This window comes from Haliotis rubra, unplaced genomic scaffold, assembly GCF_003918875.1.
Source record: "Haliotis rubra isolate DU_JTF1 unplaced genomic scaffold, ASM391887v1 Scf61, whole genome shotgun sequence".
Lineage (NCBI taxonomy): Eukaryota > Metazoa > Mollusca > Gastropoda > Lepetellida > Haliotidae > Haliotis > Haliotis rubra.
The window spans coordinates 1,226,106-1,349,185 of NW_025767313.1; the positions used below are offsets into that span (position 1 = coordinate 1,226,106).

Here is a 123,080-nt window from a genome sequence, read left to right on the forward strand (position 1 = left end):
CATAATCTACGCCAATTTCCAACTCACAAAGAAACGTTCCTGACAAGGGTCGCACCGTCTCCGCCTTCTTTTTTGCAAAAGTAAAACAAGGAATAACATGTTTTTACTTTGGTAAGGAATAACATGTTTTTACTTTGGGACATGCATCTATAAATATTCTATTTATGATTGTTCAATCGCTGCAAAAGCGTTTATCCACCTCCAGGGTGAAATGACGTGAAATGACTTTGAAGCTTCCGAAGGTTCTGCTCTGTTCTGACAACTCCCCATTTCCTTCATACTTCGCACCCTAGGGATCCTGCAATATGGAGCTGTTCAGGAGCAATACAGTGCTGTTGAATATTGCAAACAAATCACAGATACTTCATCTTTATTAATCAAACATCGCCATCGCGAAACTACAAACAGGAACGTAACCCATCTGTGACCATAATAGATCTGACTAGAATTCCCATTGGCTGTTTCTCCAGACAGCACAGACAGAAGAGGAGAAGTTTGTTTGCACTACTTCTTGAACACTGAATGAGAAAAAACATCCTTATCATTAAACTTTCCGGATAGTCATGTGAAATTGTCTTGTTTCGCCGACCCGTGTCCCATGTTTATATCCAATATATCTTTATACCGATACATCCGTGACAATCAGTGTTATAATTGGTCTTCAGCAACCCAGGTTTGTCGTAAGAGGCTGCTGATGTCTTCGTGTCCCAATTGAGTAGATCGCTGTTCATCATGTCAGTCACGTGATTGTCTGGTCCAGACTCCATTGTTTACAACTTGATGTTGTGATGGGTATGATTCTAGTACATCTGCAGCTCTAGTTTTCAAGTCGAGTGGCGATGTGTCGGGAAGAATTGGAAACTTAAACAAGCAAAGGTTAAATTTTTGAAAAACCCATCGGGATGGCCAAACTACCATCTAATACTAGTAGCAGTGTTCTTAGTGACATTTCAGAGAGCAAACTGCAGCGGATCAAATAGTTAACAGCACTCTCATTTATCGTGGAATACGATCACGTTGTCGCTTGGATTCATAGTCTAAATGTATGGAAGCTAAGCTAAGATCAGCCAGTGTCACATGAATATCAATGTTATGAATAAAATCAGTGATTAATTCTTTTGTTGAACATGATTTTATCATTATCATCTGGATTAAGTCGGTTTGATTGAATACGATGTGCGGACATCGCAAAACTGTCCTTTATCTGCAGGCTTGATTAAGTAGGAGGGAGATTATTTCAGGGTTTTTTAATGCCAAGCTCTTTAAAACTACATTTTGTAGTTTTTGAATGTGCCAAGGGAATATGTCACCTCATTAAAGATATACCAAATTGAATTATTTTCAACTGTCCTGGTACTTGAAAGGTAACACTGTTACAAAACGTGTGTAGGAGGATGTCTCTGGCAGTTTTATCTTCACGCACAATGAAATATCTTGCATATTTATGTATTTACAAGGATTTCTTTGCTGTAATAAAAACTGTTCGACCGTAAACTAATATTTCATGAAATATTCTGCAAAAGAAATATTTCAAAGCGGTGTTTTGAAAGTGAAAAAATTTACTCGTATTTGAAGACGACGTGTTTTGAATAGTCTTTAATTCTTCTCGTAATATCTACTTTAGTCACATTGCTGATGTCGAATTTTCACTCGAAAGCTTTGTCAATATCTGTCATTATCAGCAGTAATCCTAAGAACAGACAATACATACGACAAAACAATTGGATACATATATATTGCAGCATGGTATTGTTATTAATAACATCCTTCTTGAATTAATTGAGAGAGAGTGTGAACGTGAATACACTAACAGTGACACCGTCATCTAATCAAGAGGACAAGTAAAGTGAATACATTAACAGTGACACCATCATCTAATCAAGAGGACAAGTAAAGTGAATACATTAACAGTGACACCGCAATCTAATCAAGAGGACAAGTAAAGTGAATACATTAACGGTGACACCGCCATCTAATCAAGAGGACAAGTAAAGTGAATACATTAACAGTGACACCGTCATCTAATCAAGAGGACAGGTAAAGTGAATACATTAACAGTGACACAATCATCTAATCAAGATGACAGGTAATGTGAATACATTAACGGTGACACCGTCACATGACCAAGATGAGAGGTATTGTGAATACATTAACAGTGACAACGTCATCTAATCAAGATAACAGGTAATGTGAATACATTAACAGTGACACCGCCATCTAATCAAGATGACAGGTAATGTGAATACATTAACAGTGACACCATCATCTAATCAAGATGACAGGTAATGTGAATACACTAACAGTGACGCCGTCATCTAATCAAGAGGACAGGTAATGTGAATACATTAACAGTGACACCGCCATCTAATCAAGATAACAGGTAATGTGAATACATTAACAGTGACACCGTCACATGTCTAACCAAGATGACAGGTAATGTGAATACATTAACAGTGACACCGTCACATGACCAAGATGACAGGTAATGTGAATACATTAACAGTGACACCGTCACATGACCAAGATGAGAGGTAATGTGAATACATTAACAGTGACACCGTCACATGACCAAGATGACAGGTAATGTGAATACATTAACAGTGACACCGTCACATGACCAAGATGACAGGTAATGTGAATACATTAACAGTGACACCGTGATCTAATCAAGAGGACAGGTAAAGTGAAAACATTAACAGTGACACCGTCACACCGTCGTCTGACCAAGATGACAGGTAATGTGAATACATTAACAGTGACACCGTGACATGACCAAGATGACAGGTAATGTGAATACATTAACAGTGACACCGTGATCTAATCAAGAGGACAGGTAAAGTGAAAACATTAACAGTGACACCGTCGTCTAATCAAGAGGACAGGTAATGTGAATACATTAACAGTGACACCGTTGATCTAATCAAGAGGACAGGTAAAGTGAATACATTAACAGTGACACAATATGTACACAATGACTGTGATACAATCACATTGTTGACTGGTCAGATATACTTCTTGCCAAAACCCCTTTATATCAGCACAATATATTTCGCTCTTCAGGTGTACAATGAAATCTGAGTCAGCTTTCAACTCAGCTTTCATTGTACACCTGAAGAGCCGTTGAATTCGAACATTGCCCATCTACCATTTATGAGCCTCCTTACAGTCATTCCTTCATGTTACATCCATGCTTCAGTATTTCATCCGAGGTCGATCTTACTTTCATTCCATACCATTCACCTCTGTTACTTCCATTGACATGTTTTTAGATCAGTTTTTAATCCATGAATTGAACTACCCATGATTCGAGATTGTTGAATTAGCAAACCGTTCATTTATTTTGATGCCATCCATCCGTCCACAAGAGTGGTGCAAGTTGCCACAGCAAGAACAGTAACATCTTTACTGGAACGAACCGTCATGTTGAATGAATCCAGATGCTGAGGTTAAATTTGATTACATCGAGAGATATACATTGTCGACTTGAGTGACATTCGGCCATATCCCTATAGCATACTCATTCAAGCCGAGGAAAATAAGAAGGAGGGACACAATTCTAAGGGGAAATTGTGCTCCAAGAAGGATGACATTTTTAAAGAGGTTGCCATGGAAGTATGTGCAGAGTTAAGGTTTTGATCAATTTGAAACGTTATATAAACTGTCCTCCTCTGGACATCGATTGACGTTTGGTGTAGAGTGTATTATCAAATTATCACGGCGCAGTTGCAAAAACGACATACAATCATAGGTAGTGATCACCTTTTTAAATGATAATAGATTTCTCTGGTTACTTTTTTATTTGAAAAGGGCATTTTGCTATTTTCGCCATCCCGATGAGGGTTTTTTAAATTTAACCTTTGCTTATTTAAGTTTCCAATTCTTCCCGACAAATCGCCACGATGGAGAGGAAAGAAATTATGTTTGCGCCCACTGAATAGTCCCTTGTCAATCGATTGAAGCATATTAGTGTCAGGCTCAATAAGACATTTGCAATGACAGTGAATGACATCATTGACATAGAATACATGCTGTTCTGAATATATGCCATCCGTGCCAAATGAAACGAATGCCCGATACATATTTCCAGTTGAATAACTCCACATCTGACAAAATTGAGACGATCATATCAATGGTTTAAAAAAACAATTTAAAACATTATTGATGCCTCAGCACCTGCTGGTAGCCACAGACCTTAAGAACTGTAGTCTTCAACAAGAAACCTTAGAGTGAAAGTATACACTGCCTCTTAACCTTGTTCTCTTGGAGAATGGATCTGCCAGTGGGTTAATTGAGGCGAAAAGCAACAACCTTTCGTGATCTATGACATTTAAGTTTCAATGCCGAAGGAGAGTTAGACCAGACACGAATTAAATCAAGAAAATTAGACAAGCCTCTTTGCTCTTGTAACTTTAATTCCCTTGGCCTTTTTAAGTGCTGTAATGCCCAAAGCAACATCGGTGAACCCTGGTCATCAAATGGTTATCTCTGACCTTTACTGTCTGACCCCTGGGACAGGTGCTGGACAGTTCGGCCAATGACGGCCAAATATATTTTCTGTGTAAGAAACGGTTTTGACATTTTGATGGTTTCATATCATGGATAAAACAGAATACACATCAAGGGTCGAGGGTTATGAGAGCCTGGTCATTTGAATTATGTAACTGTCAGTGAATACGACACAAAGTGAAATGTACTATATTTATTCTTTTCATAATACAAGCCTTTTAGCAAAAGGTGACCTTTCAATATACATTTACAGAATATCGATAACATTACAATAAGATTAACTGTTAATATAATCTGATCACATATATTTTAAAGTTGTTGAAACTATAGTATAAGTATATGATTTAATTAAAGAAATATTGAATTGTTTGCATGTTTTCATTACTACGCCATATTTTATAATGCTGGCAGGTTCAAGGTGGTTCATAATCTGAACGGTTCCTTTTATACAAGGTGATTGTTGCACCCGCTAACCCTGTGTACGGATTGTTCAACATGCAGCAATCTGACCACAACTCTCGGGAGGGACTGAACGATTCTACACTGTAAAGTCGTGTTCGAGTGTCCCAGTTGTATCCTCCAAGAATGAATATCTTGTCGGCAATGGCAGCCGTTCCAAACTCAGCCCTGGGTGTCCTCATTCTGCTGACAATAGTCCACGTGTCTGTTGTTGGTACGTATCTCTCAACTGTGTCCACGCAGACAACACGGCTGTCCACATCCAGAGTAGCACCGCCAACCAAGAACAGAGCACTACCTACTTGCTGGAGATCGGCAAAGAACCGGGGTATTGACAAAGGTGCCCTAACTTCCCACTTGTTTTCGGATGGGAGGAACCTTTCCACGCGACTCGATACGAATTTGGTACCTGCAAAAATAGTGAAGTGATGCCTTTGCACTTGAACTGTATATATACGAAAAGCAATCGAAGTTTCGAAAATATTATTGAAGATACAAGACAAAAGTCATAAATTGGAAAACAATGAGCAACTAGTTGAAATAACGAGACTTTTCGGTCGACAAAAAACATTATGCTTCCAAAGAGGCACCATCAGGCTTTTGTACATATTACATGTAATACGAAAATGTAAAAAAAATCCCCATGTTCTTTCTTTATAGCTCTATTCTTTACCTTTGGTTGACTAAAATCATGTATGAACTGTTATGAAGTTGGAAGTATATCATTTCTTGAAATATGCAATGACACATGGTTACCCGAGTGACCCTCTTGTCCTGGATGACAGATACGTTGCAGGCTCAGGTTAAAGGGAATGATAAAACTAAAATCAATAATGAAATTTAAGCTAAAAACTCCTTTTTTCTTTGAAAAAGAAAACAGCAGAAATAACAAAGTGGGAAAACTACATATTAACTTTTGTTAAAAACACTGTCCATAATAGACAGATCTATTTGGACATGTATATATTTTAGTGAGTCCTGTACTTAAAAAGGAATTATAAAAAATGATGACATTGAAACGAAAATTGGGCCATTTTGCATAATGCAGTCCTAATTTTACTCAAGACGTTTGTTTTTGTGTTTGGTACTCTTTGGCAGTGAAATAAAATTCTTTGAATTGAAACATAACATTATTAGTTTAAATTAAATACCACTGGTCACGGTGTACTGTGTGTCACTTAAATCAATGTGACGTTTGGTTGAAAAAGAAATTACATCAGCAACACATAAATTACCATTAAAAACAAATACGCTACCATGACGTATTCAGATTCAGATAACGTAAAAAACAACAGTAACCAGACACCTGTTTCTTTTACAGAGAATTTGAAAAATGAAAAAAAGGAACTTTCAAACAAGCCATTTACAGTTTATGAGAAATGAGAAAAGATTAGTGATAATATGATATCTGATGACGATATTGATGACAGTAACTTGATATCAGCCCGGACTTAGCTATATCAAGTGTCATATCTGCTCAAAGGATATACCCACTGTGATTTGTCAACACATTTCAATTTTCCTTAACGAGTGCCGTATATGAGAAAGTATCTGTAACACAAACGGAAGATCCGTGTTAGAATTGGTCTTCAGTAACCCATGCTTGGCGTAAGAGGCGACTAACGGGATCGGGTTGTCAGGCTTCCTGACTTGGTTTACACATGTCATTGTATCCCAATGGCAAAGATGATGACACGTGTCATTGTATCCCAATGGCAAAGATGATGACACGTGTCATTGTATCCCAATGGCAAAGATGATGACACATGTCATTGTATTCCATGATCATGATGTCATTCACTTGATTGCGTGGTCCGGACTTGATTATTTATAAACCGCTGACATATAGCTGAAATATTGCTGGGTGCAGCGTTAAATTACACATAAACAAACTTGTTTATTCTACTGTTATGAACACTACGCACAAATGTCCGATACACTGTTTCTGTTCAGTTGGACACTGAGATAGGATTGAACCCTTGCGGTGATGTACTCTCAGTTTCGCAGACTTATTGTTTTACTTTCGGGTTATGATTACCGATCTGGAAAGTTCGTTAATAAAGGTATCCTTTATCCTGCTCATCATGTGATGGAAACATTGGTTTAATGTTGTGTATACCTGTTCTGCATATCCTGACACAGGCTACAAACAGTTTAAAGATACACAACCACGTATTTAAAGAAGTACTTAATCCAAAGTTCGAAATCTTAAAATATAAATGCTTTGTCAAACATTAGCAAATACATACAGGATGCAATGTCTGTGCCCTGATACTGGTGTCTGTTCTCAAGCTACTCATCCATGTTGGAATCTGCAAGTTGCTGCATTAGTCTGTAAGTCTCACGAGGAGCTACTTCCGGTGCTAAGCTGGTTCCTGGCTCCCTTTGCGGGTGCCAACTTGCGATATGCGAGAGACGGGGCCCAGCTTACTTCCGGTACCAGATTTCCGGTGACTAGCGAATATTCAAGAACAAGTTCTGGTTCTAAATTGCGCGTCCGCCAAATATGACTTTATACTAGACCCGACCAGGTTACAAACACGATTGGCTGTCAGAGCTCTTGACAGTCGTAATAGTTGGGAGTGGTTAGATCGGAAATTTGTTATTCCTGCAATGATTATCGGTTCCTTATTGTCAACTGACGACCATGACAACATTGGAACAGGTATGAAACGTTGTTTATCACCGGAAGTACTAAGGTCTCGCAAAGTATACCTACTTACGGGCCCTATACTGCAGAAAAATGATTGACTCATTGGAATGTTACCTGATCCACCTATGGCGTACAATTTCCCATGCATGGCGGCTACAGCCACGCTCCGCTTGGGTGCAGAAATGGGTGCTACTTCCTCCCATTCATCTTTACTTGGAGTATACCGCTCAACAGATGACAGAGATTCCGACTTGTCCACCCGTCCACCTGAAGGAAATATATGCGGTTGTTAAAATCATTGTCAGATGATTCAAAACTTGTAATCCACGCCTGGAAAGGTTAACAGCCATAGGTTATTAAACAGAAGAGAGGAAGCTACTGGTATTTAATGTCAGTCAAAAGGTTACCTGGATTCATAATACATTCTACTCTCATTGCAGCATGTATTTTCAGTTATGCCGGAAGTTGTGGGCAATTTGTGCATTTTCCGGTAAGATAATATTGCACTGGAACTGAGTTTCCATTCTTGTAGATTCGGTCTGTTAAACATTGGGCTCTTTGTTGTTTCACACTGCCCCCAGCAATCCAGATATATGACGGTAGTATGTGATTGAGACCATGATCAACGTCGGAGTATGATGGCACGCAGTTGACCAAACCTGCCCAAACTATCAATAACATTGCCCCGTACAAGTACAGGGGGGTTCTGGGCCAGTCCGAACAGGGAACCCGAACAGGACAGGTGTCACACATAAGACTGCCTGAGGAATATGATAAATACGGTATTTGCTTGTAAGTTGCTTAATTAACTACATTGTCAATTAAAAGTTTCCTATAAGTGCTCGAGTTAGTAGTGGATACGTCTGGAATCCTAGAAGCGCCGCCCTTACAAAACCAAGCAAAAAGTGCGTTTGATGTTATTGCTTCTCGGTATGGAGCCATCAGTATGAGCAACACAATGATGAGATCACCGTATTTTGAATACTGTAATTTACGTAGAGAGCGTGTATTCTATCAGTTTGTGTATGTTCTTCAATTTTTACAGAAATATTTGCGATGTATTTCAGAAAAATTACCCATGCCATTGCATTGACCATCAAGAGAACGACAGTGTAATTCCAAATGCTTGATTTCATCTGACATCACTGGAAACTCGGTTTCTTACTTTAGATTAAATCCAATACAAAGTACGCGGGATTGTGTTTTAGCATTTTATGTAACTTTTGATTGCCTGTGTTATTTCTACAAATGTCAAAAAATCCCCATGTTCTTTCTTTATAGCTCTATTCTTTACCTTTGGTTGACTAAAATCATGTATGAACTGTTATGAAGTTGGAAGTATATCATTTCTTTGAAATATGCAATGACACATGGTTACCCGAGTGACCCTCTTGTCCTGGATGACAGATAACGTTGCAGGCTCAGGTTAAAGGGAATGATAAAACTAAAATCAATAATGGAAATTTAGTTAAAAACTCCTTTTTCTTTGAAAAGAAAACAGCAGAAATAACAAAGTGGGAAAACTACATATTAACTTTTGTTAGAAAAACACTGTCCATAATAGACAGATCTATTTGGACATGTATATATTTTAGTGAGTCCTGTACTTAAAAGGAATTATAAAAATGATGACATTGAAACGAAAATTGGGCCATTTTGCAAAATGCAGTCCTAATTTACTCAAGACGTTTTGTTTTTGTGTTTGGTACTCTTTGGCAGTGAAATAAAATTCTTTGAATTGAAACATAACATTATTAGTTTAAATTAAATACCACTGGTCACGGTGTACTGTGTGTCACTTAAATCAATGTGACGTTTGGTTGAAGAAATTACATCAGCAACACATAAATTACCATTAAAACAAATACGCTACCATGACGTATTCAGATTCAGATAACGTAAAAACAACAGTAACCAGACACCTGTTTCTTTTTACAGAGAATTTGAAAAATGAAAAAAGGAACTTTCAAACAAGCCATTTTACAGTTTATGAAATGAGAAAAGATTAGTGATAATATGATATCTGATGACGATATTGATGACAGTAACTTGATGATATCAGCCCGGACTTAGCTATATCAAAAGTGTCATATCTGCTCAAAGGATATACCCACTGTGATTTGTCAACACATTTCAATTTTCCTTAACGAGTGCCGTGCTATGAGAAAGTATCTCGGTAACACAAACGGAAGATCCGTGTTAGAATTGGTCTTCAGTAACCCATGCTTGGCGTAAGAGGCGACTAACGGGATCGGGTTGTCAGGCTTCCTGACTTGGTTTACACATGTCATTGTATCCCAATGGCAAAGATGATGACACGTGTCATTGTATCCCAATGGCAAAGATGATGACACGTGTCATTGTATCCCAATGGCAAAGATGATGACACATGTCATTGTATTCCATGATCATGATGTCATTCACTTGATTGCGTGGTCCGGACTTGATTATTTATAAACCGCTGACATATAGCTGAAATATTGCTGGGTGCAGCGTTAAATTACACATAAAACAAACTTGTTTATTCTACTGTTATGAACACTACGCACAAATGTCCGATACACTGTTTCTGTTCAGTTGGACACTGAGATAGGATTGAACCCTTGCGGTGATGTACTCTCAGTTTCGCGGACTTATTGATTTTACTTTCGGGTTATGATTACCGATCTGGAAAGTTCGTTAATAAAGGTATCCTTTATCCTGCTCATCATGTGATGGAAACATTGGTTTAATGTTGTGTATACCTGTTCTGCATATCCTGACACAGGCTACAAACAGTTTAAAGATACACAACCACGTATTTAAAGAAGTACTTAATCCAAAGTTCGAAATCTTAAAATATAAATGCTTTGTCAAACATTAGCAAATACATACAGGATGCAATGTCTGTGCCCTGATACTGGTGTCTGTTCTCAAGCTACTCATCCATGTTGGAATCTGCAAGTTGCTGCATTAGTCTGTAAGTCTCACGAGGAGCTACTTCCGGTGCTAAGCTGGTTCCTGGCTCCTTTGCGGGTGCCAACTTGCGATATGCTGAGAGAGACGGGGCCCAGCTTACTTCCGGTACCAGATTTCCGTGACTAGCGAATATTCAAGAACAAGTTCTGGTTCTAAATTGCGCGTCCGCCAAATATGACTTTATACTCAGACCCGACCAGGTTACAAACACGATTGGCTGTCAGAGCTCTTGACAGTCGTAATAGTTGGGAGTGGTTAGATCGGAAATTTGTTATTCCTGCAATGATTATCGGTTCCTTATTGTCAACTGACGACCATGACAACATTGGAACAGGTATGAAACGTTGTTTATCACCGGAAGTACTAAGGTCTCGCAAAGTATACCTACTTACGGGCCCTATACTGCAGAAAAATGATTGACTCATTGGAATGTTACCTGATCCACCTATGGCGTACAATTTCCCATGCATGGCGGCTACAGCCACGCTCCGCTTGGGTGCAGAAATGGGTGCTACTTCTCCCATTCATCTTTACTTGGAGTATACCGCTCAACAGATGACAGAGATTCCGACTTGTCCACCCGTCCACCTGAAGGAAATATATGCGGTTGTTAAAATCATTGTCAGATGATTCAAAACTTGTAATCCACGCCTGGAAAGGTTAACAGCCATAGGTTATTAAACAGAAGAGAGGAAGCTACTGGTATTTAATGTCAGTCAAAAGGTTACCTGGATTCATAATACATTCTACTCTCATTGCAGCATGTATTTTCAGTTATGCCGGAAGTTGTGGGCAATTTGTGCATTTTCCGGTAAGATAATATTGCACTGGAACTGAGTTTCCATTCTTGTAGATTCGGTCTGTTAAACATTGGGCTCTTTGTTGTTTCACACTGCCCCCAGCAATCCAGATATATGACGGTAGTATGTGATTGAGACCATGATCAACGTCGGAGTATGATGGCACGCAGTTGACCAAACCTGCCCAAACTATCAATAACATTGCCCCGTACAAGTACAGGGGGGTTCTGGGCCAGTCCGAACAGGGAACCCGAACAGGACAGGTGTCACACATAAGACTGCCTGAGGAATATGATAAATACGGTATTTGCTTGTAAGTTGCTTAATTAACTACATTTGTCAATTAAAAGTTTCCTATAAGTGCTCGAGTTAGTAGTGGATACGTCTGGAATCCTAGAAGCGCCGCCCTTACAAAACCAAGCAAAAAGTGCGTTTGATGTTATTGCTTCTCGGTATGGAGCCATCAGTATGAGCAACACAATGATGAGATCACCGTATTTTGAATACTGTAATTTACGTAGAGAGCGTGTATTCTATCAGTTTGTGTATGTTCTTCAATTTTTACAGAAATATTTGCGATGTATTTCAGAAAAATTACCCATGCCATTGCATTGACCATCAAGAGAACGACAGTGTAATTCCAAATGCTTGATTTCATCTGACATCACTGGAAACTCGGTTTCTTACTTTAGATTAAATCCAATACAAAGTACGCGGGATTGTGTTTTAGCATTTTATGTAACTTTTGATTGCCTGTGTTATTTCTACATTGTATATTAGATTAAATGAACGCGACACCAGCTTCTGGATCGGTTGAGTAATGAAGAAGTCGTAATTCGAAATCTTTAGATATATGAAAATACAGTTTAGGCAGTGGGCCATGGCAAAGTCTGGAGAGCAAGCAATCATTGTACGCATGGTCATTTAATACAATTGATATATAAATCAAGGACATTTGACCTTTAAAAAAGGAAAACCTAATACAAACGATCCATTTCAGTTGGATAAGGTTCATCACCAGCAACTCCACTACAGCTATATCTGATGTTTGGTAGACTTAATCTGTTTGTGAAATATTTCATGGCCGTCTTCACTTCTACTTTGATATTCGGACAGGGGATCGAAGTCGAGCGTTGTCTCCAGAGATAATTTGCATCTGTCTATACTAAACTAATTAAAAGTCCCGTTGATGCCATGGGCTAGTAATTGAGAAGCTCAAATTAATTTCATTACCCAACATGTATCAAACAACAAAAAAGCAGAAAAGAGCACGCATGAAGCTGCTTCCACTTTGTTAAATAGTCTTTGAACCGACGACATCGGGTTTTGTTGATGATGTACATAGCAGCCTAACATTGCTTCAATTACACCCACGGAAAACATGCTAATGCACATGAAAACATAACAGGTTCAACAATAAAAACATCAGTGGTCAAAAAAACATAAAGATATTTTCATCTACTTCAGTTTATAAGTGAATATGTGACTGAATATGTATTCGCGCGTCTTGGCGAAATAATCGAACCGTATGACGGTGGGGGAACAGTTCACTCATGATATGGAGACCCCAGATCGGGTATCGGGTAAAACTACTGAATATTTTAACCACAAGACTACCCCCATCGTCACACATAAATTCATGAAATACACTTCCCCGTGGAGAGGTCATTATCTAGATTCGACCGAGGCTAAGGCAAACAAAAACTATCCCAACTGCCATATTTCTTCTTTCAAAAATGTCATGTTCGCACAGGTTCACATAAACTTTATAACACTATTATACATCATCTAAAGACAGACAAGGTCTGGTGCAAGTAATGAACGCACAAAGAGATTTTTTTCCATCCTGTAATTACATCACAGGTCGCATTAAACAAGGCTATTAACTTAGGCATCCACGATTAAAGCTGTCAAGACAATAAAGCATCCACGATGAAGAGTATCAACGTCACAAAGCATCAGTGATGGGGCCTGGCAGCATGGAGAGGCACCCACCATTGTAAGATGTCAGCAATATAAGATGTCGAGAACTAAACCTGTCAACACAGTCAAACTCTAACACTGAACCTGTCACCACAGTCAAACTCTAACACTGAACCTGTCACCACAGTCAAACTACCACAGTCAAACTCTAACACTGAACCTGTCACCACAGTCAAACTCTAACACTGAACCTGTCACCACAGTCAAACTCTAACACTGAACCTGTCAACACAGTCAAACTCTAACACTGAACCTGTCACCACAGTCAAACTCTAACACTGAACCTGTCACCACAGTCAAACTCTAACACTGAACCTGTCAACACAGTCAAACTCTAACACTGAACCTGTCAACACAGTCAAACTCTAACACTGAACCTGTCAACACAGTCAAACTCTAACACTGAACCTGTCACCACAGTCAAACTCTAACACTGAACCTGTCTCACCACAGTCAAACTTTAACACTGAACCTGTCACTCACAGTCAAACTCTAACACTGAACCTGTCACCACAGTCAAACTTCTAACACTGAACCTGTCACCACAAGCAAACTCTAACACTGAACCTGTCACCACAGTCAAATCTCTAACACTGAACCTGTCAACACGTCCAAGTCAACACGGTCCAAGTCTAACACTGAACCTGTCACCACAGTCAAGCTCTAACACTGAACCTGTCACCACAGTCAAACTCTAACACTGAACCTGTCAACACAGTCAAACTCTAACACTGAACCTGTCACCACAGTCAAACTCTAACACTGAACCTGTCACCACAGTCAAACTCTAACACTGAACCTGTCACCACAGTCAAACTCTAACACTGAACCTGTCAACACGGTCCAAGTCTAACACTGTCAACCTGTCAACATAGTCAAACTCACAACCCTAACACTGAACCTGTCAACATGGTCCAAGTCTAACACTGAACCTGTCAACATAGTCAAACTCTAACACTGAACCTGTCAACATAGTCAAACTCTAACACTGAACCTGTCAACATAGTCAAACTCTAACACTGAACCTGTCAACATAGTCAAACTCTAACACTGAACCTGTCAACATAGTCAAACTCTAACACTGAACCTGTCACCACAGTCAAACTGAACCTCCTGAACACTGAACTTGCCGTCAAACGCTACCGGAACCTGTTATTACAGGTCAGGCTTCTAACACTGAACCTAAGTCACCACAGTCAAACTCTCTAACACTGAACCTGTCAACACAGTCAAACTCTAACACTGAACCTGTCAACACAGTCAAACTCTTAAACATCACCACAGAACCTGTCAACACGAGTCAAACTCTAACACTGAACCTGTCAACACAGTCAAACTTTAACACTGAACCTGTCAACACAGTCAAACTCTAACACTGAACACTGTCACCACAGTCAAACTCTAACACTGAACCTGTCACCACAGTCAAACTCTAACACTGAACCTGTCAACATAGTCAAACTCTAACACTGAACCTGTCACCACAGTCAAACTCTAACACTGAACCTGTCACCACATAGTCAAACTCTAACACTGAACCTGTCACCACAGTCAAACTCTAACACTGAACCTGTCACCACAGTCAAACTCTAACACTGAACCTGTCAAGACGGTCCAAGTCTAACAACAAACATGTCAACACAGTCAAACTCTAACACTGAACCTGTCAACACGGTCCAAGTCTAACAACAAACATGTCAACACAGTCAAACTCTAACACTGAACCTGTCACCATAGTCAAACTCTAACACTGAACCTGTCAAGACGGTCCAAGTCTAACAACAAACATGTCAACACAGTCAAACTCTAACGAAAAATACATGTCAACACAGTCAAGCCCTAACGCTGCCAAGCTCCAAAATCAAAACCCGTCAACACAGTCAAGCTCTAACACTGAACCTGTCAACACGGTCAAGCCCCAAATGCTGTGAAGCTCTAACAACTGAACTTGAACCGGGCACCTCTAACAACTAAGCTCGTCGACAGTCAAGCTCTAACAAATATACCTGTCAACTCAGGTAACGTCACCTGTCACCCGGGTCAAGTTTTACAAGTAAACCTACCAACACATCGAGGCTTTGGAGACTGAACTTACTTTGTTTGTTTGTTTGTTTTTTGTTGTGTTTTTTTAACGCAGCACTCAGGAAGGTTCAAGCTGTATGACAGTGGGATGTAAATAATCGAGTCTGAACACGACAACTCAGGGAACCCGACCACGCAACCCCCTTAGCCGCCTCTTACAATCATGCGTTGCTGAAGACCCATTCTGACCCGGAGTTTAACAAGCTGTCAGCGTAGCTGTGCTTTAACAACTCATTGATTAACCGTGTCGAAGTTTAGGGCACTAAATAGAATTAGGCTACAAACAGCGTGTCATTGCAGTGTGTACGACTCGTCCCGTCAGTACCAAGTTTTACGACTCAACCAGTCCGTATAATGAAGATTGTACAACCGAATATGTAAAGGTTGTGAGGTTTAGGCGCGAAACCTTTCTATAACGCAAAGTTTGTATGTCTAAACCTGCAAAAGATAGAGACTTTTACGATTCAACCTGTGAATGTAGAAAAACAAACTTTTTCTGCCCAATAGCGTGAAGAGTCATAACAAATCAGTCTTTCAACTGTATACGTAAACGCTTCTAACTGAAGGATGCTAACTAGCAACTGAATAACACATCCCTGACTAAGCATAAGAGAATGTGTACCCACCTATCAGGTCTCCAGACATCTACACTACAAACCCTAATGAGCGAGAAGTTGAAATCGACATTTTACAACATTTTGGCAACCTGACAGTTTCCACAGTTCAGTGAAGATACCTGCAAAGCCGCGCACGCACGCATGCACGCACGCACACACACGCACTTCTTGCTGCCACAACCCCCAACCTCTTTGGAAATGAAACAACAATATAATATTTCCAGGCATAGGTCCATTTCGTAATGCAGACATCAAGAATTTAAATGTATTTAAATGACACTCTCTTTGACATAACCATCATTTGAATTTAAAGAGTTTCTAACTGGCCCCAAAGGTTTAATAACCATTACTAAAATGGTTACAGTGATACTAGAAATAGCTTAACCAATTCATTGTATTTAATGACGTTCCACTCACACACGGGCATATCCACACACACCGAGTCCAGCTCCTGTAACTCGACTTCACACTCACTCAAACGGTCTGGATTCACTCATTCGTATTGTCTTGTTCCATTCACTTAATCGGCCCTTCTTCTCTCGTTCACACACCTCCAGTCGTTTAAACGGCCTTCCGCTAATCCACCCAAATGTCCAGTTACACTCATGCGGTGCTGCACCAATCCATGAAACTGTCCACTCAAACAGATGGTGCTGCGCCGATCACAGACACTAATTCCACTCACCCACATGATCCTGCTCCAGTCACAGACACTAATTCCACTCACCCACATGGTCCTGCTCCGTTCACAGACACTAATTCCACTCACCCACACAGTCTTGCTCCAATCACATACACCAATTCAACTCACCCACACGGTACTGCTCCGATCACAGACACTAATTCCACTCACCCACATGGTCCTGCTCCAGTCACAGACACTAATTCCACTCACCCACATGGTACTGCTACGATCACAGACACTCATTCCACTCACCCACATGGTCCTGCTCCAGTCCCAGACACTAATTCCACTCACCTACATGGTACTGCTCCGATCACAGACGCTAATTCCACTCACCCACATGGTACTGCTCCAGTCCCAGACACTAATTCCACTTACCCACATGGTCCTGCTCCTATCCCAGACACTAGGTGAGAGTTCTTTATTTCTGAACTGTAGGCCAGAGGCCCATAGTACAAGTTCAAAACAGTTACAATGGGTGTGTGGTTTTACGACTCAACCAGTCCGTATAATGAAGATTGTACAACCGAATATGTAAAGGTTGGTGAGGTTTAGGCGCGAAACCTTTCTATAACGCAAAGTTTGTATGTCAAACCTGCAAAAGATAGAGACTTTTTACGATTCAACCTGTGAATGTAGAAAAACAAACTTTTTCTGCCCAATAGCGTGAAGAGTCATAACAAATCAGTCTTTCAACTGTATACGTAAACGCTTCTAACTGAAGGATGCTAACTAGCAACTGAATAACACATCCCTGACTAAGCATAAGAGAATGTGTACCCACCTATCAGGTCTCCAGACATCTACACTACAAACCCTAATGAGCGAGAAGTTGAAATCGACATTTTACAACATTTTGGCAACCTGACAGTTTCCACAGTTCAGTGAAGATACCTGTAAAGCCGCGCACGCACTGCGCATGCACGCACGCACTAATTACTTCACACGCACTTGCTGCCACAACCCCCAACCTCTTTGGAAATGAAACAACAATATAATATTTCCAGGCATAGGTCCATTTCGTAATGCAGACATCAAGAATTTAAATGTATTTAAATGACACTCTCTTTGACATAACCATCATTTGAATTTAAAGAGTTTCTAACTGGCCCCAAAAGTTTAATAACCATTACTAAAATGGTTACAGTGATACTAGAAATAGCTTAACCAATTCATTGTATTTAATGACGTTCCACTCACACACGGGCATATCCACACACACCGAGTCCAGCTCCTGTAACTCGACTTCACACTCACTCAAACGGTCTGGATTCACTCATTCGTATTGTCTTGTTCCATTCACTTAATCGGCCCTTCTTCTCTCGTTCACACACCTCCAGTCGTTTAAAAGGCCTTCCGCTAATCCACCCAAATGTCCAGTTACACTCATGCGGTGCTGCACCAATCCATGAAACTGTCCACTCAAACAGATGGTGCTGCGCCGATCACAGACACTAATTCCACTCACCCACATGATCCTGCTCCAGTCACAGACACTAATTCCACTCACCCACATGGTCCTGCTCCGTTCACAGACACTAATTCCACTCACCCACACAGTCTTGCTCCAATCACATACACCAATTCAACTCACCCACACGGTACTGCTCCGATCACAGACACTAATTCCACTCACAGGCACCACCCACATGGTCCTGCTCCAGTCACAGACACTAATTCCACTCACCCACATGGTACTGCTACGATCACAGACACTCATTCCACTCACCCACATGGTCCTGCTCCAGTCCCAGACACTAATTCCACTCACCTACATGGTACTGCTCCGATCACAGACGCTAATTCCACTCACCCACATGGTACTGCTCCAGTCCCAGACACTAATTCCACTTACCCACATGGTCCTGCTCCTATCCCAGACACTAGGTGAGAGTTCTTTATTTCTGAACTGTAGGCCAGAGGCCCATAGTACAAGTTCAAAACAGTTACAATGGGTGTGTGGTACAAGTGCGTTTGCGTTTTAACAGTGCATGGCGTATAAACGTAGCAATATTCTGAAGTAGCTGTACATTTTCTGTTGACATTAGTATGCTGAATTTGTAAAATGTGGGACAGGACGTGTACTTAGATGGTATATAATACCTTCTTAGGTCTTCATACTGTGGACAGATGAGAAGGACATGGTATTCATCTTCAGTAATATCACTGTCACACATGTTGCAGGATTGGCTCTCAGTAACATGACATATTCTTTTAAAATACATTAAATCATAGAAGCCACATCGAAACTGAGATAACGATACTCTTAATTTCCTTATACTTACGTCTGTTAAATACTTTTCAGACATAAAATGTTGTTTAAACAATGAATACGAATAATAACATTTTCCAGTTTGAATATTTCTGGTCCACTCTTGCTGGAAGCAATCCTTACATCGTTGTTGAACAATGGGTAAAAAGCTGTAAAAAGCTGCATCCCCAACTACCCTGCATATCCAAGACCAAGTTGGAACAATGTCTTTTTGATTAACATAGCCCAGTAGTGCTTATTTCTAGCATCGCTAGCATTTTCAACCAGATACAGTAGCATCTTATAGGCTTTTAAGGGGTAGCGGTGAGGACGCATTGAGATGACTTTCAACCAATATAAGATAGAACGTTTCAGTACCAAGATATAGATTGGGTATCTTCCGCATTCATCTAATACAATATCGCTGGATGTTGATCTGCGGATGCCCACAAAACGTTTACAAGCTTGCAATTGAATTTTTTCAATGTTTTTAAATCTTTGAACACCCCACACCTCAGAACCATATAATAGAATAGGCAGGATTTTAGTGTCAAAGATTTTACAATATAGTTCATATGAGAGATTTTCAAACTTAAACAAGCTACGTTGAACAGTTATAAGAGTCCCAGACACTAATTCCACTCACCCACATGGTCCTGCTCCAGTCCCAGACACTAATTCCACTCACCCACATGGTACTGCTCCGATCACAGACACTAATTCCACTCACCCACACGGTACTGTTCCAATCACAGACACTAATTCCATTCACCCACATGGTACTGCTCCGATCACAGACACTAATTCCACTCATCCACATTGTACTGCTCCAGTCCCTGACACTAATTCCAATCACCCACATAGTACTACTCTGATCACAGACACTAATTCCAATCACCCACATGGTCCTGCTCCAGTCACAGACACTAATTCCACTCATCCACATGGTCCTGCTCCAGTCCCAGACACTAATTCCACTCACCCACATGGTCCTGCTCCGATCACAGACACTAATTCCACTCACCCACATGGTCCTGCTGCTCCAATCACAGACACATTTGACACTACTCACCCACACGGTACTGCTCCAGATCACAGACACTAATTCCACTCACCCACATGGTCCTGCCCCGATCACAGACACTAATTCCACTCACCCACATGGTCCTGCTCCCATCACAGACACTAATTCCACTCACCCACACGGTACTGCTCCGATCACAGACACTAATTCCACTCACCCACATGGTCCTGCTCCAATCACAGACACTAATTCCACTCATCCACATGGTACCTGCTCCGATCACAGACACTAATTCCACTCACCCACATGGTCCTGCCCCGATCACAGACACTAATTCCACTCACCCACATGGTCCTGCTCCAGTCACTGACACTAATTCCACTCACCCACTTGGTCCTGCTCCAGTCCCTGACACTAATTCCACTCACCCACATGGTCCTGCTCCAGTCACAGACACTAATTCCACTCACCCACATGGTCCTGCTCCAGTCACAGACACTAATTCCACTCACCCACATGGTCCTGCTCCAATCACAGACACTAATTCCACTCACCCACACGGTACTGCTCCGATCACAGACACTAATTCCATTCACCCACATGGCACTGCCCCGATCACAGACACTAATTCCACTCATCCACATGGTCCTGCTCCAATCACAGACAGACACACCCACATTCACAGACACTAATTCCACTCCACATGGTCCTGCTCCAATCACAGACACTAATTCCACTCACCCACATGGTCCTGCTCCAATCACAGACACTATTTCCACTCACCCACACGGTACTGCTCTGATCACAGACACTAATTCCACTCACCCACTTGGTCCTGTTTCAGTCCCTGACACTAATTCCACTCACCCACATGGTCCTGCTCCAATCACAGACACTCATTTCACTCACCCACATGGTCCTGCTCCAATCACAGACACTAATTCCACTCACCCACACGGTACTGCTCTGATCACAGACACTAATTCCACTCACCCACATGGTCCTGCTCCAGTCCCAGACACTAATTCCACTCACCCACATGGTCCTGCTCCGTTCACAGACACTAATTCCACTCACCCACATGGTCCTGCTCCAGTCACAGACACTAATTCCACTCACCCACATGGTCCTGCTCCGATCACAGACACTAATTCCACTCACCCACATGGTCCTGCTCCGATCACAGACACTAATTCCACTCACCCACATGGTCCTGCTCCAATCACAGACACTAATTCCACTCACCCACATGGTACTGCTCCGATCACAGACACTAATTCCACTCACCCACATGGTCCTGCTCCAGTCACAGACACTAATTCCACTCACCCACATGGTCCTGCTCCAATCACAGACACTAATTCCACTCACCCACACGGTACTGCTCCGATCACAGACACTAATTCCACTCACCCACATGGTACTGCTCCGATCACAGACACTAATTCCACTCACCCACATGGTCCTGCTCCAATCACAGACACTAATTCCACTCACCCACATGGTCCTGCTCCAATCACAGACACTAATTCCACTCACCCACACGGTACTGCTCTGATCACAGACACTAATTCCACTCACCCACATGGTCCTGCTCCGATCACAGACACTAATTCCACTCACCCACATGGTCCTGCTCCAGTCCCAGACACTAATTCCACTCACCCACATGGTCATGCTCCGATCACAGACACTCATTTCACTCACCCACATGGTACTGCTCCAGATCACAGACACTAATTCCACTCACCCACATGGTCCTGCTCCTGTCACAGACACTAATTCCACTCACCCACATGGTCCTGCTCCAGATCACAGACACTAATTCCACTCACCCACATGGTCCTGCTCCGATCACAGACACTAATTCCACTCACCCACATGGTCCTGCTCCAATCACAGACACTAATTCCACTCACCCACACGGTACTGCTCCGATCACAGACACTAATTCCACTCACCCACATAGTCCTGCCCCGATCACAGACACTAATTCCACTCACCCACATGGTCCTGCTTCCATCACAGACACTAATTCCACTCACCCACACGGTACTGCTCTGATCACAGACACTAATTCCACTCACCCACATGGTCCTGCTCCCATCACAGACACTAATTCCACTCACCCACACGGTACTGCTCCGATCACAGACACTAATTCCACTCACCCACATGGTCCTGCTCCAGTCCCTGACACTAATTCCACTCGACCCACATGGTCCTGCTCCAGTCCCAGACACTAATTCCACTCACCCACATGGTCGTCCTCCAATCACAGACCTAATTCCACTCACCCACATGGTACTGCACCGAGCACAGACAATAATTCCACTAACCCACATGGTCCTGCTCCAGTCCGAGGGACTAATTCCACTCATCCACATGGTCCTGCTCCGTTCACAGACACTAATTCTACCTACTCACCCACTTGGCCCTGCTCCAGTCCCTGACACTACTTTCACTCACCCACATGGTCCTGCTCCAGTCACAGACACTAATTCCACTCACCCACATGGTCCTGCTCCGATCACAGACACTAATTCCACTCACCCACACGGTACTGCTCCGATCACAGACACTAATTCCACTCACCCACATGGTCCTGCTCCATCACAGACACTAATTCCACTCACCCACATGGTACTGCCCCGATCACAGACACTAATTCCACTCACCCACATGGTCCTGCTCCAGTCCCAGACACTAATTCCACTCACCCACATGGTACTGCTCCGATCACAGACACTAATTCCACTCACCCACATGGTCCTGCTCCAGTCCCAGACACTAATTCCACTCACCCACATGGTCCTGCTCCGATCACAGACACTAATTCCACTCACCCACATGGTCCTGCTCCCAGTCCCAGACACTAATTCCACTCACCCACATGGTCCTGCTCCGATCACAGACACTCATTTGACACACTCACCCACATGGTCCTGCTCCAGTCCCTCACACCTAATTCCCAGACACTCACACCCACATGGTACTGCTCCGATCACAGACACTAATTCCACTCACCCACATGGTCCTGCTCCTGTCCCAGACACTAATTCCACTCACCCACATGGTCCTGCTCCAGTCCCAGACACTAATTCCACTCACCCACATGGTCCTGCTCCGATCACAGACACTAATTCCACTCACCCACACGGTCCTGCTCCAGTCCCTGACACTCATTCCACTCACAGGCACTGTCCTGCTCAACACACTCAAGCGATCAAACTTCGCTCACTCAAACTGTCCATCCCCATCCCTCCTTCAGGCGGTTGCTCTACTTACCAACTGAGTATAGCTTGCCATTCAGCACCCCGATCTGGAAGCTCTCCCTGCGATACTTCATGCTGGCTATCTGGAGCCAGGTTCCGTGGCGGGGATCAAACCTGTAAGCTGTGTTGAGTGGGGAACAATGGTCGTTTCTCTTCTCCCCTCCGACTACATAAAGGAAGCCATTGAGTACCGCCACTGTAACATAAAATACAACATTCTGAAATCAGAATTTGGATTTGGACCACATGTTTCTCTGTTTAATAATCATAAAGTACCATCTCGATAGCCTAAGCATATACATCTATATGTCATGTATGTTTGACATTTCTTAGAACTTAGTGCACCTACACGACTTGCGTAGTCACTACAACCTACAACTATTATCCAAGGACGCCACGTAGAATAATTGTTTGAGGGCTTGTTGCTACTGCGCTGTTTCAATCAAATTTCCAATCGAACAGTACCGGGATGCGATGTTTCCAATCGAACAGTACCGGGATGCGAACATGTTGGTGACTGTAAAACTGTTTTGAAACTTTAAGGATGCTCAGTGTAATTCCATAGACGTTAGGCGAAGAGGCGGAGAGAGGCGGAGAGGCGTTATTTTGACAAGTAATTTCTAAATTTCGAACTTTGTGTCAGTCGCGGACACACTGTTAGATAACACTGGTCAAAGGGTATCCACGGATGTAACTCTTTCCATAACACACGGAATTGTCCACCCGTGAAATAAATGCTATTGCTATAGATGCCAAGCGCTCAGTCCAACTCAACTGGTCCTTCTCGTGTAATGGTAGTATGTTGATGACGCATCACACCACCAATTGCATTACTCTACGATGAACTAAGGATGTCAGGCTAAACAATAATGTCAAAGGACATCCGGCTGAATCTATCCAAGATATACAATTTGTCTATGAAAAGACCTGCACAGTTTTACTTATATCGGCGATTTTATTGACAGCGTTCCTTATTTCCATTATGTGAGTTACACAGTTGATGAACATTTAATATCCGCTGATTATTCCATAAAAATGGCGATGCATCTTGTGTGTAAGTAAATATACCCACTCCGATCTATCTATACTGCCCACGCCGACACTCGGGAGTATATAAGCATCTGCTAATCACGTTGATTACTTGGGGGTATCGTTTCTGCAGGCTTACCAAACTCGAAGGAAGGATTATCACTGAATGTGTACAACAGACATATAGAGAGCAGATATGTATCGGAGAACAGCCGCCGAGAACATTAACAGTGACATAATCACACAGTCACACAGTCATATTACCATGCGGACATACCCGTGAAGGTCCAGGTTAGAATATTGATCTTCAGTAACCCATTCAGGCGATTAACGGGATCGGGTGGTCAGGCTCGCTGACTTTGTTGACACATGTCATCGGTTCCCTTTTGCGCAGATCGATGCTCATGCCGCTGATCACTGGATTGATTATTTACAGAACGCCGCCATATAGCTGGAATATTGCTGAGTGAGAAGTAAAACTAAACTCACTCACTCACCATGCAGACAGATGATACAACTGCATTAACAGTGATACAGTTACAAACCACGAGGAGAGTCGATGTGGCTTCATTAACAGTGATACATTACTAACAGGACAGAAGATGTGAATACATTAACAGTGACACCGTCACATAACCAAGATGACTGGTAAAGTGAATACATTAACAGTGACACTGTCATATAACCAAGATGACGGGTAAAGTGAATACATTAACAGTGACACTGTCATATAACCAAATGACGGGTAAAGTGAATACATTAACAGTGACACTGTCATATAACCAAATGACGGGTAAAGTGAATACATTAACAGTGACACCGTCACATAACCAAGATGACTGGTAAAGTGAATACATTAACAGTGACACCGTCACATAACCAAGATGACTGGTAAAGTGAATACATTAACAGTGACACCGTCACATAACCAAGATGACTGGTAAAGTGGATACATTAACGGTGACACCGTCACATAACCAAGATGACTGGTAAAGTGAATACATTAACAGTGACACCGTCACATAACCAAGATGACTGGTAAAAGTGAATACATTAACAGTGACACCGTCATATAACCAAGATGACTGGTAAAGTGAATACATTAACAGTGACACCGTCACATAACCAAGATGCCTGGTAAAGTGAATACATTAACGGTGACACCGTCACATAACCAAGATGACTGGTAAACAGTGACACCGTCACATAACCAAGATGACTGGAATACATTAACAGTGACACCGTCACATAACCAAGATGACTGGTAAAGTGAATACATTAACAGTGACACCGTCACATAACCAAGATGACTGGTAAAGTGAATACATTAACGGTGACACCGTCACATAACCAAGATGACTGGTAAAGTGAATACATTAACAGTGACACCGTCACATAACCAAGATGACTGGTAAAGTGAATACATTAACAGTGACACCGTCACATAACCAAGATGACTGGTAAAGTGAATACATTAACAGTGACACCGTCACATAACCAAGATGACTGGTAAAGTGAATACATTAACGGTGACACCGTCACATAACCAAGATGACTGGTAAAGTGAATACATTAACAGTGACACCGTCACATAACCAAGATGACTGGTAAAGTGAATACATTAACAGTGACACCGTCACATAACCAAGATGACTGGTAAAGTGAATACATTAACAGTGACACCGTCACATAACCAAGATGACTGGTAAAGTGGATACATTAACGGTGACACCGTCACATAACCAAGATGACTGGTAAAGTGAATACATTAACGGTGACACCGTCACATAACCAAGATGACTGGTAAAAGTGGAATGCATTAACAGTGACACCGTACCCACATAACCAAGATGACTGGTAAAGTGAATACATTAACAGTGACACCGTCACATAACCAAGATGACTGGTAAAGTGAATACATTAACAGTGACACCGTCACATAACCAAGATGACTGGTGCGAATACATTAAAGTGAATACATATTGAAAAGTGACACCGTCATCACATAACCAAGATGACTGGTAAAGTGAATACATTAACAGTGACACCGTCACATAACCAAGATGACTGGTAAAGTGAATACATTAACAGTGACACCGTCACATAACCAAGATGACTGGTAAAGTGAATACATTAACAGTGACACCGTCACATAACCAAGATGACTGGTAAAGTGAATACATTAACAGTGACACCGTCACATAACCAAGATGACTGGTAAAGTGAATACATTAACAGTGACACCGTCACATAACCAAGATGACAGGTAAAGTGAATACATTAACAGTGACACCGTCACATAACCAAGATGACTGGTAAAGTGAATACATTAACAGTGACACCGTCACATAACCAAGATGACTGGTAAAGTGAATACATTAACAGTGACACCGTCATATAACCAAGATGACAGGTAAAGTGAATACATTAACATTAACAGTGACACCGTCACATAACCAAGATGACTGGTAAAGTGAATACATTAACAGTGACACCGTCACATAACCAAGATGACTGGTAAAGTGAATACATTAACAGTGACACCGTCCATATAACCAAGATGACTGGTAAAGTGAATACATTAACAGTGACACCGTCACATAACCAAGATGACTGGTAAAGTGAATACATTAACGGTGACACCGTCACATAACCAAGATGACTGGTAAAGTGAATACATTAACGGTGACACCGTCATATAACCAAGATGACTGGTAAAGTGAATACATTAACAGTGACACCGTCACATAACCAAGATGACTGGTAAAGTGAATACATTAACGGTGACACCGTCACATAACCAAGATGACTGGTAAAGTGAATACATTAACAGTGACACCGTCACATAACCAAGATGACTGGTAAAGTGAATACATTAACGGTGACACCGTCACATAACCAAGATGACTGGTAAAGTGAATACATTAACAGTGACACCGTCACATAACCAAGATGACTGGTAAAGTGAATACATTAACAGTGACACCGTCACATAACCAAGATGACTGGTAAAGTGAATACATTAACAGTGACACCGTCACATAACCAAGATGACTGGTAAAGTGAAATACATTAACAGTGACACCGTCACATAACCAAGATGACTGGGTAAAGTGAATACATTAACAGTGACACCGTCATATAACCAAGATGACTGGTAAAGTGGATACATTAACGGTGACACCGTCACATAACCAAGATGACTGGTAAAGTGAATACATTAACGGTGACACCGTCACATAACCAAGATGACTGGTAAAGTGAATACATTAACAGTGACACCGTCACATAACCAAGATGACTGGTAAAGTGAATACATTAACAGTGACACCGTCACATAACCAAGATGACTGGTAAAGTGAATACATTAACAGTGACACCGTCACATAACCAAGATGACTGGTAAAGTGAATACATTAACAGTGACACCGTCACATAACCAAGATGACTGGTAAAGTGAATACATTAACAGTGACACCGTCACATAACCAAGATGACTGGTAAAGTGAATACATTAACAGTGACACCGTCACATAACCAAGATGACTGGTAAAGTGAATACATTAACAGTGACACCGTCACATAACCAAGATGACTGGTAAAGTGAATACATTAACAGTGACACCGTCACATAACCAAGATGACAGGTAAAGTGAATACATTAACAGTGACACCGTCACATAACCAAGATGACTGGTAAAGTGAATACATTAACAGTGACACCGTCACATAACCAAGATGACTGGTAAAGTGAATACATTAACAGTGACACCGTCATATAACCAAGATGACTGGTAAAGTGAATACATTAACAGTGACACCGTCACATAACCAAGATGACTGGTAAAGTGAATACATTAACAGTGACACCGTCACATAACCAAGATGACTGGTAAAGTGAATACATTAACAGTGACACCGTCATATAACCAAGATGACTGGTAAAGTGAATACATTAACAGTGACACCGTCACATAACCAAGATGACTGGTAAAGTGAATACATTAACAGTGACACCGTCACATAACCAAGATGACTGGTAAAGTGAATACATTAACAGTGACACCGTCACATAACCAAGATGACTGGTAAAGTGAATACATTAACAGTGACACCGTCACATAACCAAGATGACTGGTAAAGTGAATACATTAACAGTGACACCGTCACATAACCAAGATGACTGGTAAAGTGAATACATTAACAGTGACACCGTCACATAACCAAGATGACTGGTAAAAGTGAATACATTAACAGTGACACCGTCACATAACCAAGATGACTGGTAAAGTGAATACATTAACAGTGACACCGTCACATAACCAAGATGACTGGTAAAGTGAATACATTAACAGTGACACCGTCACATAACCAAGATGACTGGTAAAGTGAATACATTAACAGTGACACCGTCATCACATAACCAAGATGACTGGTAAAAGTGAATACATTAACCAAGTGACACCGTCATACATAACCAAGATGACTGGTAAAGTGAATACATTAACAGTGACACCGTCACATAACCAAGATGACTGGTAAAGTGAATACATTAACAGTGACACCGTCACATAACCAAGATGACTGGTAAAGTGAATACATTAACAGTGACACCGTCATATAACCAAGATGACTGGTAAAGTGAATACATTAACGGTGACACCGTCACATAACCAAGATGACTGGTAAAGTGAATACATTAACAGTGACACCGTCACATAACCAAGATGACTGGTAAAGTGAATACATTAACAGTGACACCGTCACATAACCAAGATGACTGGTAAAGTGAATACATTAACAGTGACACCGTCGTCACATAACCAAGATGACTGGTAAAGTGAATACATTAACAGTGACACCGTCACATAACCAAGATGACGGGTAAAGTGAATACATTAACAGTGACACCGTCATATAACCAAGATGACGGGTAAAGTGGATACATTAACAGTGACACCGTCACATAACCAAGATGACAGGTAAAGTGAATACATTAACAGTGACACCGTCACATAACCAAGATGACTGGTAAAGTGGATACATTAACAGTGAAACCGTCACATAACCAAGATGCCTGGTAAAGTGAATACATTAACAGTGACACCGTCATTTGACCAAGAGGACAGGTAAAGTGAATACACTAACAGTGACACTGTCAGATAACCAAGATGACAGGTAAAGTGAATACACTAACAGTGACACCGTCCCATGACCAAGATGCCTGGTAAAGTGGATACACTAACAGTGACACCGTCACATGACCAAGATGACGGGTAAAGTGAATACATTAACAGTGGCACCGTCACATGACCAAGATGACTGGTAAAGTGAATACATTAACAGTGACACCGTCATCTAATCAAGATGACTGGTAAAGTGAATACATTAACAGTGACACAGTCACATGACCAAGAGGACAGGTAAAGTGAATACATTAACAGTGACACCGTCACATGACCAAGATGACAGGTGAAGTGAATACATTAACAGTGACACCGTCATATAACCAAGATGACAGGTAAAGTGAATACATTAACAGTGACACGGCCATATAACCAAGATGACGGGTAAAGTGAATACATTAACAGTGACACCGTCATATAACCAAGATGACAGGTAAAGTGAATACATTAACAGTGACACCGTCATATAAGCAAGATGACTGGTAAAGTGAATACATTAACAGTGACACCATCATATAACCAAGATGACAGGTAAAGTGAATACACTAACAGTGACACCGTCATCTAATCAAGATGCCTGGTAAAGTGAATACACTAACAGTGACACCGTCATCTAATCAAGATGACAGGTAAAGTGAATACATTAACAGTGACACCGTCACATGACCAAGATGACACGTAAAGTGAATACATTATCAGTGACACCGCCACATGACCAAGATGACAGGTAAAGTGAATACATTAACAGTGACACAATATGAGCACATTAACTGTGATACAGTCATATTGTTGACAGAGCAGGTGAGAGAATACATTGACCTTGACAGTCACATCACTCACAGAACACATTTTATGAACGAGTAAAATGTGCGTGTGCGTGTGTGCGCGTGTTTGAGAAAGAGAGAGAGAGAGAGACAGACAGACAGACACTGAGAGTGACAGAGAGAGTGACAGAGAGAGTTATATGTGCTTATTCGTTTAGTGACGTCTATTCATGTCTTTTGGTGTGGCCAGCGATCGTACCGCCAATCTTCCCCAACTCAGACGTGGGGAACTAAACATTGCTGCCAAGGAGGTCGTTGTATATTGCAGACACGTCAAAACGCTTTGGCGACTGGACTAAAGCTTACAGAATCACAGAGATAATATTCGTGAGACAAATCTAGACAATCGACTGAAATCGAATTGTTTCCCTCCCACTATCTACAAGTACAAGGTAATTCAATTGGTACAAGGCCAATGATTAGGAAGGAACTTAACATATGCCTGTAACAGTTCGCCCACGATGTGAAGGAATTACAATTCCCAATGTTGTGGTGAATTAGTCTTGCACTCTACACTAACACAACCGAGCTGCTTCCGCTAACAGAAACCCCGAGGTTAATGAGATTCCGTTGATTAACAGATCACGTATTGTTGCCACTATGGTGGTAGAGTAGTCGATGATATTTCAATTTCAGACTGGGTTTTGTCTGGTTACGAATGCGTATGATGCTTCCGTAGGGCGCTATCCCTTGTGTCGCTAATTTGCTATATCAGAATGCTGAGAACGAGAAAAAATGGAAGGGTTAACAAGTAGTTTATTCCTGAAATGTAAAATGCATATAGATTGGGTTAAAATATACATTTGATTAAACACGTTTTGGAATATTTGTTTGATGCATTTCTCTTCAAGAAACTCATTCTAATCCCGTACACAACTCTGTAGTTACAGAGGTAAAGCAAAGCAAAAAGCTCCAAACAACAACGCATCTGGTCACAGGCCATCAGAGCGTATCAAAGGGATCGTATGGTATTCCCCACCATCAACGGCCGTAAACTGAATCACCTAGAATCAAACCAAATTGACTATACGGTATACCATAACCAAATATTACTCCTAGTAACAAAGACCTTACACTGCACAGATTAGCGTCAAAACAGACCACGTGTCCTTGTATCAAATATCGTACACAGTATTAAGTAGCACCAAGGATCGGATACTTTATTCCCTAACATCAAATATATTACACTTTATCTCCCAGCATCAACCATCTTATTTTTGATCCCCTACCATCAAAGTTTGATATACTCTATATATAAAGCTTCAAAGATGTTATACCGCATCTCCCCGTATTAAGATATCATACTGTATCACCTCGCATTACAGATATTTTGCTGCATCACAAAGCAATGGCTCTCATATACTGCAGCATCTGGCATCGAAGACAGTTTATTATACTGCATCTCCTAAGGGGGTAAAGTTTGCGGATGTCAGCTTTTGTAATTTGAGGCACACGACGTTTCCGAGTATATTGTTACTCCTTGATTAGGTCGTTACTCACATTACAGAAGTTGACATCCAGTAACCCTCCCCTCTTTAAAATGTGTCACTTCTACAATGGCATTTAAGACTTGATCTCCAAGCATTAAAAAATATACTGTCTCCACTAGCATCAAAGATGTTATACCGTATTACCTGTAATATTCATAAACAGAAACGACATTTTTATCGAGATTTACACCCATTAAACCAACTTATCGTCGCACACATCTCATTTACATGTTATTTTATTTTTGCATGAGATACATTACAAATATTATATCCATCTGCCGTGTACGATGACAGATAGACCGTGATCCCAATGAGAGTGAAAAACGATAACTTTCAATTTGATATCACGCGAAAAGTTGAGCGTGGCGAAATGAACGCATTTTAAACTATTTAACCGATAACAAGACTACTGTTTGATTCTCCGGCTGTGCAATCAACTTGTGCTTTCGGGGCATATTTTGCTGTGGTGTTTCCGCAGAGTGCTTATTTATGAAGGAATGTGTATTGTTGCAGAATCAGATAACTCAGGTGACTAATTGACTTAGAAAGTCACCTTACTTCTGATTAAATGTGAACCATATTATGGACATTCCGGTTTAGTCGTAGACATCAATCAATCTGTGTATATCATGGTTGTCTTTTTATGTTCTGATGGTGACCCTGTTCTTAGTTTATAGTGAATGAGTGAGTTTAACTTTTAGCAATATTCTACCTTTTTAGTAGCTATATCACGGCGGTGGACACCAGAAATGGGCTTTACACATTGTACAGATTTGGGGAATCGAACCCAGGTCTTCGGCGTGACGAGCGGACACTTTAACCACTAGGCTACCCAACCGCCCCGTTCTTCGTTAGAAGCTGTCACAGACATTATATGCAAGCAGACTCATCTTTGTTGGTTTTCATTTGTTCGGTAACGGGTCGTATTGTTAGGCCTAACATGATCGTATTTGGCTTGCACTCTGATTTCTCTTTGCCAAATTAGTACGGACAAAATGTACACCCAGCGGAAATAGATAAATCCCTTCCCAGCTCCAGAAGCGTATACTCATCCCTTTCAGCTTCAACAACCCATACTCATCCCTTTCAGCTCCCACAGCCCATACTCATCCCTTTCAGCTCCCACAACCCATACTCATTTCTTTCAGCTCCCACAGCCCATACTCATCCCTTTCAGCTCCCACAGCCCATACTCATCCCTTTCAGCTCCCACAGCTCATACTCATCCCTTTCAGCTCCAACAGCCCATAGTCATCCCTTTCAGCTTCAACAACCCATACTCATCCCTTTCAGCTCCCACAGCCCATTCTCATCCCTTTCAGCTCCCACAGCCCATACTCATCCCTTTCAGCTCCCACAGCTCATACTCATCCCTTTCAACTCCCACAGCTCATACTCATCCATTTCAGCTCCCACAGTCCATAGTCATCCCTTTCAGCTTCAACAGCCCATACTCATCCCTTTCAGCTCCAACAGCCCATACTCATCCCTTTCAGCTCCCACAGCTCATACTCATCCATTTCAGCTCCCACAGTCCATAGTCATCCCTTTCAGCTCCCACAGCCCATACTCATCCCTTTCAGCTCCCACAGCTCCATACTCATCCATTTCAGCTCCAACAGTCCATACTCATCCCTTTCAGCTCCAACAGCCCATACTCATCCCTTTCAGCTCCAACAGCCTATACTCATCCCTTTCAGCTCCAACACCCCATACTCATCCCTTTCAGCTCCAACAGCCCATACTCATCCCTTTCAGCTCCAACAGCCCATACTCATCCCTTTCAGCTTCAACAGCCTATACTCATCCCTTTCAGCTCCAACAGCCCATACTCATCCCTTTCATACTCAGCTCCAACACCCCATACTCATCCCTTTTCTAGCTCCAACAGCCCATACTCATCCCTTTCAGCTCCAACAGCCCATACTCATCCCTTTCTCAGCTCCAACAGCCCATACTCATCCTTTCAGCTCCAACACCCATACTCATCCTTTTCTTTCAGCTCCAACAGCCCATACTCATCCCTTTTTAGCTCCAACAGCCCATACTACTTTCAGCTCCCCAGCCCATACCTATCCTTTCAGCTCCTAACAGCCCATACTCATCCCTTTTCTAGCTCCAAATAACAGCCCATACTCATCCCTTTCAGCTCCAACAGCCCATACTCATCCCTTTCATCCCTCATTTCCAGCTCCTATACTATCCCTTTTCAGCTCCCATACATCATCCCTTTCAGCTCCAACAGCCCATACTCATCCCTTTTCAGCTCCAACAGCCCATACTCATCCCTTTCTTAGCTCCAACAGCCCATACTCATCCCTTTCTAGCTCCAACAGCCCATACTCATCCCTTTCTAGCTCCAACAGCCTATACTCATCCCTTTCAGCTCCAACAGCCCATACTCATCCCTTTCAGCTCCAACAACCCATACTCATCCCTTTCAGCTCCAACAGCCCATACTCATCCCTTTCAGCTCCAACAGCCCATACTCATCCCTTTCAGCTCCAACAGCCCATACTCATCCCTTTCAGCTCCAACACCCCATACTCATCCCTTTTTCAGCTCTCTTTTCAACAGCCCATACTCATCCCTTTCAGCTCCATACAATAACCCATATCTTTTTCATCCCCTTTCAGCTCCAACACAGCCTATACTCTCATCCCTTTCTTAGCTCCAACAGCCCTATACTTATATCCCTTTCTAGCTCCAACAGCCCATATACTCATCCCTTTTCTAGCTCCAACAGCCCATAATCCCCTTTCAGCTCCAACCCTATACTCATCCCTTTTCAGCTCCAACAGCCTATACTCATCCCTTTCAGCTCCAACAACCCATACTCATCCCTTTTCAGCTCCAACAGCCCATACTCATCCCTTTCTCAGCTCCAACAGCCCATACTCATCCCTTTTCTAGCTCCAAACAGCCCATACTCATCCCTTTTCAGCTCCAACAGCCCTATACTCATCCTTTCTAGCTCCAATAGCTCCATACATCCCTTTTCTATACTCCCATACTCATCCTTTTCAGCTCCAACACATAACCCATAGCCTCTATCCCTTTTTCTAGCTCCAACAGCCCTATACTCATCCCTTTCAGCTCCAACAGCCCATTTCTAGCTCCAACACCCATACTCATCCCTTTCTAGCTCCAACAACCTATACTCATCCCTTTCAGCTCCAACACCCCATATACTTTCATCCCATTTCCCTTTCAGCTCCAACAGCCTATACTCATCCCTTTTCAGCTCCAACAGCCCATACTATCCCTTTCAGCTCCAACAACCCATACTCATCCCTTTTCTCCAACAGCCCTATACTCATCCCTTTTCAGCTCCCAACAAGCCCATACTCATCCCTTTTCAGCTCCAACAACCCATACTCATCCCTTTTCAGCTCCAATAGCCTATACTCATCCCTTTCTAGCTCCAACACCCCATACTCATCCCTTTCTAGCTCCAACAGCCCATACTATCCCTTTCAGCTCCAACAGCCCATACTCATCCCTTTTCTAGCTCCAACAGCCCATACCATCCCTTTTTCAGCTCCAACACCCCCTTCCCTTTCTCAGCATACTCATCCCTTTCAGCTCCAACAGCCCATACTCATCCCTTTTCTAGCTCCAACACCCCATACTCATCCCTTATACTCCAACATCCATACTCATCCCTTTTCAGCTCCAACAACCCATATACTCATCCCTTTCAGCTCCAACAGCCCATACTCATCCCTTTCTAGCTCCAACAGCCCATACTCATCCCTTTCAGCTCCAACTAGCCTATACTCATCCCTTTCAGCTCCAACAGCCCTATACTCATCCCTTTTCAGCTCCTAACAGCCCATACTCATCCCTTTTTTTCAGCTCCAACAACCCTATACTCATCCCTTTCAGCTCCAACAACCCATACTCATCCCTTTCAGCTCCAATAACCCATACTCATCCCTTTCTAGCTCCAACAGCCCATACTCATCCCTTTCTAGCTCCACCCACAGCTCCAACAGCTCCAACAGCCCATACTCATCCCTTTCAGCTCCAACAACCCATACTCATCCCTTTCAGCTCCAACAGCCCATACTCATCCCTTTCAGCTCCAACAGCCCATACTCATCCCTTTCAGCTCCAACAGCCCATACTCATCCCTTTCAGCTCCATAACATCCCTTTTCAGCATACTCCCATACTCATACTCAACAGCCCATACTCATCCCTTTCAGCTCCAACAGCCCATACTCATCCCTTTCAGCTCCAACAACCCATACTCATCCCTTTCAGCTCCAACAGCCTATACTCATCCCTTTCAGCTCCAACAACCCATACTCATCCCTTTCAGCTCCAACAACCCATACTCATCCCTTTCAGCTCCTCCAACAGTCTCTATACAGCCCATACTCATCCCATCCCCGTTCAGCTCCCACAGCCCATATTCATCCCTTTCAGCTCCCACAGCAGCCCATACTCATCCCTTTCAGCTCAAACAGCCTATAATGATCCATTTTCAGTTCCAACAACCCATGTCCATCTCCTTCGTAGAACATATTCATCCTTATCAACTCATGCTCATCCCTTTTCAGCCAGTTAGGCTCCAGCAGCCCATACCCATCCATTTTCAACCCCTATTCACCCCTTTCAATCCATATTCATCCCTTTTCAGCCCATACCCATTCCACTTAAGCTCTGACAGCCCATTCCCATCCCAGTTAGGCTCCACCAGTTCATATTCATCCCTTTTCAAACCTTACTCATCCCAGTCAAGTTCAAGCAGACCGTATTCATCCCTTATCAACCCATACTAACCCTTTTTCAACCCTTACTCATCTAAGTTAATCTCAAGGAGCCCATATTCCTCTCTCTTCAGTTCCAGTAGCCTTTACACATGAGGTAGGCCTGTGTTGTTTTGTACAGGCTAGACCTCCCAACCCACACAATTCGCCTGTTTTCTAAAATCAGTGACAGCAAATCTAACTCTAACGCCTTGTACAAGCTGATGTTTAACTTGATGGGGAAGTCCGCGGATAATCCCTTACCTGATATTGGTACCACCAAAGAAATTGCTCAATCATTTGCAATGTACTTTCAGGAAAAAATTAAAAATATTAGAAGCACACTCCATGACAGCGAAACACTGACGCCGTCTTTAGGATGTGATGATACTTTTGATGACAAACCTGTTTTGAATGTTTTCCCCCCTTTCACAGTCCCAGAAACACTAAAACTTCTTAGGAAGTCTAAACCGACTTGCTGTGTACTCGACCCGATTCCAACTAACATTGTACTGAGTTGTATGGATATCCTCCTGCCCACTTTGACATCAATCATCAACTGTTGCCTGCACGAAGGTACAATGCCCGTTTCTCTGAAAAATGCTATCGTGAAGCCACTCCTAAAAAAACCTGACCTCGACACAGAACATCTCAAGAACTACAGACCTGTTTCTAACCTTCCATTCCTCTCCAAGCTCATTGAAAGAGCTGTTGCAGAACGTCTGTCACAGCACTTGACCCTGCACAACTTGTATGATCCACTTCAATCAGCGTATCGCCCTCGACATAGCACCGAGACAGCTCTCCTGAAAGTCGTCAATGACCTGAGATGTGCCATCGACTCGGGAAATGTTGCTCTGCTCGTTCTTTTGGACTTGAGCGCGGCTTTCGACACCATCGACCACCAAAGACTGCTGCAGCGACTTCAGGACGATTTTGGTGTCCAAGGATCTGCACTGAATTGGTTTAGCTCCTATCTGTCTCAGAGATCACAGTGTGTGTACATTGATGGACAGTTCTCAGATTCAGTACATCTAAACTGCGGTGTGCCTCAAGGTTCAGTATTGGGCCCGATATTATTCACTCTTTATACCAAGGAATTGGGTCAAGTCATCGACCAGCACAAGCTGCCAACACACCTCTACGCTGATGATACGCAGCTCATTAAAATATTTCGACCAATAGCATCCATAGCAGAGGAGCAGCCTCTGCCGATGTTACCAACTGCTGTACACAGATAAAAAGAATGGATGAACATCAATAAACTCAAGCTTAATGACGACAAGACGGAGTGCATGCTAATAGGCCCATCTGCAAGATGTACCCAGTCAGGTCACACCGTAGTTCAGATCGGAAGCTCAAGTATTGATGTCACTCGTTCTGTGAAGAACTTGGGTGTTGTTTTGGACTCAGAACTGTCGATGAAGCAACATGTCAGCCACATCTCCCGAGTTTGCTCTTTCCAACTGAGGAATATCAGCAACATCAGAAAGTACCTGACCAAAGAATCACTTATCATCCTGATTCTCACCCTGGTAACATCTAGGATTGATTACTGTAACAGCCTCCTTGCCGGTGCACCCAAGTCTGTTACCAACAAACTACAGCACATCCAGAATACAGCTGCTCGGATAGTCTCCAGCTGCAGGAAGTACGACCATATCACCCCCATCTTACATGACTTACACTGGCTGCCCATCCGACAGAGAATCAGCTATAAGATCTTGTGTCATGTGTATCGATGCCTGTCTGAAGATGCTCCACAATATCTGTGTGATTTGATCACAGAGTACAAACCAGCTCGATCACTGCGGTCAGAAAACAAGCTCCTGTTGCAAGTTCCATCTGTCAAATCTGTGAACTATGGACAACGTTCCTTTGCTTTCAGTGCAGCAAAGGAATGGAACGATCTCCCAGTCAATCTCAGACAGTCTTCATCTCTTGCCTCCTTCCAATCCGAGCTAAAGACCTACTTATTTAATAGTGCCTTTCTAGAATGACTCATAATACCCACATATATGTGCGCTTGGAGCATGCATTGTGCATGGATTAATGCGCTATATAAATTCACTATTACTATTATTATTATTATTATTATCATTTTCCGACAGGAAAAAATCTGTAAATAACATGGCAGGTTATAAATTGTTTTCCCTTGAGTATTAGATTAAAAATACAAACTAGTTTTTTTCAGTCGATAGCGTCAAGTAATGCGTACCTTCTAAAACCTCCGTTCGAACTTACATGTCACATCCTTATCCCGTTTATCGATAACGAACATAAGGAACAAAAAAAATTGCCAGAAAATAATTTACAACCTAAGTCTCCATAATATTTGATTGAATGGGCGTTTATAAACTTTCAGTTTATAATTACCTATAAAATGAATTGATAAGGCGTATTTTTATCTATTTTTGTTATAAGAAGTAGCATTTGAAACTGTCCAAAACATTATTGGGAGTTAGTTTTGCATACGACGTATTTTTGCCAGTAAATCTTGATCTTGATGAAATTCAAAATGTTTTGTTTTCAGGAGTGGTTTTAAGCAGTCCTATAAGACCTCCCCCGCAGTAACGGTGCTAGGTCTCGTGTGTCTTAGGATTTACGATATAAAGTCAAAAAACTTTGTTACTGGCAAAGGACAAATTACAGTAAGGTCATTCCCAAGAATGTAACTACACCATTAATGATTGTATTCATCAGCAACACTACCAGTTTAGTCGTTCCAATGTCTTTCTCTTCACACTAGAAACCATATTCGAAATAATTATCTCAACAAAAGCCCTGCAGACCATCAAGAGCTAGAACTGCCTGCGAAATAACATTTTGTTCGCTAATACACAATTGGGGTTTCTTACTCAAAACACTAACACGAAGAGATGGAAATCATTTGACATTTGCTTTTTAAGGGAACTCTCTGAAAAAATGAAAATTGAATGGAGGTCCTAATAGCACATCCCTGATACTGGAACTGGATGTGGATAGCCTTGGGGATATTCATACTCATATCTCGAGCACAGGGACTGACACATGGATCCAGACTAAGTGGGAGTGTAAATGCATGGAGACCTACCTTGATAATTCACAGTAAATTCGATGGCGTGCGGTGTGAGTATGTGTATGCCGTTAGTCAAGGTAACGTCCACGTCCAAGAAAAGATTTCTGTCAATTTGCACTGAATAAGTTATAATTTCTCGTCACGTTTTCTCTTTTTCAGCCATAACGTGACTCAAAATGTGTTTTCATGATTCTGCATTGCATTACATTTCTTTCGAAAAAGGACACCCACGTGGACACAATGTGTTAACCAATTTCTGGTGTCCCTCGCCCTGATAGCTGGAATATTGCTAAAACTGGCGTAAAACAGTTCTCACTCAGTCAATCAGTCACTCCAGAAACGGCACTAAAGTAGCCGCTGTGTCCACAGAGATTCATCTTGAAATACTTGGTTAACATTGAAAGATTGCACTTTCAACAGGTTACACATTGTCATGGTCATATCTTCTAACTTCAGCAACCATACTCCGGCCCACTACGAACACCCGAACACCTGGTGTCATCACTGATTTCCAGGGATACATACATATAATTTTCACCTCTGGTTTGTCTTTAAGACCCAGTGGAATCAATTTCGTCGGATAATCGAGTTTATTCTCAGGAGGTAGGGTTTTAAATGTATCTGTCACTAGTTGTTACTGATGATTTTCAGCGGCAGCAGAATGATGCAGTCATAAAATGTCAACTATTCTGGTTGCCTATGGTGATACTTCCACGGTAACGCATAAACTGTAGTGACCTCCCTTATTTATTAACAGTCCAATCTCGATTCAGGCGCTTGACACCTACGTTACCCTCCGTTGTGAGGTGTTTGTCTATAGTTATTGATTAATCACCTATGGTATCAGTGTCTGAAAGGACGGCTATACCCATGTAAGGGTGAACGAGGACGACTGGACGCCGGAAAGGATCTGATTTGCATCTTATCTACTTGCTCGATACAGACAAAATACCTAATGAAAAACAAGGACTAAAGAGACATTGTTTTATGTATAACAACTTCTCTAATATGGTTGTCTTTCCCAACTTCTAAAATGACACAAAGAAGAAACGTGGTCTAATTTCTTGTTTCCAAAACATCTCTGGCTTCAAGAACGTAGCAAGGGCCTCATTCAAAACATTTAACAATGAAGCACTTTACACACTGGAGAGAACTCAGACTTATTTGATTGGGACTATTATTACCTGCCCTGCCAAATATCTAACCCAGTGTATTGCATTTTAAACTGTGAATCAAATCCTGCGTGTTTCGATATAATTGGTTGATTATTCTGGGATATTCTTCCAACTTTGTATTCAGGTCATATCACATGGCAACCTTTTAACCTATATGTCGAGGGGGTTTCTGGATCACTGAGTTGTGTGATACTAAAATATAGTCAACCAAAAGACAATACATCATAAGTTGTAACCTAGAAAACAAGTTTACGAAATTGTCTTGAAAATATGATCCAATGTTATTTTATGTTCAATACTTACATGTTTCCGACTGATAACTGTATACGAAAGAAAATGTGTCAATGAAGCCGATTTGATACGGTTCTAGGAAGAGTTTCTTTATTAATGTATCAAAATGAGCTTTTGATCAAAGGCGAATTTCTTTGGGGAAGTAGATAAGAAAAACACAAACATATGGAAAAATATTTTCACATACTCGCGTACTTGACCGTGGCATTAGAATCATTATTTAAGCTTGGGCTCGGATACGCATGGGTATATCAAGAAGGTGGACATTGTCAATTATTTTTGAACGAGACAAAGATGAGACTTAAAGATGTTTCTGTACAAGAGTGGCATTCAATCATAACTGAGAGTACTAGATACGACAATTACTCTTTATATAAACACAATATTTTCCCAGAAAAATATGCAACAAACTTCCATCTTGAGATATCCAAGCAAGGGTAAAAACCAGACATAAAAAGAATACTTCTTATATCAGACACCCAAGAATCTTTCCCATCATCATCCAATCGTTTTAACATGTTATAACATTGAACGGTAAATCTATTTGAATTCATACGAAGTTGCTTTATCCAATATTTGACAGCCCTTAACTGTGATGAAACAAAGATACCGGTGCGACCAGTTTCTCCTAAAATAGCTTTCTTAGAAGCATATTTACCAACACCTAAGAAATGTTTAAACTATAAAGCGTGGACTTTTTCAATGGAATCATTATATTTAACTCCCCACATTTCGGAACCATAGAGAAAAATTGGAGCTATTTTTCTGTCACAAATTTTAGAAACAACTGGGAAAGATATAAATGTATTTTCTTTATAGACCTCATATACGGGGATCAAGGTGCTTTTTTACAAAGCTAGCTGCTTGCAGGCTGCTGAGCATGATAATCTGGAGGATACAATCAATCCTAAATATTTGTAGTGTGAAACAATGCTTACTTCCTTTTTACAGTACGTCCATTTTATCAAATTTATTAAGAATACCACCTTTTCTGAATACAATAAAACATTTGCCTTTTTCTGGTTTACTTCAAGGCCCAATTTCTCACAATATAATTGAAGAACATTTAACTGTTTCTGGAGGCCACTAACTGAGAATGATAATAAAGCAATATCATCTGCAAACAGTAATAGCATTACATCAATAATATCTTGTGAAACAAAGACTCCATAATCACACCCATTAAACATTTCAGTTACAAGTTCATTTATGAAAAATATAAATAGGACTGGACTGAGCACACAGCCCTGCCTTACACCAGATGAAGTCTTGAAACATTCAGTGTTTCCTTAATCTGTCCTGATACATGCCTTAACTGATCAGTACATACTCTGTAGGACATTTGACAATTTACCAGTTACTCCTTTAGTAATCAATAAATACATCATTTTCTTTCTATCAGCATAGTCAAACGCTTTTTAAAAATCTATAAAGGCACAGTAAAAACGACCTTTCGGTTTACTTAAATATTTTGTTCACAAAGCTTGAAGGATAAATATATTGTCTGATGATGAATAATTGGGTCTCAATCCAGCTTGGGATTCTGATAACAAATCATTTACATCTAGCCATGTTCTAATACGTTTTTCGATCACAGCAGAAAACAGTTTGCCAGTCACGTTCAAGAGAGAAATACCTCGATAGTTATTTGGATCAGATATGTTTCCAGATTTATGTAGAGAAATAATCATTCCTTTGTACCAGGAATCTGGGAAAACACCAATATCTAAAATTCTATTAAAAAGTTGTTTAAGATATATCGTATGTCCCGGTGTTATTTAAGGTGGACGACTGATTTGCATGTGTTTGCGACGGAATGCTAACCTTTCCGCGAAGCCTGGCAATATCACTATTTGTTAGACATGCACACACACACACACACACACATATATATATATATACTAACACAGAGTTTCAAATGATGTAATCAAGTATATGTTGAAGTAAACGTTTTTGACTGAAGCCAGTAGATCTGTATTGTCATGAATAGCACAGCAATGCTTTCTTGTCAGTTATGCCAAATGTTTTCCCCAAGAAAGGCGATGTACGTAGAGTAATGACGTCACTGTGAGTGCTGTACTCGGCCCGTCCTGCTGGAGGTTCTGACAAGGACGTTCCGTCAGCTATTAGTCCGCCGGCAGCTGCGCTCTGGGTAATCATTTGGCAGCTGCAGATGACGGCCACTTTGATGTCCGGGGTCAAACACAATAGACCAAAAGCGTAGAGGATTACGCTTCCGAGTTATGTTCAGGTAATGAAATTTAACCATTTGTTGGCCTCGCTAACACTTTACAGAGTCTAGTAGCACAATATTGAGACATGGTACATCTAGGTAAATAAGAACTGGTATCTAAGACACACAACATGTAATACAACGTTGTAACAGTGTTTGGACAGTGTGTCTTTAAGGCTTTAATGTGTCATTGTGAATATAGTAACATTGTAAATAGTTCCGTATCAGCAATGAGTTGAATGTATCAAAGGTTACGTAGAGTCATCAGTGTCGCAGTGTGTTTCGGTGTACTGGCGTATCATCTTTATCTCGCGAATGCAAAGTCATTGTCTGACAATATAAATCATCATGTATCACTACCAATCAATTGAAACTATTGGATATATTCATCATTGTGTGTCAGTATCGCGATATTCAACATTGTGTGTCAGTGTCGCGATGTTCAACATTGTGTATCAGTGTGCCTCGATGTTCAACAGTGTGTATCAGTGTGCCTCGATGTTCATCAGTGTGTATCAGTGTGTCTCGATGTTCAACATTGTGTATCAGTGTGTCTCGATGTTCAGGGTTGTGTGTGGGTGTACCAGCGTGTATCAGCCAATTTATCGTTGTGCTTCAGTGTGTAAGAAAACCATTTAAAGTGTGTCAGTATGTCGTGATGTTCAACATATGTTTGCCCCTCTTGCTCGATGCCAGTAATAGTTGATGTACCATTGTTTCCAATCCCATTATCGTGTATCACTGTGTATGGATCTGTATCAACGCCCACGATAGAGTACCACCATGACTGTGTATAAATGTACAACAAAGCATATCACCCTCGGGCATTGAGCAGCAACATACATCACGGTCATTCCTTCAAGTGCAACTGCCCTTAATGACGTTACTTCATGTGTAATAACAGGAATGGACATTGGCCCGTAAATTACAAATTGCTCTGAATAATTAACAACCCACAGGCCGGAGCCGACGTAGTGACTCCGTGTGCTATGGAGGATGCCAACAGGGACGGTACGAGGTTTTTATAACATGATGCTCACCGTTCATATGTAGCAGAGCCATCTACAAAAATATGCTGATGCAACACCAAATTCATGTGTACTTCAGGAAATAGGTATTGAGTACACGGGCGTACACGAAAATACCACAGAAACTCGTTAATTACCATGCCTAATCAATAAAACATGGTTTGGTGAAGTTAAGCTAAAATGTTAGTGCCTAAATAATCAATTTCGAAAGGTGAAACGGTTACGGCTAAGGTGGTATGTCATGTAAATACGTGATATCTGTGTTTGAACATTCGCGGCCATGTAATACGTGCAGGTGCATTGAGTATAGAGCAATTGTTTCGGATGTTCTAAAATAGTTGATATTTATGTATTCATACTCTGACATAAAACTTTCAAAAGAAGATATCACCGATTGGTATTCTGCAATAGGAATTTAGTTCGTCATGTAAATGAGTAACCTGACTATTGCTGAATTTAAACTATTGCAGTGATATTGTAATATTTAATGTGACAATACTATTTACAGTTGAACTATATTTTTTCAATAGTATGAAGGACGGTGCCATTATCTAACAAGCCTTAGTACTGTGTACTGTCCTAAGAAAGCCCATTTTCTGGGACAAGTATATTTTTAAGTGGGGTTGTTCTGATTACAGTTCTGTAATGATAAGAACAGATACCGATGTTCATTCGGCAATGAACAATTCTCATGCATCAGTCAACCGTTACACCCCTACCTCAAGATCGTGCTCGACGCACGGGGCAGTCTTGCGACTATTAAAGCAATTTCGCTGGAGAAAAAATAAAACACGTTTGAATCAAAAGTGTTCTGTTAATAATTCATGTTTACTGCCAACCATGCGGGTTCATCCCCAAATGTTAATACAAGAATGCAATCAGCTGGGGATATCATTATACGAAGCATCACCTAACGTGTTCTCGGACATGATTTCCCGACTGACTAGGAACGCTCCGCTCTCAAGGTTATAGATACTTACTCCGGGACAATGAAACAATATTCCAATTTGTGAATTATCAAAAAGCATATAGCGTGTAGTGGTCCACAAATTTTGTATCCCCCTTTGCTGGTTGTTTGGTTGTTTCAGACTTCAAAGGCAGTTTCCCTATATGTTGAAAACGTGCCTTCTGAAGCGTGATTCTGTATGTAGACTTGTTGTATCTTATCTGTTCCCCACAACATGATTGTATTTTCAGCCTGGTATATATATATATATATATGATGAATTTCATTATACTCAGTACGCATGTCTCGAGGTTTTCATGAAGGCTCTGTATACATTCATTTCATATATTCTGATGGGGGGTTGAGCTTGTTTTGAGAGATAGATTGTGTCGTATCTGTTTAAGCTTGTATCTGTTTAAGATACGTTTATACATCTCCTCCCTTGAAGCCTAGTTGTCCTTTAGATCTATCAGTTTTAAGGATTTTCAAAATTAAATATCTGTGTATATGAATCTGAGGCATCCTTTTTTATGTCATCTTTGTGTTACTCAAAACAAAATAAAAGGTGGACAAAACCATAATGCAAACAAACTAAACAAATTTCGAAGAGAATCAGAATCATGCCCACACTTTGTAACCATCGTGACCATGAGTCAGAGGCCTGCCTACATTTGAAATCAGCATGACTAACAATCAGACTCCTATCAACACTCTGCAATCACCATGACCAACAATCAGAATCCTATCAACACTCTGCAATCACCATGACCAACAATCAGAATCCTATCAACACTCTGCAATCACCATGACCAACATGACCAACAATCAGAATCCTATCAACACTCTGCAATCACCATGACCAACAATCAGAATCCTATCCACACTCTGCAATCACCATGACCAACAATCAGAATCCTATCCACACTCTGCAATCACCATGACCAACAATCAGAATCCTATCAACACTCTGCAATCACCATGACCAACAATCAGAATCCTATCAACACTCTGCAATCACCATGACCAACAATCAGAATCCCATCCACACTCTGCAATCACCAATGACCAACAATCAGAATCCTATCCATCAACACTCTGCAATCACCATGACCAACAATCAGAATCCTATCCACACTCTGCAATCACCATGACCAACAATCAGAATCCTATCAACACTCTGCAATCACCATGACCAACAATCAGAATCCTATCAACACTCTGCAATCACCATGACCAACAATCAGAATCCTATCAACACTCTGCAATCACCATGACCAACAATCAGAATCCTATCAACACTCTGCAATCACCATGACCAACAATCAGAATCCTATCAACACTCTGCAATCACCATGACCAACAATCAGAATCCCATCCACACTCTGCAATCACCATGACCAACAATCAGAACCATCCACACTCTGCAATCACCATGACCAACAATCAGAATCCCATCAACACTCTGCAATCACCATGACCAACAATCAGAATCCTATCCACACTCTGCAATCACCACCATGACCAACAATCAGAATCCTATCAACACTCTGCAATCAGAATCCCATCCACACTCTGCAATCACCATGACCAACAATCAGAATCCTATCAACAATCAGAATCAATCACCATGACCAACAATCAGAATCCTATCAACACTCTGCAATCACCATGACCAACAATCAGAATCCTATCCACACTCTGCAATCACCATGACCAACAATCAGAATCCTATCAACACTCTGCAATCACCATGACCAACAATCAGAATCCTATCAACACTCTGCAATCACCATGACCAACAATCAGAATCCTATCAACACTCACCATCAACAATCAGAATCCTATCCACACTCTGCAATCACCATGACCAACAATCAGAATCCAACAATCAGACCATCCAATCAGAATCCACACTCTGCAATCACCATGACCAACAATCAGAATCCTATCCACACTCTGCAATCACCATGACCAACAATCAGAATCCTATCCACACTCTGCAATCACCATGACCAACAATCAGAATCCTATCCACACTCTGCAATCACCATGACCAACAATCAGAATCCTATCCACACTCTGCAATCACCATCAATGCAATCACATGACCCATGACCAACAATCAGAATCCTATCAACACTCTGCAATCACCATGACCAACAATCAGAATCCTATCAACACTCTGCAATCACCATGACCAACAATCAGAATCCTATCAACACTCTGCAATCACCATGACCAACAATCAGAATCCTATCAACACTCTGCAATCACCATGACCAACAATCAGAATCCTATCAACACTCTGCAATCACCATGACCAACAATCAGAATCCTATCAACACTCTGCAATCACCATGACCAACAATCAATCACCATGAATCAGAATCCATGATCCACACTCTGCAATCACCATGACCAACAATCAGAATCCTATCAACACTCTGCAATCACCATGACCAACAATCAGAATCCTATCAACACTCTGCAATCACCATGACCAACAATCAGAATCATATCAACACTCTGCAATCACCATGACCAACAATCGGAATCCTTCCCGCCACTCTCTGCAATCACCATGACCAACAATCGGAATCCTTCCCACTCTCTGCAATCATTGTGACCAAATATCAGACTGCTACAAATATTTTGTAGTCATTGCTTCTAATCATCAGAATGTATCTCATACTTTTCTTCTATTTATACTTTGACTGTATTTTGCTGGCATGGTGGCCAACTGTCCCAGGTCCACCTATACTATGCAGACATGGTGAGCAATCGATCCCCAACCTTCACGCGATCGCCCTCACCACTAGGCGATGAAGTACATTGTCATCACGATTTTCAGTTATCCGTTAATAAACTTCACCACAAATTTGCCCTACACCCAATGGAATCTATTTCACCCGATAATCTCTGGTGTGGATGATTGTTATTTCATTCCTGCATCAACAAGTCATCAATTATATGAATAAAACAGGATTTGTTGTTGAACACCTTCACCCAATAACCGTGAAATGTCAACTTGGTTGTATGACGCTCCATAACCACCGATGTTATTAATCAACGATGCAAGCCGCCAGCAATGGCTGGGACTACTCGGATGGACGCCTCGGCATGAATGTTACCGAATGGATTGTGTCTTCAAACTATTTCTCACTGAAACTGTTACGCCCCCGCAGATTCACCGCTGTGGCATCCAACCTGAACAGTTTGTCGTGCCCCTTGTTCTAACACCTCTGACACAGAGCGGGTGTGTTACTCCGACAGCGCCCGTCGACACTGACCCAGGTCGTCCGGCGGCAGGTCAATGGCACTCGGTTCAACTTGGCATTGTAAAGTTCATATTCTGCCCTTGTCACGCTGGGGTAATCTTTGATTATTTTCCTGATAAAACCAACTGACTATAATCCATACCAGAGTTCCATGTCTGGGTTTGTTTCCCAAAGTCGTTTATGATCCGTCCTCGTGTAAAGCTTTTAGTGTGACCGTACACCGTAAATAATTGATCAAACGTACAAGATTTTCCATGCATGTGTGATGTGGGACAAGGTGATATAAATGTTACTGAATACTTTATCTAAAGACCTTACTTTCAACAGTAACCCTAGATTAAAAATACATTTCAGTTGGGGTTAATTCGTGGATGTTTTGAAATATGAATTCTTGTTCGTCAATATATTTTCATTATGGCCATCATTGCGCTACAAAGTGTACTTCAGTGCCTTTTACAAAATCATCTTTTGATTTAATACTTTATACTCAATGGCAAGAGAATTCGTGATAATATATGGTATATATATTTAGTAATTAATGATGATTGAGATTATGATATTTAATTGTTTTGCATATCTTGTAACTCTGTACTCTGTAAACCAATTTTAAGAAAGAAATGCAGCTTGATAACAATTTATATATATTTGAGTCATGTCACAAATCTTATGAAAACGTTTGGGATCCATCTTGAACCCAATACGCTTACTTGTATATTTGTCTATATCATTGATACTTTAATCACAGTTTCTAAGATTTTGTTCTTTTCTGAGTATAGTGTTTCTTTAATTTCTAGTCACTTGACTCAGGATTCAACCATGATCGAGTACTTATTGATTCATTATAACCCGATCACCAGATTAGTTAGAAAATACCTGCCTAGCCGTCTTGATTCGAATTAGTAAATAGTCGTCCCAGGGAGCAATGTCAGAAACAAGGCTGTCCATCACGTACTCGAATCAACGCATGTAAATGGCGGTCTAGCTTGAAGCCAATGATGACTTGTTTAACTCCAAACACTCTATCGCAAAGGTTTGACTCGAGTAGGTTCCATGGCCAATTGTGAAACGCTCGTACTTAATACCACAACTGTCATTGGTATTCTTTTCACACAAACGTCATTTAACAAGTCATTGCAAAGGAGAGACAAATAGAGGATTGTGTTTATAAGATTCAATGTCATTACATAAAGAACAACTATACACAAATTTGTCAATATACATTGTATAATGTATACATATCCTACATCGTTCATTCTGCATACGTCGAAGGATATTAAATCAGACAGGTTCTTTTTTATTATATCAATATTGTGCAATATCATCAAAGTATGTGTCTTTAACACGCTACCATCTACCATGGGCAGCGTATATCGCCTTGTCCAGAACGGCCATAGATCCACCATAAAGCCCCACTCTCCTTCATCGTGCAGGGGATAGTCGTAAAACATCCATTCCACAAGGAAACAAGTCAAGCCATTTTCAGACATGGTGAAAATACCCATGACTAATCCATAATCTTTGTCGTCTTAAGATATATTGGTACATCGATGCAGAAACATACCAACTGGCTCATATGTTTAACGCTAATAATACATGCTGACTTAGTGAATCACTGTATGCCTGAATGATACAAGACCAACAGAGGAGGGCGCGGTGGTGATGCTTGAAGCATGAGAGTTAATTTCCCTCGGTCATCAGGTGTGCTTGCTCACTGAGTATTTTAAGAATAGAAGTCAACCGTAACCAAAAGAAGGTTTTCTCATGATTCTCAGTGTGACGTCTCTGACTTGCAATCGAAGGAATTCAATCTCAAGACTACGAAGCTTTTAAGCCACAACCTTAGCACTGTGAGGACTACATTTCAAGCACAGCACAAATGAATAACCCAAGTAGGCTTACATTGATTTTTGTAATTTCTTTGAAAATGTCGACCAAAATGTTGTATAAGGTAAAAGGTGAACGAAATTACATTTCGTTGGGTAGCCATATAACAAACACGTCAATCGATTTGAACCAATGACATTGTTGTATGCAACAAACATCGAACCAGAAACAGATTAATTACTGGTGTTACCGTGTATTCCAATACCGAGTACAATGTACTGCGTCCACAACATATTGTGAATACAGCACTTTACATTGCAATGAATATAATGGATATAAGGTTAACGATGAAATATATAATACCGCAGTGCAGATATGTTACAGACACCCAACAACGAATTATTTGAATCGGCTTTATATTTGTCCACGTGAAAGAGTAGGAATAAAGGGCAAGGAGGTTGAACAATGAAGGCAACAATTTATCGTTAGGCTGAGCAAACCTTCATGAAACAATTACAAATATAACGTTAGAATGTTGCGAATGTCATCATTGCTTTGTGGCAGTTACAGACAAACTATGTGATGGGATCGTCAAATAATCGAGCTCGGGTTTGATAATCCAGTGGTTGATGCTCGATCAAGATGACGTACAATCATCTAAGTAAACCACAGCAACGACGTCAAGTGTTAGTTCAATGGTTCCAGTAAACATGCTAAAACACAACTTTGTCCAAAACAACAATCACAAAATGACTTTTCCTCTCATCAAAACACACCCACCAGAGACCAATGAGACCACTGTAAAAGAAACGTGCCGTATATCGTCCACATATACATAATAGTGTCACATAATCTTTAAGAAAAAATCTGTTGCTTAATTACGTTTCAGTGAAATAAAAAAATTTAAATAGAATCATTCAGTACTGACAATGCTAAGATATAGAGGCTGGCCTAGTTTATGATGCCTATAAGCCAAAGTCAGTCATGTCCTGAAGACCACAGACATCAGCTGTCCTTGACTACACGAAGAAAGCAACGACCCACGGGCAAAGGTTCCGGAAAGAGCGAAGATCTAGCAAGACGGCATCCATTCGGCCTTGGATATGAGCAAGCAGGTACATGTTGAGTAACAGTTTTCGTCGGAACTCGTAAACCGTGATGGGGAATTCCTGCTATGTAGAATGCTATCCATCGGGAGTATTCCCAGCTATATTTCCTCATTCTCCTTCCCATCCATGACCAGAAACAAGTACAAAAATACCGGAAATATTATCTATGTAAACAAATATACACCGCATACTTCCACTTCGCCTGTTCAGAGAAGGGCGTCACCCACACCAGAAAGTAAGCGATCGTTGAAATTCCGCGTTTAACACTGAGGTAATAACATAGCTGTCGACATTTCTGATTCATTACCCAGATAGAACAGACTGCGTGTATGGAGGCCTGCTGAGGGGTGTCATTTAGATATTTTTTCGCGCAACGTCGAGAACGGAATGCTGTAGCAGACCCACATTCATATTTTACTGACGTCAAAATGTTTCATTGTTCAAGCCACGTTTTCATGGTCCAGTGACCTAGTTCAAGAGGTTTATGTCTATTTTAATCTTCGTGAATTGTAGATGAGTGCATTAAGAAACAACCTAAGCATGATGAGACCTTTTTCTGATGCAATTACATCATTACCTGAAATTCTACACGTAAAAAGTGTTTTGCCTGTTGTATTTAAACTTGTCGGACACCGGAATTGGCGGAATGCGTTTTGTCCTAGTGTCGTGGTTTACGATGTTGACTTTGGCACCTATAGGCATCATTACACGAGACTTCCTGATTGCTATCACAGTCTTCAGGCAACCTTCACACAAATAGGCTCATTAGTGCGCGTCAACACACTATGCTAGACACAGAATTTCCCACACCGAACTGATTGCTTATTGTAATAGATGAAATCAACCGATATCTACGAATCTCTGTTTACGTATTTGTGTTAAAGAACATGTTTTCTTCTTTTGTATTATTTGGTGTTGGTGAGGGTCAGTGGTCTATGAAGCGGACACACAGATGGCCCCGTGGTCTAGAGCGCTGTAATACATTACAGAGTTAGCTCCCTTAGCCACGTGAAGTGTTCGAATGAAGAATCGCCGGATCAGTATCCTTGGTTTGACAGCACCATCCTTGGATGCCTTACAAGATCCCTATCTGTTTTCCATCCACATAAAGCAGGCACGCAGTGACGTAACTAATATACCCTTCAAAGAGAATTAAACAAAGCCCACTAACCAGAGTGAGAAATCGTGTTTTTACAAGCACAAGTTACAAAACAACCACATGCTGATCAATACTAAGGGTTACATGACCACGCCTCCACCACCCAATCCATACATACATTGGAGTTGACACATGCTCAATACCCACGCCACCATTCACTCCGTGACACTTGCTTCCTGATGCAAGCTTGCTATATCCTTTCTCAACTGGTTTGATCAAGCTGCTTTTTAATATTTCATTTACCTCCATGTCATTTCAATGTGATAGGTTGCAAGAGTATCAAGGATCGTTTGATCGCTGTAAGTGGCAGATGTTCAACGCCTTGTCCTCCTTCAATGAAAGAGGGTGAGAATGTTTACCAGACGCCAGTCATACTTCTCTGCTTCATGTCGTCAGCAAAGGAGCAACACGTAGAATTTATAACCGAATTACTACAGCAACACCCACGTATCATCGGGAACTGCCATCCCACTGCGATTTCTCGCAGAAACCGTAGTGTTAAAAAGTCGATTAAACTGCGTACTTAAGAAGTGGAAACACTTAGCGTTGACTTACCTACACAAGCGTTTAACCTCGCTTCTGCTGTGCTGATGAGAAAGTTCACGAGCAACTTGAATTTCCCTTCATGATTAGGAAGAGAACACTGACTCTAGTACACCACTGTCTGTACATGATCAAGTGCAGAAACAATAATGGCTAGGCGTCGATAATTGATACTGGCAATATATTACATTGTTCTGAACAGTTTGACTTTTCAAACAGCAAAGAGCAGAGAAACGTTTGGAATCTAAATTGTTTTAACACATCAATCAAAATATCTTTTGCTGGTATTACAAAAACACATTTGTGCGTTTTCAATCACAATTCCTATCAGTATTCATCTGTATATAAAAACTGGGATTCTCTCTCGTCATTAATCCTTCTATGGAAGTGGCAACACTAGGCGAGAACCTCACGCGTCGCAAACTCTCTTGGGATTAGGAAGGACATCATAAAACACCATCTCACGACAGTGTGGCGTAATAAGTCTTAATTAATGACAACGAAAACTTTAGTCTCAACACGTGTGATATCATAAAACATTTAAACTTGCATTAAGCAAAGCAAGCAATCAAATTTTGTTCAAATCTCCTGAATATGATATTATTCCTTTGAGACCATGCCGGAGCCATACTGCTCCCGTAAAACAACTAACACTATTGAAAAATTCAAAGTAGGTATGATTTAGGTATGATAGCATTATGCTCTCAAACAGATATTACAGCTTTCAGTCAACTCTTATTTCGTGGACCTGACTTGTTTAATCCAGTAATCTCCTGAACTGCTTAACTTTAGCGACCTTTGAAAGGTCACGCTCGAAGTAGAACGTGGAACCAACAAAAGCGTAACAAAAGTAAGGGATACGTGTAACCCATTAAACGTGATAACTGAAAGTAGCGTGTCCCACTGTTACAACCCCAGGCGGTGCACACGTATAACAGACTAAATAAATAACACAAAGTAGTGCACAACAGACTAAATATATAGCTTAAAGCGGCACACAACACACTCCAGTAATGCACGAGTGCAACAGACTAAATGTAAACGCCAAGTACTGCTCACGTGGAACAGACTAAAGGCATAATTCACAGTAGCCGCCACGCGCACCAGGTACAAAAGGTGTAACCATGTAAAGTAATGTCTCAAACAGGTGCAAAGGGCGTAACGATGTAAAGATATGTCTCAAACAGGTGCAAAAGGTGTAACCATGTAAAGATATGTCTCAAACAGGTGCAAAGGGTGGAACCACGTAAAGATATGTCTCAAACAGGTGCAAAGGGAGTAACCATGTAAAGATATGTCTCAAACAGGTGCAAAGGGCGTAACCATGTAACGATATCTCTCAAACAGGTGCAAAGGGTGTAACAATGTAAAGATACGTCTCAAACAGGTGCAAGAGGTGTAACCATGTAAAGATATCTCTCAAACAGGTTCAAAGGGTGTAACCATGTAAAGATATGTCTCAAACAGGTGCAAAGGGTGTAACCATGTAAAGATATCTCTCAAACAGGTGCAAAGGGTGTAACCATGTAAAGATATGTCTCAAACAGGTACAAAGGGTGTAACCATGTAAAGATATGTCTCAAACAGGTGCAAAGGGCGTAACCATGTAACGATATCTCTCAAACAGGTGCAAAGGGTGTAACCATGTAAAGATACGTCTCAAACAGGTGCAAGAGGTGTAACCATGTAAAGATATCTCTCAAACAGGTTCAAAGGATGTAACCATGTAAAGATATGTTTTAAACAGGTGCAAAGGGTGTAACCATGTAAAGATATCTCTCAAGCAGGTGCCAAGGGTGTAACCATGTAAAGATATGTCTCAAACAGGTACAAAGGGTGTAACCATGTAAAGATATGTCTCAGACAGGTGCAAAGGGTGTAACCATGTAAAGATATGTCTCAAACAGGTGTAAAGGGTGTAACCATGCAAAGATGTGTCTCAAACAGGTGCAATGGGTGTAACCGTGTAAAGATATGTCTCAAACAGGTGCAAAGGGTGTAACCATGTAAAGATATGTCTCAAACAGGTGCAAAGGGTGTAACCATGTAAAGATATGTCTCAAACAGGTGCAAAGGGTGTAACCATGTAAAGATATGTCTCAAACAGGTGCAAAGGGTATAACCATGTAAAGATATGTCTCAAACAGGTGCAAAGGGTGTAACCATGTAAAAATATGTCTCAAACAGGTGCAAAGGGTGTAACCGTGTAAAGATATGTCTCAAACAGGTGCAAAGGGTGTAACCGTGTAAAGATATGTCTCAAACAGGTGCAAAGGGTGTAACCATGTAAAGATATGTCTCAAACAGGTGCAAAGGGTGTAACCATGTAAAGATATGTCTCAAACAGGTGCAAAGGGTGTAACCATGTAAAGATATGTCTCAAACAGGTGCAAAGGGTGTAACCATGTAAAGATATGTCTCAAACAGGAGGAAAGGGTGTAACCATGTAAATATATGTTTCAAACAGGTGCAAAGGGTGTAACCATGTACAGATATTTCTCAAACAGGTTCAAAGGGTGTAACCATGTAAAGATATGTCTCAAACAGGTGCAAAGGGTGTAACCATGTAAAATATGTCTCAAACAGGTGCAAAGGGTGTAACCATGTAAAGATATGTCTCAAACAGGTGCAAAGGGTGTAACCGTGTAAAGATAAGTCTCAAACAGGTGCAAAGGGTGTAACCATGTAAAGATATGTCTCAAACAGGTGCAAAAGGGTGTAACCATGTAAAGATATGTCTCAAACAGGTGCAAAGGGTGTAACCATGTAAAGATATGTCTCAAACAGGTGTAAAGGGTGTAACCATGTAAAGATATGTCTCAAACAGGTGCCAAGGGTGTAACCATGTAAAGATATGTCTTAAATAGGTGCAAAGGGTGTAACCATGTAAAGATATGTCTCAAACAGGTGCAAAGGGTGTAACCATGTAAAGATATCTCTCAAACAGGGGCAAATGGCGTAACAATGAAAAGATATGTTTCAAACAGGTGCAAAAGGAGTAACCATGTAAAGATATCTCTCAAAAAGGTGCAAAGGGTGTAACCATGTAAAGATACGTCTCAAACAGGTGCAAAAGGTGTAACCATGTAAAGATATCCCTCAAACAGGTTCAAAGGGTGTAACCATGTAAAGATATGTCTCAAACAGGTGCAAAGGGTGTAACCATGTAAAGATATGTCTCAAACAGGTGCGAAGGGTGTAACCATGTAAAGATATGTCTCAAACAGGAGAAAAGGGTGTAACCATGTAAAGATATGTCTCAAACAGGTGCAAAGGGTGTAACCATGTAAAGATATGTCTCAAACAGGTGCAAAGGGTTTTTACCGTGTAAAGATATGTCTCAAACAGGTGCAAAGGGTGTAACCATGTAAAGATATGTCTCAAACAGGTGCAAAGGGTGTAACCATGTAAAGATATGTCTCAAACAGGTGCAAAGGGTGGTGTAACCGTGTAAAGATATGTCTCAAACAGGGTGCAAAGATATGTCTCAAACAGTAACCATGTAAAGATATGTCTCAAACAGGTCCAAAGGGTGTAACCATGTAAAGATATCTCTCAAACAGGTGCAAAGGGTGTAACCATGTAAAGATATGTCTCAAACAGGTGCAAAGGGTGTAACCATGTAAAGATATGTCTCAAACAGGTGCAAAGGGTGTAACCATGTAAAGATATGTCTCAAACAGGTGCAAAGGGTGTAACCATGTAAAGATATGTCTCAAACAGGTGCAAAGGGTGTAACCATGTAAAGATATGTCTCAAACAGGTGCAAAGGGTGTAACCATGTAAAGATATCTCTCAAACAGGTGCAAAGGGTGTAACCATGTAAAGATATGTCTCAAACAGGTGCAAAAGGTGTAACCATGTAAAGATATGTCTCAAACAGGTGCAAAGGGTGTAAAAGATATGTCTCAAACAGGTAACCATGTAAAGATATGTCTCAAAAAAGGTGCAAAAGGTGTAACCATGTAAAGATATGTCTCAAACAGGTGCAAAGGGTGTAACCATGTAAAGATGTGTCTCAAACAGGTGCAAAAGGTGTAACCATGTAACATATGTCTCAAAAGATGTGTCTCAAACTCAAAGGGGGCGGTTCAAAACCGGGTGGTACCATGTAAAGATATGTTTCAAACAGGTGCAAAAGGTGTAACCATGTAACGATATGTCTCAAACAGGTGCAAAAGGTTTAACCATGTAAAGATATGTCTCAAACAGGTGCAAAAGGTGTAACCATGTAAAGATATGTCTCAAACAGGTGCAAAGGGTGTAACCATGTAAAGATATGTTTCAAACAGGTGCAAAGGGTGTAACCATGTAAAGATATGTCTCAAACAGGTGCCAAGGGTGTAACCATGTAAAGATATGTCTCAAACAGGTGCAAAGGGAGTAACCATGTACAGATATGTCTCAAACAGGTGCAAAGGGCGTAATCACGTAAAGATATGTCTCAAACAGGTGTAAAGGGTGTAGCCATGGAAAGATATGTCTCAAACAGGTGCAAAGGGTGTAACCATGTAAAGATATGTCTCAAACAGGTGCAAAGGGAGTAACCATGTAAAGATATGTCTCAAACAGGTGCAAAGGGCGTAATCACGTAAAGATATGTCTCAAACAGGTACAAAGGGTGGAACCATGTAAAGATATTTCTCAAACAGGTGCAAAGGGCGTAACCACGTAAAGATATGTCTCAAACAGGTGCAAAGGGTGTAACCATGTAAAGATATGTTTTAAACAGGTGCCAAGGGTGTAACCATGTAAAGATATGTCTCAAACAGGTGCAAAGGGCGTAACCATGTAACGATATCTCTCAAACAGGTGCAAAGGGTGTAACCATGTAAAGATGTGTCTCAAACAGGTGCAAAAGGTGTAACCATGTAAAGATATGTCTCAAACAGGAGCAAAGGGTGTAACCATGTAAATATATGTCTCAAACAGGTGCAAAGGGTGTAACCATGTAAAGATATGTCTCAAACAGGTGCAAAGGGTGTAACCACGTAAAGATATGTCTCAAACAGGTGCAAAGGGCGTAACCATGTAAAGATATCTCTCAAACAGGTGCAAAGGGTGTAACCATGTAAAGATATGTTTTAAACAGGTGCCAAGGGTGTAACCATGTAAAGATGTGTCTCAAACAGGGGCAAAAGTTGTAACCATGTAAAGATATCCATCAAACAGGTGGAAAGGTTGTAACCATGTAAAGATATCCATCAAACAGGTGGAAAGGTTGTAACCATGTAAAGATATGTCCCAAACAGGTGCAAAAGTTGTAACCATGTAACGATATCCATCAAACAGGTGCAAAGGGTGTAACCATGTAAAGATATGTCTCAAACAGGTTCAAAGGGTGTCACCATGTAAAGATATGTCTCAAACAGGTTCAAAGGGTGTCACCATGTAAAGATATGTCTCAAACAGTTCAAACGTGTAACGATATGACATGACAATAACATAAGAGGATCAAACGTCTAACCATATAACGATATGACAATTATATAAGAGGGTGGAATGTCTAACCATATAACGATATGTCAATAACATAAGAGGAGCAAACGTCTAACCATATAACGATATGACAATTATATAAGAGGGTGGAATGTCTAACCATATAACGATATGACAATAACATAAGAGGAGCAAACGTCTAACCATATAACGATATGACAATTATATAAGAGGGTGGAATGTCTAACCATATAACGATATGACAATAACATAAGAGGAGCAAACGTCTAACCATATAACGATATGACAATTATATAAGAGGATCAAACGTTTAACCTTATAACAATATTACAATTATATAAGAGTATAAAATGTCTAACCATATAACGATATGACAATTATATAAGAGGATGAAATGTCTAACCATATAACGATATGACAATAACATAAGAGGAGCAAACGTCTAACAACATAACGATATGACAATTATATAAGAGGATGAAATGTCTAACCATATAACGATATGACAATAACATAAGAAGATCAAATGTCTAACCATATAACGATATGACAATATCACGAAATAAAATCTCAAAAGAATGCTTGCTTTGTAACAAGCACGCTTATGACTATGACAACCATGTGATACTACACTGTGAAAAATTATTAGGTCTCCGAAATAACTTTTTCTCATCTCTGTTTGATCTACTTGATGTTGAAACCTATGCAAATTTTGAAATGTTGGAAGACGACGAAATGCTGTCAACTCTCCAAGGTGCAGCTACACAGTTCACACGATCCCTAGTGCGGGACACATACCATGCTGTCATTATCAACTTTGCAAACTATGTCCATCATTTGAAACAATATCTTGAGTTTGTATTTTAATGGAGGCACAAGTGACGCCATCCCTTTGTGAATGTTTCTGTACATATCAATTGTCAACTATGAATAACATTGTCCTGTTTGTAAATACTAATGTGTTGTATGTTTGATTGAATTCATGTATCAATAATCTTCGGATTGATTTCTGGAGGAAATAAAGAATCTCTCTCTCTCTCTCTCTCTCTCTCTCTCTCTCTCTCTCTCTCTCTCTCTCTCTCTCTCTCTCTCTCTCTCTCTCTCTCTCTCTCTCTCTCTCTCTCTCTCTCTCTCTAAGAGGAGCAAACGTCTAACCATATAACGATATGACAATAACATAAGAGGATCAAACGTCTAACCGTATAAAGATATCCTGTCTACCCGTTTAACACCGCATATCTGACTCAAAGTAGTATTTACAAAATAGGTCCTTTCCATAAATCAGGACGTCATGTTTAACAGATCATTCTCATGAGAACCCGCACCAAACATCACTACTGTTGGTGCTGAGGGTGAGAGAATCTACCGTTCCCTACCAGGTTACACAGAGATGCCTGCTGATATATCAAGTCATTCCCCTGGGACAGAAGCAAATTATACAAGATATCCCATCTAATCAGTTATTTTGGTGTGTGCAAGAGAACACCTTTGATGCTCAATCTGTACATAATCGCCGTCCGCCGAGATAGCAGCGAAAGCTATTTGTATAGAGGTATATAATAACTTTGAAACGTGTTAGACGGATGTGCATACCAGTCAGGTCCATAAGAAAAGAGGGGCTCACGAGCCCGAGCCCGCTCAGAAACATGAAAAGGTCGCAATAATTAACTACTGTAAACTGAATGCTGTTTGTTTGAGATAACTGATTATTAGGTGTCGATGACCTTTTTAGGTAAATATTTCACTTCTTTGAAGTAATTAGTCAATATATTGTGTTTCTCGGTGTACAAGTATGTGGCCAGTATATTTGTTGTGCGAAATTGAATTGGAATTACAACATCAATCACGGACTTTGGTGTTAGCAGAGATCATGTGTCATCTCGGGTGCGTTCTGCTGGGAAAGGCTGTCGATTTGAATTAGGGAATTACCGATTATCGCCTTTGAACAGTGTCGGGAGTTGTATATCGTCAAACATTTGTTTTGATGCAAATTTAATGACACATATGAGACTTTGAAATTGTATGGAACAGATGGTGTTGACATGTCATATTTCCTTGTGAGAGTTAAATGATTATTTAACCAAGTTATAGGTTTGGGCTTCCATACTAAATGCCTCAGTGTCAAGCTTCTCTTTCTTCTACACTAGTGAACATTCGGGTTAGAATTGGTCTTCAGTAACCCATGCTTGTCGTACCGGGATCAGGTGGTCAGGCTCGCTGACTTAGTTGATACTTTTTATCGTATCCCAGTTGTGTCGATGCTCATGATATTAATCACTGGATTGAAACACTTGATTATTTACAGACCGACATAATATAGCTGGACATTGCTGAGCGGGAGTTAAACAACAAACAAACAACATTTTGTTGCGTATATTGCTATAACCACTCTCAATAGCACACAGTCGTCTTCAAACTCGGAACTGATGCACGAGGTGGATGCGTTATGATTCATAACCACATATGATTACATTGCATCTGCCGTTTTATGATAACTTATATATTGTCAATACTTACATTATGACATAACTCTTTATTTAACTTGAATTAGCTCTTTTATCGGATCAGTTCCTGATGACGTAAAACACTCTGGTCTGCTTCAAGGATTTACTGTTGGCCATTCTTTGTCGTGGAACAGGCAGACACATGAATGTACATAATTATACAACTATGACAATTAAAATGTCACACAATGTCGAGCTCTCATGCATGCCTACTTTTGTTACACAACCGGCAAGGTTTGTTCTATTAACATGGTTTCCTGATAACATACCACTGGGCATTGATCTACATATCATTATATCTTTCACCTAAGCGTGTGTTTCCATAGGGAACTGGTAAATCTTGCTGATGACAATGTACATGCTATGTGATACTTAGAGCAGCTCCACATGTGTGAAACAGTCTAGAAATGGTAATTAATAGTGTGTTGCAAGACTACATTGTCTTTAAGTGTAACTATGGTATCTCGTAAAATGGTTCTGGGCGAAAATAATGGTAGAAGGTGAACATTCATAAAGCTGATGTTTGAAATGTGGTTTGAATAGTTTCATTCCCAAGCATCAAGGATGTACACTGATTTCGGAGTTAATGTATTGTTTATTGAGGTACATATATGATGCACAAAGAGCTCATCTGTTCCGTTCCCATCGATGAGAATTTAAGGCATTTCATGACAGCAAACGAGACCGCGCTGAACTTTTAATTGATCTTTGATCTTATATTGTTTAAAAGAGAATATTAAAAAAATAATGTCATGTAATTTAGAATTTAGATAACAGACACTGTTGTGCCTTTACTAAAATGAATCGTGTTGCAAGTGGCTTGTGGAGTCGGTGAAGTACAGGACAACGTATGGTAAGCACAGTCTCTACATATACGTGCATCCGCTGATAATGCCCCACTGCATCCTTAGACGCATTAACAGGAGTGGAGTCCGAAACAAAAGCAGTTTCTCTCCGACAGATCTCGACATAAATTGTCTTTTGGGAGTGTTACCAACTTCAGTACTATTGGGGTGAGAGAAATATATCGTCTTGTGTGAATGTCCAATTTCATTAAAACAATCCTGATCAGTATAAATCCCTCAATGTTTTTCATTCACTTGTTTATTCAACAGGCAGCAGTTGTTTACACCGAGTTCACGCCCGTGTAGCGAGGTTGTCAAGTCCATTCTGTGCGTCAAGACCGATATCGATCTGACCTTCTGCAACAACTGTTTTTACCCCAGGTGGGTGTTATTAATATTAAAAAATACCAGGCTAAATGCTTTTTCTCCATTGTCAGTATATTAAGTCGATGTCTTCTACAAACGCTTAGTCCGATGACAGTGTACCACCAGAGGACTGCATCCTCGTGAGTCTAGGACTTAATGTTCCGCCGCGTCGTCAGAGGGCAGTCGGAGGATAGTGATACATCGTCAGTTTTTTCATGCTAAGGAGATAGTGATGTTCACATCAAAATGAACCACACAGATCGATTAGATTTGGGCTATCGTTTGGCCATTTCGGTTTCAATGGTATTAGCAGTATGCAGTGTGGATGAACATATCTTCTCGGCGGCAAGCTTTACAGTAAAAGGTATGCGATATAGGTGAGCATTGATTCTTGACGGCGAACTTGACAGTAAAAGTTAGCAATATGGATGAACATAGCGTATTGACGCTCAGTTTTGCTATAGAAGTTACCAATGCGGATCAGCACGGTTCTTGACGGCGAGAGTGGGAACGAAAGGTAACAGGATAGCTACATAAAAACGTCTGACGAATTAATTCTGTATAAATTTGGTATTCGTTGACATTATCGTTCCACGTACACTCATGACGACGGCCCAGCGCATTTACGTTAGCAGGATCGCCTAACACGGAATCATGACGCCTGACGTCATCAGTGTGAACGTTAACAGTGTCGTCAATGCTGCTTAATGGTGCTGCGAGGGTGTTATACCAGATGTATTCAGAACCAGACAAGAAGTAATCCGAAATGCTTTACGCGCAGATTAACTATGAAAAACTAATGGCGTGTGTATAATTATTGCTCTAAACCTTTAACGTTGGCACGACAGGCTTGACTCGAGTAGGTTCCTGGTAGTACGCCGCTTAGTCAGCTACAGCTGGAATGAGGAAGGTCTCCACACACTGAATGAGTCGTGGGTGCCATTAATGCATATCGTGTCACAACGTTATCTGCGACACCAGTTACTCTTCAGCGGTCATTCAGTCGTGGAATAGTCCCGTTAGATTAGCAGTTAGCTGTGATTTCATCCCTATTTTTCTTTTCATGTTATTCTGTTGAAAAATACTTCAGTGGGTGGAACAACCTGTATGTAATAGCGATCACTTCCTCTTTTTAACACCTGTTACATGCATTCTTCGAAACCTTTCATTGTTTGATGCTGTGACTGACATGAAGCTTAATCTCCTTAATTATAAGGTTAATCGCCATTGATTGAAATCCTTGAAGCTGGGCTTTGGGTATATGTCTAGAGAAATGATAATGATAATAGTATTAAAGATGCTCTAATGTGCCTAATATACCCAATGAGGCATTCCCACGGCGTTACATCATTATTACCCTATTAATTGATTAGTGTGTTCTCGAAATTCATTCTCTGTACTCTGAGGAGTACACAACCGTACAGTGTGTGGATGTTCCAAATAGGCTAACCTCGAATTTTGCATCAGTTCTATTTCCAGAGTCACGTGTAAGGCTTGCTGTACAGTTTCCAACTATACTGTCAGCAATTAATCACTTGATTATGTTACAAATACAGAAACAAAACAATATCTGCAAGTGCCCAACAAACTTCAAGTACTGCAGACGTCTGTGTGTTAGTTTGAGCCTCATGCAGCAACTCGTAATTCACTTTCCTCAGGCTATTCACTGCACACCTGATTCATTACGAAACAAGCCAGACTAATCGAGTGACTAGATAAAGTAAGAGGTTAAGAATTACTGACACAGCTGAACTAACTGGATTCCTGGCTTCAGACGATGAGAGATAAATATCCATAATAGTAGGGTTTAACTTCCATTCATTTCTACTGCAAGTACTTTAAGGTGAACGTTTCGGAGACTGTAGAGCCACTGATTGGGCTGGTCCTCGTGCCATTGTCTCAAAGGCGCGATCGTAAATGGCAGCTTTGTGTACAGGGCTAACGTTGGTTCCCCCATAGTGCACCAATTCAATGCGAGTTAATCTCGTCGACACATACTCTTGCTGGAAAACCATGGAAACTGCTCGCCTCTGTTTTTTATAGAATTTGTAAACATCATCACCAAACACTGTATCCTGCAGCGCTTAAAGGTCAGGTCTATTGTCCATTTAAGGCTGACAGCAAAATGTCCATCAGAGATGATTTCATTACCTCCCACATTGCCGGTGCAACCGGAAAAAGTTCCTCATGAGAAATCCTTGCCTACTTGATTATTAAAAAATGCTTTAATGTCTCTTCTGTGACGCACATAGTAAGCAAGAGACAAAAAGACCAAGAGTTATTTGCCGGGTTATATAAATAATTTCTCCAAGTAATGATGCTGGACAGGACAAGGCCTTTTTTGATTCAGTAAGGCTGTGAGGCAGGACACGGCCTTTGTAGATTACTCGGGGATGTTGGGCAGGACATTTCCTTTCCAGATTCAGTGAGGCTGCAGGGAAGGAAAAAGACACGGCCTCAGTAGATTCAACAAGCATTCTCTACAGGGCGTGGCCTTTGAATATTCATCAAGGATTCTCGACAGGACGTGGCCTTTGAATATTCAACAAGGATTCTCGACAGGACATGGCCTTTGTAGATTCAACAAGGATTCTCGACAGGACATGGCATTTGTAGATTCATCAAGGATTCTCGACAGGACATGGTATTTGTATATTCATCAAGGATTCTCGGCAGGACATGGCCTTCGTATATTCATCAAGAATTTTCGACAGGAAGTGACATTTGTAGATTCAAGGATTCTCGACAGGACATGGCCTTTGTATATTCAACAAGGATTCTCGACAGGAAATGGCTTTTGTAGATTCACCAAGGATTCTCATCATAGACATAGTCTTTGTAGATTCATCAATGAAGATTGAATTCACATGGCCCTTGTGGATTTAACGAGCATTCTCGATAGGACATGATCTTTGTTCATTCAACCAGGTTGCTTCAAAGGACACTGTGTGTTTGTAGATTAAACAAGAGAGATTTATTGTACATGGCCTTTGTACATTCAACAGGGATGCTTGATAGGATATGACCTTTGTACACTCAACAAGGGTACTTGATAGGATATGGTTTTGTGGTTTAAATAAAGGTGGTAGACAGGTCAGGACCTGGGTAAAGTGATGGTGCGGATAATGTCTGAGTGCCATATTGGTGTTGCTTCTGTTGAGAATAAAGGGACAGCGAGTGCCCCAGTAAATGCTGAAAAGTTAATGCTTGAGATAGTGTGTGATAACTCGGTTACCGCTACTGCTTCGACTGCAACATTTCTGAATTCATACTTAACGGATTCCCCTACCACCCCGCCCACCGTATTTAAGAAGTCCATAGTAATTTATATGAAATAAGAAGTTAAAATATTATTCAGATTAGCGAAAGACTGCAATTGTTCTAAGCCATGATATTGTAACCGACTTGACTGAATTACAAATAGAAGAATGTTTTGTCACTCAAGCTTATACAACTTACACAATCTGGACGTATTATACACAGAAAGGTTTGCAATATCGGTTACAGGATTCACACCTGTAAATCGAACTTTGTATTCACGTAAAGGGTGCAAGCTCAGGGCATTGAATTGAAAGTAAATTCAATTTATCAAAAGGTATTAAATTATCAAGGAGCTTTTAAAGATATCATGCACTTACCGTGCATAGAAAACGTGTCTGCAAAAAGGGTTCGAAAAAATCGAGACAATTCTATCTAATGTCAGTAAGGTTTATGAATGAGTCCAAACTGCTAACAACATTGCCCGACGAATGTATTCATAGCATCTTTATGCCATGGAGAGCTTTTCCTTTACACCGTTCAGGGGCTTTTTAGTGCTAATATCACTTAGGTCATCTTATCACACGCTAGAGCAATCCTTTGTATCATGTTAACAATACGCCCAGTTACATGGGGTACAAAGAAAAGGGACAGTTTTGTGAGATCCAAGACAATTAAAGTTTCTCGAAAACCGAAATCTAATTTCACCTCAGCATGATCGCATCTCCTCTGCTCCTATGAGAAGTGATGGGGCCCGGTCAAATTGATCGTGACCCGCAGACTGATGACGAGGTACTGCGTGGGCGGCACGGTGTTATGTAATTACGCAGAAGAATGGAGAGACTGTTAAACAGATCTACTAGGTTTAGCAAAAAAAGCGAGCCACACTGGTATGTTTTTTCCACAGTGCTCCTAGTCTAGGAAAGCATGAATGAACACATCTGCGGGTAATTGAGAAACAGCTAACGTGGAGTTAAAGAGATGTGTTGACTGCCGATCTATCAAACGAGCCGAAAGTCGTTCATGAACGTAAGTATGTGTAACGACAAGAACTGTTCTGCCCTCAATGGGTGTTTCTTTCAGCAAGAGGAATATCAAATACAGGTTATATTGAAAACATGGTTTAAAGTCAGTTGATGGGGTAATGAAAGCGAATGAAAAAATACACAAGTGTACACATAAAATGTCGGTGTATACATTTTCTATGTACTAAAAATGGAAATTTATACGCTGCATATAGTCAGTAAAAACGCCCCCGAAGGGATACTTAAATTCGTAAAGACAACATACAACGAAAACAAAATTACATTATGTGGGCTCATAGGAAGCAGGGTTTTTTTCAGTTCATTTAGACCCAAATCTTTAAACGTTATTCACGTTTGTCACGTGTTTTTTGTTAGTCTCCTGATGATGAATGGAAACATTAATTCTACCAGATGCCTGCCCGGCTTTTGCTTCAAGGCACGGTGAACGCTGTTATCAGGGAGGCGTTCCAGGCAGAGCACATCATCTAAACATTCACACGTTGATGCTGTTTTTGACTTTTACTATCTTACCCCTTTTTTACTTAGTCTATCTTAAGCTTCTTATGCTTCTATCATATTGAGGCCATCTTCTAAACCCCTACATGTTGTCTTTTTATTTCCACGAGCATATATCCTCTAGACCTCCAGATGATGTCATGATAGCTTTCAGGAGAGGACATCCTCTAAACCCCTACATCTTGGCGAGTTAGTTTCCACTAAAAACTTTCCATAGCATCTAGACCTCCAGATGATGTCGTGATAGATTTGAAAAGAGGACATCTTCTAAACGAATGTTCCTGCGACTGTGTAGCTGGTTCCTTTGATGGAAGAACCCAATTCGCCAGTCTTCGGTACGCAACAAGAACCTGCTCTCAACCAGCCAATGGATTTTATTCCATGTCTTAGGTTTCCGCCATGTCTCGCCGAATGTCCCCTGCGAAGATGACGATTCCACAGCATAGGACGCTCGATCACCCTTCTTGACCCAACATCTGTTGATTGCAGTCGATGTCCATTATGACAATTGTCTGTGGAACATTCAGTTCTCCTTCAGTGATTATAGCCACAGGTTGTCGCACGCATGCATGCATAAGTCATGTATCTGTACATGCTGACGTCACACGATTCCGCCCAGACGTTGGATGGTCCTTTGCTTCATTAGTTTTTCCATATATCTTCTCATAACCGTATGTTGACCAACAGCTTTGTAGGACATCACTGCATTAGTCAAATCCATTATTTGCCACCTTTCTTCGCAAGATAATCTCATATGAATCACGTTGAACAAGAACTAAGGTACATTTCTGAACAATTTCAAATTGTGCTTGGATTTAGTGTCGACTGATAGAGCGTTTGTACAAGTGGTAACTTTTTCTGGGGGCGCTAATCGTCTTCCCAAGGCGTTTATTTAGTGCCCCTGGTATGTCATAATGTAAAATGTCTATTCATATAAGAGATAACACGGGCCTACTTCCTAATCAACATGGGATTAGGATCGCAGTGACCACAAACCCTTTTCTTTGGTTAAATCATCGCATTTGTTGAAACGTCTGACGAAGAGAGAGTTAACGGGCTCTCAAAGCTAGCATCAAACGCAGATGAATACACGCTAAATACAAAAGCTTAAATGGATCCTTTGCCGAGCCAGTCAAATGCCTTTTCGATCAACTTCAAACATTATCAGATGTTTGTGGCAGCACTTTATTCCAGGCATCAAGAGAGCGCGTTCACCTCAATTCGCACATCTTACAAGTAACATCAAACTTGCTGTTGCATTAGGTAAATGTATAGTTGGAAGACATCAAATACATAAATTCAAGAAGGAATATCCCTATAAATACTATGTTGGGCTTCCTGCATAAACCAAATTCTTATTTATGAAGAAGGGTTTTGATTGGCATCCGACCAGTCACTGATATATAGCAGAAACACGGGAACATTCGCAAAATTCGCTTTTAAACATACCATTTTCAACTTGAAACACCTGGAGGAGATGACTGGGGAGTTACAGTTCGTAATACTAAACAATGGGTTTGAACTGTGTATTCTCCTTAAAATTCGAACCCGACGGTAGGAGAAAACAGGCAAGTACATGTACCACACTGTTAACCAGAACAGGTTCTCAGGTAAGTGTGACACATACCCTTTGACAAAAGTAGGTACCACCCCGTGTATATTTTCATATACCAAATGTACATGGTCATATATTCTAGTTATTATTCAATCTGCATAAAGTGCCGTTCAAAAGAAAATATACGTCCACGTTTGAAAGTGGCTCAAGGCTCAAATTGAAACAAACAAGATATGAGGTTATTCTATGGTCAAGTATTTTATGCAGGTATCATACTTGTGGTTAGATGTTCGTAATTGTTTAGAGTTCACCATTCCAGACATCTACACTAGGGGGCAATGTGAATGTTGAATCACAGGTGTCTCATAACGTCTGTACATTATAGTCAGGTGTATGTTTGCTTTTGTCCGACAGGTTTATCCTCTGATAGTGAATACGTGATAACAAGGAGAAGAGAAAAGGGGAAACACGAGAGATGGTAGCCCAAACAAAGCATAGCAGGTACAACAGATAACATAACATCATCGATTTCGGGTTCTGACATGGCAGTATGAATACATCCATATTAAACAAAAATAATACAGGATACGATTTCGAATTATGCATATAATTGGAATATTCTGTTGTGATACATAGCACGCGGTGCTCTCTTGAGTGTATGTGTGTTTGTGTTTGTGCGTGTGTGTCTGTGTCTGTCTGTCTGTCTGTGTATTTCCTTCAATACAGCTTTTCACGTTTAGATATTCCATGAATTTCCACCCGTCTTACATGAAGTTATCATTGGAACGCTTCCAAATAGTCGAAATATTTTGCATACAGAAGTTACTCATCTTTTGGTATTTCATTCACGAGCTCTGCTAAGTCGTATACCATATGATGGCAACTTCGCCTTACACACTTCAAGCAGATACTCTTCAGGTCATATGTTTTCTCGTTTGCGCAGTAGGCATAACTGACAATATAATGTTTGGCGTTTTAAATATACACTGAAACACTATACAATGCAACCATTTCCTGGTTTCAATAGTCCACATCATCCAGCAGCACTAGAACACTGAACACTGTCGTTATGTGAGCAATGAATATATTACACGAGAACTAAAGTGAGTAGGACATTTTAGTGAACGTTATAGTGCACATTACATATTTACAACGGTCCCAATGACCCGATCCTGACTGCAGCCGCGGACTGAGAGACATTACAAGGCTCCTAACGAAGCTTGTAACCTCTGTATGGAGACGATTGAGAACAAATCATGTGTGTTATTGTATTCGCGTCCTGTGAGCGACTATACAACGTGCATGTGAGTGTGCTTTAGACATGTACATTTGTTTTAACAGTTTTATGAGTATACTGTATATTGTATGTACGCTGTAACTGTTCCATTCGGTTGTGTTCCTTGCTGCCTGGGTCGTATAGAATTACAAAATGTTTCACTTCGGCTGACTAACTTGCATCTTGTTGCTATAAACAATTATATACTGTTTCAGAATAAGACATGTTCTACGATATATATATATATATAGTGATGAGACAGTGATGACAAGTCGATAAACTTGATGTCACAAAACATGTAAATAAGGTAACCTTGAAGTTCCAGACATCAATGTAGTGTATACATGCACAGTCAAGCACGCACACAGAGAGACATTTGCACACACACAACATGAGATGTTGTGACGTGTGTGTGTGTGTGTGTGTGAGAGAGAGAGAGAGGGGGGAGTATCTCAGTGATAGACAAAAGTATTCCTAATTTCGTCCTGCATGTCCTGTAGGTATAGTTGGCGAGTGCTTGGTTGAGGTGTTATCGGAAGATATTATATAATACACTATTCAACAATGTAAATATTGCAGATTTACTGAGTGATCACTAACTACATTACGATTGGTTCGACACTCCATTTACCAGTGACAGCATATTGTAAAGAACTTCGTGACAGAATACCTCTGTAAGCACTACGAATGAGATTTCTCTTTAAAAACACTTAACGAAGGTGTCGATTGTTGATTTGATAAAAACTCCACTGCATTGTCAAAGCTGTTTTTTTAAAAATTCAGATTTGCAAAAGATGTAGACACATTAAATGTAATGACTCCTTGAATGTATGAATATCCATCCCTCTGGAATAAAGTTTTGCATAACGTTTTGTGAAACTGAAGATTTTGTGATTAAGAGACATAATGTATTGCTGACTAAAGTAGGGGATCGGTCACGATTTCTTCACACTGCGTTGAAATTTGAAAAAAGTAGCAATATATAAAATCAGTCTTATGTAAATTTGGCATCGACTTTCAATACAAGTAGAATTGTTTCCAATCCTTATGTAAATGGCACTGCTATGCTCACGCTCTTGGCAGATGAAAACCAGATTGTTCCTATTTCGGGGAAAGTTTTGCAATTGTCGTAATTACCTGTTCTGTTTAGCATCTCCGTAAATTTTCTTTCAAAATCTTTCATCCTCGCAATGAAATAACAGATTAATGAACAGTAGGAATGGCACATATAGTTGTCTGCTCTGCTGGATATGCCGATATCTGATTTATGCAGGCGAGTTTAGCGTTGTGTAACACTCCAGAACCCATCTTGGTGCTTCACCACGAGGCTTAAACTGCAAGTCGACATTGCCTCCTGGTTGTTAATTGCTGCGGCAGAATTTGTTTTTAAATATTAAAGCATACATTACAAATACGTGAACACGTCGCATTGCAAAGTCTGAATAATTAATCGTTGGACCACCTTTCGAAAAGGAAGGGCAAGAGACAGCATCTGATCTGAAGTAAATATTGTCGCACACACATAGTGATCTGTATGTCTGTCCACCCAATGTTAAAAGAATGTTCGGATCTAATTATAATCCACTTGAAAGTATTTTCCTTTCTGACACTACATCTGCATCGCGTCTGTCATTGGTGTACTTTCCTGCTAATGCACATCATCTGTACAGTAAATTACTTATTTGTGTTTCAGTGCCTATTTTCTCCATAGGTTTTACAAAAAATGCCCAAAGCTGATTGATATGCATGGGTCACATTAATAAGACAGTACAAGCATACTGTTGGAGCTCCCGAGGACGGGCAGTGTTAATCCAACTTGGGCAAGCTTAACTGCTAAACTTTAAGCCAGACATCAAGAAAACGACTTCTGATATATTTTATGTGAACCCCGCCAAACGTAAATGTCCGTTGAATTCTAACCATAAGGTGGATACCCGGATGTCCTAGTCGACTCACGGGGTGGTGGGTAGCCTAGTGGTTAAAGCGTTCGCTCGTCACGCCGAAGACCCGGGTTCGATTCCCCACATGGGTACAATGTGTGAAAACCATTTCTGGTGTCCCCCGCCGTGATATTGCTGGAATATCGCTAATAACAGCGTAAAACACGACTCAACTCTCCTAGGCGACTCAGGCACCGCAGTTCGCGTGCCAGAGATTTTTGGGTCCGAATCCCGGTTTGCCATAGTTGTAGTTCTAGGTCGCTGGAATACTGCTCAAAACAGGGGTAAACCCAACTCACTCACTTTAATCTTAAGTGGTGCTAACTAGATCACAACGGGGTGGTGGGGTAGTCCAGTGGTCAAAGTGTTCGCTCGTCACGCCGAAGACCTTGGTTCGATTCCTTACATGGGTACAATGTGTGAAGATGGGTCAAGTGATGATCATTAGCGCAAAGACCATAACACATGTGTTAACTTTTATATATGAAAACAAAATGTGAATAATACCTCCACCATTTATGAGGTAAGACCAGAAATATATATCGAAAACAAAGTGAATAAGACAGCTGATTCAATTGGGATTTGATACTTAAGAAAGTTGCAAGGACCTAACAGTCATTGTAAATGAGAAATTATTGTTAAATCTAAGATGCTTCGCTAAAAGATAAAAGGGTCGGACAGTACTTTATCAGTGCACTTTTTGCATTACGTCACACTGTATTGACGTCATTGCACCATTCTAGTCTGCTCCCTCGTAATGAAAAGTACCCTTGGTAACCGACGTCACGATGCATGTCAGTTGTCATTGCCAATGACAATATCCTACCGTGCAACTGACTCCCGTTTCTAGGTTTGCAGTCGGTTAACATCACTGGCGGAAACATTACGTCTCACTTCTTCGACAAAAAAAACCCCGTCTCAGCTCGACTCACAGCTAAACGACAGCCTCCGTGGTGTAGTGGTTACAGCGTCCGCCCGGAGAGCGGAAGGTCGCGGGTTCGATCCCCGACCGCCTCATACCACAAGACGTTAAAATATGGTACTTGTTGGTCCCTGCCTGGCGCTCGGCATTAATGGGTACAACAAGAACTGGTCGGGAGCGGAGTCAGTATAATGTGTCAGAGTGGGGTATTCATGCTTCACTGCGGCGTGGTATCTCAGTGGCCTAGTACTATAAAACCAGCTTAAGTCTGGGCTAGTACAAGTAGCCGCACATACACATACACACGCATGCACGTCGTCATATGAGCGAAATATTCTCAAGCACGACGTTAAACCCAATTTCACCTCACCTCACCTCACAGCTAAACAGCGATGTTCGCTTACTAATGTTCGCTGACTAAGCCTGTGTCCACAGTCCCACGACGCATCCGTGGAATGTCGCGTGACTCAGCTTCATCTCGATTTACTGATCTAAACTTAGCATTGGAAGTAAAATGCCCCATACGGTTTACGATAAACGCAAATTTAATTAAAACAATAAAGAGAAGATGCTTAACTTTAACCCGAAGGGTAAACCGTCTTCAAACTGTTTATAATTTGTATTCTTGGTAACATGCGTCTAAACGTGTGTATGCGTGTGCGTGCGTGTGTGTGCAGGGGGTGGGGGATGGGGGCTGGGGTGTTATTTCACGGTAAGTATTAAATATGGCATCTTAGAAAAGAAATACAATACTGTATTGAAGTATAGTTTTGCTCTGCACTGTTATAGTTATGAAAGCACGAATGTAGTTCGGGGCAAAACTGTACATTATTACACTCTGCATGGGGCAGAGCGAACTATATTTCTTCAATATCTGACAAATGAGAACATCAACGACAATCACTGGCACCCTGGTGAGAACACGTCAAGACTAGTGCATTTTAACACACAGTGTAAACTGCTCGGGGACGTTGTACTTTACGTGATACTTGTTCATAGCGACGGAAAAGAAATTTAATTTAATTAAATTAAACTGAGCTTCAGGGGGATAAAAATTTAGTATATCTTGTAATTCAACTACGATCGGGTTGATGCTCATGCTTGAAGAGATAAAAGGTTAGGATTACACCATTTCTTAGTGAAGAGTGTGTGGTTCCTCGCTGCCTCGCGACAGAAATGTTCGCATCATTATGTTCAATCATCGTTAACATCTGCCAGGAGACACCTAGTTGGAAAGTAGGGAGAGTTTATAATCAGGTGTGACATGTATCATTCTGCGCTCAGACATACTAAGACATATATGTAACGTTAAATCAAGTGCAACATGGACCATAGTCTATTCAATAACAGAATGGACCATGACGTAGAAGAATGTACTACAACAGAATGTTAAATCAAGTACAACATGGACCATAGTCTATTCAATAACAGAATGGACCATGACGTAGAAGAATGTACTACAACAGAATGTTAAATCAAGTACAACATGGACCATAGTCTATTCAATAACAGAATGGACCATGACGTAGAAGAATGTACTACAACAGAATGTTAAATCAAGTGCAACATGGACCATAGTCTATTCAATAACAGAATGGACCATGACGTAGAAGAATGTACTACAACAGAATGTTAAATCAAGTACAACATGGACCATAGTCTATTCAATAACAGAATGGACCATGACGTAGAAGAATGTACTACAACAGAATGTTAAATCAAGTACAACATGGACCATAGTTTATTCAATAACAGAATGGACCATGACGTAGAAGAATGTACTACAACAGAATGTTAAATCAAGTGCAACATGGACCATAGTCTATTCAATAACAGAATGGACCATGACGTAGAAGAATGTACTACAACAGAATGTTAAATCAAGTACAACATGGACCATAGTCTATTCAATAACAGAATGGACCATGACGTAGAAGAATGTACTACAACAGAATGTTAAATCAAGTACAACATGGACCATAGTCTATTCAATAACAGAATGGACCATGACGTAGAAGAATGTACTACAACAGAATGTTAAATCAAGTACAACATGGACCATAGTCTATTCAATAACAGAATGGACCATGACGTAGAAGAATGTACTACAACAGAATGTTAAATCAAGTACAACATGGACCATAGTCTATTCAATAACAGAATGGACCATGAATGAAGTTGAGTGCGTAGTTGATTGCTTATGGTAGTCCGGGCTAATATGGGGTTTAGAGCAACCGCCACCTGAGATACCATGTATGCCCCACTCAGACACAATATGGTTACTCCAGTCTTTTTTATTACAGTAATGTTGACAACTTCATTGTCAATCTCAGTCTTTATGAGGAGATCTAGATATGAAACAGATGAGGTGGTTCCATGTGCCTCTTCTATTTCTCGTTCCGGTGAGTAAATCAATGGAACGTAAATGGCTATTGAACTATTATTGAACGAAATCTGATCATCGACATACACGCCATTTGTGGCATCTGAGCCAAATTCCCGTACTTAAAAAGTTGGAAATCCGACCAGAAGTTCCGTTTCAAAAATGGATAGAGACATTGCATCCTGCATTTCATGACCTGTTTTCCCACTAAACATCAGATGAAATGTACATTCATGTTCGACGAAGTTTCCCAAACCTTTGAAGATAGTGATGTAGCCATATCGCAATTGTTATATAACATCGTTTTCTTCAACTACCATTGTGTGTTAGCGCTAGTTCCGATATATTCTTTCGGTTGATCCTTTTCGCAGTTAACAAACTGGCCTACTGTTTGATAGGTTACTTATATACAGCTCTTTGATCAAACAATGACTATAGTTATTTAACATCAGCTTCAAATCGATTCCACGGACATCTGGTATATCAGGACACGCTATGGTAATCGATTCCACCAACATCTGGTATATCAGCACTCGCTATGGTAATCGATTCCACCAACATCTGGTATATCAGCACTCGCTTTGGTAATCGATTCCACCAACATCTGGTATATCAGCATTCGTTATGGTAATCGATTCCACCAGCATCTGGTATATCAACACAGGCTATGGTAATCGATTCCACAAACACATTGTATATCAACACACGCTATGGTAATCGATTCCACCAACATCTGGTATATCAACACACGCTATGGTAATCGATTCCACCAACATCTGGTATATCAGCACTCGCTATGGTAATCGATTCCACAAACACCTTGTATATCAACACACGCTATGGTAATCGATTCCACCAACAACTGGTATATCAACACTCGCTATGGTAATCGATTCCACAAACATCTGGTATATCAGGACACGCTATGGTAATCGAGTCCAACAACATCTGGTATATCAGCACTCGCTATGGTAATCGATTCCACCAACATCTGGTATATCAACACACGCTATGGTAATCGATTCCACAAACATCTGGTATATCAGCACTCGCTATGGTAATCGATTCCACAAACACCTTGTATATCAACACACGCTATGGTAATCGATTCCACCAACATCTGGTATATCAACACACGCTATGGTAATCGATTCCACCAACATCTGGTATATCAGGACACGCTGTGATAATCGATTCCACCAATATCTGGTATATCAGGACACGCTATGATAATCGATTCCGCCAACGTCTGGTATATCAGGACACGCTATGGTAATCGATTTCACGGACATGTGGTATATCAAGACACCCTATGGTAATCCATACCATGAACATCTGGTATATCAGGACACGCTATGGTAATCGATTCCACGGACATGTGGTATATCAAGACTCTCTATGGTAATCGATTCCACGGACATGTGGTATATCAAGACACTCTATGGTAATCGATTCCACGGACATGTGGTATATCAGGACACTATGATAATCGATACCACGGACATGTGGTATATCAAGACTCTCTATGATAATCGATTCCACGGACATGTGGTATATCAAGACTCTCTATGGTAATCGATACCACGGACATCTGGTATATCAGGACACTCTATGGTAATCGATACCACGAACATCTGGTATATCAAGAAGCTCTATGGTAATCGATACCACGGACATCTGGTATATCATGAAACGCTATGAAGTTACATCAGACCATTGCATTGGACATATGTACACGTTTGGATACTCGTATAAATACCATGTCGGTCAGGGCATATGAGATAAACTAGGTCATCCAGAAACTACATTAGTGGGTTCCGGGCGTGTCTTTTGAACACTACCGCTTGAATTGTTGATAATTGATCGGTATTAGCATGCCACCAAGGACGTGGCATTCACAAACGTATTAATTATTTGGCACTGCTGTTCTAAAGAGTACTGATGCAGCTGTTAAGGGAGCAGAGACTTGTCAATACCCTTTGGGGATTTTTGAAAAGTGAATTGTGGCTTTTCTTTGGTTTTAATAATAAATAGAAAGAAGGCACGCGCGTGGCATTTCTTCCACAACCACCTTCTGTGGTGACTCTGCCACTGGACTCTCCAGTAGGAACTCTGCACCAAAGTCAACTCTGAAGGTTACGGATGAATTTAACTACATGCATTTAGTGAGCGTAGGCTGAATACCTTGGAAGATGGCAACTTGTTATATTTGTTGTACATGTTTCAGCATGTTATTATCATGATGTGTATTCTCGTTGCTCGACAATCACAATTACATTTCATTCCAATAATGTCATGACTTGACGATGGACATCGGCATGTGTTGAAATAAATAATACAAGTTTGACATCTAACACAAATACTCAGAGTAGTATCACTGATTTCTTCCACCTCAGCGTGCTATAAAACGTGATTTGAACGGGTCATGAAAAGAACGTCATAGTTCTATCGTGTGAATGAGCTGTGTATATTGTCTCATATATACATGAGGTTGTAATGGCGAAGCGCTGCGCCCACGTGTCAAGCGTCCCACCGAAGACATTTGTATTACGACTGAATTTATTTAACGTGGGTAGAATTAGCATCTCAGTTTCATGAGAATACCATTATAATGTCACGGTGAAAGATACATTTTGTGCTCAGCACAACAATGAAGAAGTCATGTAGAAGATTTCCCCAAACACCCTGAAGAGAGCGTATATGGTGGGAAACGTTCTTGTAAAATAGTCTGTTTTTCTCTCTGTCTTTGGTGTGTGAAAATATCTCATCTTGGTAATGAAGGTCAGGTCTAACACTTAAGCTCATTTGAAAAATGTATCGATCGAAGATATACAGATGTGGTCCAAAAAGTATTTCTTACCCAAATCATTCTTGAACCAATATTCCTTTTCACACAATTACCCAGCCAGTGGTTAACTGTTGCAGGAATGACTGATGGCTTAAGATACATACTCAAATTACAAATAATTCTTTCAATTCAATGCAAATACATAAACTAAAAAGTTTGCGTACATTCTTCTGCCACTCTGTTTACGATATCATACGTGTATATCATCAAGTTGCTTGATGCCATTTTAAGAGGAGGTCATACAAATTTGGAAATATTGAAGTAAGTTTCATGATACAAGTTGTAATATTAATTCAACCATTAAACGATATCGACATCCTTGTTGAAACGTTATTTGAGATGCATAGAATATCTTCTTCATGTCTAGAGCGTGTAATGTTTTCAGATCTAATGGCAAACACGGGAGTGGGCTATCTATTGTTCTGTGGATCTATCAAACCCAAATTTCATATTATCTTATAATGTCATATTCGAGCATTAGTTTTCATTCAACAGCCTGTACAGTGTTTAATGGCAAAGTGGGTCAATCATTTTTTTAGTATGCAAGGAAAAACACTATCCAAGTCCTCGTTCCCGAACAATTTGTTATTTTTGCCGTGTTTCCCAAACCTGACAATATGTCATAGAAATCTTTTAGTTGCAAAGATGTTTAGGTTCGACATCCATGACAGGTCTAAAATAATCTGGATTTTTTTCAGCTTACAAAGAGAGACCATGCACAATTGCTCACGGCTATACTCTCGCAATACGAGCTTTGTTATCAATCACTTCACGAGTGCAATTATTTATACTTTGAAGAACAGCATTGCATGTCTTTGAGCCAGCGGTTTTTGTCAGTCAAAAAGCACCTAACTGCATTCCGACAGACAATACTTAGTTGTAAACACATGCTAACACGTGTTCATTGTTGAATAGTTTCATTCAAAAAAACTCATAACTTAACTTGACTGATGAATTGAAGATGAGTCTAGAATCTGATAAATCATGGCCATGATGGAGTGAGTGAGTGACTACAGGTCACAGACAAATCTCTCTTCTTTAAATCACTGGGTATTGGTGCTGGTAGGTTTGGCAGGTTTATCATGCATCATGTCTTGTTCATCTGAACATGCTGAAGACACGTTCACTGGAGTTAAAGTTATCTGACTCGGCTAAAACATCACTTTACGTCAGAACTGCACTTTGCGTCTGTCTGTCTCACTGACACAATAGAGTAAGAGCATGGTGATCTACAAATTAACCTCAGATGTTTAAGATTTGTATTTTCTTGTCAAATGAATTGTTTATGTTATCTTGGGTTTTGATTTATGGTTGTGCTGCTCATGAAAATGTCATATCAGAAGAATTTAGCATGTTTTCTTGACAATGTTCTTTTTGGGTCTTTTTCATATTTATCACTTTGTTTGAATGAATTATCAAAGCGTTTTCATCGTACCATCTGATTTGATTTGAACGAAAATTATGTAGTACTTAGTGAAATATTACATGGTATTCGCTTGCGCTAAATAAATAATAAATGTTTGACAAAACGTTTGTATTCTTAAAATAGTGTACTAACCCAAATTGATTTCGCAACCACTTTTCTAATTTCTGATGTTATAAATTTGATTAACCATTATATGTTACTATCCTGAACATAAACATCACATGGGTTCACATGAAGACTAGACAATTACTGGCCATTAATATGTTTGGTTGTTTTGTTTAAACATTTTTGCAGATCAAACTGTAGTTTACTTGTTAACAATTCCACAACGTTTCAGTAATATTCCAATATATGTAATACACCATACGACCCGTGCTGTCTCATATGTAAAAACTGACAAAATTACTACAGAAATGTTTTACGATTACCACACTTGAACTTGTAGAGGGGTGATATTGAATTGTGATTATCTTGAAGGTCATACAGATTCTTAGTTTAAAGTCCTGCATTCTCGATATACTTTCCAAACAATCACAGCCGAAATACTACATGACCATTCAACTACTCCGAGCATATTGGTAAGGGGAGATTCTTGATTTTGAAACTCAGCATTGGTTTTTTCCACGGTAATACGTAAGTTCTCTATTCCTGTTTAAGTGTTGCTGTGGACAACAGCAATAATAACGTTCTCTATCCGAGCTTCAAATCATTATCTGTGATCAGCTTGGACGGGGACCACTAACGTGATGAACGAAAAAGGGCTATTGGCATGCTTCAGAATGATCGAACTTAGCCAGTGTGTTGAGCATGTCTCAGTTTGACTGTTTGTAGTCTACCCCCGCACTCTCCAATACTGGGGGTACATGACGGCCGTTTCTCAGTATTCGAGTCTGGACCAGACATTCCAGTGACTCTCATCATGAGCATCGATGTAAGCATTTGGAAACGATGACATGCAGCAACCAAGTCAGCAAGTCTGACCACCTCATCCCGTTAGTCCACGATCCATTAAGCAGAAAACAGGTTTTGAGAAAGCGCGCCCAAAAGCCCGTCGACTCTCTGTTCACTTACACCAGGCCAATGGACTTCAAGTTACTGACTACAAATCTGCACGTTCATCGTCCACGTGCTTGACCACGTGGACAAATCGACACATTCTAGCCATACGCCAGTGGTGTTTAGAGCATAAAAACTGGGGGAATTGCCGATGGTCGCATGTAATGTCGTCGGAGGCGTCCAGATTCACTCTGGGATTTCTTGACGTGGACATGTCTGTAGGCGTCTCATGGAATGCTATTCGGGGGTGGGTGTTTGATATCCTGGGATCGCCAGGACTGGCAGGACGAAACTGCACATTTACCACGGAAGGGTCACACTACATCACTACCGAGGCATAAACTGGAGACGAACACCGAGACCAAACCCTACTTGGCCAGAGGCTGCCAAAGAAGAGGACAACAATCCTTCAAATCGTCTTTTGGAGATCGATTGAGGCCATGCTACGTCGTATGAACGAATGTTTGAGCAATTGAAGGGTTATGACCTATTATTGATCCTGTCATCTCAAACGTTCGTGGTTTTACTTCACACTTCTGTCGTCTTTCTTGGTTATTTTCACCCCTGCAATACACTACCAACATGTTCTGTTGGTTGTTATCTTACACCTCATTCCTTTGTTCTTAACCACCCATTCCCATGAATCGACACTACATTAAATTTCTGTAATAATCTGTTAGTTTCGAATACCTACATTCGTGTGCAGTGTTTGTTACATTGAGATAGACATTATCAACAAACAAGTTCATTTCTGACATGATGTAGACATCAGCTATACAGAAGTGTCGGAATGTGTACAAGCGCAATACCCAGGCTGTGGTTTACACTGTCGTGGTTTACACACACACAAACTGGCTCAAGCCAAGTCATCCTTCTTGCTGATGTGGTATAGCGTTGGTCTACAGCCATGACATGGTCCTTTCTTCCTGACATGTGTCTGATGCCATTCTTTACCACTTATGTTATGTAACGTGACTGTAGCCAATATTCTTCACACGTCATATACCGTGGCCAGACCCGGGTTTTTACTTCATACATGTGTCCTGTATGGAACATTTTCGATTTAGTACAGTTTCAGTGTGAGAGATCCGTGAAGATCCGGGTTAGAATTGATCTTCAGTAACCCATGCATGTCATAAGAGGCAACTAACGGGATCGGGTTCTCAGGTTCGCTGACTTGGTTGACACATGTCATCGTATCCTAATTGCGTAGATCGATGCTCATGGTGTTGATCACTAGATTGTCTGATCCAGACTCCATTATTTACGGACCGCCGCCATATATCTGGAATATTGCGGCGTAAAACTTAACTCACTCACTCGCTACAATGTGAGATCTGGCTGAATGTGTCTCGTTCCATTTTTTGCACAATCTGTGCAGTACTGTGTGATCTGGTCGGTGTTTGCTAACAGTGTCACTTTGCTGATTGCTGTGAAAATGTGCGGGCTGCGTGTACTTGTACTTCGTAATGCTTATGCTATCAACCACTAGCATTCCTGGCCATAGGTCGACTGTCAGCAACCATGCTGAGAGTGGCGTCGAGTAGTTCCCATCCTTTCCAATAATGAAGCATTAACCCACACAGGCCTGTGTAGTTAGGTCCACCGAGTACTTTACTGGTGGTGGCAAAGAGCCTTATCTTCTCAACGCATAAAAACAGTCATCGCCTTAATAAAATCATAAGCGTAGCAAATGTTGTATTGGATGCTCGCACCACCATCCCTAGAGAGATCCCAGTCTCGCTTCCCTAGAAGTATTTCACCGGTCGCCCCTTGAGCTGAAGGTCGAAATAGCGATGAACAGTATTCAAGCAATTAATAGACAGGACATATACTGAAATCAAACAAATTGATTGAAAAAAGAATCACGCAAGGTGTCATTCCTCTATTCATATCTGATGTAGAAAATATCAACGGGATAGTTTTTACACGACAACTTGGTGCTTCTCGAGCAATGGGGAGTGTACACGAGCTGAAAATCGAAGTAGACCATGTTAGCTTGCGTGGGAGGTAGTCAAACAAAATACATTGAGTTTGTAAACCGAGGCTGCAGGTACTTGAAAAAGCTCCTAGTCAATGGTGCGTTCGAGCTGTACGTTCTAGTGTTACAAACTGCTGTTCTGGAAGATACGGCGCTATAAGAAATAGCTGCAAACCGACATTTATGACATGATGTGACGCAACGATGAAAGAACACACTTTATTCTTGTAACACATTATTTTAAACATTTCCTTGCGTCGTAAAATAGTCTTGTCTTTATTCCGTTTGAAGAAGGAAAACGTCAAATTTTATTACAGTCTTGATGTCTCAATAAGCAAGAACAATCGAGGCAATTTACCACTAGGACCATGGGGTTCAAGTGTTTTTGCTTATGTGTCAGTAACCAATGAAAGCAATCGATAATTTAAGGGGTAAAAATTACACGAGACACCAGTGACATACACTCATTGTGGGACATACAGGGACGTGTGTTTGAGGTGCAGTTTTAGCCATGACTGATGCTGTTCGATGTCTACTGAAATACCAGCAATATGTTTACTTCAAATACGACCCTATTGGGGATGCAGTTTTCAACAGGGAAGACGTGGAACCAGTATTATTCAGTAACGCGATCAGTTGGAACGGTCTTGAACGCTTGTATATTATTAAGATAATGTGACTGGTATACCCCTGAGAACATTATCAAGTAGGTTTACATTTCTGTCTCGGCAAAATAATTTACTATAACATATTGCCTCGGTGGCTGAATAGTGAATGGATTGCGTCATCATCTATGGTAATATTTTACGACTTACGTCACCAACGACCGACGGAAGACGTTCCAGCTGTTCATGTCCCAGAAGGTCTGTACCAGCAATGTGAAGATGATCACGAAATCAGTGCTGCTATCACCTGCTCTTAGTAATGCCTCAGGTTACTGATATAGATACATGACGTGAAAAACGTCAATGAACAGTTCGTCCAAACGCCACCTCGGGTGAAAATCCTGACAAATGAAGGATAACAGTCGCAACGTTTTCAATATGTCACGTTTAATCTGATGTTGTATCTGTCCAGCGCGGCTTCTCGGAACATCAATTTAATATCCCGCTCAAGTCTGCCGCCGCAGCAGCTGGAACATTTTCGTCAGGAGATGCAAATCTTTATAGAAACTTAGCTTGCCTTGCTGAAGGCCCCTGACAGAAGGATCATGTGTAAATGCCCCAGGTCGGAGAGCCGATATCCCACCCATTGGTGCCACTGAGAAGTAGTTCGGTCCGTTGTTAGTTGCTCCACACTACAATCAGGTCTACAATTGCAAGCACATCCCTAATACATATGAGAGTAGGTGGGCATCTCACCTTTGTCCATTATCAGTATTGAGATTGTGTTACTAGCGTTGGGGATAGAATAGCGATATAAGCAAAATGTCAAATGTCAATGATGTAGTTGCTATAAAATGTCCCTATTGACAAGTACGAACATCAGCCGGGCTGTCTACTCAATGAGATGAGTTGACAGAAAGAACGTTAATGTCCCCCTCTCGCTGGAATGTCGCTGTCGCCGGCAACATTCCCAGCGATTTGGAGAAAAGTTGGAATCGTCTCATTTTTTCATATAGACTATTCAAATTGAACATAATACATTCAGGTATCAAATATAGGCTGGATCATGCAAATCATTCAGCTTTTTCCATCTTCGTGACGTCTTACTGAGATGTTGGAAGTGCAATTGGTAACAGAGGTTGTTGAGATTCCGGTAAGGTACGATGAGAATAATAAGCAATGTTGCAAGTGCAAATACTAACAATTTCTTGCAAGAATAGTAAGCAATGTGTTATTGTAAGAACACAAGCAATGGGTTCTTGCAAGTGCAATACATAAATGCATGCAAGTGAAGTAAGCAACGTATGCACAGTTCCCGACATATATATTGTTGCAAATTCGGTTACTTAAGCAGGTAGTTATTAAGCCAGACAACGGCTAGACTGTACCAACAATTACAATGTGTAGAGTATATGCTGCAAGAATAATGTGCAACATGTGCTGCAAGTACAATGTGTAACATGTGTGTTGCAAGTATAATGTGTAAACGTGTATTCTGCAAGCACAATGTGTAAGATGTGCGTTGCAAATAATAATGCATAACGTGTGTGCTGCAATTACAATGTGCACCGTGTGTGCTGCAATTACAATGTGTAACCTGTATTCTGCATGTACAATGTGCAACGTGTGTGCAGCAATTACAGTGTGTAACGTATGTGCAGCAATTACATTGTGTAACCTGTATTCTGCATGTACAATGTGTAACGTGTGTGCAGCAACTACAATGTGTAACCTGTATTCTGCATGTACAATCTGCAACGAGTGTGCAGCAATTACAGTGTGTAACGTATGTGCAGCAATTACATTGTGTAACCTGTATTCTGCATTTAGGATGTGTAACGTGAGTGCAGCAATTACAATGTGTAACCTGTATTCTGCATGTACAAGGTGCAACGTGTGTGCAGCAATTACAATGTGTAACCTGTATTCTGCATGTACAAGGTGCAACGTGTGTGCAGCAAATACAGTGTGTAACGTATGTGCAGCAAGTACAATGTGCAACGTGTGTGCTGCAAGTACAGTGTGTAACGTATCTGCAGCAAGTACAATGTGCAACGTGTGTGCTGCAAGTACAATGTGTAACGTGTGTGCTGCAAGTACAATGTGTACATGTGTGTAACGTGTGTGCAGCAAGTACAATGTGCAACGTGTGTGCAGCACTTACAATGTTTAACCTGTATTCTGCATGTACAATGTGTTACGTGTGTGCAGTAATTACAATGTGTAACCTGTATTCTGCATGTACAATGTGTTACGTGTGTGCAGCAATTACAATGTGTAACCTGTATTCTGCATGTACAATGTGTTACCTGTGTGCAGCAATTACAATGTTTAACCTGTATTCTGCATGTACAATGTGTTACCTGTGTGCAGCATTTACAATGTGTAATCTGTATTCTGCATGTACAATGTGTTACGTGTGTGCAGCAATTACAATGTGTAACCTGTATTCTGCATGTACAATGTGTTACGTGTGTGCAGCAATTACAATGTTTAACCTGTATTCTGCATGTACAATGTGTTACGTGTGTGCAGCCATTACAATGTGTAACCTGTATTCTGCATGTACAATGTGTTACGTGTGTGCAGCAATTACAATGTGTAACGTGAGTGTTGCACGTACAATGTGTTACGTGTGTGCAGCAATTACAATGTGTAACCTGTATTCTGCAATTACAATGTGTTACGTGTGTGCAGCAATTACAATGTTTAACCTGTATTCTACATGTACAATGTGTTGCGTGTGTGCAGCAATTACAATGTGTTACGTGTGTACAGCAATTACAATGTGTAACCTGTATTCTGCATGTACAGTGTGTTACGTGTGTGCAGCAATTACAATGTGTAACCTGTATTCTGCAATTACAATGTGTTACGTGTGTGTAGCAATTACAATGTTTAACTTGTATTCTGCATGTACAATGTGTTACGTGTGTGTAGCAATTACAATGTTTAACCTGTATTCTGCATGTACAATGTGTTACGTGTGTGCAGCAATTACAATGTGTAACCTGTATTCTGCAATTACAATGTGTTACGTGTGTGCAGCAATTACAATGTTTAACCTGTATTCTGCATGTACAATGTGTTACGTGTGTGCAGCAATTACAATGTGTTACGTGTGTGCAGCAATTACAATGTGTAACCTGTATTCTGCAATTACAATGTGTTACGTGTATGAAGCAATTACAATGTGTAACCTGTATTCTGCATGTACAATGTGTTACGTGTGTGCAGCAATTACAATGTTTAACCTGTATTCTGCATGTACAATGTGTTACGTGTGTGCAGCAATTACAATGTGTAACCTGTGTTCTGCAATTACAATGTGTTACGTGTGTGCAGCAATTACAATGTTTAACCTGTATTCTGCAATTACAATGTGTTACGTGTGTGCAGCAATTACAATGTGTAACCTGTATTCTGCATGTACAATGTGTTACGTGTGTGCAGCAATTACAATGTTTAACCTGTATTCTGCATGTACAATGTGTTACGTGTGTGCAGCAATTACAATGTTTAACCTGTATTCTGCATGTACAATGTGTTACGTGTGTGCAGCAATTACAATGTGTAACCTGTATTCTGCATGTACAATGTGTTACGTGTGTGCAGCAATTACAATGTTTAACCTGTATTCTGCATGTACAATGTGTTACGTGTGTGCAGCAATTACAATGTGTTACGTGTGTGCAGCAATTACAATGTGTAACCTGTATTCTGCAACCTGTACAATGTGTTACGTGTGTGAAGCAATTACAATGTGTAACCTGTATTCTGCATGTACAATGTGTTACGTGTGTGCAGCAATTACAATGTTTAACCTGTATTCTGCATGTACAATGTGTTACGTGTGTGCAGCAATTACAATGTGTAACCTGTGTTCTGCAATTACAATGTGTTACGTGTGTGCAGCAATTACAATGTTTAACCTGTATTCTGCAATTACAATGTGTTACGTGTGTGCAGCAATTACAATGTGTAACCTGTATTCTGCAATTACATGTAACCTGTATTGTGTTACGTTACGATGTGTGCAGCAATTACAATGTTTAACCTGTATTCTGCATGTACAATGTGTTACGTGTGTGCAGCAATTACAATGTTTAACCTGTATTCTGCATGTACAATGTGTTACGTGTGTGCAGCAATTACAATGTGTAACCTGCATTCTGCATGTACAATGTGTTACGTGTGTGCAGCAATTACAATGTTTAACCTGTATTCTGCATGTACAATGTGTTACGTGTGTGCAGCAATTACAATGTTTAACGTATGTGCTGCTAGTACAATTTGTAGCATGTGTGTAGCAAATATGTGTAGCAAATTATAAAATGGAATGTGTGTGTATTGCAAATGCTATGGGTAAATATGTGTTGCAAGTACAATGTGTAACGTGAGTGTTGGAAATAATAATGCATAACGTGTGTGCTTCAAGTACAATGTTTAACGTGTGTGCTGCAAATACAATATTTAACGTATATGTTGCAAGTGCAATGTGTAATGTGTGTACTGCAAATACAATGTGTAAGTTGCAAATAAACTGAATAACGCTTATGTTGTGTAATGTGATGTAGCAGTTACGTCGAAGGTATAGTGAGTAATGTTTTTGTTACAAGTATAATATGTAATGTCTGTGTACTACCGTGTCATGCCACTGCCACACTCTCCATGGAAGCCGAGTAACACGTAGACAAACAAAATGCATCAGATACCACAATGACAGGTTTGCATTAGCACATCACCATGGCATAACGGTTAGATGCCTCCACATCGATCAAAACCTGCAACCACATCACTGCAACAGTACGTATGTCTGATGTATAGACTCATTCTCTAACGGTGACAAGACACGCGCTTCAAATACATTAGTTTCAATTAACACTGGACAGAATAAATACTTCTGCCATCAAATAGAGACAAATATAATGGCACGAATACACATTTCATGTCGACTTCTCGTTTTTTATGGAATTGAATGCAATGTGACCGATGTATTTGAAACGTTCATATGGTATTTTCTGCTGCAACAAACGGTAGTTTGACCTATGAATATCCCTAGTCGTCTCTATTGGTCTAACGGATGCACATATTTGACTAATTAAGTATACAGACAGGTTAATGTAGATTCCATTGTGGATATTCCGGTCCAGTGTACTTGCCGATAGATAACCGTCAATCTCATCAGTGTCCCGGGGGATCAGCATGCAAACACGTGCCATGAACATTTGTATAGCTCCCTAACACTGCACTCAGCACTCTGTGACGTGAACATATATTGGTAGGTTTCAGATTAACAAGATATAGATGTGTCACCTAATATTTTGTTTCCTCTTTCATTTCGGATTACGATTTCCGTGACCACATATGAAGTTTGACATAGTTCATGTGTTCAGTAAATATAGAAATATGTGTAGTAACTCAATGTTTTGTTTTTTTGACATAGAAACTTGTTTCTGAAAGTGAAAATGACCTTTTTGCTCCTGACGAAAACAAGACAATCTAGAGCACAAAGTATATATGGATTTCTTCTGTTAGTGTTATCGCCTATACGTAGGTACAGTTTGGCTCCACGGTTCTGTCTGTTCTCATACTGATAGTTCAAAGCCATATAAGTGCATTTGTGGCGTGAAAGCATCTGGAATGATCAAAAAGCTACTGTCAGAGTGGACGTTTTTGGCCGCACTCAGCAATATTCCTGCTATATGGCGGACGTCTGTAAATAATATAGACCAGACAATCCAGTGATCAACAACATGAGCATCGATCTACGCAATTTGGATAAGATGACTTATGTCAACAATGTCAGCGAGTCTGACCCCCGATCCCGTGGTTGCTGAAGACCAATTCTAACCCGGATCTAACCCGGATCTTCACGGGTGTTAATAACAGAACAACACAGTAGTCAAGAAGATTCACCCATGAGTGAATTATCAATGAACCCCATCCACATCTTTAGAGAACGTCACCCATGTGTGAAGACAAGACTACAAAATGGGGTGCTTCTCGATCAAAAGACACACTTGACAAGATACGGGTCAACCTCAAGTACATGTTCAATCAGGAAACATAATGTTCATGACATGAGATTAACATCAACGGAATCGGCGGTAATAAACATTTGACCAAAACAAATACAAACGTTACGAAAACGTTACACGGCTGAAAACAATTGCCAAAACACTGCAGACTGAGGATCCCAAACACAACTACAAATCCCGATGAGTCGAATCTCTGGGGACCAAGTAATAAATTCGACTTATCGATGTATTCGAGACATAGGTATGTCTATGAGGGTAGAAAAAAAGATGATCCAGTCCTAATTCCTCCGCCTAAGCATTTGTTTATCTAATGATTTCCCTATCACTAATAGGGGCACCTTATCAGTTCCAGTCTGATTAGCACAGACAGTGATTTTCCTAAAATCACTAATCTGCCTTTTGAACACACCCGTCAAAGGCGGAAAGGTGTGAGCCGCGCTTTAATTGGATCAGTTTGCTACACCAATCAACTTCTCATTGACTGACTTCGGCTTATGTTTACAAGATTGCTGTTGTTTGAATCTGATGGTACCAAATTTTCTTCTCGAGTCATCGTGTGTATTTATGAGTCGAATTCGTGTCACCGGTATTCAAATGATGACAACTATAACAGGGAATGGTCGGGACCGACAGGTACTTCGAGTTATGCAAAATATATTCGAGACACCGGCATTCGACCCATCGGGATTTGACTGTTTATTGCCGTATCAATACACCGATGTCTACTCAGTATTTTGTTTGTTTCAAGTTCAGACAGCATTAAACATGGTGTTTACTCTCCTCAGTCTGGCACTTCATATCACGGGAATGGATTGACGTCAGTCCCATCAGCAGGCATGACGCAGTATATGTTAATGAGGGAAGATTAACGTCACCCATATCGGCGGTCAGGACTGTTGCGAATGACAACAGTTAGTGATTCGTGTCATTCCTGTCGGCAAGGTTGAGGCAGCCTGTGTCAATGACAGTGGACGAAGGTCACTCGTGTAGATTGTTCAGATCGTACTGTTCAAGCCATAGTTGGACAACTGCATACACGAAAGACGAAACATCGTGCCGCCACTAAATATCTTCCAGCAAATGCATATCAGAATATAAGGTCACAACATTGTCTCTCCCACGCATATGAGAAAAGTTTAAGGAAGCAGCCAAAACCTTGCATTTATGTAACTATATGTAGGAAAATAGTCGATAGTCTAAATAATCACGGACACACTTCCCAAACACGAGACAACAAAGAAAGGGCAGGATAATAGGAGGGTAAATAATACCGCTGCCGCACTTGATTGTTCGCTTTTCGTTAAACAAACGGTCACGAGGAACCAGCACAAGAGCACACAATCATGGTCATGTAGAGACGGCCATATTAACGTCACGCCACTCATATGCAATAAAAAGTGGTCGGACCAGTGTGTCCTTCCAACCGCGGATTGGACTATGGATCTACATTGTCAGGAGTATGTAGTCGAGATTATCGGCAGTTGACGAGCGTGTCTGGTGCCTCTCCAACGTAATTCGCGCGACGTCCATAACCGGCGGTTCATATACGTAGCCTATGGCATTAGTAGAGACCGAAGTAGGCAGTCTTACGTTATTTTACTGAGTGCTTACGTACGTACACTACAACGTCATTAGTGAGTGAGTGAGTTTAGTTTTACGCCGCTTTTAGCAATATCTGAGCAATATCATGGCGGGGGACACCAGAAATGGGTTTCACACATTGTACTCATGTGGAGAATCGAACCCGGGTCTTCGTCGTGACGAGTGAACGCTTTAACCACCAGGGTACCCAACCGCTCCACAACGTCATTAGAGACTGAAGGGTGTAGACTCTGCCATTACATGAGGTCGAATTTAGTAGTCTACCAAGAAGTGACTTTATGTTGTCTATGATATTTTTTGTTGACAAATGTCCGCGTTTCTATGACTCTATATCATCGTCGCTATATGACGATGCGACGTAAAACTTCAACTCATCATTATCTCAGAGCTACTGCAACGCCGAGAGCCGCGGCCATCTCTTCACAGGTCACGTGAGGACCACGTTCCGCGAACCTTGACCAATGAAATACGAAACGTTCAGTGGAAAGCAGCGTTCTCCAGCTTTACGGCACTAGTTTCAAAAATATCAATTTTCATTCCAGAATCCGCTTTGAAAAATGGTTTGACAATGTGATTCCAAATTTGAAAACTCAACAAAGGAGAATCCTTGGTTGTCTGATACATGACCGACGTTGCAAATGGCAGTACTTCCTACGGGCTATGGAAACTGTTTTCCGTTTCGAATGTTTATCTCATTGAAGCGAGATATAGACGAGGACTTTGACGGGATCAGTCGTACTGTCGTTCGGAAAGCCCGGTGTTAACCTTTTCGAGGTTGCATGATTAGAAAACGCATTCAGGCTTTCACTTTCGCGATCTCGTAAGTGACGCTCTGATTGTTTTGATGGAAGGTCGTTCTGACGTGGCCAGTAACGGGATGTCCTCAGATCGCTGTGTTGTGGTTGCAAGTGCTAAGGTCTGATTGTAATGACAATGGAAGTAAATACAGAAGCCTAACAGTGTAACTCCACACATAAAGAAACCGTTACGATATTGAGACTGTCGACATGCTGACGGTGTGGGAGCCCCGACCCTATCAATGCTTATCCAACTCGCTCTCCGACATGTCCTGGGCATGCTGTATCACCTTGCACCAGGATATATGACAACCCGTCCACTGTGAATTGCAGAGTCGTATAATTCCAATAACATCACAACAATGGCGGATATGAAAGATGACGACGAGAGTCGCTCTAGTGCGCTGTTTTACGTTTAATGTTATTGCAAAAACGCCCATCAATCACTTCGATGAGTGGATTGTCGGTGAAATGAAAACCCTATCGAATTTCAAATTCATAATTATGATCCCTGTGAACATCGGAGAAGGTCAGGCAATCCCCGGGTGGAGTTTTCTTGCCACGTGGGACGTAGTAATCAATTAGCATATTCTCACGTAATAGTAACGAGACTCGGGAGACTTGAACCGGCGTCCAACTGGAACGTATGTCAGGTTCCACACTGGTGCTTCTGGTAATGTCACATAAGCTCACAACTAGTTCATACATTTTTTCCCGAAACACGCGTCACGCAAAAAATAAGTCTGTTTGGCTGTAGTTTGATATATGATGCGTGGATCTGTCTATCTCTAAACGCGAGCCACCATCCTAGTTTCCCGAAATCAATAAACAAAATGTGATGATCCCGACGTCGAAGACATACAATACGTGTCCTTAAAGTGCCATTGTCAGTATTGATACAGGACCACATGCTAGTCAATAATGATGAATTACCCCATTTATGTATGCCTGCGTTCTGGCGGTGTCAGATACATGGTCTCAATAGTTTAAACAATAAAGGGGAATGCAGTTAGCAGCCCACACGTTGATAGGGGAGCGTCTGTAAGTGCAAAGTCTGACGTGGCCTACAGACCCCGAACACCATATGCCATATGGCTAGACCACTGATCACTTAAGGCCCCACACTGCCCCACTGATACAGTCAAGGCTGAAAATATAAAATACAGAATTCTCGATAAAGTCAATGCCTTAAAGGTAAAAGTTGGCAAGACCATTTATACAGGCTAGGTCTAAAATACACAGGCGTTAAGGCGGAAGGATGGACACATTTCCCTGACAATCCAATCAAACAAGACACGGGATAAACAGCTATTCTATCAGTGCGAGATGAGCACAGGATTGACACATGGTAGATCGTACTAGCAATGTAACACAGGATGGGCACAGGAGCTAGACCATCTAGACACTGTATACTCAAAGAAGGGTCACATTTGCTGGACCATCTATTCACTATAGTCACAGGAGTTTACCTACTTGCTTGGGCATCCATACACTATCGTTAGCTAGACCGTTGATTAGCTATTGACGCACATCCCATACTAGCCAGCCAACGTAACCCATGAATGAATGTGCAAGACCATCCTAGCACCATATGTACAGGATGGACACACGTGCTGGCCAACCCAAGCACTCTACACACAGGATGATACACGTGGCACTCTACACACAGGATGGCCACACATGCTAGCCAACACAAGCACTCTTCACACAGGGTGGACACACATGCTAGCCAATCCAGGCACTCTACACACAGGATGGACACACATGCTAGCCAATCCAGGCACTCTACACACAGGATGGACACCCATGCTCGACAACTCTGGCACTCTAGACACCGGATGGACACACATGCTGGCCAACCCAGGTACTCTACACACAGGATGGGCACATATGCTATGTCATCCAAGCACGATCAACGGGGGATAGATACATGTGCTGGACCACTGAAGACACACGATTGACACACACCCTCCACCACCTGGTCAGTATAAACACAGATTGGGGACATGCGCTAGACAAGCTGGAGACTACTGAAAAAGGGAAGGACACATATACAACACCACCAATGCAGCACAGGAGGGACCCAATTGCTTGCGCATCTAGGCATAATGATGAGCTCGACCATGGATTCACTATAAACAAACATCCTAGATAACAGTGGCATTGTAAACACATAAAGCACAAATGTGTAAGACCACCCTAGCACTAGAAACACAAGATGGGCACATGTGTAAGACCATCCTAGCACTAGAAACACAAGATGGGCACATGTGTAAGACCACCCTAGCACTAGAAACACAAGATGGGCACATGTGTAAGACCATCCTAGCACTAGAAACACAAGATGGACAGATGTATAAGACCATCTCCTGGCACTAGAAACACAAGATGGACACATGTGTAAGACCATCCTAGCACTAGAAACACAAGATGGACACATGTGTAGGACCATCCTAGCACTAGAAACACAAGATGGGCACATGTGTAAGACCATCCTAGCACTAGAAACACAAGATGGGCACATGTGTAAGACCATCCTAGCACTAGAAACACAAGATGGACACATGTATAAGACCATCTCCTAGCACTAGAAACACAAGATGGACACATGTGTAAGACCATCTCCTGGCACTAGAAACACAAGATGGACACATGTGTAGGACCATCCTAGCACTAGAAACACAAGATGGGCACATGTGTAAGACCATCCTAGCACTAGAAACACAAGATGGACACATGTGTAGGACCATCTCCTGGCACTAGAAACACAAGATGGACACATGTGTAGGACCATCCTAGCACTAGAAACACAAGATGGGCACATGTGTAAGACCATCCTAGCACTAGAAACACAAGATAGACACATGTGTAAGACCATCCTAGCACTAGAAACACAAGATTGACACATGTGTAAGACCATCCTAGCACTAGAATTACAAGATGGACACATGTGTAAGACCATCCTACCACTAGAAACACAAGATGGGCACACGTGTAAGACCATCCTAGCACTAGAAACACAAGATGGAAACATGTGTAAGACCATCCTAGCACTAGAAACACAAGATGGGCACACGTGTAAGACCATCCTACCACTAGAAACACAAGATGGGCACACGTGTAAGACCATCCTAGCACTAGAAACACAAGATGGAAACATGTGTAAGACCATCCTAGCACTAGAAACACAAGATAGGCACATGTGTAAGACCATCCTAGCACTAGAAACACAAGATGGACACATGTGTAAGACCATCCTAGCACTAGAAACACAAGATGGACACATGTGTAAGACCATCCTAGCACTAGAAACACAAGATGGACACATGTGTAAGACCATCCTAGCACTAGAAACACAAGATGGACACATGTGTAAGACCATCCTAGCACTAGAAACACAAGATGGACACATGTGTAAGACCATCCTAGCACTAGAAACATAAGATGGACGCATGTGTAAGACCATCCTAGCACTAGAAACACAAGATGGACACATGTGTAAGACCATCATAGCACTAGAAACACAAGATGGGCACACGTGTAAGACCATCCTAGCACTAGAAACACAAGATGGACACATGTGTAAGACCATCCTAGCACTAGAAACACAAGATGGGCACATGTGTAAGACCATCCTAGCACTAGAAACACAAGATGGGCACATGTGTAAGACCATCCTAGCACTAGAAACACAAGATGGACACATGTGTAAGACCATCCTAGCACTAGAAACACAAGATGGGCACATGTGTAAGACCATCCTAGCACTAGAAACACAAGATGGACACATGTGTAAGACCATCCTAGCACTAGAAACACAAGATGGACACATGTGATAGATCGTACTTGGAATATTGAAACAGGTGTTAGCCCATCCAGGGCCTTTAAATAAATGATGGACACATATATCAGGACCTCCAAGCATGATCGACAGAGAATAGATACGTATGATGAACTTTTGACAAAGGATTGATACACATCATGGACCATCCAGGCAACATTGACACAAGATAAACCCATGTGCTACGCCATCTAGGCACTATAGGCACATATAGGAGAGCATCCAGGCACTATCGACAACGAATGAGCCAACATTCTAGGTCATCCAAGAACTATCGACAGAGGGACGCGTATACCATACGTTGGTTTACTATAGGCGTCCATCTTGGACACCAGGCAATGTAAACACATGACGGCCAAATATGCAAGTCCATCGAGAATTTATGTACACAGGATGGACACATGCGCTTGCAATAGAGACATACCACATTCACATGTTCAAGTCCATCTAGATACTACAGATACTTGATGGACACTTCCTTGTGCTAAAAGTCTTGGCACAATACAAACAGAATGGACACGTATCCAAGGCTATCACAGCACGATCAACGGAGGACAAAAAACTGTGCTAAACCATTGATGCACTCAAGATACAGGATTAAAACACATCCTCGACCACCAAAGCCGTAACAACAAAGGATGGACACACATGTACATGTAGACCATTGGTGCACAACAGACACGGAACGGACCGTTTGCTTGGCCACCCAGACACTATAGACAGAGGCTCAGCACACATGCGAGGTCACCCAAGCACTGCCAACATAGGATGAGGGCTAGACTGTTGACCAAAGTAACAGGATCGACACACATCCTCGCATTTCAAGGCAATATAAACGCAGAATGGACACATCCTCAACCACCCAAGGCAATATAAGCACTATGGACCCGTGTACTATAGAAACAGAATAATAACATGTGTTGGATCATCTAGGTAAAACGGACACTAGAGGAACACATTCAAGCAATATAACCACTGACTGACTGAGTTTGGTTTAACGCCGCTTTTAGCAATATTCCAGCTACATCACGGCGGGGGAACACCAGAAATGGGCTTCACACATTGTACCCATGTGGGGATTCGAACCCGGGTCTTCGGCGTGACGAGTCAACGCTTTAACCAATAGGCTACCCCACCGCCCCCAATATAACCACAGGACTGATCCATATGCTTGAGTATCTGGATCATCCAGACACTATAGACACAGGGCACGTGTGCTAGACATTCAAGGAACTATGGACACAGGAGGGATACGTGTGCTGGACAATCAAGGCATTACGGACACAGGATGGACACGCGTGCAAGACCATCAAGACATTTCGGACACAGGATGGGCACGTGTGCTGGACAATCAAGGCTCTACGGACACTGGATGGGCACGTGTTCTGGAAATTCAAGGCATTTCGGTCACAGGAAGGACACGTGCGTTTGACTATCAAAGCACTACGGAGACAGGATAGATATGTGCGCTAGACAATCAAGGCAATATTAACACAGGATTGGTACGAGTACGTGTGCTGGACCATCAAGGCACTACGGACACAGGATAGTAATGTGTGCTAGACTACCAAGGTACTACAGACACAGAAAGGATATGCTTGCTAGACTATCAAGGCACTATAGACACCATTGATGGACTATCAAACAGAGGTGACGCACATCCTCGACCACCCGCGATCCGTTGACAACCATGGCACTATAGATACCGTTTGGCTCCATGTCCTCGTCCATCGAGCCACTGGAGACACAGGGTGAACGCATACTCTAGGTGAACCAAGCGATAGAGATACAGTTTGAACACACCTGCTAGGCTGTGGGGCTAACATGGACACATGGCAGACACCTGCGTTATGTCACTAAAGCAATACAAACACAGGCATGAGACAAGCCCTCAAAGGTAAGCAAGTCCATGTAAAACCTCCCACCTTCTACAAATGGCATCGAGTTCAAAACAGTACACCTTCGATCCCCCACCTCCACAACTTGATAAACCTAGAACAATACCAGCACACTAATGACAGCCTACATCCCATGTATCTCCAAGCACTTAATACTCTCCTTACCAAGTGTCATATCAGATAGCCGTAATAAACAAGTCGCCATTAAAAACTTTAGCCTAAAAAAAGATCATAATGGGATTTGGCATCACGATTTGAAGTTGAAATAGCTATAGTTAGAGCACAGAAGCGATTAGCCCCCGTAATCAATCTGTACTGTACACAAGTATTATATCTTGGAAAAACATTGGAGACGCTAATTATATGCGCTGGAAAGTCTTCACGTTGTAGTGTATTGTTCCTATGCCTGTTTTATGCATGTACTACTGGTATTCAACTCTATTGAGAATAATTTGGAAATTGTTGTTTATTAGGAATTAATTACATATTGATTACTTAGTGTTTATTAATTGTAGAATCGGAATATATAGAATATGTTTTCGCGACAAGGAGGGGGTTTGGATTCGCATCCGTTTGCAGGCTTACAAATAAATATTTAAAACGAATATTATAATTTTGAACATTCCGGCTAACTCTGAAACTGTTTGACTGTTTAAATGCATTCGTTTCAGTGTCGGATATACACACCTGCGTGATGATGGCGCGGCTCTGGTAGCCTAGCAACGAATTCCCAAGACCCTGTAACGTCATCCAGCACAGAGATTTCATCACACACTGGCTCTGACTTGAGTCTTGGAGCGCCACCTACGACCACAAGGCAATCTCTATGAGCAGGAGCTCTGGGAACGGTTCGCGAAGTCTGCAATGAGAGAAGAAAAACCAATACAATAAATATCAGCTAGAACACTTGTCAAAGTGAAACAAAAATGAGTTTTTTTAATGTAGGAAATAAATAACTGTTTGAGACGGAATACTGCCCTTTAGTAAAAACTTGGGGATTTATGAGACATACTATGAGAATATGCACCCAGCTGTAAACATGCACGCATTTACACTGCTAATGTAATTAAAGCTCGCGAACACACTGAACAGTAAATGTCACTAGATATGTAGCCCGGTAGAGAGTAGGTGTACAGTTCTTTCATTGAAATAACTTGCTGTGTAAGCTTTGATCGACAAGCCAGCCAGGTTCACCTGGTATGCACTCATTCTTGGGATTTAGCGGCCGCTTCAGACAATACATGAGTTTTGTGGCAGGAAATTCCAGTGGAAAAAATTTGCAATATTTAATTTGATTTTGTTTTAAGGATAGTATATTGTTTTGGCAATTAAATGATATAAAGTTTCATTAGGTATTTGTAGATGTTAAATCTAAAAATATTTTATAACAGTAAAGAGGAAATGGTGTTACCTTGAAGGCTACTCTCATTCATGAGGATCTGAAATCAATCGTGATATCACACTCTGTGCACTCTAATTCCGACGTGCATTAATGTTATGTACCCCGCCGAAAGGCGAACAAATATGGCACGGTGGTGAAATCAACTCGAAACTATTGTGGTGCAACCCGTAAAGATTCGGGTTGAAATTGATCTTCAGTAGCCCATGCTTGTCGTAAGAGGCGACTAACGGGATCGGGTGGTCAGGTTCGCTGACTTGGTTGACCCATGTCATCGTATCCTAATTGCGTAGATCAATGCTCATGCTGTTGATCACTGCTTTGTATGGTCCAGCCATATAGCTGGAAAATTGCTGGGTGTGGCCTTAAACAACAACCAACCAACTATTCAGGTGGAGACAGGTTGATGGCTTCACTTGAGCTGCGTCCGTTTTATGATCAAACGGCTAATCTCAATATATGTTGGTACTGATCCCTGAGACATGTGCCTAAAGTGCAGGGCTATAAATGTGGATCAATTGCATATATGTTCCCATATGAATTAGGCGTATATACATGTATGAATATATTTCCAGTATTTTGAAAAAGTGCACTCTCCTGTCTGGTATCCGGTGACATATACGACCGGTTTGACCGATCCAAACTGAAATATCTTAAATATTCGTTGAAAAGTCTTTTTAGAAATTACCAGTAATCATTTTGTCGCAGATATAGCAAAACCTTATTTCAGAGAAAGAAAAAGTCATAAAGGTTAGATAGAAAAAAAGTATATTATATCGGAGCACCTGAGATTTTTGTTGTATACGGGTTAATCTTAAACAAATATCTCAGGTAATTATTAGCCCATTTCTGGTTTCCCCCTCCGTGATATTGCTGGAATATTGGTAAAAGCGGCGTAAATCTAAACTCACTCACTCAGGTAATTATTAATCAATCTGCATATACCAAATATCTCAGGTACCCCATTCCTCACTCGTGACTAGTATCACGTGATAATGTGGAAATAACAAGAAGTAGTTGAATGCAAGAAGCCAGACCACGTATACGCATAAATGCATCTGTAACACAATGCTGCTCCTAACTGCTTGGCAGACGCAATATCATATGAAGTGGGTAGCATAATAACCATCACTGCAAAACACACTCATCAAAAAAAGTGAAACAGAAAGAAGAAATGTATTATTTCAGATTTGATCACGCTAAATTGTTTTGGAACCGAACGCATGGAGATGTCCACTACTGCTATAATGACGTCATACTACAAGAGAAACATTGGATTTAGAAAGGCACCACATTACAATCTCTAAAGCATGAAAAACGCCCTTCGGCGATCCCTGCTCCGAACGTCTTGTCATACATGCTTTGAGTAATTTAGAAGCCCGTTTTATAAACACCATACGTGTCATCATTTGAAATTAATTACAAAATTAATGAGTAACTTTTCAACGGGTGCATGCTTCCATGTAATGCCGACGTCATATCCACTGTTTCAACTGGTGGTTTTCTTTCCTGCTTCTGACTGACTATGCGATTGTTTACCAAATTCTTGGTGGAAATGAACACGTAACATTGTTGGCATAACGAAATGCAATCGTTTCTGACGTCATTGTTGACGTCATACTACCTCTGTAGAGTGTTTACCATCTGGCCCTTTACATACAAACGACAAAGTGTGGACGATGTAGAGATTATTACATTATCGTGTGTATCGCCCTTTCTACATAAAAATCCTGACAGAAAGCATGGATATCCCGAGCGAACACAAAACTGCTGACAGTGGTTTGGTGGGAAGACAACAGAATGTTATGTTGTCTCTCGATTTTACACATCAAACCCCAAGCAATATTAACTGTGTAAGGTAACCTAAAAAACACATGTGCACCCACGCAGACACGCACGCACTAACAAAAACACGCACACGCACGCACGCACACACACAAACACTCACAGATGTACATTTGATCCGTTTCCATAAGTCTCTCGAGGCCTGGCCTCACATCTGCTGACTGTGCAGAACGAATTAGGATCACGTTTTAGCTCGCGTGTGTTGCTGCAGTTCAAGATACTGGCTTTCACATACAGATATAAACTGTGTACATATGAATGTTTTCATCTGCAATATGTCCAGATCAATTAGCACAAGTCAAGATGGAGTTCATCGCCCGATGTCTAAAACTGAAGTAGTGAGGGAGTGAACGAGTTTAGTTTTACGCCGCACTCAGCAATATTCTAACTATATGGCGATGGTCTGTAAATAATCGAGTCTGGACCAGACAATCCAGTGATCAACAGCATGAGCATCGATCTGCGCAATTGGGAACCGATGACATGTGTCAACCAAGTCAGCGAGCCTGACCACCCGATCCCGTTAGTCGCCTCTTACGACAAGCATGGGTTACTGTAGGCCAATATTCTACCCCGAACCTTCACGGGTCTAAAACTAAAATAAAGTGAAAAAGAATAAAAGTAGGGCAAGACCCAGAAGAAAAAAATGCCTGGCTGCCTTTCTTCCCTGTGTGTGTCTGGACCAACTCCGTGGTGTAGTGGTTAGAGCGTACATACAGACAGGACGTGTGACCGGTACATACAGATAAAGACAGGACGTGTGACCGGAACATACAGATAAGGACAGGACGTGTGACATGTACAGGTGGATAAGGATAGGAAGTGTGACCGGTACATACAGATAAGGACAGGACGTGTTACCTGTACATCCAGATAAGGACAGGACGTGAGACATGTACATACGGATAAGGACAGGACATGTGACCAGTACATACAGATCAGAACAGGGCGTTTGACCGGTACATACAGATAAAGACAGGACGTGTGACCGGTACATACAGATAAGGACAGGATGTGTGACCGGTACATACAGATAAAGACAGGACGTGTGACCGGTACATACAGATAAGGACAGGACGTGTGACCAGTACATACAGATAAGGACAAGACGTGTGACCGGTATATACAGATAAGGACAGGACGTGTGACCGGTACATACAGGTAAGGACAGGACGTGTGACCAGTACATACAGATATGGACAGGACGTGTGACTGGTGCGTACAGATAAGGACAGGACGTGTGACCAGTACATACAGATAACGATATGATGTGTGACCGGTACATACGGATAAGGATAGGACGTGTGACCGGTACATACAGATAAGGACAGCATGTGTGACCGGTACATACAGATAAGGACAGGACGTGTGACCTGTACAGGGCGATAAGGACAGGACGTGAGACCTGTTCAGGCGGATAAGGATATGACTTGTGACCTGTACAGGCCGATAAGACAGGACGTGTGACCTGTACAGGCCGATAAGGACAGGACGTGAGACCTGGACAGGCCGATAAGGACAGGACGTGTGACCAGTACATACAGATAAGGACAGGACGTGTGACCAGTACATACAGATAAGGACAGGACGTGTGACCAGTACATACAGATAAGGACAGGACGTGAGACCTGTACAGGCGGATAAGGACAACGTGTACATGTACAGACGGATAAGGACAACGTGTACCTGTACAGACGTGTGACCTGTACAGATGGAGATGTGGCCTGCACAGAATATACGCGTACACAATACAGATGGAACAAGAGGAAAAACATTTCTCTTTCAATTCGTTTGTTCAGTGATACCAGAGTTGCATGAAGAAATGAACAGATCCATTTCAACACAAATGTGTTGTTTTCGTTACCATGGTAACAGATGTCCGGTATTTAACTGTTATTGTGCCAACCAATGGATGGTTTTAATCAACAGTTCTAGAGAACAAATTTAACATGCCTGAATAAGTTCCAGATACTTCTATGCATGCATAGTTGCTTGGTGAATTAAACTATTTCCTGTTGTAAACTTCATAACTTGCATAACACGGACGAGGCGTTTCGTCGACATTTTCTTATCAGTTATGTTTGAGAAGATTCACACGATGTGCCCTCTTGTTTTTTAATTAAACCGCTAAACAAGAATACAATTAGTAAATCTATGATGCCTGTCTTGAAAAACTATATTTTACAAACACCCACGACTGTTTATTAAAGAAACATAAAACTACGCCGAGATCCACATTTTGATTTCACCACACGATAATGCATCTGAATTTGTTGAATGTCAAATATATCAATTTGCAAATGTAAGTATATTGTACGTGTGTAATCACTTGATGTAAAAAAACTCATTCCGATCTCCCTCTAAGTTCACCTATTTACAAGACCATGTATCAAATGTCCCAAGTATACTATTCCAAAAAAGAAACGCACAATCCAGAAATCTGTTGCGAAAATGTTGTATTTTCAAACATGTATAACTCGTCTACAAATATACTTTAAGAAAATGAATTTTTACATCAGTTTAGAAGAAGATTATGTCTATACAATCAAGTGGATAATTTTAGATAACGGAGATGTTGAGCGCGATGGTGATAACGTAGCATGGCCCCGACGTCGGGTCTCCTGGCTCTCAGTCCAATCTCTCTCAACCTGTTCCGTACAGTTTGACCGGATATCCTCCGAAGTCCAGGCACCCTGGCTGCTGTGCTCTCACACTACGCAAATGTAGTACCCGGATGTACCGATCTTGGGCTGCAGTGGTGACTCGAGGTCTGCCTGTACGGGACGGTCATTTGTCATACCTGTTTGGTTGTAACGAGCTGACTAACATTCCAGACGCCTGGCAACACGAAATTGGTAATCTCCAGCGTGCATTCTTTCAATGGAATATGTTCCGTGTCGCATCGTCAAGACTTGGCGTAGTGATTTGACCTTGAAACTCCTTCAAAACGAATGCCGATTTCCGAAAGTAATCTGGATTTTTATAGCCAGACAGTGCATGCTCTACGCTGCAGTGGAACTGGAAGGTGATATCTGTTGCGTTGCGGCGATGCCTTTTTAATTCTTGCAAGTAATATCATCAAAATCAACATTTTCAGGTAAAGTCGACTTTTCACTTGTGCAATTGTGCAAAATCATGTTATCAACACTTTTGTTACATATTTTGACGATTTTTTTAACACAATAGGTAATTAATAGATTTTTAAAAAATACAAAACGCCTATGCGTTTCTATTTTGGGATAGTATATATTTAACCATCCCATGTATTGAATTCACACAGACGAACAGGCGCAATATGCTCAAATTCAGTTTAATAAAACGAATATATTATTATAACTTATGCTTGAGAAATAAACCTGACGCACAAAAGACAGTACTAAGTATTTGTTTAAGTACGCCGCCCTGAAGTAGTAATAATTTATAAGTATTAAAATTCTAAAAATCACTCTTACAGATTTATAACTGAACCTTCAGAGATGATATCGCAGCATGAGGACTTACACGGACACAATGACCCCCAACAAACTTCCTGCTTGACTGACGTCACACAGCATTGTATCGCAGGTGTATGTTGCAGGGGCGGGAACAGCTTTAAGAAAAAGGGTGTGTGCACACTATTGAGAAAAGGCGGGTGCACATTCCATATGCACCCGAGTTTCAATGGTCATTTAACAAACCTTCAGAACAAAATAAATGTCTAGTTGAGTTTCAAGTCAAAATTCGCGAAATATATTTTGACATTCAGAAAGTAAGCTGTCCTTAATTCCAGTAATGTCCTTCCTATAACCATGCACTCACGAATAAAAAGAAGTTGTTATCCATAAAGTTTGTTCTATATTATAACCATACAGCCTAATGTACTATGTTACCGGAAACCAGATGTTCCTTTCTGTTCTAACGTATGTAGTTTCGAAGTGTGTAACAGTCATTTATCTTATACCCACATATTTGTGCCATATGCACTCTTCGTGCACGACGGATATCTTTAATCTAAAAATGTTGTGCACTTGTTGACAGCTTTTCAAACGAAGGCCACTACGTTACCGAATGTGTCTGAACTGACAATCCAGTGATTCACATCATGAACATCGATCTGCGTAACTGGGATGCGATAACATCTGTCGACCAAGTCAGCGAGCCTGAACTCCCCATCCAATCGCCCCTACCGACAATCAAGAGGAATATCAATTCTAACGCGGATCTTCGCGGGTGTCCACAGTTTCAGTGAGAATGTTCTCAGAACACGTTGGTGATATTGCTGCATTCTAAAATCGGGGTCGGGAACACAATCATGTTTGAGATGCCTGATGTCAGATGCCAAAAAGGGATGAGAACATCGAAATGAATTACAAATATGACCCAGACTAGGCTACATTAGACAATGGAAGGTTAAATAACACGGTGGGGTCAAACACACAGGTGGAAACTATTCAGAAACACCCGAAGACAGAGACATCAGTGGAACCCATTTAGCTCTGCACAAAACACCCGAAGACAGAGACATCACTGGAACCCATTTAGCTCTGCACAAAACACCCGAAGACAGAGACATCAATGAAACGCATTTAGCTCTGCACAAAACACCCGAAGACAGAGACATCAATGAAACGCATTTAGCTCTGCACAAAACACCCGAAGACAGAGACATCAATGTTTTGTTCGTCAGAAAAACCCGCATTCAACTGCCGCTGAGGTTCCCATGTGTCACTATGCACACTTATTATAGACACTGAGTATAAGCTCGCACACAGGCCTCTGCAATCATGCAGCCAGGATATGTGAACAAGCTGGCGCGGTGCTCCTGAGACGGGCGTGGGCGGGCGGGCAGCTACATCATTGTCACTGGGAGCACCTCACACGGGCCCGACCTTCCCTCTGTGCGGGGGTGTCACCAAGACAACCTTTGTTCCAACCCGAGACGTATTACTTGGCCATGTCGTGTACAAGCCCTGGCGACAAACGCTGTTTCATGTAATTCTCATCGTGTGCAAACAATACCCTGTGCAGGATAGACTTGAACGGTATGTGAAGACATGTCGATTTCCATGGCACGTCACGCAAACAGTCAAATGTGTGTCGTGCGAGCATCGCCCATAATGTGCACCATACATGCATTTACCATTTGCATGCAATCACATGAAGGTAAAACACAAGTCATTCATAAATTGAGGAAACTCTCTGCGCTTTCTGCCCAAAGCGTACACGTGTTTGTCGTTTCTTGACATTAAGTTTATAAAACTAAACAGTTATAATCATACCTCCCTGCTGGCCAAAGGTAACCCGACTCTCACCCATACCTCTCTGCTGGCCAAAGGTAACCCGACTCGCACCCATACCTCCCTGCTGGCCAAAGGTAACCCGACTCGCACCCATACCTCCCTGCTGGCCAAAGGTAAGCCGACTCTTTCTTTAAAACTCGCACCCATACCTCCCTGCTGGCCAAAGGTAACCCGACTCTTTCTTTAAAATTCGCACCCATACCTCCCTGCTGGCCAAAGGTAACCCGACTCTCACCCATACCTCTCTGCTGGCCAAAGGTAAGCCGACTCTTTCTTTAAAACTCGCACCCATACCTCCCTGCTGGCCAAAGGTAAGCCGACTCTTTCTTTAAAATTCGCACCCATACCTCCCTGCTGGCCAAAGGTAACCCGACTCTCACCCATACCTCCCTGCTGGCCAAAGGTAACCCGACTCTCACCCATACCTCTCTGCTGGCCAAAGGTTACCCGACTCGCACCCATACCTCCCTGCTGGCCAAAGGTAACCCGACTCTCACCCATACCTCCCTGCTGGCCAAAGGTAACCCGACTCTTTCTTTAAAACTCGCACCCATACCTCCCTGCTGGCCAAAGGTAACCCGACTCTTTCTTTAAAACTCGCACCCATACCTCCCTGCTGGCCAAAGGTAACCCGACTCTTTCTTTAAAACTCGCACCCATACCTCCCTGCTGGCCAAAAGTAACCCGACTCTTTCTTTAAAACTCTCACCCATACCTCCCTGCTGGCCAAAGGTAACCCGACTCTTACTTTAAAACTCTCACCCATACCTCCCTGCTGGCCAAAGGTAAGCCGACTCTTTCTTTAAAACTCGCACCCATACCTCCCTGCTGGCCAAAGGTAAGCCGACTCTTTCTTTAAAATTCGCACCCATACCTCCCTGCTGGCCAAAGGTAACCCGACTCTCACCCATACCTCTCTGCTGGCCAAAGGTTACCCGACTCGCACCCATACCTCCCTGCTGGCCAAAGGTAACCCGACTCTCACCCATACCTCCCTGCTGGCCAAAGGTAACCCGACTCGCACCCATACCTCCCTGCTGGCCAAAAGTAACCCGACTCTTTCTTTAAAACTCGCACCCATACCTCCCTGCTGGCCAAAGGTAACCCGACTCTTTCTTTAAATCTCGCACCCATACCTCCCTGCTGGCCAAAGGTAAGCCGACTCTTTCTTTAAAACTCGCACCCATACCTCCCTGCTGGCCAAAGGTAACCCGACTCTTTCTTTAAAACTCGCACCCATACCACCCTGCTGGCCAAAAGTAACCCGGCTCTTTCTTTAAAACTCTCACCCATACCTCCCTGCTGGCCAAAGGTAACCCGACTCTTTCTTTAAAACTCGCACCCATACCTCCCTGCTGGCCAAAGGTAACCCGACTCTTTCTTTAAAACTCGCACCCATACCTCCCTGCTGGCCAAAGGTAACCCGACTCTTTCTTTAAAACTCGCACCCATACCTCCCTGCTGGCCAAAGGTAACCCGACTCTTTCTTTAAAACTCGCACCCATACCTCCCTGCTGGCCAAAGGTAACCCGACTCTTTCTTTAAAACTCGCACCCATACAAAGGAGTATATCTTATGTTAAGACAGGAAGCGCATAACACTGTCATGGCAGTTTAGGGGTTAAATGTCAGGATATTGAACAATGTAGTTGACGTTTTCTCCACATTAATTGTGTACATCCTTGCGACTTCATCATACCATTCTGACTCTACCTCCCCTCAAGTGCGCACTGTACCATTCCACATTGACTGTTTTAATGCTGATGCTTAGACGTATATAATGAGCCGTATTAGAAAACTGTGTAGAGCCGTTCCGAAGCAAATCACACACGTGCAGATCACAGGTATTCATGCAACAACAACAAAACGTGGATAGTTCATTGAACAAGTAATTGACATAGGGGCTATATTCGAAATTCAGAACTCTCTCTACATATTTTGTATCATGCACAATATTTCAGAGTATATGTCAAAATGCAGTGAACTCAGAGGACAAGCTGTATTTGGAAGTATTCTCTTCCAGCGTACTAATGTTATGATAGTATAAATGAATGTATTGGTAATATCTAGTACTTTGGTCGTTCTGGGCAGCGTATGGACTGGCATTTAAACCCCGTTTAGCAAAATGGCATATTACAAGATAGAAGTAAAACGTGTATTAAACCACGTCAAACGTGACTTTTGAGTATTGATCATGTTTCTATTTTTGTAGATCATCGTAGATATACTAAAGTATATAGTTATGGCCACTTTGTTTTTATCTGCATTTTCTATTTGTATACATACTGATGTTGTTGAAGATGAGTACCACTCTCACGTCAGTGTCTGGAACTATTCCCGGATAGCAGGGTTTGGCTTTCGTGTCGCTTATTGCGCCGTTTTTAGGAACCTCATCGGGTGAGCATTGCTTGTGTGCAAACATCTGTCTTGATGACTTTATTTATTAACATAGATCTCACTGCATTATCATTGTGTGCAACATCTGTCTTGAATTACGTTTTTGCATAATATAGAGCTCATTGCATTATCATTGTGTGCAAACATCTGTCTTGATGACTATATTTATTAACATAGAGCTCACTGCATTGTCATTGTGTGCAAACATCTGCCTTGATGACTTTATTTATTAACATGGAGCTCATTGCATTATCATTGTGTGCAAACATCTGTCTTGATGACTTTATTTATTAACATGGAGCTCATTGCATTATCATTGTGTGCAAACATCTGTCTTGATGACTTTATTTATTAACATAGAGCTCATTGCATTATCATTGTGTGCAACATCTGTCTTGAATTACGTTTTTGCATAACATAGAGCTCATTGCATTATCATTGTGTGCAACATCTGTCTTGAATTACGTTTTTGCATAACATAGAGCTCATTGCATTATAATTGTGTGCAAACATCTGCCTTCATGACTTTATTTATTAACATGGAGCTCATTGCATTATCATTGTGTGCAAACATCTGTCTTGAATTACTTTACTTATCGACAAAGAGCTCATCCTATAAACATTACTTTACGTATTGGCAAAGAGCTCATCCTATAAACATTACTTTATTTATTGACAAAGAGCTCATCCTATAAACATTACTTTATTTAATGACAAATAGCTCATCCTATAAACATTACTTTACGTATTGGCAAAGAGATCATCCTATAAACACTACTTTATTTATTGACAAAGAGTTCATACTACAAACATTACTTTACTTATTGACAAAGAGCTCATCGTATAAACATTACTTTACTTATCGACAAAGAGCTCATCCTACAAACATCAATTTACTTATTGACAAAGAGCTCATCGTATAAACATTACTTTACTTATCGACAAAGAGCTCATCCTACAAACATCAATTTACTTATTGACAAAGAGCTCATCCTATAAACATTGTGTGCAAATGTCTGGCTTGAAGTACCTGAACTTTCCTTCTTGACATAAAACTCGTCACACTGTTTCGCGTGCAAACATTGGCCTTGAACTACTTTACATGCCGACCTGGAGCTCACCACATTAACATGGTGTGCAAACATTGGCCTTGAACTACTGTACATGCCGACCTGGAGCTCACCACATTAACATGGTGTGCAAACATTGGCCTTGAACTACTTTACATGCCGACCTGGAGCTCACCACATTAACATGGTGTGCAAACATTGACCTTGAACTACTTTACATGCCGACCTGGAGCTCACCACATCAACATGGTGTGCAAACAATGGCCTTGAACTACTTTACATACCGACCTGGAGCTCACCACATTAACATGGTGTGCAAACATTGGCCTTGAACTACTGTACATGCCGACCTGGAGCTCACCACATTAACATGGTGTGCAAACATTGGCCTTGAACTACTTTACATGCCGACCTGGAGCTCACCACATTAACATGGTGTGCAAACATTGGCCTTGAACTACTGTACATGCCGACCTGGAGCTCACCACATTAACATGGTGTGCAAACATTGGCCTTGAACTACTGTACATGCCGACCTGGAGCTCACCACATTAACACGGTGTGCAAACATTGGCCTTGAATTACTGTACATGGCGACCTGGAGCTCACCACATTAACACGGTGTGCAAACACCAGTCGTGAATTGCTTTGCCGATCAACACAACGCCCATCCTATTCACATTGTGTACATATATGCCGCGAAATACGTTAAATATTATAATTCAATTGCAGTTCCATCGCCACTGGCAAATATATTGTCGTAAAATATGTTAAGATGGTAGTTACTGTTATCCTGCCTGGCGGTATTAGGGTAATGGACTTTCTGGCTCTGTCGGTATAAGTGCGAATGTAATGATGAAACATTTCAAAGTTTAGTGTACTAGTTATTGACCGCCTCTGCAAACATAAACTTTGACGAAATCGAAGCCCTAGAACGATCAAACTGTATACTTCCAAGGAGCTATGTCTGTGCAACTGAGAGATTACCATAGAGCAATAACCGAGTGAATCAGGCGTTCCAGCTTTTGGGAGGCAGGTGATGGAGAATCTAGACGTTTACTATTTGATGAAAAGCCACGAACATGGGTACAATGCCGAAAATTGGAGAGAATTCGTACACCCGATTCTAGCAACCTTTGCTAGACTTCCTGTCTTTTAGGACCGGTCGATTCAAGGTCAGATTCTAGCTCTAAACGAAGGTCCCTGTCTAATAGAACCGATCCTTTGTCAGATTCTAGCCCAAAACAAAGCTTCCTGTCTAATATAACCACTCCTTTGTCTGATTCTAGCTCAACACAAAGCTTCCTGTCTAACAGAACGGACCTTATCACAGAGTTCAGCTCATGTACAAGGCTTCATGTCTAATTGGACCAAACTATATCTCACTGTACAAAGTAGGGCTGACCCTACTCTGAGTAAGGATTCCTATCTCTAGGACCCATCGTATATATGTAAGCTTCTAGTGTCTGTGCAAGACTTCCTACCTGCAGCAGCGTCTGACGGGCCGGCATACAGTGGTAATGGAGGGCCTCCTTCACAAGCTTCTGGCAATCTGGGATGTCCATTAAGAAGGTAACAGACTCGACTCTGTCCACGATCTCAGATGGACTCAGAAGTGGGAGGCGGACTGTCTTCAACAGGTCGTACGCGAACTCCAGACGGTGTTGCCGATCCACTTCGATCCATTCCAACACACGATGGAAAACAAACACCTCACTTCTGGTGACGAGGTCATCACGGGTCAACAGACAAATCAGTTGTTCTACTGGCATAGACTTAAATTCTACTTTCCTGGAAACTGTTTCAAAATGGCTGGCAGCAATTGCTGACGATATTTCTGTCAAACGATCAAGGACGTGGGTGACCGATAGGTCCAATAGTGACAAACAGTTGTCCACATTGAGATGGTCGCTTAGGTATTCCTCACACGCTTCGTGGATTCCTAGAAACCCCAGAACTGAGGCTGCTGCCAGTATATCACGGACGTTCACGTCAGATAACTGCAGTCGCCCTGTGTACAGACACTCCAGAATAGCCTGCAAACCTGCAACACAGAGATAGAGTGGTTCAGCAGTCGGCCTGTATACAGACACTCCAGAATAGCCTGCAAACCTGTAACACAGAGATAGAGCGGTACAGCAGGTGGCCTGTATACAGACACTCCAGAATAGCCTGCAAACCTGTAACACGGAGATAGAGTGGTTCAGCAGTCGCCCTGTGTACAGACACTCCAGAATAGCCTGCAAACCTGTAACACGGAGATAGAGTTGTTCAGCAGTCGCCCTGTGTACAGACACTCCAGAATAGCCTGCAAACCTGTAACACGGAGATAGAGTTGTTCAGCAGTCGGCCTGTATACAGACACTCCAGAATAGCCTGCAAACCTGGAACACAGAGATAGAGTGGTTCAGCAGTCGGCCTGTGTACAGACACTCCAGATTAGACTGCAAACCTGTAACACGGAGATAGAGTGGTTCAGCAGGTGGCCTGTATACAGACACTCCAGAATAGCCTGCAAACCTGTAACACAGAGATAGAGTGGTTCAACAGTCGGCGTGTATACAGACACTCCAGAATAGCCTGCAAACCTCTAACACGGCCTGTATACGGACACTTCAGGTTCTACAGGAGGCCTGTGTGGAGAAACTTCAGATTACCCAGCACCCCTTCTACAAGGATATGGAGTGGTTCAGCAGGGGCCTGTATGCATAAACTTCAAATTACCCAGCAACCTTGCAACTCAGAGATTGAGTGGTTCAGCAGGAGGCCTGTATACAGAAATGTCAGGTTAAACTGCAACCTTGCAACTCAGATACGGAGTGGTTCAGAAGGGGGCCTGTATACAGAAATGTCAGGTTACACTCTAACCTTGCAACTCAGATATGGAGTGGTACAGCAGGATGCCTGTATACAGAAATTTCAGGTTAAACTGCAACCTTGCAACTTAGAGATGGAGTGGTTCAGTAGGGGGGCTGCATACAGGAATTTCAGGTTAAACCGCAACCTTGCAACTCAGATATGGAGTGGTTCAGCAGGAGGCCTGTATACAGAAATTTCAGGTTAAACTGCAACCTTGCAACTCAGATATTGAGTGGTTCAGCAGGAGGCCTGTATACAGAAATTTCAGATTAAACATGATGCATGAGTACATGATGCAGACACTTCAGATTCACCAACACAGGTTTGGGAGTACATGATGCAGACACTTCAGATTCACCAACACAGGTTTGGGAGTACATGATCCAGCACGAGAATGGGAGTGAGGTGGATAGAGGGCGCATAAAGGTTTTCTACACAGTTAGTTTTTCGGGATTTACGCCGCTGTGAGCAATATTTCAGCAACTTCAAGACAGTCAACAGCCCGCCCCGTTAATCAACTCTCCTGATTGTATACAAAATAAATCAATGTCCTTTGAGGTCTTGGTTCATTCCATGGAATATACAATGTGGAATTATTGTCAGCTGGTCTTTAAAGTACGTACGGCTGTGAATGCATTCCGAATAGCAGCTTGAGTGGGGTATAAAATACCATCTCCAGCTTGCAGGACCACAAATTCCCGTCACTGTATTTTGTGTTTATTCTGTCATTGAGATTTAGTGTTAGGACAAATCAGAGTAATTTCTCCTTATATTCCAGCACTTTGAAACATTCAAGCGTCTTGAACTGGTTGTACAGTACAATATGTCAACTAATGCTTGCAGATAATACAAGATATGTGTAGAGATTTAAAAAATCCGATATCGTTCGTCATATCGCCATGATCTCTGATTGAAGACGACGCCTAGTTCCTGGATAGCTGACAGCTGACAGACCCGTTGTGCAGTCGTCCCTATGTGATGCTAAAGAGATCATTCGTCTGACTGCATGTCTGAATCGGGGGTGGATTCCAAATTATCGAGTCTGGGCGAGGATACCAGATCACATACTTACATGCATGATTATCTATCAACGCAATCGGGACACGATGACCAACTACTTCTAGGTCACACTTTGACCTCGTAATTCTGCCCACGAATATTCTAGATATAAGACTTATTCTTCTTTAGTAAATCAACGGTTAAGGAACAAATCTGGGGTCTCGTGGCTTCACTCACTCTCTCATGTTCCGATGACACTGCAGAGATAACGTACACAAATCATACATGCGTACATTCGCGTTACGTCTTGTGCGCATACTGTGATTTGGTACCGCATTTCGAGATATCCCGAGCTATTCCGAAAACGGCCGACTGACTTTTTGTAATTCACGGAAACAGACAAATGGTGATCGTCTTTGTCTGCATCGATTGTATACATGGTCATCCCTTAAAGGTCAACATATTCAATAAGTTCCTGGGAGCAGGAAGTTGTCACGAATGACCTTTAACCACCGACGGAAGATAAATGAATTTGAAAGATAACCCTTTGATATCATGAAAAGTCTCATTTTGGCATTGACATACACTAAGAAAATTCTTTGTTCGCGTGCTACGTTAACCAAGTGTTATTTGGCCCTCACAGACAGAGCGTTCGTCTTTCATCCGGCGGTATCAGTCATATCGTTTAACCATTCACTGTTAAGGTAGATAGGACTGCCATTACCCCGTGTATTTCAAAGAACTGAAATTGTTTTTGTTACAATGGATTTTAAAGTGGAAAAATGAGTTTACGCCATTTTCAATTTGGGAGGATGAAATACTAAATAATCATTTAATATTTTCAGGTCGAAACAAATTTAACACCCCCAAATGTAGAGACATGGCTATCTCAACAGGTAGTCTTAAAGAGAGGGCAGGTGAAAGACGGAATAAATCAAATATTTTTTTATCCTAAAACTATTCACACATATTGTTACCTGTCACATCAGATATTTTGAAACGTAAATTTAGACGTCTAGGCAGTAGGCAACTGGAAATATATGGCATAACACATATCAAATTTTAACAGTCCTTAAGAATAACGTGTCTTAAGATGCTCAGTCTAGTCATGAAACTAACAAGTATACGTGGAATTTGCATCTCATCATTCCAGTTAAGATGATAAATAAATCTGAATGACGTCAATTAAATATGATCGGTTGTATCACTGTCCTATAACTGTCGATTTCAATGGTACTTAATGACAGGGTGCTATAACATATCTGCATGATTTTATTGTTAATTTGATCAGATCGTGTACTTGCTCATGCCAATGGCGAAAATTTAATATGCTTTTTAATAACATGTATCAGATAGACTGAGCACAGGAGAACGCCCGAAGGTTCGAATATGAAACTGAAGCTTAAAACGGCCCTCTTGCCCACACAAACTGACCTTGGCGTTTTGCGCATCTTGCATGCTTAAATACATGTACCACCGTTTTGCGTATCTTGCATGCTTAAATACATGTACCACCGTTTTGCGTATCTTGCATGCTTAAATACATGTACCACCGTTTGCGTATCTTGCATGCTTAAATACACGTACCACCGTTTTGCGTATCTTGCATGCTTAAATACATGTACCACCGTTTGCGTATCTTGCATGCTTAAATACATGTACCACCGTTTTGCGTATCTTGCATGCTTAAATACATGTACCACCGTTTGCGCATCTTGCATGCTTAAATACATGTACCACCGTTTGCGTATCTTGCATGCTTAAATACATGTACCACCGTTTGCGCATCTTGCATGCTTAAATACATGTACCACCGTTTGCGTATCTTGCATGCTTAAATACATGTACCACCGTTTGCGTATCTTGCATGCTTAAATACATGTACCACCGTTTGCGTATCTTGCATGCTTAAATACATGTACCACCGTTTTGCGTATCTTGCATGCTTAAATACATGTACCACCGTTTGCGTATCTTGCATGCTTAAATACATGTACCACCGTTTGCGTATCTTGCATGCTTAAATACATGTACCACCGTTTGCGTATCTTGCATGCTTAAATACATGTACCACCGTTTGCGCATCTTGCATGCTTAAATACATGTACCACCGTTTGCGTATCTTGCATGCTTAAATACATGTACCACCGTTTTGCGCTAGCAAGTCCAGGGCAGTAAAGCTGACAAAAAGTAGAAGAATATTTTAACAGCCATGGCTGTATGTACAATGTCAGGCGCTCACAGAGCCAGCTTGTAATCAAATAAAATATTGTCTAGACTATATTGGTTTGCTAATACATTCCTTTCTACAGAAGACGAATGAACGGCGCACGTTATCCCCAAACATACAAATATATATCTATCTATATGTATATATCTACTCCTATTCCGCTGTAAGTCATGTATCCTTGTAAAACTGTCCATAATCGATTTCGGGGGCGTTTGTGCTGTGTTATCTTTATGCATGACAACCATACAGTTTTTAACACAGAGCTGAGTTAATGATAGCACAGTGTGGAGGGCAAATCACATTTCAGATGAGAAGTAAATTATTCGGACGTCATAAGAGGCGTTTGTAGTGGGTTCTCTAAATACTACTTTCATGTTTTCATACAAAAACAGAAGTAAGAGAGAGATTAGGCTATTACATTCAAGTACGCACTTGTGCAGCTGCTTGTACAAGTCTACACTGTAAAGAGCTAGCTCACTGAGATACCATACCGGGGTTTAACACAGACACATCACTCGGTCACAGTACTCTTCCACTGGGCCAAACAGGGAGCGCCAGGCATAGTAAACTTAAGTTCCATCTATAATGCCCATGGACAGGGGATCGAACCACCGACTCTCCTCTCTCTGGGTAGACGCACTATCCACTACACCATCGCCGAAGAGTACATATCATGTGACCTGACAGATACTATTCAGGGCCCCTTTCACAAAGCTATCGTAGCGCTGTGACTGTCGTAAGTCTAGGATGCTCCGAAGGTGCTGTATGAAATCAATCAGTGGTGAGTCTAATTCAAACTGAACATGTTATACCGTTGTGGCCATTTGTAATGTGGTTGATGTCATGCATTCTGTCTGAGGGTCACACAGTGTCGACCACTATTTCATATACGTCCCCCACACGTCCCCCGATACTCCACATGGTCCACATAGCTTGACCCTCAAACGTTGAAGGGGAGGTTGGTAACCCAGTGGTTAAAACGTTTGCTCGTCACGCCGAAGACCGGGTTCGATCCCCCACATGGGTAACATATGTGAAGCCCATTTCTAAAAGTGGCGTAAAACTAAATGTTGAAAGCTTGAGGCAACAGAACCGTAAAGATTCGAATTGAGAAACGACATGGCAGAACAGACATACCCCATGTTGCAATATATGATCTTCGACCTCGTAGGATACAATGCTCCTACAAATCACATTTTGTACTGCTACGAATTCCCACAGTATGAGAGTGGGAAAAGGTCGGTGCCAACATTGACATTACAGAAGAGTTCCTTTAAGAAACATTTATGTTTTGGTTAAGCTGAAGTGTAGCAATTCATATTTATATAGGTACGTGTACCCCCATAATATGTATTTATTCTTCCCTGCCTATAATTTGATGATGCATAGTCAAAACATCGCCATATATAAGTCAAAGCTTTGCGCTAACCCCTAATTCTTTTATCCCGTGTTATATTATTACGTATTGCCTTGGAAACTGACCTGTGTATGTGGCATTGACAAAATGACGAAATGGACATGAAGATTTGTCCGGACAGTAAACTGATTGGATTGGCAGCGGTTGTAGTAACATGTAAATACGCTTCTACGTTCAGCTACATACTTGGCCTCGCTTCCACACTCACCCGTGGCCTTGACATCATTCAGCTCCACCTTGCTAGCTTCCGCGTCGTGACCCCGGGTGAACTTGTCGTAGAAGAAGTCGGAACAAGACGCCAAGACCAGTTTATGAGCCAGGTAGGTTTTATTTTCGACCACTACTGCGACGTCTGTCATCTGCTTGTGTTTCCATAAGGTCTCCAAACCCGACAAGATGCACTCTCCAATATGGGGGACGGTCTTACGATTTGTTTTGTCGTCAGGACCTGCCCTTGAACGGCGACGGTTGAGGATGGCTCGGTAGCTGTCTGTGGAAGCTACCGAATTAAGCGCACCCCGACTGGGGCGTTTATTCATCCCTGCTCTTTGACCGCAGCCATACGTCCAGCATCTGTCCTTACTTCGGCATCCGTACGATTCCGAGTCTGACGTCATAGAGTAGTGACGTCATGGAGAAACCTCATCACTGTTCGGACTGACGTCATAGAATAGTGACATCATAGAGAGAGTCAACCCTCTTCAGCTGAGCCCCGACTCTACTTTCTAACGAAGCGCATAGAGGGATTGATTGATTGATTGATATTTATTTATTTATTTATTTATTTATTTATTTATTTATTTATTTATTTATTTATTTATTTATTTATTTATTTATTTATTTATTTATTTATTTATTTATTTAAATATGTTTTCAATTATGTTAATGTTAACCCATCTGTGATGTCATCATTTTATGCATACTTTATTCAGAGTATTTTAACATTTTCCCTCCACTGTTGGTACGGGACTCTCTCAGTTCATCTCAAATCTAAAATATACAAAATTGTTAATACTACAAGTAAAATCAGATTTAGGACTGGAGTCAGATTTGAATGTTTACCATCAATATATGAGCGACAAATCGTGAATCAAGCTGTCAAAATTATATCTGACCTAACTCACTACTTAAATTCGGAATCCAACCTCCTCCCTTCAGGCCGCCGCTACAAAGTTCCAATTGTGAAAACTAAGAGAGCCCGTACACCCTTTATTCCGAGTACCATATCTCTCTTAAACAAATGTGAAGATACCTAAATCAAAGAATTTATGTAAATATGTTTGGTATCTCTCTAATGTGTCAGTAGCTCTGCTGATGTAACACAAATTCCTGAAAAGGCATTAAAGTATTATTCTAATCTATTCTATTCTAAACCTCCTGTACTCATCTACATGCATGTTTATTAATAGTTAAGAAACATATTGCATGGTTACGTACAAGGATAACATATTTCCACTAACATTCAGGGTACATATATGATGAAAATGTGCAACGAGTGATATAATCTGTTCCTATGGTATACGGAATAATAGCCTTTGGAAGCTATAAAGACATCAATATACAGGAAAGACAAAACCGAGAATTAATTCCATACATTGTAAGTAGGGAAATCGATAACGGTATCCGCATAGACATCACATTTCAAAGTCCAAAGATCCATCATCGAAATAGATATACACACATGATACTCGAAATCATGTCAGGTCGAGCGTGTTTACAACAAAACTGTCAAAAGAAACTATGTCCATTTCAGTACAGTGGGATTGATTTCAATGTTAATGTTATTTATGCCAGTGTTGTCAATATCACTTGAAATGCATTCCTCAGGTGTGAGATATCAATCAATAATGTGTCAGATGTAACCGGGTACTGGTAATTAATCATGGATGTCCGCCAGGCGACATTTAACCTTTGCAGGCATGTTAAACCTTCTGCGTTTGATTCCCTTAATCCGGCAATCTAGGCTCTCTAATAGCGATGTCGTGTTCGTGTTGATTACACTTTGTTTAAAACGGAATTCAATTTCTTGACTTAAAAGAGATTGAGACATGATATTATTTCAGGAATGTCGTAACAACAAACGCTACCTAAACATTCATCATTACGGACACAGTCATATGAATCACGGCGACGGGGCTACAGAGCAGCACATCTCGCTACTGGTCGTGCGATTGACAGGCGAAGGGTGGTTTACCGTCACCATAAAAACTGACCTTTTCTATCAATTTTGTTAAAATAAACATGTCCATAATTTTCTCATAAAGTTCCTTAGATCACAAAGTTCAGGTCTTTTAGAGGAGACACACAAGGCGTTATACTATATAGTGGTGAAAAGGTTAAAGCGTGCGTGGGCGACATATTCAATATTATTTAGATGACAAAATATGAATAAGGTCAATTAATTGCCCAGTTCAAAACAACACATTCCGATTGATTTCATAAAATCATAAGATAATTCGTGGAAATAGAGATTCATATTATTCCGACAGGTAAAATATCCAATTTGTCCTTCTATATTTGTTCCCTAAGAATGCGGAGGATGGTTTTGGTAATAGGAAACAAAAACGATATTTTCTTTCGACATAATGTTACTGCATAATATGTTGAAAACGACATGGAGTGAGTGAGTGAGTTTAGTTTTACGCCGCACTCAACAATATTCCAGCTGTATGGCGGCGGTCTGTAAATAATCAGGTCTGGACTAGTCAATCCAGTGATCAGCAGCATGAGCATCGATCTACGCAATTGGGATACGATGACATGTGTCAACCAAGTCAATAATAGCGATTGTAAACCAAAAGTCACTGTGTTGTTTAATCTGATTGGTTGAAACACGTGATCAAATGGTATTCGATTCCCGGAAATTCGCTGCGTATTAATACATACAAACATCGCTCACACCATTGTATTGTTACGTCGTCAGCTGTGATGACGTCATTAAATCATATTGTGACGTAAAGTCCGAATGACGTCACAAATGAGCAGTTCCAGATGCTACCATGGGAGACAGTCGAAACGGCCGGCTGATGACATTTCAATGCTGTACCCGTACTCGATGTCAATGAGTGCAGACACAAAAACGTGTGTGGACCTTTTGGCTTACTTTTGTGCTTACAATGTCGATAAACATCATGTGTTGGCCAATGTCCGGACGTTATTGAGTATTTGAAGCACGGGAATATTTCATTTGAAACCTCCGGCTGACGGCGTCGGTTCCAAATGAATTCCTGTGCTAAATTGGCCAACACATGATGTTTATCTCCTAATTTGAAACTGAAGCATTAAACACCTGTTAAAATGGTGCCTTTGATATTTTGGTAGTTGGCGTCCTTGTTTTACTTACTACACAGTGTCTGCAGCTGGGACACATTTACAGAGTGAGTGAGTGCCTATAGTTTTACGCCGCTTTCAGCAATATTCCAGGAATATCAAGGTGGGGGACACCAGAAATGGGCTTTACACATTGTACCCATGTGGGGAATCGAACCCGGGTCTGATGAGCGAACGCTTTAACCACAAGGCTACCCTACCACCCCCATTTATCAGAAACTACTGAAGTTACTTAATACTGTAGCGTTTTGACAATAATATTTTACCATTATTACATGCCTGACACTTCGCAAGCTTATCTGAGTGACACTTAACAAGACCGAGTTCGAAACTTCGACACATCACCTTTTTCTAGATTTACGTACCCTGCTTCATGTCTGTTTACAGAAGTAAGGTCCTTACTGACGTGGTAAAACTTGTCAATATGTGTGTCCTATATGATAAATATAACAGTTTCGTTATTGAGATCAGTTAAATTTAAGAATCACGTGTTCCAACGTACTGTCTAGAACTCCTCTAAATAAAGAATTTTTACTTCATTGTTTTGTTTCCTGGTTTTAAAGTCTGTCGCACAAGGTTTTGCCAAATCAGAAGATTCCAACACACATCTTGGTTTCAGTCAGGCCATAAAATGTGTGTGTTACTGTAACACTTGGGTAGTATAATACATATATGTACGGAGGTGTTGTAATTTTGTTGAATGTTAAATTAAAGAAGGTACATGCGTGGTCCTTTGGGATTATTTTCGAAAACAAGTAACGTAAATGTTTTCAGAAGTGTTTTGATTGTGACTTATATGTCAACGCCTCACTTTCCTCGCCCAGTTGACGGGTTCGTGACATGCCCTGAAATGGTCGATATGCCCGGATGCTGACAACAGCACCCATGCAGTTCTCATCACTGTGTTCAGGCTGATGTAGTCTGTCTCAAAGTCCACGAACCACATTATTTCTCCCGCATAGCGAGTTCTGCAGTACATAAGCTTTACGTGAATAGAAGTAAGTCTAGATTTCCTCAAAATCTCTCGTCTCAATTAGGCTTTTTTTCTGTTTATATGGAATTATTTGTTTCCATCAATTTATTATGTAGGGACTTTAGAAGTGTTGCGGGGTGGTCATCCTCGGTCCTCAAGTTCTGGGACTGCCTGGTATCTGGCCAGTCTTGTTGTCGCGTCTCATTAATGTGATGATGGCCTGCCTTGTACATTCAAACAGCTGGCAATATTTGTGTGTTTGTTGTGGCCGCTATATGGCGGTGATGGCAATGTGTAATGACTGTTTGAAGCATCCATCTGCAACATTCAAATAGCTCGTTCGCGGATAATTTTGATGTTTGCCTTTAACAGGTACACCACTAACAATCTCAGTCTACTGTGTATGACACTGTTGCAGTGTTGGCACATCACATGCACGTGCGAATCAACAAAATCATGATTTTCATTATATCCCATGCTCAACTCTGTTAAGGATATCTGTAGTGTTTTGACAGCGTGTACTACAATGTTTGTGGCAATCAAAACCCTTTTCAAAATATTTACGTCATTTTGGGGGAAATAATAGCAAAACACCACATGTGTACTTTCATGTGTATGTCTATCATTGTTCAGTAGCCACCATAGTCGATAAGGACATGTCTTCGCCTTCGGGCTTCGATGGGGGTCAAAGTACATGTTTTATTGTTTTATACCTGTGTTGGATTTCAAACAAACGTCTGTGCAGTGCGAACCCAGTTATAAAGCACTGAGCCACATTCCAGGGGTTTTGCCCCGAATCTGAACGTGGAGGAGACAATATCAATACGGCAGGATTTTACAGGCGCTTTAGTCATAACAGGTGGCAGTCTCAACGTTTCCCGGAGGTCTTTCACAAGTGTCTTTGCTCGTCTGTCTACACATTATCATCATGCCTGTCAAACCAGCAATTCCTGATTACCCTGTGTACACTGTGTCAGTTTCTGATACCATCGAGGCCCTTAAAGCTTAGCGTAGAGTTTCCTGAACAAACGGTCTGAAGCGAAATAGATGGTAAAAGTAGATTATTTGCTGTACCCCATCGGTCCAAATACCCATTGTGCAAGTGAAATTTGTGATCTGTGTGGTGTGGACTATACTGCACAAATCAAATGCATGAGCCCGGTTAGACTAATGCTTAGTCTCTGAATATATATAATTTTGATAGTAACAAACAAGCCCATTTAAATTGAAAAGGAGCCCCAGGGAGACCAGAGATTCAGAACCTGAGGAAATCTAGACTTGCTTTAGTTAGGGCTTTAGCACTGCAGAGAGAGCTTGGCAGTGGGAAAAAAATAATGTGGTTCAGGGACTGTGAGACAGACAAGAGCCCGGTCTGAGCTGCGGTATACAGTGAACGTGAAATACATGAACCTGTGAAACAGTCTGATCTGCCATGCATAGTGCACGTGAAATGCATGAGAACGGTCATTCTCTTCCCACAGAGGTTACTTGTCATATCTCCCTACGAACCTCTGTTCTAATACGGCCATATTTCCCGGTTCTAGTAAAATCCCCTAGCGGCAAAAGATCGCAACACGAATTATCTCCCTTCTTTCTATCCAATCAGAACACGTGTTACATCGACTTAGATTCAACTTGACTAACACAAGCAAATGTGGGGCCACAAATATCCCCCCATCTGCCGGGGACTTGTGTTGATGTTACACACAAGACGTTTAATGGCAAGCTTATCCGTTGTCAACGAGGGCGATGGAGACGCCACTGATCCGCCATAACATGACTGAGTTCTGTCTAGAAGAAACGTTTGCGCATCGCGCAGGGGAAGAGGTTTAGTTTTCTCGAAGCATACGGAAATTACCGAGGCCTTGCGAATGATCACTTTTGAAACAACGTCGCTGATTGCACAACTAAATCTG

General features: G+C 41.2%; 2 protein-coding genes across 2 annotated transcripts; both read right to left on the reverse strand.

The window, feature by feature from the left end:
• Positions 1-4,715: 4,715 nt before the first annotated feature.
• On the reverse strand, positions 4,716-11,046 carry LOC124255851 (kelch-like protein 28). Its single transcript, XM_046689796.1, has 3 exons — positions 11,013-11,046; positions 7,733-7,885; positions 4,716-5,374 (listed from the first exon to the last, which is right to left on the reverse strand). The coding sequence occupies exons 1-3, from the start codon at positions 11,044-11,046 to the stop codon at positions 4,920-4,922; spliced, it is 642 nt and encodes a 213-aa protein (XP_046545752.1). The 3' UTR covers positions 4,716-4,919.
• A 41-nt stretch (positions 11,047-11,087) lies between these two features.
• On the reverse strand, positions 11,088-117,478 carry LOC124255852 (kelch-like protein 20). The gene is made up of 5 exons (XM_046689797.1): positions 117,070-117,478; positions 110,841-111,400; positions 98,055-98,226; positions 23,307-23,489; positions 11,088-11,164 (listed from the first exon to the last, which is right to left on the reverse strand). Exons 1-5 carry the CDS (start codon positions 117,476-117,478, stop codon positions 11,088-11,090), a joined length of 1,401 nt encoding a protein of 466 aa, XP_046545753.1.
• Positions 117,479-123,080: the final 5,602 nt, after the last annotated feature.

Bases quoted from the DNA above. Each gene is read 5' to 3' on its own strand.
- LOC124255851 (XM_046689796.1), bottom strand. From the start codon at position 11,046: ATGCATGGGAAATTGTACGCCATAGGTGGATCAG. The intron at 7,886-11,012 runs GTAACATTCCAA...TATTTCCTTCAG, and splicing joins GTACGCCATAGGTGGATCAG to GTGGACGGGTGGACAAGTCG. The intron at 5,375-7,732 runs GTAACATTCCAA...CTATTTTTGCAG, and splicing joins GTACGCCATAGGTGGATCAG to GTACCAAATTCGTATCGAGT.
- LOC124255852 (XM_046689797.1), bottom strand. From the start codon at position 117,478: ATGACGTCAGACTCGGAATCGTACGGATGCCGAAGTAAGGACAGATGC. The intron at 111,401-117,069 runs GTGAGTGTGGAA...TCTGTGTTGCAG, and splicing joins GAATGATGTCAAGGCCACGG to GTTTGCAGGCTATTCTGGAG. The intron at 23,490-98,054 runs GTGTGTATATCC...TTTATGTTACAG, and splicing joins GCCGCGCCATCATCACGCAG to TGGCGGTACTCAATGGCTTC.